The following is a 144179-nucleotide window of genomic DNA, read 5'->3' on the forward strand; positions in this document are numbered from 1 at the left end:
CATGAATAATATTGGGTATGATCAATCAAACTTTTAAAAGACACATGGTTTAAAGTAAACTATTTATCGTGAATTTATTACAGTGTGTGTGAATAATAAAAGTGTTGATCAGTGATGTACCTTCACAAAATATATATTCCGTTTATAGCGCAAGCCTACTTAAATTATAAAAACCTCAAGGGTAAATTTCACAATAATTTGTTTACTAAATTGTTTTTTATAAGACAAAAGTGAAATCGACTTTGATATAATAAAAGTAATCTAAATATTAAAATGTTCGACTCGGATTCTTTGGGTCAATCAACCTCTTAAAAAATAGTAGATTTCGTATAGTGTAGAGTTAAGGTTTACAATCTCCTCTGATGAACCCGGACTGGAAGGTCATGTACAGTTCAATAGTATGCTGCATTTCCTTATTCGCACATATGGATAATAATATAAGATGTTAAAGTTTGACATGCAAGGCGGATGTATTAATTTAATAATTCTAGAACATATTAAATTTTGAAACGATTTCATTTTGTAAAATAGCTCTATTCACTAAAATCATTCATACCGTTTTAACGATGGAGAGACCTAATAGCAGAAAAAGGCGTTTATCCGAATCCATGGAAAATATATTAAAGGTATTAGAACCCATCATTAACATAATTAAATCATATTCTCGACCAACAGTGACACCATTTAAGTTTAAACATGGACGAAAAGGTGTAGTACGAATAGCTAGTTGGAATATAGAAAGATTCGATGAAGAAAAAGCTAATAATCCAGGAGTAAAAGAAGTTGTATGTATGACAATCCTGGAAAATGGGTAAGTTTCATGAAAACAATCTGATGAAAAAGAAGATAAGATAAATATTTAATTGACACGTGCTTAGCTGAAGGCATACAGTAATGTGCGTCGTAAGAAGCAAATTTTATATATTAATTGAAGGTATAAAAAAATGAAAAACAAAATAATAATGTCAAAGAGGGACAAGCAATAAAATGTCAATTAAGACGCATTTGATAGACCCGAAGATACAATGTATGGATCATGACAATTAAACACTACCGATTTTAAAGAGATGCAAAAAGAGAACGTAATAATCAAAGTCGAAAGAAAGAAATAAGTACCAACAGTTCTCAAACATAAGACATTAGTTATCAAAGATACCAGGATTATCATTGTTATTAATTATCTTTTATCAGGTCCAAACGTCTAAAAAGACAGAGACATATAATACGGGGATATATAACTAAAAGGGTCAGACACTATGTCGATTTCGTTATGTGTAAGTTCAAAAAAACTACAGAATCGTTATCCTTAATGCATAACAAAAAGGATAAAAGCACAAGAGCTTCAAAAAAGTATAAAATCACAATAAAAAAAATCTGCGAAATGTCATAAATGATATTGGCGCATTAACGTCATTTAATAACATGACGTCATACGAATGAAAACTCTTTAGCTGAAGGTTTTCCATTACCTTTACGCCCTAAGATCGGATAATACTGCATTAAAATATCAAAATGGAGTGTTAAGGTAGGTGTTGTTTAATTTCTATACTATTGCATGATTCGCACATTTGGGAATTTCGGCAAGTCAACAGCTCGGCTCACTCCTTAGTTACGACATGTCAACTCTGGATTTGACAGTAAATAGTAGCAAACTAAAAAAAGAATGATTGGGTTCAGAAGTATAAGAATCGGACACATTTTTACTAGTGCCTATTTGCGAATTAGTTCATGTTAGACTTAGATTTATTTGAAATTTGTAGCTTTTATCTTACAGGTGGTAAAATAGAACATCCCTACACACGGCATGCAATTTTACCTCCGCTTCAGTTTTAAAATTACCGTATTTGTCCTATTAAAAGCAAAATAAGTCATGGAAGCCATAGATTTCTTTGACATTTACACATGTAAACGCTCTATATAAAATTCGAATATCACGGCCCAGACCATGTGTAAATGTCTAACAAACCTATGGCTTTCATGAGTTATTTCTTAAAAGAATAAATCTGTGTACCATGTCACAATTGAGACGAAGACATGAGTAGTAATACGAACCCATTTATACTGGTTATTCACACAGACAGTCTGATAATTAACTCATTTATCGACCATTAAAACTCTAATGCTGAGAGTGCTTTGCTGTGTAGCTTTTTCTTTCATTTATTTGCTTTTTTGATAGCAACGAAGCCTTGAAATACCGCATCCACTGAAGATAAATACTTTATACGCAGTTGCTGGTGGAAAGTTTTAAAAATGGGAAAATTGAAGTCATCGCTCTTGTCATAAAATATATTTTTTGAGTAGCCATCCCATTTTAGGTACACACATGAGGCCGGTATCCCGTTTGGGTATATACAATTTATACCAACATATAATGATTGATGCAAAATAAATAGATTTCAATAATTTAGGGGAGGTCTTTTCAGCAATTTCACCTTAGGTTATAAAAATACTACATGCAGTATATCCAATTGCATTCTTTAGTTACATCTCAGTCATATAGCTCCAAATGTTTCCTCGTATAAGTACATATTAAATGTTTGGGTTTAAGCGGTATGAAATCAATAAAAAAAACAAAGACGCACGATATTTATGAAGCGAGTAATCTCTTTTGTTGTTAGTCTCGATATGAATCACGCCAAGTTATGCCTGTGATATCATTTATTTCTAGTTCAATCGAGTACATGCACGTTACGAAGTCACCAAACTATGAATTATACAATGGTATAATATTATTTATTCAGCAGACAATGAAGTTTAAGGATAAGGTAAAAGGCAAAATGTAGTAAACAATACTTCTTCATAAACATACACACCTGTAATTACGACAATTAAAAGGGCATAATGTTTTGTGTTATATGATAAAAGGATTAAACCGAAACATTATAAAAATAGTTGGTTCTTTTCGAAGAAACGAATTCACGAGATATAAAAGATGGAGCTCAATGCCCTGATCATTGAGTAGCAAAGAAAGTAGAATTAGAATACAAATAATTATATCACTTTCGTTAAATTTCAGATTTAGTTTAATAGCATTTCAAGAGCTGGCTGATAAAAAGGCCCTGGAAAAGGTATTTACCTATAAAACTTACCATGTAAGCGTCTGTCGTCTTATTTCGTCTGTAGTTTGCTGGATCATTGTTTCGTTTTCATTATATTGTCTTCACATTCTAAATCATTAGGATTATTTAACCTTTCTTTATATTTCATTGCTGTTCAGAAATGGAATGTCTGATGTATGTGCTTTTTTCTCTACAGTAGGTTGTATTTTCAACCTTAAGGAATGCTAATCACTAGGCCCTGTGCCAAAATATTTTATTGCTTTCTACCTGTATTTTCGGCTGCTCGTTTGCTCTTATCAAAGCCAAAACGAATTCAGGTAAGCAATGCGGGCTTAGCTTGTCAAAGTTAAATGAATATATATAATTGAATTAGCTGAACGGTCTTGTATCATAATTTTGTTTTGAAAACTCATCAATATGATTAGAATTGATGACTGTACACATGACATACTCAGAAAGTACATTTAAAGTCAATAATAATGCGAATTTATATTATTATATAAGTATTTTATATGATAAAACGTTTTTTGTAAAAGCTTCTTAAAGGGCTAATTAATTTTTTTTTAAATCTGGATATATAGTATGATTGCAATTGAGACAATTATCTGCCATAGTTCAAATGATGTGGATGTAACCGATTATAGACTATTACACATGCAAATTTTATGTTTTTGATTGTAGATCTGTGAAGAACTGAATAGTCCATCTTTATCCTGTACAAAGAATTGGTCAGGACATCGTGGCAAGTGGCAGTATGTAGTATCAGATGCTACTGGGAGGATGTACCGAGTATGTCACCTCTGTAGAAATAGCAATAACGATTATTCCTAGTTAGAAAAAAGTGTGTTTAGCCTTTCGCTTTTCTGCTTGTTTGCAATTATCTTTTTAATTATAGTTTTTCTTCAAATTGCTATGACACACAAAGGGTACAGCCAGATCATTTACCATTAATCGGTACCTCTTGGATTATTATAGTTATATAAATTAATCAGCGTGGCTGACGGTGGCATCTCCGAGTGTACTATTAGCTAACGCTGTAGTCTAGAAATAAATTAAAGGAAGAAAACAAATAATTGTATAATCCCAAGATTCCAAGGTAAGGCAAGGTGCAAAGAACTCGATTGACATGCTAGAATAACATCAAAATGAAAAACATGTTTGGTGGTTTTTTTTCCAGTTTTTGTTAAGATAATAATTAATTATTGTATTTTTGTAGAGTATGGAATACAATGGCTTTTTATACGACACCGCAAGGGGGATAACATTAAATCATTCAGCGTTGCTAGAAAAACCAAATAACTCACCTAAACCATTTACTAGGGCACCATTTATTGGAACGTTTAAGGTAAGTTTAATATACAAAAATATTTATGGAATTCTATGCGACTGTCATACTAGTGAGAGATTTAACTAGCTATAAAACCAGGTTTACTCCACCATTTTCTTTATTGGGAAATGCCTGTACCAAGTCTGGAAAATGCTTTCCATTCGTTTGATGTGTTTGAGCTGTTGATTTTGCCATTTGATAAAGGACTTTCCGTTTTGAATTTTCCTTGGAGTTCGGTTGTTTACTTTTTAATAACAGTAATTACAAATACATAAGAAGTAATTACATTCACTTTCGTACAATTCGATAAATATTTACCATCGAATAGAAAAAATTAATAGTTACTCAGATTAATTCCATCATATTCAAAATATTCATAGGGATCAAATAATACATAAAATGGTAACAGGAATTATCCAAGATATTTGACAGAAAATATAAGACTATGCCAACTACCACACAAACTAAAATTAGACGTTAAAACAAAAACAATCAAATATACCACAAAAACCTCACGATCCGGACTTGGTACAGGCACATTATGTAGTTTATTTTGATAAAATAAAACTGACCGCATGCAAGAAAAATAATTGAACACAATCAATTGTTTTTGGATTAAAAATATATTAAGTAATAAGTTTTTGTCATGTTTCATTGGAAGTATGGAGTAATTTATACATATATATACATGCCTTCATTTATATAATTTGTCTAATAAAAGTTGGCATTTGCACATCGTGTCATTTATTAAATGTTTAGTACCTCGTATGAGTCTAATGTAGACGAAACATGCGTCCGTCAAATAAAATATAAGCCCGGTATTTGACAGACTTATTAGGAATGGAATATCATTTCCTATTTGGAAATATATCAAGTATAGGATCATTTACAATACTTATGTTATCATGGAATATCAATACTTAACTTGAAGGATAATTGAATAGAAGTGCATGCTTTAGCAAACCTAAAAAAATAACAGTTGTTAACCATTTAAGTCATATAAAAGGTTTTACCATTATATTAAAATATTCATTCTACTGTACGGTATAAACAAGGGTATCTCACGTGTAATTCAAAGTTCGTTTGCTTTTCGGCATCTATCTCATTAAACTTGAAATAGTTAAAACCAAACGAACAGTTAGATGTAGTTTCATACTTGCAACCTGATATTGACAGTGATGGTCAAATAAGAACCTAATTCTACAAATGATACGACTAAGAGTTCTAATTGTTTACTTTTCATTTTTGTTGCAACATCGACGCAACATTCGCATAAGTTATTTATATATCCGAGCTTTGACGAATTAACAGGACTTTCGGCTTTATCATGATTTGTTAAATAGATTGTTGCTGGAAACAATAATCGATCGAAGGCAGTTATTGAATCAAAGGTCCTTGATGTTAAAGTTGGAGGCATTTCTTATTTAATTTTATTGACAGTAGCATCGTTTGATTGACCGTATTGAGACTACTAGTATCTGTGCTGCGTTCGATTAATTGACATGAGTCTTATGTAGACAAAAGGCTCGTCTGGCATACCAAATTATGAGCATGGTATCTTTGAGGAGGTTTCACAAAAATCCATGGATGTGTTATATTTCGCTCAGCCATAATCAGTCTTTCCTTTCCGTTTTTATGACTTCAACCCAATGCAGCAAACCACATCGGATTTTTATTAATAATGATGGTAACACCTGATTGCAGGTTGACCCATGCAGAGCACGTTAACTCACTTCCAGTTGTTGAATTCTCTTAATATTTAGTTAACTTTGAAGTGTTTTGTAGTGTTGTTGTTTTTTTTGTTTTTTCCCCTTTACAACGCTAAGGTTGACCTTTTTTTAATATAAAATGTATTGAAGACAAAGGCAATGATGATGATAATAATTAAGAGAAGACGATACAGACAATTAAATTGCATGGTCAGTCTGTTTTGGACTTAGGAGTTGAAATATCCCTTTTATATATGTCGCCTCGCTTTTGCAGAAGCACAGTGTTGATGGTCTTGGCATTCTGCAATATGATTCTTTTTTATATTTGTTGAATGCTGAGTATTATAATTTTATAAAGATCTGGTGAAAATACAGTTATAAAACGTGTTTTGTAGATCAAAAAATTTGATTGTATAATAGCGAGTGTACATCTAAAAGCTACTGGTTTGGATAATGAAGACTTCGAAAGGCTTCAGAAGGAGATAGATAAAGTACCTGAAGTGATAGATGCCATAGAAAAACAATACCCAGGTAACCAAATACGTTTGTAGCAGTGCAGTAAACCCATTCCCAAGGCTAGTAATTGTGTCAAAGAAGTAATCAACAAAGTCCCGGGTTTTGTGTTAGCTTGTCTAGAATTGTATGTTTGTTGTAAAAAATCGTCAATCACATAATTATCAACCTAGCAGAATGACAGACTCATATAATTTTACCTCCTGTTCAGATATTTTAGATTAAATCGTTAAGGTATTTAAAAGCTACCTTAAGATTTAATGCTTATTTTGAATGTGACAAAAACAGCGTCATGCAACAATGATTTTATAATATGCTATTTTAATATTATTTCAGGAGAGGAGGATATTATTATGTTAGGAGATTTCAATTTAGACCCAAAAATGGAAGGTATGATAAATAAACTCATCATAGATACCAGGACTAATTTTTGTATATACGCCAGACGCGCGTTTCGTCTACAAAAGACTCAGTAGTGGCGTTCGAATCCAAAACAGTTAAAAACCAAATAAAGTACGAAGTTGGAGATCATTAAGGTGGTATGGGAGTCTAAAATAGAAATGATAGAATTTGTTCATATTTTGCCAAAACGTATCTATTGATATATGTTAAAAAAAGTAAAATCACAAAAATACAGAACTTAGAGGAAAATCAATTCGGAAAGTCCATAATCACATGGCAAAATCAAATAACAAAACGCATCAAAAACGAATGGACGAGAACTGTCATATTCCTGACTTGGTACAGGCATTTTCAAATGTAGAAAATGGTGGATTAAACCTGGTTCTATAGGGCTAACCCTCTCACTTAAAAATATAATAAAAATGATAGATCACCGCGCATTTACTCAAGCTACAGGACGCGACAAAATGACAAATTTGTATGGATTATACGGGAAAAAACACCATTTTGGGATTTGACACTTAACAAAATGATAGAATTGTTTAATACTTGAGGAAAAGATTGCTTTCAGACAATGCATTGAGATTATCAAATGAAAAGATAGGGTCACCGTACGTTTTTCCCGACTAAAATACAAAACAGGAAAATTCCATGTAGATTTATTCAGAAAATGCACTGTTTTAGAGTTATCTCCCCTTAAAATACCAATTTTAGAAAAAAAATTAAAACAACAAAAATCAATCAACATTTGCAAAAATATTAATATTTATAAGTTATATTCCTATAAATTGGTTTCTTTTCAATGGAAATTCACATTAAATATATGCATTCCTGCATCAAATTTTGATGACTTCAAAGAAAATCTGGACCTTTGGTTTTCTGTTTTTTGCAATCCAAGATGGAGGAAGACACCCATTCCACCTTTAGGACGAAAATTCCTAAAAGTGATGCCAAATAAAGCTAAGCGTATACGCAACCCACAGTTTATTCAAGTTAAATTATATCATATTTCAATCTTATGAGAGCTGATGATGACCCCATTTAAGAAGGTAAAACTCGAGACATTAACCTGAAGATCTCCGTAATATGACCAATACTGATGTCAATGCCTGTGAATTATGCCTATACTAGTAGTTCTTAACAAAATTTCAAATAAAACTAAAGGTAGAAAGAATAATTAGTATTTAAAAAATACAATCGTAAGCAAAATGAGGATGTTTAATTTGATGTGTGCATTTTTGTGCTTCGTGGTTACATTTGTTTGTTATTATAGTAATTAAGATGATAACACAATGTTGACTGCGGTATCCCTATTTTTGACATTTGTACCTACTGTTTCTGTTTGTTTTGTTCACACATCGTTGTTATTGTAATGGAATTTGATGCGAGTGTCATACAAGTGAGAGTTTAAGCTAGCTTTAAAACCGGGTTCAATCCACCATTTTTTCTACATGAGAAAATGCCTGTACCAAGGAATATGACACTTGTTATCCATTCGTTTGATGTGTGTGAGCTTTCTATTTTGCCATTTGATTAGGGACTTTCCTTTTTGAATATTCCTCGGAGTTCAGTATTTTGGGGATTTTACTTTTTATCAAATAGCTCTCTCGTCGATGCATGCACCAGGTCTAAATGTGCTTGAAGTTATTGCGATCCCCCAGGTTCCCCTTGTGTCTTCGTTCGTATATCAAAACAATTTATGAGTTTGAACATCGGTAGACCACAGTTTACACTTGTTTATAATAATTTGAATTATTAGTGGTTACAATCCTGAAGCTAAAATAAGGCTGTATCCAGGAGATGAAATAGACGTAACAAAACAGTTCTGCATTGCACACAAAAGCAGTGAAATTTCTGTCTACTTAAATGTTTGTTTTCAAACATAAAAAATAGTACTTAAAAACAATAACTTCATATCTTAGTCAACGCATGAACAACTGATATTAATGATTTTATACAATTGTTAACAATCTGACCTTTTTAAAAATTACTTTATTTCTTATTAGACTTTGATATTATGAGAGAGAAAGGATATAGTAACTGTGTTCCAGTTGGCGAGTTTACGAACATCAGCAATAGCAACCTTGAAGGTAGCCAGATTTATGATCATATATGGATAAGTAGCAGAACAAATAAGGCATTTTCAGGTATTGATTAATTTCATCTGTCTGCAATATTTGACACTCGTTAAAATATTGAAGCATAAAAATTATCTGACATATTGAAAACTGATAAATGAGACAACAACTATAACCATCGTGTTATCTTCAGGTTTTACGGGAGGCCAAATACAACCGTATACGTCAATGATTAACCAAGAGGAACAATGTATTTTTTAGTATTACAAACTCATTATAAAAATGTTAATATTAAAGTTGGAAAAATAATAATATAACAAAGAGTCAATCAATATTCGTCAAAGACATATCACAAAACCATAAAGATTAAGCAAGGGTAAACTAAGTTTATCTAGTAAACTATGCAGTCAATGATCCACTATACATGCGTCGTATCATTGACAATGACATTCATGCTCATATTTCATCAAGGTATCTCGCCTTAACTTACTAACGTAGTACTTATGTAAAAAGACTCATCGAAGATACCAGGCTGTGAACGCCAGACGCGCGTTAAAAGGTCAAATGAAGGTTTGTTTTATGGTTGTCAAAGAGATGTGACGCACGTTATCTTGTTCACTTTCCTTGTAGCTTACCTTAATACTGGTATATAAGCACAAAACAGGGATAATATGCAAGTACAAATGACAAAACATCGATGTACAATTCAATGTACATTTGACTAAAATAGTCAAAAATTGAAATAATGCTTGACACCTCTAATAAAAAGGGATGTAATACAAAGTAATCATATATCTTTCTTTTCCACAAAAACTGCCTTCGACGCGAGTTAAAACACAAATACACAAGGTTTAGAAAACCTACAAATAATTAAAACAAACTCACTGGAAATGTACATTTTTCTTATAAACTGGTGGGGAATGATCTTCAGCATAATAAGTTCAAAAGATGTCACAATATATCGCGTCGCGTAGCTTTCGTTACTTTTAGACTTAAATGAAAAGTGCATGAGTTAAATTTCTATAACCTGTTCCATACCAATGCTTAAAGTTTGTGTATTCTTTAATTTAATTAATTCGTGTATTGGTAAATGTTTATTCATTAGTTTTATAAAAAAATTTCATCAAAGATACCAGGATTATAATTTTGTATGCTTCACGCGCGTTTCTTCTCCAAAAAAACCTTGTCAGTGACACTCGAACCAAATCAGTGACACTCTTACCAAAAATTGAAAAGGCCGAGAAAAAAAACATTTGAGAAAGAATATTGAGGATCAAATACAGCTAAGATCATCTATTCATATATTCATTTTATTATGGGAAAGTATATGTTTTAAAAAATTTCTTTCTCGCTTCTTTAAAAATAAAGTTCTTCTTCTCTCGTGCAAAACTTAGCTTGTATGGTTTATAATCGAAAGATATAAAATAAAACTGATTGTTGTCAATAGGTTCACAATTTTAGCTTTAGTAGAAAGTATCAATATCTAAAATGTGCATGTTCTTAAAAAATTGGATTATAAGCAGATTATCATGATTGTGAGCATTATAATTTGTGTAATTATTTTATATTTCTATTTTCGAGGTAATTCAGGTGTTATAAGAGAAAATCTGACAAGTCCATTGATACCTAACGGATGGTCGTGGGGAGGTGTTGTCAGTGACCACTGTCCAGTTTGGACAGAGCTATACACAGGGAAAGACTATGACTCGGCAGATCTGAGAAATATTCCGGATACAACTTTTACCCTAACTGGTTGATAGACGTTGTGGAACAAATTTCAAATCACATCAAACGTTGATGATGATAAATTTCTACAGAAATCGTTAACAATATCTGCTATATTAAAGTTATCATGTATTAAAATAATCCCTGCAATGACTCATCATACATATATTTGTCGAAAGGTGCATTAAGACGTAAATGTAAACTTTTTTAGAAAAATTAGTCAATAAAATATATAGATGTTAGGTTTTAGGAACTAATTATATAATTACGATTTATGTAATTGATAAATCGTTACTTACGGAAAATTACAATGGGAAACGATTAAAAAGTAAAACAATAAAACTCTAAAGACTCTGTATTTCTACCCTTATTATTTTATTAAATCTTCAGCTCACATGCATTTCCTGTATAATTATGCTTGTGATCTGTATAAATTTACGTTATGTGATAGTTATCATCATTTATTTTGAATTGGTACATATGAATTGCTGACGCATTAAATCCAGGACACAATTCATGCCAAATTTTACGACATTTTGCACAGTGTTCTCTTAACGCATGTTGGTAAATAAAGTGCAATAGTAAACATGATTTTCTTGTGTCAAATAAGCTAACAATTACAAGTAAACAAGAAAATATACAACGTTCCAAACGTCCAAGTTATACATTATTGTCAAATATATTGTACATTTTAGGCACTATTTGCATGTAAAACTGGCAAAATAAATAGTTTTACTGGAAGAATTACAAGCAAACTGCATCATTTCAAATAACATTTTAGGCAAATTATAGGTACTACATATAAATAATAAGACGATATTTCGGAATGTTGAAGAGATTTGATATGTGTAGCATTTAATATATTGTCAAATGTATTTGATAAAATACTTGTGAAATAGGTCTACAAATCTATAGAACCTAGTTAAAAACCGGCACTTTAAATTGCGAATAGCCACATTTTATCTACATATTTCTTATTTTCTTATTATTATATTTCATTGCCGTAACCATGTCCATTATAGGGAAAACGGTAGTATTACATTTTCCCAGCATTAGGTTGGCCTTTTGTGTACCCAAGACAGGTGAAGGAAGTCAACTTATGAGCGCTGTGATTGGATGTAAGGGTACAATATATTTTTTATTTATCTATGAATAACTGCAGTTTGTATATTTACTATATAAATTTTAAAACCTATTGAAATATTTTCTAGAGAATTTTTCGAAAAGGCTTCCAAAATTTCATAAATTTGGTGCAAAATGATGGTGGGCATGGATAACATAAACCAGCTCCGTTGGATATTGGTCATGATACTATTTGGCTTCAATTTTTAGAATACAGTAATAAAGTACAAACACCACACATAACTGTTTTATCCAAGTTTTTATTATAAAAACTGGTAAATTTAGAAAATGTTAGTATTGTCGCCTATGGCAGAATAAATAGTACCGTTTTCCCTTAAACAAAACGGAGTATTATTGTGTTATCTGATTCTTTTTTTACGGATAAGGAAAATAAATATAATAAATAAAAATAGCCAGATTTTAATTAAAGCTTAAAAATACAAAAGAAATAAGATTTTCATAATATAAAGCAGCACAATTCAAGCAAAAGCTCTTTACACATTATATTAAACCTTACAACAGTTGAGATAACTTAAATTACTACATCTAAATGTTTTTAAATTAATCAAGTCTTTTGAATGTAGTTCAGTTTTAACTAGAGAGGCTTATCCAATCTACCCACCCAGTCTTCCTAGTTAGGAGTTAATGCTATTCCTCAACATTTTTTTTTTATCTTAGTTTGTATATAGTAATATAAGAAAACAAGTTTTGAATAGAAAAAGACTGACGGTTGTCTCTTTTTTTCATACATCGCACTTGCCATATATGACAAACAAACGTGTTGAATTTGTGGCTGAAGATTGATCAGCTGACCAGCCTTGATGGCCTGATGACAGTAAATTTATAAATCAATGATAATTCATGTCATAGATACCAGGACCTAAATTTTGCATAAAAGTCCGAATAAAGTACGAAGTTGAAGAGCATTGAGTACATAAATTTCTAAAAGTTTTGCTAACTACAGCTAAGGTAATCTATGCCTGAGGTAGAAAAGCCTTAGTATTTCAAAAGTTCAACATTTTGTGAACAGTAAATTTATAAATATAACCATATCAATGATTATTCATGTCAGCACAAAGGTGCTGACTACTGGGTCGGTGATACCCTCGTGGAAATAAATCTCTACCAGCAGTGGCATCGACCCAGTGGTAGTAAATAAACTCATCATAGATATTAGGATTAAATTTTGTATATACGCCAGATGCGCGTTTCCTCTACAAAAGACTCATCAGTGACGCTCGAATCCAAACGAGTTAAAAAGGCCAAATAAAGTACGAAGTTGAAGAGCATTGAGGACAAAAATTCCTAAAAGTTTTTCTAAATACAGCTGGGGTAATATATACCTGAGGTAAAAAAAAAAGCCTTAGTATTTCAAAGTTTTACAATTTTGTGAACAGTAAATTTATAAATATAACTATATCAATGATAATTCATGTCAGCACAAAAATGCTGACTACTGGACTGGTGATACCCTCGGGGGAAATAAATCTCCATTAGCAGTGGCATTCACCAAGTGGTAGTAAATGAACTCATCATAGATACCAGGACCTAAATTTTTCAATTACACCAGACGCGCGTTTCGTCTACAAAAGACTCATCAGTGACGCTCGAATCCAAACAAGTTAAAAAGGCCAAATAAAGTATGAAGTTCAAGATCATTGAGGACAAAAATTCCTAAAAGTTTTGCTAAATACAGCTAAGGTAATCTATGCCTCAGGTAGATTAAATGATTTAAATATTAGGGAATACTTTGATAAAGGACAAAATAATGAACTTGAAGGTAAGAAAATCAGTAGACTAACTGATAAAGTTTACTTATTCATTTCCTAAACCCATGAATGTTGGAATTTTATATTATTTTGGTCAGAAACGACAATAAACAGAAAATATGCTTTGAATGTATCTCCTCCTGGATATATCCGTGAAATATTTTGGTTTTGATTTTTTTTCTTGTAAGTAGAGAAATTATTTATAAATATGCGTACTGTTATTACAATTCCGAATACATAATACATTTAAATCTTTTTCGTCTACAAAAGACTCATCAGTGACGCTCATATTTAAATATTTATAAAGCCAATAAGTACAAAGTCGAAGAGCTTTGAGGATAAAAATTCCAAAAAATTTGTGCCAAATAGGCTAAGGTAATCTATGACTGGGATAAGAAAATCCGTAGTTTTCGAAAAATTTAATTTTTGTAAACAGGAAATTTAAAAAAAAAAAAAAAAAGAATGACCACATTTTTGATATTCATGACAACACCGATGTGTTAACTACTAGGCAAGTGAGGCCAACTGGGACGAATCGTCCACCAGCAGTTCCATCGAACCAGTGGTGAAAATAGTTGATGTTCTTATGCGCAAACTCTGGCATATAATATTTACCACAGAAAGTAACCAAAAGTTAGCATGTAATAAATTCCAATATTGCACTAGTGCAATAAATCTTCAAAATTCATGACGTCATCAATTTATCGTTCAATCTAATTTTTACTTTCAAATAATATATTGTATTGCTATACAATAAAAGGGTTATTGCATGAATATTGGGGAATATTGTCCCTCGTAGAACATATATTGCAAGCTCGTGAAATCTTAAACTCTACTCGGGACAATATTCTCCAATTTTCATGCAATAACCCTATATTATTCTGAAAATACAAAAGGTCCATCAAATAATGTTTAATCATGATGATAATGTTAATTTGGATAATGACTGAAAAAAAATCAACCAAAATTTAGAAAAAATACTGCTTTGTTATGCGTTTGATTGGAGATTTTAAAAACACAAAACATTTTGGAGGCAAGTATACTATTTATTGAAAATACAGATAATACCACATATTACTAAAAGGGTAAAGTTATCTTTCCTTATCATTAGACCTACTTCGAAAGAATATTTTTAATGTTTTTCTTCTCTAAGTATTCACCTTTTTTTGTTGTTTAGAGAAACAAAATTGTGCAAATATTGAATGCATTTTGAAAATATGTAAAGGTGGCTGTGAAATATAAATATGGTCACTTGCACATCTTACGAACGACAGTACAACGATTCCCAACGTGGGGCATCCGTTTGGCTGTGCAGAATGTAAAAGTTTGCAGCTACTCCTGGTCAGAATGGCGACGTTAAATCGAGTGCTCAATCTCAAGACTCAATCTGCAGTCAATGGATAATCTTAAACACAGTTATTTAAACTTTCCAATGAACTGATTTAAAAACAAAACTTAAGTATGTGTGTATTCATGACGTTTGGTTTACATCATGCACATGTAGATTGATTATTAAAATAACCAACGTACCGAATTAAACAGATAATTCAAAAAGAAAAGTCCATTAACAAATGCCATATACTGAATATATCGTTGATTTGGTTTAAAAAATATGTCAATTAATTGTCTGTAAAAGTTGAACCTTATATTTTTTTGTTTTTCTGTAGTACGTTACGATTCGGTTTGGGTATTAAGATTACTCTATTTTGACATTTATATGTGACTGGATTATATCATTCGTATATAACTATCTTCAAGCAGTAAAAATTGTATATTTTGTATAAACTTTTTTCATGTGTTTGTACTATGGTTGTAGAGACACTCCGATACATATTAAAATTTATAAATGAGGGTACTTTTTTCTTAAAATGAGGATACTCTTTATATGGCCTTCCAAATACCGTTTCGATCCCTAACATCACTGAAGAGACATTTATTGTCGAAATCCGGATCTGGTGTACTAAAATATATTGACACCGTATGTTTGTGGCATAACATCGCGGCCACAAGTTTAAAAAGTGTTTCTGTTTAGTATTAAATTTATTTTAAGATCCATTTTGTAACATCTTGTGATCAATTTTATTTGCCAATCGCCAATGGCAGTCAGCAGGGTTAAAGAACATCAGTTGTTCGACCTGTTAGTCAAATGCGTTTTGTTTAAATATACTTTTTCACTTTTTTGGTCTTTTGGAAATGTTGTTTGTGCTGTTTTTAGACCCTTCTACAACGAAATTTGTTTAACATGCACACGTATAAAAATTCCGGTTTTTATCCAACGCAATCATAGGTTTGAACGTAGTTTTCAATTTAGACTCGTTTATATATTTATAAATTTTACTATCTATAATTTATATGATCTGTAAAAAATAACATCTCTATGCCTTATATATTATGCACTGCAGTACGACGCTAGATTCAAACAGACGTGGAAAGGAAACACCCGACCACCGATTAGATATTTATTTATTATATAACTACAGGATTGTGCAAGTCATGAGGTAACAAACGATGTCTGACTTGCCAACAAATACTGAATACTCAAACATTTACTTGCCACTCCACTGGGTCTGTGTAAAAGTGTATTTAAACAAAACGCATTTGACTAACAGGTCGAACAACTGATGTTCTTTAACCCTGCTGACTGCCGTTGGCGATTGCCAAATAAAATTGATGACAAGATGTAACGAAATGGATCTTAATATAAATTTAATACTAAACATAAAACAATAAACTTGTGGCAAAGATGTTATGCCACAAACATAAGGTGTCAATATTTTTTAGTACACCAGATCCGGATTTCACAATTAATTTCTCTTCAGTGATTTTAGGGATCGAAACGGTGTTTGGAAGGCCATATATATATATAACTCGTCTACACATCAACTCAACAATATTAGGTCCGGATATATTTTTTTCTTACTGTAGCCGTCCCGCTAGACCACACGACCACCTGGGCTTCATAAAAATGAAGCTTTCGGTGGCCGGGTGCTTCCTTTCCACGTCTATTTTAATCTAGCGTCATACTGCAGTGCATGATATATAAGGCATGGAGATGTTATTTTTACAGATCAGCTAAATCATATATTGTAAAGGATCCTAAAAATTAATGTAAGATACAGTCACAGAAAATAATTATATTTATAAGTACGTCTGAGTCAGTGACAACTCTACAACATATTTATCCATTGGATCCCCAGCAGTGTTGGTGATACATGGCTGTGTACATAATGTATATACAACTAGTTTAAACATCAACCCAACAATGTTAGATCTGTAACGCTTGGTTTTTTTTGTTCTTCCCTCGCCTGGATTAGAACCCATGCTACTGAGATACTGTAAATTCAGAAATTATTGCGAGGTTTTTATTATTGCGAAAATTACGACAGAGTTGTAAACGCAATAATTTAAACTCGCATTTTAAGATATTTTATATGAATAAAGCAGGATTACTTCCCAAAATCGTAATAATTAAAATCGCATTGAAGTCTAAAATGACAAAATCGCAATAATAAATGCACTGTAGCCGTCCCGTTAGACCACACAACCACCTGGGATTCATAAAAATGAAGCTTACGAAGGAAGGGTGTTACCTTTCCACGTCAGTTTTAATCGATTATTGCCGCCTCTCGTAGCTACCACAGCTTCACACCTAAGAGACATAGATCCAACGAAAGACATAATGTTGACTTGGGGAGATTATCCAACTCCTGTGGGAGAACCAAATTCAAGCTTTGTAGCGTTTCTGGTAGATATGGTCTTATTGAACACGTCTGCCAATTTGATCTCATAAATGTTCTATGAGAGAGATACGGTGATAATGCTGGCAAGGGAGAACTCGAAAAAAGTGTTGCTCAAGATTGTCCATACAAATCCATGCCACGTGACATCTAGCGTTTTCCATTGAAAAACGTGGTTGAAACCGCGTTTTCAAATTACATCCCAATATGTCATATCGTTCACATTAACATCAACAATTTTGAACCACCTCCAAAACGGTCGAGGAAGTGTTAAAAACGTATCGGTCGATTTTGACGTTTTGACGTCACATGTGGTCTGCCTTTACGGGGTCTATCATTTGTTAAGGTAGCAATACACAGTTAGAAGTTTAGTTTCGCATTATGGCCCCTGTGAATTTTTTAAATATGAAAGTTTTTGTACAATAAAATTGATTTTTAGGTAATTGAAGAATAATATAGCCTTCTTAGTGGGTTTATATGAACATTTAGATTGATTTTAACATGTTTTATAGGCCATTTCAATGATTGACAGTCCGTATTTTCCTATCCGTACCGTTCATAGGTCCATAAATTATTGTAGTGTTTATCAACAAAGATTTTGCGCTCGATCTTTTCAATTCAATTTTATGGAAAAACGAGCAGGAAGACATATGATTTTTTTTGGACCACTTGATAGATATAAACCTATGGATTCAGGAAAGGTATCACTGTAATTCATTGAAATTTTCCTTTAGACCAAATTTTGGAGACTTTTGTGACATGTTCACCCCCCTTTTTTGCTATATTTTGTATCTAAGAAATGCAGATTGTTGCCATGGTTACATCCAAAAGGGATTATATTTCACCCTTATGACCATTAGAAATCAAATCTATGGAAGATTCTCTTTCTACAAGTATATACATGCATAACACACATATAAAGCCTTCTTTGTAAGACAGGAGGGGAAAGGGGGTGTTTAAAAATTATGAGTGTCAATTTTAAGTTTTTTTCCTAACTGTGTATTGCTACCTTATGGCATTTGACAAAGCAAATAATTGCCTTTTTTTCAGACAAACATACCACAAAACTATTGATATTTAGGTTAAAGATACAATTCTAAGGAAGAAACAACCTTTAGTATGACAATGTATGTTAGTTTTGTTGTTTATTGTCCTTAGCAACCAATATAGACATTTTGACACCTAGACTTGGTTCCGTTATTAATTGATACTTTATTGGCTACCCCTTGGAAAAGAAGATTGCGCGTTATGTAGAAACCTTAGAAGGGAACGCTTTATATTTTTTCATGCGACTAAATCAAATTTATTATTTTAGCAAGTATAAAGTCACAATTTAGCATGAATTAAGCCCAATTTTTTCCCCGCTGTTATATAAATAAATTCAGTATTGACTAAATTTTAACCAAGGCCTTGGTATGGTAATACACAACAAAATTGACATTCTAGAGCTTTAAAATAGCTTTAACTTGTAAAAGTTGTCTACTGTTAAGGTTAATTTAGGTTTTTAAACAAGGAAAGACAGGCTTAGAAGGTATAGTTTTAGAAAATTGACTAAAAATGGAGAAAATGCACTTTGACATGGCATGTTTCATAAAATCACTTTTTTGTTGCATTTCAGTGTCAACTGCTAACCTTCATAAAATATTCATTTCTGAACCGATTTTCAAAACTAGCAGGCAAAAATGCTCGTTTTAACTAGTAGAAAACAGAAATCCATTTAAAGTGGAATTGGGAAAAAAAATGTTAATCCTTTAGGTAGCAATACACAGTTAGAAGTTTAGTTTCGCATTATGGCCCCTGTGAATTTTTTAAATATGAAAGTTTTTGTACAATAAAATTGATTTTTAGGTAATTGAAGAATAATATAGCCTTCTTAGTGGGTTTATATGAACATTTAGATTGATTTTAACATGTTTTATAGGCCATTTCAATGATTGACAGTCCGTATTTTCCTATCCGTACCGTTCATAGGTCCATAAATTATTGTAGTGTTTATCAACAAAGATTTTGCGCTCGATCTTTTCGATTCAATTTTATGGAAAAACGAGCAGGAAGACATATGATTTTTTTTGGACCACTTGATAGATATAAACCTATGGATTCAGGAAAGGTATCACTGTAATTCATTGAAATTTTCCTTTAGACCAAATTTTGGAGACTTTTGTGACATGTTCACCCCCCTTTTTTGCTATATTTTGTATCTAAGAAATGCAGATTGTTGCCATGGTTACATCCAAAAGGGATTATATTTCACCCTTATGACCATTAGAAATCAAATCTATGGAAGATTCTCTTTCTACAAGTATATACATGCATAACACACATATAAAGCCTTCTTTGTTAGACAGGAGGGGAAAGGGGGTGTTTAAAAATTATGAGTGTCAATTTTAAGTTTTTTTCCTAACTGTGTATTGCTACCTAAGCATTATTGCATAACACGAAATATCAAGGTTAAATATTGTTATGGATGTCCCATGAAAATGATTTGCGACATCAGCGTGCGTCATTCCAGCTCTGATCATAGCAACAGCTTGTTCATGCTCATTTTGGAGTTGCTGCGGCAACAAAATCTCAATTTTTTTTTCATTGTTTAATATGGAAAATTGTTTACCTGATGCAGTAGTAGTCCAGCAGCTAAGTCCAATATTTTGGGACAATTGATCACTTTATGGTAAAAGCATGAAACTTTGCACAGTGTTAGTTATGATGCTTATAAATATTTTTGGATATGGAGCCATAAAAAAAAAATCCTCAATGGCCGCCAATTTCAAAATGGCCGCCAACAGTCATTAAGCAGAGTCCAAAAGAGGGACGAAAGACACCAAAGGGACAGTCAAACTCGTAAATCGAAAACAAACTGACAACGCCATGGCTAAAAATGAAAAAGACAAACAGAAAAACAAAAGTACACATGACACAACATAGAAAACTAAAGAATAAACAACACGAACCCCACCAAAAACTAGGGGTGATCTCAGGTGCTCCGGAAGGGTAAGCAGATCCTGCTCCACATGCGGCACCCGTCTTGTTGCTTATGTGATTACAAATCCGGTAAATAGTCTAATTCGGTAGGTCAAATTCATGAAAGGGAAGGGGATTGTAGTTACGACGTAAGGAACATATCCGATATCATTTGTGAAACGGTTATTCCATAACGGTCAACCAACTCGTGATGGCGTCCGTAAAATTTACGAAGGGATGATTTCAACTTCACCATTTGGAACTCTTGGTTTAATAGCTTCCTTGTGAGCAGTAACCCTCTATCAAGAAAATCATGATAGGAAATGCAAGCACGGGAATATCGTATCAATTGGGAGATATATACCCCGTATGCAGGTGCTGCTGGAATGTTGCTACTTAGAAATGGAAAGTTCACAATTGGAAAGCTGAAATCATCTCTTTTGTCGTAAAGTTTTGTCTTCAACCGACCCTCATTGTCAATTTCTAGATGTAAGTCAAGATATGAAGCCGACTTAACTGTATCTGTAGTATCCTGTATCTCCAATTCGATGGGATAGATGCGATCCACATAGTCACCAAATTTTGAATTGTTTAGTGAAAGAATGTCATCTATATAGCGGAAAGTAGAGTTAAAGGATATTGCTAACTTCTTATCTTTCTTCCTAAGAAGTTCCTGCATGAAGTCAGCCTCATAATAATAAAGAAACAAACTATAGTATAATTTACCATTTCAAAATTAAAGCATAAAACTTTGCATATTGCTAGTTATGATGATTATTAATCTTTTCTGAATGTGGAACAATAAAAAATATCCATAATGGCCGCCAATTTCAAAATGGCCGCCAACAGTCATGAGGCAGAGTCCAAAAATATGGTATAATTTATCATTTGAAAATAAAGCACAACACTTTGCATATTGTTAGTAATAGTGCTTATTAATCTTTCATGTATATGGAACAATTAAAAATAATTCCATAATGGCCGACAAATTCAAAATGGCTGCCAACAGTCATAAAGCAGAGTTACCAAAAAAATGGTATAATTGATCATTTGAAAATAAAAGCACAAAACTTTGCATATTGCTAGTTATGATGCTAATTAATCTTTTCTGAATATTGAACAATCAAAAATAATTCCTTAATGGCCGACAAATTCAAAATGGCCGCCAAAAGTATTTTTATCAGAAACTATATCGTGTATATCTAGAAAGCTATTAACAATCAACAAATATTTGTGCTTTGCAAAACTTTCAAGATTTAAGGTCATCAAATCTTGAATTACTGTCATAGTTCTTACAACATGGCTACTGAAAAGATATACAGGGTATCAAGTGTAGAATATGACAAACCTACTAAATCAAATAATATTGATTGGGCAAATTGCATCCTATGTCAAGAAATTATAGATGAAAAACTTATAAAACTATTGTTTTTCTGTTGGTCTTTTTCATTTTTAGCCTTGGCGTTGTCAGTTTGTTTTAGATTTATGAGTTTGACTGTCCCTTTGGTATCTTTCGTCCCTCTTTTATATGCCTATTTGATTCTAAATAAAATTAACGGTACTAATTTTCTTGCACCAGATGCGCATTTCGACAATACATGTCTCTTCAGTGATGCGCTAAACGTCTCAATGTTGGTGCTGGTTATCAATCTTTAGCTGACAATATTAAGAAGTTTCATGAATTACGATTGATGCCTGAAGGCATTAATGTGTGCATTGAAAACTTAGATGAGGGATCTGGAATAGCACAGTCTTTCATTGACCAAAAGACATGTTGGCACACATCTTGCAACTTAAAACTGTACATGACAAAGTTGAATAGAGCAGAAAAACGAACCTCACATGGGAGAATAGATAATAAAGCAACCACATCTAAAAGAAAACTAGACAAAGCCTTTCAGTTTAGTCCACCAGTAACCCGTTTGCGTGCTTTTTCTGTAATGAAAATGGTCAAGAAGCCCTTCGTGGGTCCTCAACGTTTGAATAAGATACACCTGTGAGATAATGTGCAGTAAAATTAAATGACACATTGTTACTTGCAAAGTTCAGTGGTGCTGATCTAATTGCACAGGAAGCAAAGTACCACTTTAAATGATTAGTTTCCTTATATAATCGTGCATCTCGAATTGAAATGAAAAATGATAATGTCGAATCTAAGAAGGAAAGTCAAATTCATGGTATTGCATTTTTAGAACTAGTCTCTTATATAAATGAAATAAGGTCATGCAATGAGACCATAAGTGTTTACAAGTGGTCAAATCTATGTAAACTTTATACGGAAAGAATAAGATGTCTAGGTGCAGATGTTTCATCTCGATTTAATAGTACACGATTGAACACAGAATTGTATCTAATTTCCCTTACTTAGATGCTTACAAACAAGGCCTTGAAAACAATCTTGCTTTCAAAGATGACATTGGTCCTGCATTGAAGAGAGTCTGCTTAGAAGACTTTGATAATGAGTTTGTAAACATATAAAAAGCAGCTAGGTTTGTTCGTAAAGATATTTTTGCATCAAATTCAGAATTTAAAGGAACCTTCCCAAAGGGTTTTCATGAAGCTTCTGTACCCCAGTCATTGCTTTCTTTGGTCAGTATGAATAAGTTTGGACCCAACATTCAGGATCGTTCATATTCTCAGTCGACATTAACAATAGTACAACTTCTGATTTATAGTTGTACAGAGAAACTATCCAACCGTCACATGAAAGATCATGAACCTCCAGTTTGTGCTTATTTGGAAATCATGATCCACTGTAAGACAAGAAAACATGATCTAGTAGATACTTTCTTTAAACTTGGACTGTCTGTCTACTACGACCGAGTGTTAGAAATTTTCACTTTCATGGCCAATGATGCTTGTCGTCGTTGTGTCCAAGAAGGTTTTGTTTGCCCTACCAATCTATTACAAAATGTATTTACTTCATATGCTGTAGACAACATTTATCACAATTCAAGCAGTATCTTGTTAAAAGATTCATACCATGGTACAGGTATATCTTTATTCCAACATATTTCAGAGGGTGTTCAAGGCGTTGTTCAAACATTTGACCAATCTGAACCTATGTTGAAATGCCAGTCAAAGAGAGTGTCTCTTTTACCAGAGAGTTATTCAAATCTTCCACCAGCGCTAGCTGTACTAAGATTAGTGAACCAGATATCCCATTAGTTGAAGGAGAATTTTCAGTTGATATGTCCTTATTCCCAGCTGAATTAAAAGGGGAATTCAAATGGCTGAACAGCTGTGGATAGGATTTTGGCACTGGAAAGAACCTTCGATATATTTCAATTCATGGATTGTGCCTTGCTCCAGGACCATTGAAATTGAGATTCTTTCCACTGTTCCATTCATTTACCAGTTGTGACATAGTCTCAGCTTTTTCTGGGAAAGGTTAGAAATCAGCTTGGGATACATGGTTCGTATATGAGGACTTACAAGTCAGAAGCATTTCTGCAGGTTATTGAGAATTTAAATGAAGTGGAAATTTTGAAAGTGTTTAAAAGTAATAGAACGATATGTTGTGGTTTTGTATGATCGGTCTAGTACAGCTAATATGGTGAATGAGTAGCGTACAAAATTATAATCCTGGTACCTTTGATAACTATTATTCACGCAGAAGACAAGAACAATTGACAATATTCCTCCAACACGAGATGCACTTCTTCATTGAACATACGAAATGTGCAGCTTACCAAGGTAGTGTTATTTGGGGCAATTGTTTAGTTGCAAATCCAAGTATGCCATCACCAGATTTATTTGGTTGGCAAAAACTTGATGGTACCATTCTGGTCTGTGCTTGCTGAAGTTTCAATGTCATGCATGTAAACTCTTGAAAGCAGCATTTAAATGCACAGCATTATGCAACTGCTTACCGGACTGTGAAAGAGAAATTGATTGAGACTATGCTTTCTTTTGATTTTCCTGCATTTGTATCATATTTAAATTAAGATTTTAATCTGTTGTTATGTTAAATATTAACTTGTGAGTTTTTCTTTATTTCTTATCTCATTTCTAAAAAAGAAATACTCTTTGCACAGATTCAATACTGCATATGTTGGATTTTGCTTTCATTCCAGGAAAATTGTGAAATTTCTTAAGGTCATTCATTACCTGTAACTGTGAAAAAAAAGAACTCGCCAAAGACGCCATTTTGAGTTGTATCGGCCATTTTTATTTCATAGTTAATGTCACCTGTTACATTAAATAATAATATGTTTGTTTATTCGTGCTTGTATTTAAATAATTGATCCATTATTTTTTAATTATTTTTATACCATATTTAAAACAAACGTCAAACTTTGACATGTAAAACGGCGCCATTTTGAATATTGCCGCATTTTGAAAATATTATCTATGCACCCAGGTATTATTGATACATTGTAGGCCTTTGTCGATATCAATTTGATCAGTTTCAGGGATTTGATAACTTTCTATCACACAATGATGGTGTATACATACGAATACTGTCAAACTTAGACATTTTTACCCGCCATTTTAAATTTGGACCCCATTTTGATGATTTCTGTATTATAAGGTTTAAAAAAATAATAATCGACATATCTTAATTGTATTTCCTTAAGTTTGTGACATCTTCTGAACTCATTAAAAATGAAATACTTCTTCAAGTGAATTATGTTATACTTATGTCGGCCATCTTGAATTTGGCGGCCATATTGGATTTTTTTTTCGTGGCTCCATATCTGAAGTTTTTCTAAACCCCTAATCTTTCACTATGCCAAGTTTCATGCTTTTACCACAAAGTGATCAATTATTCTGATATCCGCTGGACTATAGCCCAATTATTGACATCAAACAATTTAAATGCTCCATTGATTCCCGGTGAACTCGATTACCATACGGAAAAAATGAAAACATTCTGGATTTTCGTCGTATTCGTTTCGGATATTTGATTGGAAAAAAAAGACTATACAGATGCTATTTGGCGTTGAATACAGAAATGAACTTATACAGAAAACATAAAGTTGGAAAATATATGATTATCAATAAATGTTAACTTTGTATCGTTTCTTTTGTTGACTAGTATATAATCGTATGAGTAACTTTTTTTTGTGCAGGGTATGTTTACGAATTAAGAAAATTATATTCTTCACTGAATTTAAAAAAAAATATTCTTAAAGTGTTACACGTATGGTCTATGAATGTCACGCTTTGAGCCTTACTAGGTAAAAAATAACTTTGTTTAACAACCATGTTGTAACTCAAAACAAATCAATTGTTAAAAATTATGAGTTTCTAAGATTTGAGCATGTGTGGACAAATATCGGTGATGGTTACCATTCATAAACGGGTGTATTTATTGTACCTAGAGGTGGGCTCTACTAGATAATGGGTACACTTTGGTCCACTAATGGAAAAAGCTGTGTCACGTCTCTCTTTAAGAATGATTTAAGGCTGAATATTGGTTATGCTGGTACAGAAAATGGGCAGAGTAATACTGTTCATGCGCTTGTTATATTGAAGAAAGACGACAAAATTTACTTCAAAAAGAGAGATAGTATTAGTTATCAATGCCATGAAAACTACCACTCTGAAATTTCTGGATGATTTGTTCATGAATAATTTTATTCAGTGTTTTCACTAGTGTTGTCAACGGTTAACGGTCGAAAGACCGAATACCGAATACCAAATTCGCTAACCGGTTAACCGGACTTTTTTCAATATTGGTAGATTTGATATAAATTTGTTTCAAAATCATTTAAAAGATATGTTTTATTTACAAATGAATTTGTCGTACTGGTAATTTATTAGACAGATCAATTGACCAGTAAATTGATTGCTATTGTTAATCCCAAAACATAAAATTAATTAAAACTTGTCTCTCAGCTCGGCACAGGATCATAAAGAAACATAGTCATTATACATGTTTTTTAACAGTAACTTTAAATCAGTAATGCGATTAAATTGTACGATTTATTTCATTTGTTCGGGTTTTTTTATCTAACTTTGTGTAGACGTACATCTAAATGAGCAACATCCGTCGTGCAAATGCTAACTTAAAAAATTTGGCTATGCAAACCAATGTGAATGTACTCAATGTTTACGTGATAGAACGAGTAACATGCTTAAAGAAACAAGAAAACAAAGCAAAAAAAAGGTCTTACGGTGACCTATAGTTGTTAATTTCTGTGTCATTTTGGTCTCTTGTGGAGAATTGTCTCATAGGCAATCATACCACATCTTTTTTTTTATAATTATTCATTTCAAACTGAAACACTCCACATTATTTTCGGAGACAACAAGAGAAAAGGAAAGAAGAATCGGTTTCAGACATATTCAATTTTACGAGATCAAGAATTTTAATTTTTCAATCTGAAGTTGGTACAGACGCTTTAATAGTTGATACGGTGTATTTGAGTATTTAAAGTCAAACTTCGACAGGAATCTTCAAAGACAAGCCTTATAATGCCAAAGGACAATATTCAATTCTTAAAGTGTAAATTTATGACTTGGATGAAATGTTGTTAACTTGAAAAGAAAACGGATGATCGAAACGGAATTTAAAAAAAACACGATTATTCAAATCTTAATATGTTGCATTGTTTATTATTTCCAATCAAAATTTTATTTAAAAACACGATTAAAGAAAGCTGTCGCTTCTTCACGAAACTTCATATCCATGAAAGCATATATAACGGGGTTCACGATATTATTGATAATAAACATATGATATATAAACATTAATCCAGGTCTTTCTGTGTTTGACACTTTTTCCCAAAAATCTTTGTTGAGGCCTTCAATCAGAAGCAACATCACTTTTGGAAAATAGCTTAATAGAAAAACTAAAGTTATCACAAAAAACATAACTGACAATTTGTAAGTTATTCGACGGTTATTCATTTGTCTTCTTTTTGACCCAACTAGTTGAGACAGAGTTGTTTGATGATTGTTTCCCAACCGCTGCTCTTTGGTAGAATTTGATATTTGGGAATCTAGATCGGAAATGATGTTATTTTGCGTAACACCACTAGTTTCGGTTCCAGTAGCTCCATCTTCATAAGTTTTTGTCATCGAACTCCGGAATTCTACTCTACTACTTTTACGTTTGTTCAACTTTAATTGTCGAAAGACTTTCAATCCAATCAATGAGTACAGGACAATAAGGGTTGTTATTAAAGTAACAGCAAGAATACCTACTGCAATGGCATATAAATCCCTGGCTAATCGATGTCCTTCTTTTAATTTGCCACAACGTGATCCCGTAATTCCATAAGTAGTGCTTTGAAATGGAACAGAACCGTAAACGAACGCTAAAGGGAGTGAAAATAACAATGAAATAACAAATGTTAATATCAAAGCAGTTCTCTTAACATTAAGCGATAATACTGGTTTAAGAGGCTGACAAACTTTCAGATATCTTTGAACTGCAATTATTACTAATAAAAAATTTGGAATAAATGTTGTTAATCCAATAAAAAATTGTGTTGTTTTACACAAAATATTGCGTGTAAATGTAACTTGGTGAAGACATTGATATATCGTATAAGTTCCACAGTAAATCGTTGCTATCAAGTCAAATGCAGCTAAAATCGGTATAAAATATCTTTCATCTGATGGTTCTTTCATTTGAAAAGAATAAACCAACAAAACTAAAACATTTCCGCATGTTCCAAGTACGATGTAAATCACAAGTATAACAATGTTTGGTATAAGAGTTGTTGATATAATGCTATTCAATTCAGAAACTGTCATATTATCCATTGTTTTATATATTTTCCACAGTTTTAATGTAACATAAAATACTGCATCCAATTCCCACCTATTTTCATTTAATGTCATTATTTTCGAGGAAATTGAAGATGTCCAAATTTCGATTTATACACCGATACCTTCCGGCCTAAGAATAACAATTTCCTCAATCAAATGTTTTTTTTAAACATAAAATAAGAACAAAATCTTTTCTTTGTATTGTTAGTTTAGAACGAGTCAAGCGTTTCAATATTCGCAAAACAAGTTGTTCCTAAAATTTGCTCAAATAAACAAAAAACAAATATGTTTTTATTACATAACGTATATTTATAAAAGTAAGAATGGAAATGGGGAATGTGTAGACGAGACAACAACTCGAATAATTAAGGCATTAACTTAGCACAAATAGCAAATATATTTTATATTGTTAAATAATACGATTGAAACACTCCTAATAATACCAAAACGGCATGTGTCATACTTCGTCCTAGTCGTATAAATCACTTGATCTATATTGCTTTTACGCCCGGTCCAAAATTTCCAATACGGACTGACAGGGAATCCTGAATCAATTGTAAACATAAAGTGTGCATGTAATTCAGGATTCATTGCCAGTCCGTCTTTCAAATATTGGCCCTATATTCACGTCATTGCCAGTCCGTATAGGAAATATTGGCCCTATATTCACATTTGATGTATGTAATACAGCACACAGAACAAGTCTGTATTGAAAAAGTTGGATCTGGTGCAAGAAAATTGGTACCGTTATTTTTATTAATAAAAGTGTTATTAACTGGTTGTTTCTATATTGGCTCTGGAATCGGTCAGCTGTATTGTCCATCTGGACCCTACGGGTCTCGATGCCAATACAGCAAACCTTGAATTTAAACCAGTGCCAATACAGAAACAGCCAGTTTATAACACTATCGCATCAAAGTTACATGATTCAATATCTTTTGGAAATTGTGTTAAGCGGGCTGATATGAAATAATGATCACATACTCCGACTTTTATCACATGACTTTCGTAACATTAGTGTGATATTCGGCAAAGTCCGGAATATAACTATAAACTTAAGATAAGGAGAGGAATACGTTAGGTTAATTTCAATATGATTTGTTGTTAATTAGAGACAGCTTCTGATAACCTGTATGTATGTACTTCTCGTTGGGTTATATTCATTTTTCGTTGTGGCGGTCTTTTCTTACTTGGGTTTGTATGAAATAGTTAACGATGATGCCAACATTAATACTGAAAGATTTCTGTCAAATATTTGAATTGTTTCTTAGAAGATGTCTTATAGTTGTAAAAAAATGAAAACAACACGATTAGGAATTTCTTGTGTCCAAAGCACTTTTCTGGATTTACCTTCATCGGGAACGCTCAAAGCAATGCAAACATATGAAATCCGAAGATGTATAAGTACCGACACTGTTTAAGAGCTATGTGCCAAAACTACCTAAAATAAATACACTAATTCATTTAAAGCCAACTTTGCTTAAGGGAGTTGAAACCTTAGTTTCTTAATAATGTAAAGGACGACAATATCTGTTGTGTTATTTTATTATTTCAAATTTCCTTCCATTGACTCTAAAGGGGATTGTTGTTACGACATAAGGAACATATCCGATATCATGCGAGAAACGTTTATTCCATAACGGTCAACCAACTAGTGATGGCGTCTTAAAATTCACAAAAGGATGATGTTAACTTCACCTTTTTAAAATCTTGGTTTAATAGCTTTCTTGTGAGTAGCAACCCCCCATAATTGAAATCATGATAGGAAATACAAGCCTGATAAAATCGTATAAATTGTGAGATATATACTTCGTATGCAGGAGCTGTTGGAATGTTTTGAAATTCTTTTGTCGTAAAGTAACCGCAATCTGCCTCGAACATAGCTTAAAGTATAAATGTCATTTATGTGATTATGATATTATGACTGTACCAAAAAATGTAACTCCAAAACAGATATATGCATTATCAATAAGCTGAAAAATTATCACAGTAAAACAGATAGAAATACAAAGAAAGGAAACACTTTATAAAGAACATACTTAAAAGATACCAGGCTAATAAATTGCAACCTATGTGAACGTTTGATACACATGAGACTCGTTAATGACACTTTCTGTGTGTGTTACATTTTAATGTTATGTCGTTGTTTTCCTCTTATATATATAGAGTTTCCCTCAGTTTTAGTTTGTTATCCCGATTTTGTTTTTTTTTCATGGATTTATGAGTTTTGAACAGCGGTATACTACTGTTGCCTTTATTGACAATAGAGTATTCAAAGGTCAAATCCAATTAGAAGATAAAAAAAATCTAAAATGAAGACGACAAATAATCTGAAAGCAATCTATATATGGAGGTAGAAAGAAGAAACGCTTAATGTTTCGAATCCTTCAATATTATACAATACAAAATGTGTTAATAAAGAAGTAAAATAAGGAACATTATCAGTGATAGCAAAGATACAACAAAGAATAACAAATACACAATCTACCTAAAATTAATACTACACAAGTATCAAAATATTAAATGTTCCAAGGGTAGTAATACTCGTGTAAAAAGATAAGTACAATATAAATAGCAATAAAAAAAATCTCACACTTTTATTCTAAGTAAAAACAGACATATTTAGGCACTTACCTATACTTTTGCATACATCAGTGTCTTCATAACTCAACAACCACATGCACTAGGAATTAATATGTATAGCATTAGTATTTTTTTTATTTAAACAGTTGTAGACTAACTCTTAATGAGAAACTATAAATATATATGTTCCGGACCATATGAGTATTTGGACCATACGCGTATGGTCATGACCATATGCGTATACTCATATGGTCCGACCATACGCGTATGGTCCGACCGTACGCGTATGGTCGGACCATATGAGTATTATACTCGTTTGGATATTAACGGGCCGGACCATATGAGTATTTGGACCATATAGGTATTTTTTCAAACATACAATAGAAATAATACGTATTAATTTTACATTTCAAAAGCTACATAAACATTAAATATTGATGCCACAGCCAGTTGATCTTAGTTTTTATCGCTAATTGTATTCGTGTATGCTTTTGTATATTTAGAATGACATTCAAACGGTACCATACATGTAGCTTTTCTGCGATTGCTTGTTTTGGCTGCGTGCACTGATATTGACTCGGACAATTCCGATGTGTTTTTAAGAAACTTTAGATCTCCAATATCGTAAAATGAATATCACAGATCAAATTAAATAAAGGCAGTAGCTATTGCATGGCACTTACATGATATTTTACCGGTCTTATAATTAAGATTAAAATAGAAGTATAGAAATAAAGAATAGAAAAAAATAAAGAAACATACAATTTTAATATTTTACTTATAAAAAATGTCTTAAAAATATCTTGATCCTTAAAAAATATAATGAACATTGCCGATGATATCACCTACTTTAAACAATAACATTCCTTTTACAATATGTTTTGACATCTTCTTATAATTGTACTTACAAATAGTAAGTAATATTAACTGTGTAAAAATGTATTTTATAAATTTTTTTTAATATATGAAAAAATGACATTTTAGTGACGTAACATCCAGCAGAGTCACATCTAATGAAGAGTTTAAAAGTATACGTGTTGATTACCCCGACCATGAAGAAACATACAATTTTAATATTTTACTTATAAAAAATGTCTTAAAAATATCTTGATCTTTAAAAAATATAATGAACATTGCCGATGATATCACCTACTTTAAACAATAACATTCCTTTTACAATATGTTTTGACATCTTCTTATAATTGTACTTACAAATAGTAAGTAATATTAACTGTGTAAAAATGTTTTTTATAAGTTTTTTTTAATATATGAAAAAATGACATTTTAGTGACGTAACATCCAGTAGAGTCACATCTAATGAAGAGTTTAAAAGTATACGTGTTGATTACCCCGACCATACGCGTACGGTCCGACCATACGCGTATGGTCGGACCATATGAGTATATACCCATATGGTCATGACCATACGCGTATGGTCCAGATACTCATATGGTCCGGAACATATATAAATAGAAAATTTTCTGAAAATGAACTTATTAATAATATATCGTATCATCACAAAATAAATCATACTGGCTACTGGGAGGATAATAACCTCTGATAAAATTGTACACCATCAGTCGCATCGATGAATATAAAAAAATATTTAGTGTTTAAAGTAAACATTGTTGTAGAATTTGATACCTTAGGTTGTATAGACATGTAACATTTGATATTTACTTATTCACTTAGGAGAGATAATCAGTGATGTATTTCAACAAATATCTTTCCATCACTTCAAGCCTACACAAATTTAAAAACATATTAAATCAAAGTTAACAATAATTTATGTAAAAACGTTTTTACTGGATCGATTTTTTGTGTACAACAAAGTGAAACCACTATAAGCGTAATAATTGTAATTTAAATATTTAAATGTTCCACTCTGATACCTTAGGTTGATCTACCTCATAAAATGAAGTAGTTATGTGAACTTGAAAGTTAATGATTTCCTTTGATGAACCCGGACAGTAAGACTTTACTTTTATTATCAATTTTAAGCACATTTCTTTCGTCGTACAAACATTATAATACAAGATGTTAACAGTGTTAGATGCAATGCGGATTTATTGATTACCAGTGTATTTAATACTTGTACAACAGACTTAACTTGGATAATGACTTTATTTTGTAAATATATCTATTAGTTAACCTTGTTTATACTGTTAGCAATGGGGATACTAAATAGCTGTCTATCCTCTGAAAATGAAGATTATGAACATGTAGAGAGGGTCATTACAAGTGAAAATAGGAACACACATGCACCCTTACCTTACGAATTTGTAGAGAGCGGATGTACAGAAAAACACGTGTCTGAATCCACGGAAAATATATTAAAGTTATTAGAACCAATTATTAACATAATTAAATCATCTTCTCGACCAAAAGTGACACCATTCAAGTTTAGACATGGACGAAAAGGCGTGGTACGGATAGCAAGTTGGAATGTAGAAAGATTCGATGAAGAAAAGGCTGATAATCCAGGAGTTAAAGAAGTTGTTTGTATGACAATTCTAGAAAATGGGTAAGTTTCGTGAAAAAAAACAACATTGTTCAATAGTTGACATGTAGCTGAAGTTACACATTGATGTGCGTCGAAAAAATAAAAGGAGAAAAGATTAAAAAATAAACAAAAAATCGAAAAGGGACAAACCATACTTTGACGTACAATTAAGACGCCCTTGGTAGATCCGTAGATAAGGGGGTACTAGTTTTCTTTACAAATAGTACCGATTTTAATGAGATGCAAATTAGAATGAAATAAACAAAATCGAATGTAAGAAATGGGGAACAACAGTCCTCAAAACAGAGGACACCGATTTTGTGAATTATCTTTCACTATAATGCCGGATATCTAAAGGTAAAAGAAACATAGAATACGCGATATATAGCTAACAGATGATAAAAACAACATTGCTGAGAGTTCTTAGTGTGTAGCTTATAAGTGTGCAGGAAAACTATCACAATTTTTGCGTATTGAATTTTCCTCGGAGTTCAGTATTTTTGTGATTGTACTTTTTTCAATAAAGCTGACATAGGAAACAAATACTTTAAGTGAAATTTGTCTTTATTAAAAATATGTACATTGTATGTCAAGTAATAATGTGACATGAATAATATGTTTTATCTTTATTCGGAAATAAGCTATTCATGAAATTCTTTTTATTAACTTCAATCGAGTTGTAGTATATGCGAACTGCTAAGTCACAAAACTTCGCATTGTACAAAGGTATAGTAGTATATATTCTGCGAAAAAAGTTCAAGGATACGACAAAGGTGAAAATGAAGATAACAATATTTCACCATAAGATACACATATTTAACTAAGTCAATCAAAAGATTCAAGCTATTTTTGTGACAAAAATATAAATATTCCTAAAGCTAAAACAATTTCAACCGAAACAATGCATTTGCTCATTTCCCAGGTTTATATATAACAAACTTCAGGAACCAGTTCCTTTCAAAGAACCAATAAACGTAAGAGAATGGTGTTACAAAACCTGAGAGTGGCCAAAAAAAAGAATAAGAATAAAAAGGATATTATATATAAATTTCAGATTTAGTTTAATTGCATTTCAAGAGCTTGCTGATGTAAAGGCCCTGGAAAAGGTATTTATCATTTGATTGTACATTGTAAATATTTGACATCTTGTTTGTCTGTGCAATGGAATTGTGTCGTTGTTTCTTTTTCTTTCATAATTTTGTTTTTAAATTGGAAATCACACGGCTTGATCAACTTTCCATTATTTCAATGCTGTTTAGAAATGGTATGTAACTCTGGTAGAGTTCTGTTCATGTATATGCTGAGGGGGATAGGACCTTTAACGGGACTCCGGGATCGGGTGTTCTAAACTCGGGATTTCGGGATTGACCCTTTCGGGATCCGGAAATTCTTGTTTTCGTATTTCGGGACGTCGGGATTTACTTTATTTAAATTCGGGACCTCGAGATTTCGAGTTTTTAAGCCCGGGATTTCGGGATCAGGATCCCTCCTATCCACCCTCTATGCTGTTTTCTCTCCAAAAGGCTATAGTTGTTAAGACATGCAAATCTTTAGACTCTGTCCAAAAATATTCATTTCAAACTGTCCATATATGCGGTTGCACGTTTTGTTCTTATCAGAACACACAAGAAGTCAGCTAAGAAATGCAGGCTTAACTAGCTTAAGTAAAATGAATAGTTATCATTAAATGATCTGTGCGTTCTTATGATTTTCGAAAATAAACAGACACTGTTATGGCTAAATAAAGGCAACAGTAGTTTACCGCTGTTCAAAACTCATAAATCCATGGACAAAAAACAAAATCGGGGTAACAAACCAAAACCGAGCGAAACGCATTAAATATAAGAGGAGAACAACGACACAACACCGAAACGCAACACACACAGAAACTGACCAATCATCAGACAAAACACCCCGCGAATGACAATGGCTAAAATAGGAAATGACCTATAGACAAACAATAGAAAACCAAAGACTGAGCAAAAGTCTTACTCAAGCAAAAAATAGGGTGATCTCAAGTGGTTCGGCTGGGTAAGCAGATCCTACTCCTCGTGTGGCACCCGCCGTGTTTCGCGTGTTATTGATAACCAAATAATAGGTTCAACTTGGAAGGTTAGATTCAGGAAAACAGGTAAATTATTGTGACAATGATTTTTTTTTCATAATAGTTTATATTGTATAACTACTTTAAAAAAAAATATGATTAAAACAATAAAGAAAAAAGAAACTACTAGAGTTTAAATGATATGGATTTAAGCAATTATTTGTACCATTTTACACATGCAAATTTTATGTTTGATTGTAGATTTGTGAAGAACTGAATAACCCATCTTTGTCCTGTACAAAAGATTGGACAGGACACCGTGGCGAGTGGCAGTATGTCGTATCAGATGCTACTGGGAGGATGTACCGAGTATGTCACCTCTAATTTTCTGTAGAAATAGCAATAACAAGTGTTTCGTTTTTCATTCATAGTTACAAAACAGTGATTTCAGCCTTCTGCAATTCAAATTCTTTGAATTTATTTTTTAGGTTTCGTTTAGGTATGAAACATAAAGTGTACAGCTTGACTATTTATCATGAATCGGCAAATCTAGGATAAGAATTAATATAAACTAGTCAGTACTGCTGATGATGGTATCTAGGATGTAACGCTAACACTTTGGTACAGGAAACAATAAAATGAAGATACACTTTTAAATACACAATCACATATCCTCAGTCAAGGTCAAAGCATGATCAGCTAGAATTGAAAAATATAAAAAAAAAAGGTTTTGCTAGTTCTTTTTATTGTTTTGTTTATTTTATGATTAATTATTAACTTGTTTTAGAGTATGGAGTACAATGGCTTTTTATACGACACCGCAAGGGGGATAACATTAAATCATTCAGCGTTGCTGGAAAAACCAAATAACTCACCTAAACCATTTACTAGGTCACCATTTATAGGAACTTTTAAGGTAAGTTTAATCTACTTCAACTTTAATAACAGCAATATTAATAACAAATATTTAATACATTTTTGAATCAACTTCCTACACTTCAATTAGTATGTTTTCTTGATAAATTCCGTTCTACTCAAGGTATTCAGATAGGGCAATAGTACATAAATAAGGTTATGGGAATTACCTAAGATATTGGATAGTATTTAAATACAGAATAGAAATGGGAAGTGTTTAAAAGAAACGACAACCCGATCAAACAGCAACAAACAGCAGAAGGCTAACAATGAGTCTGTAATACAGCAAGAAAATCCCGCACACAAAGGCGTATTTCAGCTGGTCCTAAACAAAAAGGTGTACTAGTTCAGTGGTAATGAACGCCATCTTAAACTTCAAAGCCTATAAATGAACTAAAACAAAAAAGCATGCTAGACTTACAAAGGCTCCTGGATTGGGACACGTGCAAAATGCGGCGGGGTTTATGAACAATCGTTGTGATATATCAACGCTCCCCCTATACATCAAGCTAATGTAGGAAAAACAAACACACAGTATAACGAACAAATAAACTCAGTCCAATGTCAGAATAGGTAACAAGAGAAACAAATCAAAATGAAAATAACACATAAATTAACAAAACACTACCAGCTGTTACTGACATGCCAACTCCAGACCTCAATTAAACTGATTGAAATATTATGTCTCCATCATATATATATATATATATATATATATGTGTGTGTAAATGTAAGTATACAACAAACCACATCAACCACCAATTCCGCTTAGAAATAAAAGGTACACACAAAACTTGTTTACAACAAACAACACTAGTTCCTGAGTGCAGGAACAGAATGCAGTGGAACTGCACTTGCCTTCATCTTTGCCTGTATAAACATATTTTATTTCGTAGAAGTAAAAGAAAGGTAGAAAATACCATCGTATTGTTCAAACACATAAGTCGAATACGACTAATAATGAAAATCGAACAAAGCAAAACATATAGGAACTTCTAGACTGTCACTGATCAACATGAACCTCATAGAAAGCAGGGGAGGATGTCAAATTCGATCATCAGAAGAGAAATAAAAACCTGCTTCAATTGTGGCACCAGATGTTTTACTTGCGTATATACGGTAATAAGTATATATAATTCAATATACTTACATTTGAGGAAAAAAAGCACGGGATTTTAAACAATAAATGTCGTTATCTGTGAAACAGATACATGTTTTCCATAACGGTCATCAAACTCGTGATGTTGTTCGGAAAAAGTTGGAAGAGATGACAACAAAATCAACATTTGAAATCCATGGTATTATAGTTTTCTGAAGTAGCAGCTTACTGTCAATGAAAGCATTATCGGAAATGCAAGCTCTGAAATATTTATCACCTCGTGGAACATATCCATGTTGCTACATAGAAATTGAACTTTTACAATTGGGAAGCTTTATCATCTCTTTTGTCATAAAGTTAGTAATCAATTGACCTTCATCGTCAAATTCTAGATATAAGTCAAGATATGAGGCAGGCTTAAGAGTATCTTTTGCATTTTTATTTTAAGTTCGATTAGAAAGTGTGTTCAACATAGTTGTAATAAAAATAATTGTAGTTTCATAAGAGTACCATTGACCTTTACTTTCCTCGATCATGACTTGAAATAAATGCGTCAAACAACGCCGCTTTGTTACTACTATTAACGGTTACTTATTATCGGCATTCAGAAATATGTGTCTTTTTGCTATCTTTGAACATAATGTTTTAATAAACATCGGATGAAAATACATATAATAAACGTTTTGCAGATTAAGAAATTTGATTGTATAATTGGGAGTGTACATCTTAAAGCTACGGGTCTAGATAATGAAGATTTGGAAAGGCTTCAGAAAGAGATAGATAAAGTACCTGAAGTGATAGATGCCATAGAACAACAATACCCAGGTAATCAAATACGTTAGTTTCACTGCAGTAAGCCAGATCAAAAGAGTATATGGATTAAACCTGGTTTTAAAGCTAACTACACCTCTCACCTGTATGACATTGGCGTCAAATTTCTTTATATTGACAACGATGCCTGAACAAAACAAACAGACACCATAGATCAAATTGTACAGGACCAAACGGCATGAATGAAATAAATTGAATAGTATTAGAATGGAAAATAAATTTCCAAATCTACATTAGATCATTATGCTACTTTATACAACATGTAATGTAACCAAAAAGTGTTTTTATATATCAGTTATTTACTGATCAGTTAACACAATTTTGTTACCTTCTATACCATTTTAAGACCTTCTAAAACCATTTTCTCAGGTATTATTATGTTAAACGATCTTAATACCATTAGCCTTCATACAACAGTAATTTAATATAATTTCAGGAGAAGAAGATATCATTATATTAGGAGACTTCAATTTAGATCCAAAAGAAGAAGGTATTATAACAGAATAAGCTATACACATGTTATTCAAGTAAAATCATATCATATTTCAATCTTATAAGAGCAATTTAAAAAGGTATTGTTATGTTACCACACTATTTAAGTGAAACTCGAAAAATTGACCTAGCAAACTCTGTGATTTGACCCATACAGATATAAAGGCTTGTGAATAAGGCCCGTTATAAATTATTCCTGATGAAATTTCAAATGAAAGTAAAAGTAAAAAGACTCGTTAGCATACAAATGAATTTACAATGCTTTCAAATACTAGTAGCTAATTAAGTTGTCACTTGCATCAGGTACGTATGACTTTCTTGGATGTTCCTATGATTCCCTCATTCAAACTCCTTTAATCAAAACAGTCTGAGTAAAGCATTAAGATGGCTCATTGACTAATAGTTTACAATAGTATAAAATATATGCATAAATGTGTGCTTTCTATAGACAAAATGTTATGAAAAATAACTTCATATCTAAGTCAACGCATGAAAAACTAAAATTAATGATTTCATCCAGTTGGAAACAATCTGACCTAATATGAAATTACTTATTTTTTTGGCAGATTTTGATATTATGAGAGAGAAAGGATATAGTAATTGTGTTCCAATTGGTGTTTTTACGAACGTCAGCAATAGCAACCCTGAAGGTAGCAAGATTTATGATCATATATGGATAAGTAGCAGAACACATAAGTCATTTTCAGGTATGGAATACTTGCAATTATCTTTTATATTTCAAACTTGTGAGTATTGTCTGGCATTACAAAACCTATAAATGAGACAATAAATACAACCATCATATTATCACTACGTTCGTAAATTTTCGTAATCTTTCGCGGATCGAAATTTCTATGCAAAAGGGTAACAATTAAACTTCCAATTAAATACTGCATTTGAGGAATGCTTATTCAGATCTGCTTCATTTTCAATACCAAGTCAAGCAAACACTGTTACACATACGTATACACGATCTTAAAAGAACTATAGAACTACAATCGAGTGCACTTTATTTTGACGATAAAAAAAAATGGAAATACACGATGACAGTAAGAGCAAATGCTGGAAAAAATCAAAACCTCTTCTTATCAAAAGATATAAACAGAACTGATGGCTGTCAGAAGAATTCACATTTTAGTTTCAGTAGAAATTATTAAATATTTAAAATGTACATGGTCTATTAAATATATATACTCAGTAAAACTTGTTTGTATCCTTTGTGAAATAAATTTATATTTCTGTTTCAAGGTAATTCAGGTGTTATAAGAGAAAATCTTACTAGTCCATTGATACCTAACGGATGGTCGTGGGGAGGTGTTGTCAGTGACCATTGCCCAATTTGGACAGAGCTATACACAGGGAAAGACTACGACTCAGCAGATCTGAGAATTGTTCCAGATACAAGCTTTACGCTTACTGGTCGATAAAACGATGTGTATCAAATTTCAAATTACATCAAACGTTGAAGATAATTGCTGTCTACAGAAATCGTTCACGCACTATCTGCTTGAGTTATCGTATTTTAAAATAACCCCTGAAATGACTCATGATGCGTACATCTATCGGATGGGGCATATGTTAGTACCAACAAGATGTTAATGTAAACTTTTTGGAAGAACAACTGAATTAAATATAGGCACTGGCTACGGTTACATGGAAATGTAACAATAATAAAAATATTATTGTTACATTGGAGACTAATTGCCGGAATACAAAGTTGGGCGAGGAACCGATTTATTACGAATGTAACAATAATTACTGAGGCTACGGTTACATTACGTTATTGTTACATGAAAACATCAATGTACGCTAGATTCATGAAACTTAAATCTTCTATAGTTGCATTGCTTAATTCTTTCATATGTACTAAACAATACTTGTAATACTGATAAATAATAAATATTGTTATTCAACAAATGGTGTTTTACTTGAATAGTTTTACGTATTTATTGTTTTGATTTTCTTAAAGATACTACTCAAGCTTATGAGTGTCAAAGGCGAAAAATATAGTTCAATTGTTTCCTTTTTAAAGTATTTAACTGCACACCTACTCTTATTACCGTCATTATAATTTAAACCAATTTTGTTTAAGGTGACAAAAATAAAACCTAAGTTACGTTTTAAACGAAACTGAAACAATATCGGCAATACATGAATTTCATACTGCTATACAACTTGACGCAAATTGATACATCAAAAGCAAAGTTTGGAAATTGTAAATTAAATCATGACTAAGAACTTTTGTATGTACGCGTATCCGTGGAGGACGGAATTTCGTTCATCAAAAATATGTCGGACTTTACAAACCACTTACTGGATGTGTAGAAATTGTCATTGTTAATAAAAAAAAAATACAGTAAATAAATTGTGTTTAATAAATGTATGTATTGTAAATATAAAATAAATGTCTTCAATTTTTACTATTTCGTACATATTACTTATATATAGTTCTAAGTAACTGTGTAAATTTACATTATGGGATCATGATAATCAATTGTTTTAGATGGGTTCAAATGAACTGCTGATGCATTCAAGCTAGAAAATTCTAGCTAAATTTAGCGAAAATTACATAGTGTTTTATTAACAAATTTTGGTAAAAAAAGGGCAATATTTTTTTGTTTTTCTGTGATGACATATTTGTTTGCTTTTATAATGATTGAGATTAGAACACATTGTTAACTGCCTTACAAGTGAAAGGTTTAGCAAGCTATATAACCTGTTTCAATCCGCCATTTTCTACATAAGAAAACCAAGTCAGAAGTATGAGTTGTTATCAATTCTTTTTATGTGTTTGAGCTTTTGATTTTGTCATTTGATTAGGCTTTTGAGATGTTTTTAATTTTTCCTGGGAGTTTAGTATTTTTGTAATTTTACTTTTACATGATCTTCTTACTATTAGACAAAATAAGCTCAGAACAAACTGTATACAAAGAAATATACATCGATCCAAATGTAATAGATTATTATCAAATATATTGTACATTTTACCCAATATTTATATAAAAAAAGATTTGGTTAAAGTAATTGGTTGACTAGAAGAATTATAAGCAAACTGCTTCATTTCAAATACCATTTGAGACAAATTGTAGGTAAAAATGCAAATAGCTAGTCTTCAAATTCAATTTCAAAGTTATTGTTTGACACAATTTGGTATGGAATCTACATTCAAAGTGGGTCTACATCTACTCATGGAAAATCCAACATGAAGTTTTCACTTATAACAAAATCTCTTCAAATATTTAGTTCACATGTATTTACTGTAGGCATTCTGTAAGAAAAGATAAGTATCTTTGATAATAGATGATCAGAATATCAATATGCCTCTTCCACATGTTTGAAGATTCCTGAAAGAGAACTTTTAAGATAAAAAAAAATCCACTATATCATATTACAGTGCTACCTTCTTGATTATAGGATTTGAACAAAAATGAAGCAACAATACACTATACACCTTATTGCTTTTTTCTGCCATTATTGGACATCACAAAGGTTCCCTGTAAAATATTGACTTCATAATAGAAAATATCTGATGCCCCACTGAAATAGTGATTGTTGTATGATGTCAAAAGTTCAAGCGGCACAGATTCTTGGGTCAAATAGCCCTAATTTCCAAATAGCAAAAAGGTATACATCTATATCAATGATGTATGTTCTCATTTGACTAAATGGTCTTTAAGGTGATGTTTATGTATGATATTACCTCCAAGACGTTAATCATGACAAAATCTTAAATAATCAATATGGATAAAAATTCTGTGTAAAATAATTTTATTCAAAGATATCACATATTTTGCATTACTTTCATACAATATTGATACAATAAACAGCTTTACTGAAATAATAGTATGAAATATATATTTGCCCCAAATTTCCATTGGAAATAAATAAAGAGACAATTCATTTTGATTTTATTATAATGAAGTATTTTGTTGGATAAATAAAAAAAGAGTGTCAGCTTTCAAAAAACAACTAAAACACAACTGAAATAAGTTTTTCAAAAACATAAAACAGGATAATTAAAACAAATATTCTATTAGCAAATTATAAAACTTTTCAACAGTTGAGATCAACTCAATTGAATCAACTCAAATTACAAATTTTCAAGCTTCAACTGACCCCTAAAAAAGCATTAATTATCTGTACATTGAAATTTTGACAATTCAAGTTTGTCATTTGAGCCTTAAAAGCTTTAATCTGAGAAAATTAATCTCTCCCTTGAATACTATTAACCATTAATAACTAAACAAGACGTTTTACTAATAGAAGTACTAATTATCTGTTTCTTAAATTTTATGATAATGTAGATTGACATGTTTTTAAGGGTTGACGAAAAATTGTATTCTATTAGATACTTAAATTTTGGGTATGAACAAATTTTTTAGGCAACCAATTAGGAAATTTATATTATGGTGAGAATGGAAGAAAATAAACTGGTCATAGATACCAGGATTAAAATTTTATATGTGGGCCTAATGTATGTCTCGTCTACAAAAGACTCATTGTTGATGATCTTATCAAGACAAGTTTAAAAGGTCAAATAAAATAAGAAGTTGAAGAGAATTGAGGACCAAAAATCACTAAAAGATTTGCCAAATTAGTATACAGAATAACCCATTATACCCATCTTATATCACCCAAGAATCAATAAGTTACAGACTACCACTTTTCTTTACATTCTGATAACATGGTTACAGCAAAATGCACACACACACAAAATGCCCATATTCACAAAAAGTGATGAATTATAAATAAATAGCACAGACTTATACATCAATAAATAGTCTCTTAAATATTAACACTTGCATTCAATTTTACATGTATTTCTACTTTATTAATACAGATCTTCAAAGGAAACATCAGTTTAAAGATTACCCACAGAAAAACCAACAGAGAAAGTAGCATTGTACACCTAGTAATTCAATAGACAACTTTCGAGTTCGATGCATTTCCGTAAAAACTCTGGTTTTAGTGAACGTCATTTGTGTGTTAAAGGGCATCGTCACTTCATTTCCAATGTTGAGCGAGTGGTTGGAAAACTATAATACTATATTGTACACATTATTCGGCAAATTGAATTCTCAATATTGAAAATCAGCACGGCTGTCATTAGGGAATTATCATTAAGTACCTACTAAATAACTATTATTTCTAGTTTATCCTGCACAATGACCATCATTAAGACACTTGATGAACATAAATAGTGCAGGGATACAGGCGACCCCCTCTATCTGGTAAATGACGTCATAAAGGTGCGTATAATTGACGAGTTTTTTCCAGTGACGGATGAACTCAAAAAGTGGTCTATTGATATCTATTAGGGATATATACTACTAACATTGATAATAACAGCATATTCCTCAAGTCAATATTTTTTTATCTAGATATACAATTCATTCAAATATGAGAACAAGAGGCTCTCAAGAGCCTGAATCGCTCACCTGAATTTTTTTGGTTTAATCTCATATCAATGATTATTTTGGCTTTTCAATTTATTTAAATGTTCTTTGAATCGTCCTATTTTCTTCAAAAGCAAAAAAAAAAATCATTTTCTCCTATGTTCTATTTTAGCCATAGGAGCTGTGTTTCTTGACATACAAGGAAATGAAATATAAAATTTATACTAGATACTCTGAAACTCTAAAACTCATTTAGCCTAAGTTTGGCTGAAATTGATACAGCAGTTTCAAAGGAGAAGATTTTTTAAAGTAAGTCAACATGATGAACAAATTGTGAAAAAAGTCTTTAAAGGGCAATAACTCCTGAAGAGGTCAATTGACAATTTTGGTCAAATTGACTTATTTGTAGATCTTACTTTGCTTAACATTTTTGCTATTAACAGTTTATCTGTATTTATAATAATATTCAAGATAATGACCAAAAACTGCAAAATTTCCTTAAAATTACCAATTAAGTGGCAGCAACCCAACAATGGTTTGTTTGATTCATCTGAAAATTTCAGGGCTGATAGATCTTGACCTAATGAACATTTTTACCCCATGCCAGATTTGCTCTAAATGCTTTCGTTTTTGAGATATAAGCCAAAAACTCCATTTGACCCCTATGTTCTATTTTAAGTAACGGCGGCCATATTTTTTGACGGATCAAAAATCGAAGCACACACTTTGTGCAGGATAATCTAAGGAACAATCATGCTAAGTTTCATCCAAATCCATTCAGCAGTTTCAGAGGAGAAGATTTTTTAAAGTTAGCAAATATGATGAACAAATTGTAAAAAATTGTCATTAAAGGACAATAACCCCTTAAGGGGTCAATTGACAATTTTGGTCATATTAACTTATTTGTAGATCTTACTTTGCTGATCATTTTTGCTGTTTACAGTTTATCTATATCTATAATAATATTCAAGATAATGACCAAAAACTGCAAAATTTCCTTAAAATTACCAACTAAGTGGCAGCAACCCAACAATGGTTTGTTTGATTCATCTGAAAATTTCAGGGCTGATAGATCTTGACCTAATGAACATTTTTACCCCCTGTCAGATTTGCTCTAAATGCTTTCGTTTTTGAGATATAAGCCAAAAACTGAATTTGACCCCTAAGTTCTATTTTAAGTAACGGCGGCCATGTTTTTTGACGGATCAAAAATCGAAGCACACACTTTGTGCAGGATACTCTAAGGAACAATCATGCTAAGTTTCATTCAAATCCATTCAGTAGTTTCAGAGGAGAAGATGTTTGAAAAATTGTTAACGACGACAGACGACGACGACGACGGACGCCAAGTGATGAGAAAAGCTCACATGGCCTTTCTGGCCAGGTGAGCTAATAATATGAATGATCCACTTTCTTGTTTTTTGTATGAAACTGTTTAAAAAAAGAAACCAAAGATTTTGTGAATAAGATTAATCTGGCTTATGTTTTACATGAATGATTGTAAGGAGAGAGTAGAAATGTTAAAAGCTTAAGGGGGCTCCTGGGTATAAATGAATTTTTTTTTCTAATATAGGATTTCGCTATATTTTTTCATAAATGAACTTTATCATATACTTAAAAGAAAAATGAAATAAAAAAATGGGGTCACCGTTCATTTAAGCTAAAATCTGCCTCTGGAAGAAGCATACATTTTTGTTAATGTCCTTTTTTTCTGTTGAACTAATAGGCGAAAAAGAGGAAATATCGAAATAAAAAAATAACCTAATATAAGAAATCGCTTAAATTTTACAATTATTTAGTTTATGTACAGCTTATTTGAAAACAATAATAAAAAATATAGGTCACCGATGAGTTAAAAAAGATATTTCAAATTTAAGGTTAAAAAATGGCATTTTTGCACCAAAGGGAGATAATTTTTCAATTTTTAAAGTCATCTTGGCCAAACCAAATCATTTTTTGGGGTTGTTTTTTGTACCATATCATAAAGTAACAACTAACAGTGTAATAAATAAAATTTGTAATGAAAAAATAAAGGTTTAATTTTTTGCTAAAATTTTTGTACCCACGAGCCACCTTAAAAGTATTAGAGAAATAATAATAATTTTAAATGTTTTGACCAGTATGTATTAAAACTGATGATTGTCATTGATAGAAAATATGACTATTGAATGAAACAAAGAAGGAACAGGCTATTGATTTAAAAAAAACCAGCTGATAAATCTTCAAACAGAAAATTACAAAATGCAAATTTTAAAACAGATAAATATAAAAGTCATTTTCATAACCATATCTTAAAGAAACTATCATGCAATATATTTAAAATACGTAATAATATCTTTGAAATTTTTAATCTTCTTTATAAATGGGCAATTTTCTAAATGAAATGGTGTTCCATAAAGTTCAAAGTTTAGGTAAAAAATCATAATTAAATTCATTGCTGACTGGATTCATGTAAATATTATTAACATATCCCCCTTCAAATATTACTTTTAATTTACAAAAATTAAGTATAGTATTAATAAATGCATCAATATTGTTTTAGTACAACTATGTAACTAAAATATATACTTCAATCACAAACATGAAATGGTCCCAAAACATTTATACAATAAAAACACACAAAATGGTAGAATAAAACTTACGCACAAACTGATACAATAACAATAACACAAAAAGGATCAATATAATTTCTTAATTATAACTATGGAATAACATTACATGCATACACAAGAAAAATTTTGAGATATGTAAGAAAGTATTATGACTAGATATTATAGATTATATACACTATAGAATACTTATTTAACAAGGAAGTTTATTGATCCCTTTTTCATCTATAAAGATGAAGAAAATGAGAATAAGAACAGGCATTTGTTACCAAATAAAAATAAGTTATTCAGATTTTGTTGTAAAAAGAAAGTGCAAAAAATGGGCGTTTTAAAAACATTTCAGTTATTAATCATCTGCTATGCCTTTCACATTATATTTGTATTTCCCATTATATTTGTATGTGAAATTTGTAATTCTTCAGATGGGTTTTGACTTTTTTTACTTCCATACAAACTAAACTATATGTGTGTGTGAAATGATCCAAAAAAATAAAATATATAAAAAAAAATTGTCTTGTAACACAGGTGGTCTTTTATTTAATGTTTTCAGCTAAAACACAGCAGTTAATTGGTGTGATTTCTTACAAGGTAGAATTCTGTCTAATTAGTCAGGATAAAGTTTTATATGAATCTACAATTCTACTGGAACCAGTGTTCAAATCTGTAGCATCAAAAACATTATAACAATAAAGAAATAATAACATAAATAAATTAAAAAAAGGATTTGGAGAAACAATTAACAACATTTTGTGTCATGGACATAAGAGTATATATCACAAACCTTCAATAGATACCTCAACAAAAACACATATAAATAGTTATTAAACTATAATCAATATACCTTGTACTAATATCATAAGTAATGTGTATGCTAACATCCATACAAATAGTAGCAAATGAGATGAACGTTTGTTTTGTAAGATTTTTTTTTAAGAAATGATAAAATCGGATTATAAAAAAATTTCTGTAATAGTTGGCCATCTTGAAAAAAATACTGTTTATTTATCTGCTATTTAGAGGACTTCTTATTGATACTACTTAAATTATTCTAAGAAAGGCTATTGGTCCAAGGACAAAGTTATCATCCTTTGGTTTTTGTTGTCTACGAATATAGTCCCTAGTGTAAACAGTGTATAACTTGCATGTTTTATTTGATACACTTCCCAATTTATTTCTTGATATCAAATGCATGAAATATCAAGTAGGGGGATGTTATTCCATGTCAAAAAAATTTGGGTGCTGAATCTTTATGTTAAGTGGTGAATTGGTCCAGTTCTAAAAGGTCAAATTTTATCAAATCTGAAGCTGTCAAACTGACTTTTACACCCCATTCATTGATGATCCACACTCATTTCGATTTTAGAATATATGTTATTTCTTAGCCAAATCTTATGAATTATAATGAAGTTTTGTTACCATTTTTATCATCAATTTTTTTTCCCTGAATTGTCAATATCTGAGAACCAATTATACCTTATATGGTCTATAAATATGAAATATAAGATTTAACAACAACAGAAAACTCAAATATCTAAACACTGTCTACAGGTTCTACTATTTTGATTTATCAATTATTTTTTTAATAATTCAAGGCATAAAAAATGTTCCAAGTCACAACCAATTATTAAAGATGAATGAATTTAAAAAGTAATACTCAAAACTTTACATACAAAATGAACATGTCTATAAAAGATGGTAAAAGTACACAGTACATCACATTTTTAACATTTTGAAAAAAAATCAGTGGCATCTTTATCAATGATAAACATAAATATTCTTCATGAAAATACGATAAATTCAATAAATACTACAATGACTGAATAAATACAAGTTTCTTTTGAGCAATTTACTGCTGATCAGTTATTAGTCACTTCATTGTCAATGAGGCTAGTCTCCACTTCATCTTCAGATTCTGAGTCAGACATTGTAGGAGCTACTTTCTTCACATCTTTAAACCACTGATTTGTCAGATAGTTCATCTGTGTTTGTCCTTCTCTTACTTCCTGTTACAAAAACAACAAAACAAACATGATAAAATGTAAAGTTTACTAGTATTCATTCCTCATATTAGTTTTTATTAACACAGGGAAATCTCTTTTAAAAACACTTATTGTTTTTAAGTATTCTATAGAAAATTTAACTTCTCTGCAACTACTAGTTTATTCCCACATTTTAATGAATGAATTAAATAAAACAAGAAACTTCCTTAAAATATAATAACTGTATCTCTTGAACTTTAACCCAATATTGGATGGAGAGACTGACCAGATAAAAATAATGCCCCTCTACTTTGGTAGGCAAAGAATACAAAATTCATTCAAATACATTTTTCAAGTCCATGAACCATAACTCTGCACAACATTATCCTATATATTATATAGCTTTCTTCTATATCCAAAAATAGTTTGGTCAGACATTGCTTTAAACTATTTTTATCATTCAAAATTGTATTCATTCTTATGACCATCCAAAGTATTACCAATATTTTCCCAATATACATTTGACCATTTCTATCTATTGTAAAGTTTTACACTTTTCTGGTCTCACTAGAGACAGGTTTGCTTTTACCAATAATAATAACATCAAATAGTGTGCATTACACTTGCAATAGATATTTGAATAACATAAATAATAATATTGTGTGTACAAACCTGTTTAGTAAATCTTCTTGTAAAGAATGGCACAAGATATTTAGCATCAAACTTTAGAAAGCCTTTTTGGTTTGGTTTTAAATAATGGATTTCATATTCCTCTTCTGTTAACTCTGATAAATGGTCAGTATCTACTGTTTCTCCCTGTCAAAGAAATTAAGATTCAAATATGTTTAACACTGCCACATGCTGTAGATGCCTGTTAAAGTCAAGAGCCTAAAATTCAGTGGTTTTTGTTTGTTGCTGTATATCATTTTTGTTTTATGCATTTATTGTAATGTTCATAAATCAGTCTGTTGATTTTACTGTTTGAATTGTTAGACATTTGTCATATTGAGGTCTTTATAGTTTCTATGAGGTTTGGTTTTGATCATTGTTGAAGGCTGAACCATGACCTACAGTAGCTTACTCCTATATCATTTGTTTTGGTGTAGAGTTCTTTCATTAGAAGTAATACCACATCCCATCTTCGTACCTTAATTTTACATGAAAAAACACACAGGTTACTTCTTAAAAATCAAAGTGAACAAAAATGAAGCACATTTTTTTGACAATTAAATGGAAAAAAATTGATACAGCTAAATCAAATGAGTGTGAAGAAAGATCTAAATAAATCTACACATTTTTATTTTGAAACTAAATATTAGCTTTATAACGAAATTTGGTAAAAAAAACCCAAGGAAATATTAGAACTTTCACAAAATAACATATAACAAAATTCCTTTTAGTAATTAATACATAATTCAAATATGCTATATTAGCATATTTATAATAAAGTAAATATTTTTGTTGTCCTCACCATTTCTTTAGTTTTACTGAGAGAAACTTCTTTGCCAGATTTCTTTTTTTTCTTTGTTTTTGCTGTGGCATCTAAAAGCTGCAAAATTAATAATATTTCAATATCATCTTTTGTTTCAGATATATTTCATCATAATACACATTCTTCTGAAACTATAAAAATACACATTATAATACAATGTACAATTAATTCTGTATAAACTGAACACCACTACAAAATGCAACATGGTAAATTTCCTCATAGTTTTAGCTCAACTAGATGTATGTGCATCTTCAACAATAGTCACTTTTAACATTGAAAGTATATTTTGACTGTATTCCAAAAATTTGCTCAAATTCTGATATGTTTAACTATTTGTCGATCTTGTTTTGCTAACTATTTTTGCTATTTGTAGTTTTCATTATCCGTCCAAGGGAAAATCTGTCAATATAAACTGTGGTAAATGTTGACTTATTATTTCAGATATCTTGATATTTTTGTAGATCTGGTCTTGCTGATAATTTTTGCATCTTAAAAGTTTTTAAGATAATAGCATAGGTAAAAACAAAAAACAAAAAATTGGTAAAAATTGTCGTTTCAAACATAAATTTCTTTAAAACATTGTTATACATTTCATGTTTTAAAATATTTTAGTTTAAATTTATTTTCATGTTTTTATGAGGAGTATAATTATAACATACCTTCATTAAAGGCATTGTAGCTCCACCAAGAAACATAGTGGTAAATAAAACTATGATTAAAGTGGTTGTCACTAAAATGTATCTTTTCTCTTTATCTTCCTTAGAAAATTCTAAATGTAAACATAAGGCAAATGCAACAGCACCTCGTAAACCTGGAAAAAGAGATGTTCATTTCAGTATTATAATATCTAAATCAACTATTCCAATTCCCTCAAGAGCCTGAATAGCTCACCTTCTTAAAATATGCCATTTTGATATTCCTTTTTACCTTTTGGTAATTGAAATCTGTTATGTTTGTTTATCTGTAAATCTGATTTAGTGGCAATTTTTGCTGAATCATTAAAAGATACAAATGCATTTTATTTCTGGTCACTCTTAGCTGTTCCAAAGTTGCTAAAAGGCTTTGACAACAAGAATGCACACATTGTATGGCTAGGCATACCCACCATTGCATTTTGAAGTTTCAGAAAAGTGCACACATGCTACATCTCATTGGCCGAGTTGCTGATCAAATATGAAGTCATTCAGTTTCCATAGTAATTTCTGAGTGTGACAACAAATTTTGTTGAAAAAAAAGATTGAAGTGAACAAATAATGGAAAGTACAAACAGACAGACTGATAAGATGTTTGCAATATAAACACCACTCATAGAGCAGAGGTAAAATAATCTAAAGAGCTTTACCTTACAGAAAAAACAAGAACAGAATGTTGAACATGAGTTCAATAATATGCCAATGCCACCTAGGGGCTGGGGCATACAAAATCATATAAATAAAGGCAACAGTAGTATACCGCTGTTTGAAATTCATAAAATCGATAGAAACAAAAACATTAGAGTTACAAACTAAAACTGAGAGAACGCATCAAATATAAGAAAACTACAACACAACATTTAATTGTAACACACACAGAAACCAACTATAATATTAGAGCGAATCGATGCATGTAATAAATCAATAAGCTCAGAACTAGAGATTTGTTAGAACCTAAGTTTTGAAGGTTTTTTTTTTTTTAATTTTAATCTCAATCAATGTCTTACAATTGTTTGCCTAATGTCCATGTCATATATGTCATACATTTTCAAAACAATCTAAAACGAAAAGAAATAATGGTACTTTAAAAATGACCGAAAGTTTAAGAAAGAGATTGATAATTTTAAACTCCAAAAATAAAATATTACAAAGCGGCATCGAGCAAATATATATCCCTGTACTGAAGATACAAAAACATGACATTTAATTAGTAAAACTAAGGAAATGGTGAGGAGATAAAAAATGTTTACGATATTATGAATATGCTCCTATGTCATATTTAAATTAACTTACCACTAAACCACATTATAAATTGATTTTTACGAGTAATCTTATGTTCTCTGAAGAAATTAGCTAGAAATGTTAATGGAAATATGTTGAAAGCTCTTCCTATTAGAACAAGTGCCTGAAAAGAACAAAAAGTAAAATATAAAAACTTCCATTTTTGAAGTTGAAATACATATAATCAAATCAACACTTTTTTATATGGAATACACCATTATAACTAACAAAGACTTATTTCAGATAATCACCCTTATATAGTAAATGTTGGGTCAAATTAACACATCTAATATGATAAAGATGCCCTTGATCTTATGGTATGTGGTCGAGTTCTAAACTCATCAATTACCATTGGCCGATTATCTCCCTTCAATATTTTTATACACATAAATTATATCAGAGGGAAAAAGTTAATCAAATCTTCTTAATAATCAATCAAATTAAAGAATTAATTTCTTTTCTATAAATATCAAAACACTGTTTATCAAATGGCAAAGTTTAATTGATTTTCAAAGCCTTTTAAGTTTCTGTATACAATAAGCATTACCGTAGTTTATATCAACTGCTTCTGATAGAAAACCACTTATCAAGATGAATATCAAAACATTTGTTAACTAATTTCTGGGTTGAAAAATTTTATATGAAAGTCTGATACTTTTTACGTATTTTTAAAGAATTGAAATGACATCAGAACCCTATAGCTATACAAAACAGACAAAAAATTATCATTTATTTTGTATTTGAATGTTCCAAAATCAATCAGTTTCATACATATACATGTACATGTTTTTTGGTGTTTCATATTGCTGGGTAGCTGTCTAATAAATGTACATTTGAAATCTGCTTTCATTAATGTCAATACTACTTACAATACCCCATATGACTAGAGCTGGCTTGACTATCAAACCATTAAAACTAAATATGGCTAATCCAAGATAGGCAAATACACAGGTTTCTGAAAGAAGAAAAAAACAATATTCAAATTGTAAAGATAGGTAATTTCATATACGTAAAAAAATCCCAAAACACTTTGGAAAATTTATGTTATGTTTAATCATGTTTACCTCTGTCTAAATTTTTATTAAATATCGTCATATGGTATAAAATACAACAACTTTGGCCTCATATTCATATAATAATGTGTATTAGATATCAACAAGTTATTTCATACAAACAATTTGACTTTATGCTCATATAAAACAGTAACTCATTCTGTAATTTTTCTTTCATTAATACTTTTAAAATCATAAAATAATTGCTTACTACAAACATATTCACACGGATTTATTTTAGCTTTACCAAGCTAAGCAAGAGTTGTGTCCCTGAGATTGTTGAACTTCCAGTGTTTGTTTGAGTCGAACTACATGTATCTCGAAATATTTCTCTGGTCCAACTGACGTCGACAAAACGTGAGTCAACTGTAGTTCTAAATGTCATCTGTCTAGTGATCTGTGTGACTGGTGATGTTTGTGTATTTAAGTATGTCTGTGTGTATTGTTCACTTACCTGCTATAAATGAAATAGTTCTAAATGTCATCTGTCTAGTGATCTATGTGACTGGTGATGTATGTGTATTTAAGTGTGTCTGTGTGTATTTTTCACTTACCTGCTATAAATGAAATAGTTCAAAATGGCATCTGTGTAGTGATCTGTGTGCTGTGATGTATGTGTATTTAAGTGTGTCTGTGTGTATTGTTCACTTACCTGCTATAAATGAAATAGTTCTAAATGTCATCTGTGTAGTGATCTGTGTGCTGTGATGTATGTGTATTTAGGTTGCACTTTGTAATACAGCTGTTTTTGTAAACACGTCTCTTTTGGGGAGAAATTGAATATTCATAGAAAATTAATTTTGTTTACATACTGGTTCCCAGTTATGCTATCTGTGTTCCATATTGCAGAGACAGAACTTGGGAATGTTACCAGTAAATAAACACGTGCATATTGTTTACATTGAAGTCTGTGGTAACCTTTCATTCGAGGTAGGGGTAGTTAAGAAAATTAGTGTAAGTTTAAACTCTGAGAAGTTCAGGGCAAATAAACATTGAAAATATGCCACACAGCCCTATATTTTGACCTTTATAAAAAAATAGTGGTGCAAATGAATTTACAAATCAAGTATAAGATTTTTTTAAAAACTTCATAGTAAAAGTGGTACAGTTTTAGCCGTAAAGGAGTTCCTATGGGAAATTGCATTGTCAATATTTACAGAAATGCAACCTTTAAGTGTGTCTGGGTGTATTTTTCACTTACCTGCTATCAATTAAATAGTTCAAAATGGTATCTGTGTAGTGATCTGTGTGCTGTGATGTATGTGTATATGATTTTAGTGTGTCTGTGTGTATTGTTCACTTACCTGCTATAAATGAAATAGTTCTAAATGTCATCTGTCTAGTGATCTGTGTGACTGGTGATGTATGTGTATTTAAATGTGTCTGTGTGTATTGTTCACTTAGCTGCTATAAATAAAATAGTTCTAAATGTCATCTGTGTAGTGATCTGTGTGACTGGTGATGTATGTGTATTTAAGTGTGTCTGGGTGTATTTTTCACTTACCTGCTATCAATTAAATAGTTCAAAATGGTATCTGTGTAGTGATCTGTGTGCTGTGATGTATGTGTATATGATTTTAGTGTGTCTGTGTGTATTGTTCACTTACCTGCTATAAATGAAATAGTTCTAAATGTCATCTGTCTAGTGATCTGTGTGACTGGTGATGTATGTGTATTTAAATGTGTCTGTGTGTATTGTTCACTTAGCTGCTATAAATAAAATAGTTCTAAATGTCATCTGTGTAGTGATCTGTGTGACTGGTGATGTATGTGTATTTAAGTGTGTCTGTGTGTATTTTTTACTTACCTGCTATAAATGATATAGTTCTAAATGTCATCTGTGTAGTGATCTGTGTGACTGGTGATAGATTTGAATGAGTGTAATGAGACATCACAATACCACAAAATAAAATGGCCATGATACCTGAAAATAAACCAATAGAATATAAATAATAAAATAAAGGAAAATTCAAATATGCCATATAACACTAATTCTGGAAATATATGTAGCAATCTGCTCAGGAACAATCATATGCTTTATAGCTTTCTTTTCAGTGTGAGCCAGGGCTCTGTGTAGCGGACATAATGGTTTACTTTTACATATTGTAACTGGGATGGAGAGTTGTCACATGAACACTCATACCACATCTTCTTATCTCTAAAAACTATAATCATTGTCTGTGAAAAATATATTCTACCTTTATACATCTTTAAAATCACAAATTCAATTTTGAAAGAGAATAAAGTCAATGCCATTTCAAGTGATCATGCATCATGTGCATGTGTACTAAAATATTTTTTTTCACAAGGGCCAAAATTAGTCCAACATTCAGTAATAAGAAAACTTTATAAATCATGTATTGAACTGTCATACTACAAATAAAAGGGAACCTATAACTCACTCTTCAATTATTTCAAGGAAAAACAGAATTTGAGTGGTTTTTGCTTTTGTTAGTGTAATTTTTTTAATTTTTGTTTGTGTATTTTGACTGATGTTATATCCTTTTTTTTTGACTTGTCAAAGGCAAATATTTAATGAACATTTGGGACAGTTTCAAGAAACTGAACAATAAACGTGTATAAATACATTTAAAGATCCTATAAATGTTATATTTTACCTGATAAATGTAATCCCTCTGCTAACCCATATGGGAGATATGAAAATGTGAGCATTAAACCAAACTCTAATGAAGGTGTTTTTCTCAGATCAAAATGTTTCAATAACTGAAAAAGAACAAAATATACTTTGCTAAGTAAGTATAACCTATAGGCACTGCTACATGTAGCAAGTTAACCTTCCCGTTAAGTAAAGTCCATGATTTGCTGTGGGAAACTCCCAAATAATCAATTTAAAGGACAACAAAACGTTCACAGTAGCATATTGCATAGTAAAGTTTCTGAGAAAGTTTCTCTCAAATGAAATTAAAGAAGTGGATTCAAAAGGTTGTGTACTGATATGACAAGGTCAAAGCCATGTGACAGTAAACACAAGGTCAATGCCATGGGACAGGCAACACCAATATCATTTAGACAACAAATGACAGTGGAGGAGGAAAAGAAATTTATGTATATGTTTGGTTCTTTCTTAAATGACTGCTAGGTATGTTACCTTTATCATTTAGTGTCAAATAAAAAAAGATTGTAAGTATAAATCATGGTCCAGTACATTTTGCAATTTATATATAGGGGGAGGGGGAGATCTCCTAAACATGTTTAACCCCGCCACATTTTTGTGCCTGTCCCAAGTCAGGTGCCTCTGGCCTTTGATAGTCTTGTTTTATTTTAATTTTAGTTTCTTGTGTACAATTTGGAAATTAGTATGGCGTTCATTATCACTAAACTAGTATATATTTTTGTTTAGGGGCCAGCTGAAGGACACCTTTGTGTGCCAAAATTTCTCGCTACATTGAAGACCTGTTGGTGACCTTCTGCTGTTGTTTTTTCTATGGTCGGGTTGTTGTCTCTATGACACATTCCCCATTTCCATACTCAATTTTATTATGGACTGTAAAATTTACTAGAAGTTTGTATATCCATGACTTATATCTAATTAACTGTTATTCTATTGATTAACTGTATCAGAATCAGTATCAGGTAAAAAAAAGTGTTTAATGATAACAAAAGACACTTGTTTGTCAATTTGTACACCTAATTAATGCAATTTCAGTATCCACCATAATAAAAACCACCAACATTTTTAGTATACTTTGTTGCCCCTAAATCATAAAACTTTCATATTGAGTATTTTTTTTTTCATTTCATAACCTTTAGTCCATGTTTTATAACATTTTTTTTATGTTATTGGTGTCTAAATATTTTAATTCCAGACTGTTTCTAAATATTAAGTACCAAAAAAATGTCCAATAAAACAGTTAATCACGTAAATAAAAACAAATTGTTTTCAAAATTAATAATAACATTTTTTATTCCTCATAAAAAAGCTTTTATCAAAGTCTATACAATGTCATAAAGGTTTTGACAAAGTTGTTTTTTAAAAAAAAACTTTTACCACAGACTGAACCTAAACAATAAAATCTACAAAGTAAACAAAGAAATGTAGGATTTCTTTGTATAGAGTCTGCAACAAAAGGTTGCACACACGGCAATCAAAATAAGTTGCAGAACTATATCATGTCGCTAATATCTAAATATTGTTAGACTAAAACTAATTTAGGTAGATTTAATTTAATTTTTTACTTATAATAAAATGTCAAACAAACTTGCTAATATAATGATTTCTAAAACTCCTAATACAAAATATTGATCTGAACTAACTATACTTGTTGAAAAAGAAGAATTCAATTTCAGTACACAACACATCTTTAGCTAACATTCAAAAATTATGTGTGTTTTAACAGACTTAAAAAAGAATTCTGTGTGTGGAGGATATATGTGTCCTTTCAAAGTAAGGAGATGGTAGTTGGTTTTTTGCTGTATATTGTATATTTTTTTCTTCAATTTGTTGATTTGTACTTTAATCTGGACATTCGTCTTTTGTATTTGAACTGTCTTACATTTTGTTATATTGGGGGCCTTTTAAGCTTGCTTTGCAGTAAGGTCTTTTCTCATTGTGGAAAGTTGTAAAGTAATTGTTTTTTTTAGGTCTTTGTATTTTTATCCCATTCATATCTCCATAATTTTTAATATGTTTAATCACAATTTATTTTGGGGACATCAAAATATTCGCATATTCTTAAATCATCAAATGATACATCTGGTGATTAAAGCATATGCAAATATTTTGATGTCCTCAAAATAAATTGTGATTAAACATATGCTAGTGACTATGACACTTCATTAACTTGATTACATACCAGGGCACTTATTAAACCAAGTAAAACTCCTATGGCAGATGATGCAAAAAACATAACACAAAACCTTCCAACTGCTCCAAAAAATGCTGAAGCTCCACTGGTGATGACAACATCTGGTTTATTGTACTCCAAAATCGTCCTGAAATAAACATAAGTATTAGATACACCCCAGATGTTATTAAGCTTGATGTTTTTTTCTACTTAACACATACTATCATGGTCTATCATGGTTAACTGATAATAGCTTTCAATAATTCAGTATGTATGTGTATCTTTTAAAGCTTTTAGCAATGTGACCTTATTTCATGCTTAAGCAGGATATACAATTAGGTTTAATTGCATCACTGTGTATAAATACAGAATCTTACATTGCTACCAGTGGATTATCGGATTTATCCAATCTCAATACTGTGGATTCATAAATATTTGTTGGATACCAATTTTTCGTGGATTTCGTCGAAACAGTGCAACCACAAATTTAAATATTCAACGAATTGCCAATTTTCTGAAGGAATGTAAGCAGACTTTGCCAAAACCACAAAATTAAATATCCACGAATATGCAAGTTTTACTCAATCCACGAAAATTTGTACCCACGAAAATAAATGAATCCACAGTAGTTAAATTACCAATTTTAAAGTATGCGCCTATTTCAGAGCTTTATATCCTTGACAAATGAAGAAAATACAACAAGGTATTTGTTATTTGTCGTTCATCTATTGCTATTCATATAACTATTACTAACGTGGTCAATACAATGGCTACAGCATCATTCAGGACACTCTCTCCAAATACCAACATGTATAATATCTGATCAACATTTAAAGCTTTGAAGATGGCTAAAGTGGCTACAGGGTCAACCGCTGAGATCAGAGATCCAAAGGCAAAACTTTCTACTATATCAAACTCATACACAAGACCAGCCTACAAATAAAAAACATTTCTGGTGTTACAAATTATACATTTTCAAATCAGATTAGATAAAGTATTATAAAAAGACTTGCATATCTCCAAATACTTGAATGTGAATGGTTCATTTAAATTGTTTCCTTTTATTATATTTTGATATACAATGTTGCAAAAACTACTTTTGTAACCTAATTAACACTATATCAATAAAAAATAATGTTTTTAATCCTATAAAATTGAGAATGGAAATGTTGTATCAAACTAGCCATTACACTTTATACCTAGCTGTTTGGTGTGAGTCAAGTCACAATGTTGCAGACCATACTTTGACCTATAATGGTTTACTTTTACAAGTGGTGACTTTGCTATAGAGTGTATGTGTCATTGCCACTCATACCACATATTCTAATATCAATATAGTTTAACTTGTAGAGTTATGAACCTGTACCTAAAAGTAATTTTAGATTAATGCTCCACAAGGGTTTTGAAATATAATGTTTCTAGTATGAACTGTGTGCATAGTGCAGAACTTTTATAATAATATACCGAAATGTAAATTACCTTCCCTAGTAAGTATAGTCCACCTCCAACAATCAAGGCTGAGATAACAGTACCAAATATAGCAAACAATAATATAGATCCTATATTCTGGAAAAAGTTACCCTGCAAAAAAAATCATTTGTGTAAAGGAGAGACAATTCATTATTAGAAAAATTCTGCATATATTTGCATAAAAATAATTAACTAATGAAGAATTGATTTAAATGATTTGTTTATATGATTGAGTAATACTTTACAATGATGTGTCCCTGTGGCTATCTTACTTTAAGTTTCAATATGTCCTGTAAAAAGACTAGCACTTGCTAAAACAGTTTGATATAAATGAAAATAGAATTTAATATAAGATTGACTGTTTGTAAATACATAAAAAATTGTAATGAAATATTTTGATTTTTGCTTTTAAGCTGCAATTGTTACAATTTTGACAATTAAAGAACCTTTGTGAGCACGCTCACATACCCCATGTCTTCATATTGTCACTGGAGAAACAAAATCTCACTTTGCAAGTAAAATGAACACAATCAAAGGTTTAACTACTGTTCAGTATTTTTGGGGAATTTAAATTCCAAGCGAGAGGAGTCAACAGTATAGTGAGGCAAATAAGTTCAAAGGGGCGTAACTCCTAGAAAAAAAATTGAATCGCAATTTCCCGTCGATATGCACAACTACATAGTATGTCCTTATTATCAGAAAAGGTTTCTTAAAATTCTGTTGTGTGGTTTTAGAGGAGTTGCGATGACAAACTGTTGCAGTAGTACATTAAAGTAAATAAGTTCAAAGAGACGTAACTCCTAGAAAAAAAATTGAATCGCAATTTCCCTTCGATATGCACAACTACATAGTATGTCCTTATTATCTAAAAAGGTTTCGTGAAATTCTGTTGTGTGGTTTGAGAGGAGTTGCGATGACAAACTGTTGCAGTAGTACATTAAAGTAAATAAGTTCAAAGGGGCGTAACTCCTGATATAAAATTGAATCGCAATTTCCCGTCGATATGCACAACTACATAGTATGTCCTTATGATCTGAAAAGGTTTTGTGAAATTCTGTTGTGTGGTTTGAGAGGAGTTGCGATGACAAGAAACAGGACTGACAGACGGACAGACTGACAGACGGACGGGTCAAAAACATTATACCAATTGTGTGGGGTATAATTAAGGGGGCTCTCGTATCTAAATCAATTTTTTTGTATGACAAATTTTGCTGTATTTTTCTATAAATGAACTTTATCTTATACTAAATAGAAAAATAAAATTAAAAAAATTGGGTCAGTGTACATTTAAGCTCACAATCTGCCTCCAAAAGAAGCATACATTGTTGTAAAGGTACTTTTTTCTGTTGAACTAACAGGAGAAATAGAGGTAATATCAAAATAAAAAAAGAACTAAACTACAGAAATCTCTCAAATTTTACAATAGTTTAGTTTAAGTACAGCTTATTTGAAAATAATAATAAATAAGAATGTGTTCCCAGTACACGGATGCCCCACTCAAACTATCATTTTTACTATGTTCAGTGGACCATGAAATTGGGGTGAAAAATCTAATTTGGCATTAAAATTAGACAGATCATATCATAAGGAACATGTGTACTAAAAATTTTTTTTACTATGTTCAGTGGACCATGAAATTGGGTTGAAAAATCTAATTTGGCATTAAAATTAGACAGATCATATCATAAGGAACATGTGTACTAAGTTTGAAGTTGATGTTCATCAAAAACTACCTTGACCAAAAACTTTAACCTAAAACGAGATGAATGAACAGATGAAAGAACTAAGGGACGAACATACGAATGAACGAATGGATGCACAGACCAGAAAACATAATGCCCCTCTACTATTGTAGGTGGAGCATAAAAATCTATGTCACCAATGAGTTAAAAAAGATATTTCAATTTGAATGCCAAAAAAAAGCCAAGACAATTTTTTTTTTTTTTTAATTATTTTTTGTACTACATGATAAAGTAACAACTAATACAGTTATGAATAAAATATAATTTATAATTAATAATATTTTTCTTTTTTGAAATTTGTATACCCTCTTGTATCACACATTTTCAAATATCAAATGTTCAATAATTTCTTATTAGAATTCATTTTGGTAAACCCAAAAACTTTGCTCTTAGGTTTAGAAGACAAAGCCGAATAACAACATTAAAATGTATTTGCAGGCCCCCTTGAAGGTTTTTTAGGACTATGACAGCCATCTTGCACGCAAAACCCCCATGGGGGTTTTGAAAAGTTGGCAGGTATGCTCAGTGAAGAGTTTTATCGAACAAGTGTTCTCTTATTCTGTTATCAATTGAAACTAAGAAGTCAGGATTAATCACAATTTTGGTCAACTGTTTGGAATAGCAAGAAAATAAATGGTTTACAGGATACCAGTATAAAAGCTTTTGCACGATAATGTGTTGCCCATGATCTGGGATAAACAATGATAAAATAGAACCAGAAAAATACATCTATCTATATAGCCTTTTTCTTAAAGTCCGCTTGGTGGGTTCAATTTTTTTTAATATTCTTGGCGTATCAATATAAAAAGAAGTCTCAAGTTTAACATGTTGACTTTATTTTCTATTCATATGAACCAAGAAAATAGGTTGCTTGGGACAATTTGTAGGTTAACAGTATATCAGAGCATATGTCTTCAGTTACCTTATGTAAATTATAACCAGACTCAAATATGATTGGTGGGAGTAAAACAATGAAGAATACTGTTGGAGGAAAGGCTTCTTCATTCTGAAATAAAAATAGAAAATTAAGTATACATTAACTTGTTCTGAAATATCAATGTGTTCTACTAGCTCTGGGATGCTTACACTGTATAATCTGTTGATACTATACTCTGCAAAGAGTATGGTACATATTGACCACCTTTCTTTTTCTAGCCCCTTAATTAATCTTGCATTAATTTTTTTTTTTTTATAATCCTTATATTTCCTCTATTTCGTTATATTTTTTTGATATTGTTTTTTTGTTTTTTTTATTATTGACATGATTTACTTGGATTGTCAGTGTTTCCCTCTGAAGATTATTGTTCTCTGACTAGGTGCTCTGACATCCTCTATCAATAAACAAAAATGATTGGCTGCCTTTAGTAGAAAGTGCTTCTATAAACAATGATAAATAAGTCAAATCTTTAAAAAAAAAACAAAAAAAAACACCCCACCTTGATTTCAATTGAACCAATACCTGAACAGCATCTTGATGTCCCATGTTCAGCAACATTTGCAGCATGAGAGAGAATGAAAAAAAACTGTTGACCTATAGCTTTTACCTCTGCATCGAATGTGATACGATAATTATCCACTTGAGACAATTAAATTTTCAAATTTAGATGTGAGGTTTGCTGAGTGTTTTAAATATTTAATATTTAATTGAAGAGATTGGAAAATATCTTATTGCACAAGATTTGGTGGTGGAACCTGTTTCTTTGATGTTTTTAGAAAATATGAATACAATCATTATCTTTCTTTTCGAACAATTGGCAAAAAGGTGTGTTCTTTCTATGTGAGGTATTGCTCCACTTTTCATTATGTCACCATAGAAAAGCAAGAAGATTTTACCATTGACAAACTGTTATCAAACCAACCACATCTTAACTAAATATAAATTCTACCAATGCATTGAGTGTGATACAATATTTATCCACTCAAGACAGTTACCTTTTTAAATTAAGATGTGAGGCTCGCTGAGTGTTTTAAATACTTAAAATTTAACTGTCCAGAGTGGATAAATATCTTATTGCACAAGATTTGGTGGTGGAATCTGTTTCTCTTATGATTTTTAGTTGATTTACAGACAATCTTAATTAGCTATTCAAAAGACCTGCAAAATGATGTGTTCTTTCAACTTTTTATCACTTTATGGATATGAGATAATAAACTGTTATCACAGAGATATGTCTCCCCTTTTTGTAATTTGTATTATCAAATGTTAAAATTAAAATAAACAATACTTTAACATCTTCCACAAGTTTTGAAAATATTTAAAGTCAAATAATAACATGACTAAGTTACATGACTAATCAATCTCCATGTAAATGAGATGTGCCAATGCTTATACAACTGCATACAAAATACCATCATGACCATTGACTTATTATAAGTCGTTCCCAGACCTAAATACAAACATTAACTAGTAAACTATAGAAAAGTTTCAAAGTCAAAAAGAGGGTGGGACTATATAATGCTTTCAAGAGCCAATAAGTTTGCATATCAAATATCATTGACTTAACATTAGCATTTCATCTCAAACTGATCTAATCACAAAATAATACATGTAAACTAAGATAAGTTTCAAAGTCATTAGACTGTCACTGAGGGATGAGGCCAAGTATTCTCCATGGAAATGAGATGTGCCAAATTGCGTATACCATTGAATACCAATTAACCACAAATGATTCCCTAATGGAACTAATCACAAACTAATGCATGATAACTCAGAAAAAATTTCAAAGTCAATAGACCCTGACTAAGGGTGGGAGCCAAAATATCTCCACGGAAATGAGGTATGCCAATGCTTACACAAATACATACCAAATATCATAGACCTACCACTTGTGGTTCCCCATAAACTGACCTAATCACAAATTAATACATGTAAAATAAGCAAAACTTTCAAAGTCAATAGACCATGACTAAGGAGGCAGAGCTAAATTATCTCCATGGAAATGAAATGTGCAGGTGCTTACACAACTGCATACCCAATATCATTGACCTACTACTTGTAGTTTCCCATAAACTGACCTAATCACAAACTAATACATGTATTTAAGCAAAAGTTTTGAAGTCAGTAGACCATGACTGAGGGGGCAGGGCCAAATAATCTCCATGGAAATGAGATGTGCCAATGCTTATACAACTGCAAACCAAATATGATTGACCTACCACTTGTGGTTCACCATAAACTAGACCTAATCACAAACTAGTACATTGCTGATACCGCCGCCGCTACCGATGTTGGAAACAGCATACCTATGTCTTGCATTTTGACTCTGTCAAGGCGAGACAAAAACTAACCTGCCAATTTCCAATCTTCAATATTTTTATACCAACACCAATTAATGCACCTGAAAAATGAATAAAAATTCAAATTATATATCTGCTATAAATGATTTTAAAGGGCCACTTACTGTCAAAATCATGTTGTCACTGATTTGGGTCATATTTTCATATTTGATTTATAACATACTAAAACACATATCAGAATTACAATAAGTCTGAAATAAACAGTTATCAATGCATATTTATTATTCTAGATAATATACATTAGAATTTGGTGTGTGTTTTTGTCTAGACGCCATTAAATTAACTATCGAGATGACCTCTGTAACTGCTGATGTTCACATAACACCATAAATAAAACATAAACATAAATATAAGTATATAGTGATATCCTGCAATCAGATTTTACTAAGTCTGTTTGACTTTGACTGTATAAGAATATTTGTTTGTGGATCAATTTAGTCAATGAATGTTTTACTCTTGTTTCAGTTTCAATGTTGACATTCTTGACTTATACATGCATAACCAATATTCTGTAGATAATGGGTTAAATTGTCAGTCACATGAATACTGATTCAATGAGGGGTTGAATTTTCACTTGCATGTAAATAGCTCATCAGTGATGTTTCTTTGCTGATTTTGACAAGGTAAAACCACACTGACTTCTAAAACCAAATTATTATTTCACTATTTTACTTTCATCAACATGATCAAAGATTGAACAAATAAATTATATTTTAAATTTTTATCTTGAACATATATATATTATGTCTGTTAGTAGTTTCTAGATCTCAGAACCCTTATTTTTTAAGAGAAAATGTAAAAAAATAATAATAAATAATAAAAGAAATCTTGCAAAGTCACATATCATTGCTTGAATTTATCATTGCAATATTTGATAACATTTAAATACATTGAAATGAGTAGGGGGTTCGACATCAACCAGATAAAACAATTACAAAAAAAAACACATCTAGTATTCAGCTATTTGATGAAATGAGACTGCTCTTAGTTCACATGGCACCAAATGACACAGTAATTAACAACTGTAAGTCACAGAATGACCTTCAACAAAGATCTCCAATCATTCATAAAAATGTAAAACAGCAATAAAAGTTCTGTTCCTTTGAACATTTTGTATTTTTCTTGAATGTTATGTGAATTTTATGTTAATCCATATCCTGTCTATCTAATAACAATATCGTGCATGTCTAAATTTATGAAGTAGGAGTCGAATCTTCTAAGAATTATGTATATTGTTTTTTTCAGTGTTTTCACTCCAATAACATCAATATATGAACAACCAACTTGCAAAAACATACATTATAAAAATAATATTTTTTAGCAATGCTTTTATGTTTGAAAATAAATTGTTCAGTCTAGAATATTTTTTAAACAACGAAATTCATTAGTAATGAGTTATTAGAAAATCTACTTCTATTGTTGTACTTTTTACTGTAAACATGGTAAATGATTCATGCTCAGTTTGATTTTTAGAATACAGAATAAAAAGCAAAACAGATCAAAAAAAGAAAAATGGACAAAATGAAGAAGATTGTGTCCATTGGACACAGATGTCCCATAAATGTGAAGACTTTTAAATACAAACATGATGAAACAACCAACTAGAACTCCTATGATAACAACACTACTACACCTTAATAATGACACCACCAACAACACCCAAATGATGACACCACCAACTGCACCCAAATGATGACACCACCAATGGCACCCAAATGATGACACCACCAACTGCACCCTAATGATGACACCACCAACTACATTCCAATAATGACACAATCAACAACATCCAAATGCTGACACAACCAACAACAATTAAAGATCACAAACACCAACTACTCAATGATGATGACACTAGCAACTCCATCCCAATAATGACACCATCAACTTCATCCAAATGCTGACACAACCAACAACAATTAAAGATCACAAACACCAACTACTCAATGATGATGACACTAGCAACTCCATCCCAATAATGACACCATCAACTTCATCCCAAATGATGACACCACAAACTACATCCTAATGATGACACTAAAACCTACAATTCAAATGATGACATCACCAGTTTAACCTCCGATAATGTCGCCATCAACATCACCGACAATATAGACACAACCAATTTCAACCCCAATAATGATATGACTTACTTTACCCCAATGGTGACACCATCAACTACATTCTAAAGATGACACCATCAACTACGCCTCTAATGATAGATATAGGAAGATGTGATGTGAGTACAAATGAGACAACTCTCCATCCAAATAACAATTTAAAAATTAAACCATTATAGGTTAAAGTACGGTCTTCAACACGGAGCCTTGGCTCACACCGAACACCAAGCTATAAAGGGCCCCAAAATAACTAGTGTAAAACCATTCAAACGGGAACATCACAAACTACACCCCAATGATGACACATCCAACTCCACCTCAAATGATGATCCCAACTACACCCACAATGTTGAAACCACAATTTGTACCCCAATGATGACATCACTAACTACACAACCAAAGATGCCACCACTAACTTCACCTCTAAAGTTGACACCTACAACTACGCCTCAAATTAAGACACCACCAACTACCACCTAGGTAATGATACCACCAATTACATCTTAAATGATGACACCACTTTTAACATCATAATGATGACATCACCTAGATAATAAGACTACCAACTACGCCTCCAATTAAGATACCACCAACTACAACCTAAATGATGACACCATTAACTACATCCTAATGATGACACCACGTAGTTGATGAAACTACCAACTACAACCTAAATAATGACTCCACCAACTTCACTAACTACACGTTCAAAGATGACTACGCATCCACTTGAGACATCGCTAACCACACCCTAGACGATGACACCAGCAACTTCACCTAATGATGACCCCAACAACTTCACCTTATGATGACCCCAGCAACTTCACCTTATGATGACACCACCAACTCCACCCTAATGATGACTCTACAAACTATACCACATTAATGATACCACCAACTAAACCTCAAAGTATGACAACACCACATACATCCTAAATATGAAACCACATACTACACCAATGTGGTTATGAAAAAGTTTTTTATCTGTATACAAATAATGAGATGTGGTATGATTGTCAATGAAACAACTTTCCACCAAAGTTAAAATGAAGTGGATAAAAACAATTACTAGTATTGAGATAGATACAATGATTTATCATTATAACACCATTCATGGTGAATGTAATATCTCTGTGTTGATAAGTCATTGTATCGAATAAAATCAAAAGTTAACAATAATTTTATTGTATTACTCAAAAAAGATACTTTTAAAATTGCTAAGTTTTAATACTAAATATAGTATGTGTTTGCAGTTGCTAACTTACACAAGTTAAATTATACAATAAATTTTAATTTCCTAAAATAAATACACTAATATAAAGAAGAAAAGGGGAAAGGAACACTTTGCATGACGTCATAAACCTAGTCATTAACATTGCCTTGGGATATCTATATTTAGATACATTGACACTGTTCTAAATCTTATATTAACCTCTTGTGACCTTTTTACGAGGCACATATCATGTTTCATCAAAGAGAATTCCCTCTGCATTTATTCAATGTGAAAACACAAAAAATATAGTCATATAATGATATGATATGAAATATTTACTGTCAATTCAGAAATTATTGCGATGATTCATTATGGCAACACATACGACAGGGTTATAATCGCAATAATTCAAATTCGCATTTAGATTTTTTTTATATATGAATTAAAACAATCTTTTTCTCATCATCGCAAAAAATTAAAATTGCGTTTTGGTCTAGGATCTTCAGTAACAAAATCGCAAGAATAAATCCAAATAATACTTTCTGAATTTGCAATATACAGTCTTCAACTTTGTATTAGTAAATCTGTTACCTTTGGTGGTAAAAAAGGTTTAAACAAAAAACGAAGTTTTACTGCTGACAATGCAATGAGGTTAGGATTATTTTAATGTTGTATTTTTTCATCTAGAACACCACTTGAAATAAAGTACACCTGAAAATTAAGTTTGTAACCCTATAATTATTGTGATGTCATATCGTTTGTTTGTTTCCGAAAAAAAGAAGCCCCTTAAGAATTAGCTTAAGTTTATAGACAATAATTATATAATTGTAATGATTTTGGTAAAAACAGTCTGGCCTACATGAATAGTTCATATCCACAATTGTTAAATTTTGAAAAGGTTATTTTCCCTGTCCTATTGGGATCATAGGGAAAATAACCATTCCTCTATTCAATCATTTGAATATTAACTTTTCCTGAGGGCCATATTATTGTATACATATTCCTTTTTTCAAATAATGAAATTCGTTTACTAGTTGTTTATGCACATCAATTGCCTGAGAACTGAACGATGATTACAAATTTGCAACAATTAATACATTTTCAATAGATTTTGACATTCATTCTTTTGAATTCATTTTAAGTACCACAAGAAATAAAGCCATTACAAACGAACTGGATAAGAAATTAATTAACGTTTATGTGAACCTATCAAATTGCACCGGTATATAAATCATATATCATCCTGTTCATGTTAAATTGCGTTTTCATTTGTTTGAAAATGATCGATCACATGCCTATATATAATGGCTCAAAGTTATACAACATAGATCTTCTAGCTTGAACTCGATCACCACAGCTCGTCAATCATGACATATTACATTGTAATACTGGTTTTACTGTACTATTTCTTCCAACACTGTTTTGTTCTCGGATTGGACATTGGAATAAGATCAACGGAACCCAATCTTACTGAATTAAACCATTTGAAAACAAGTTATGTGACTGACCAAACAAGAATTTCGGACAATCAACAGTATATCTACTCGACAAGTATATCACCATATGAAGCTTTAGTATTATCAGATCCATGCTATGAGTACGGGACGTGTGAGTTTACACAAACTTTAATGAAAGAACAATATTGTAATTGTGACGAACAATGTCATCAATTCAAAGACTGTTGCCATGACATTAAATACAATGAAAAGTTAAATTCAGTATACACACCATATTATCAATGCTACCAATCATCCAATAATATATTCAAAGGCCTGTTTGCAGTGGCTGAATGTCCACCCATGGAGGATAATACAACTATACTACGTCTTTGCCAAAGTGATGATTTTCTGCAGGTGGGACCATGTGTTGTTAGTAATGACATTATATTCAAAAATAAGTACTGTGCATTTTGTCATAATATTACTTTATATAAAACATTTGATTTAACTTTACTACTTACTGCAGTAGACACAACAAATATCCATGAAAACATGTCAAACTCAGACAAAATGAATCATATTTTCCGCATGAGCAACGGCTATCAACTTATACCTCCAAAAGGTACAGCAGTTCGTCCATGTATGTTACAACTAGCTACCAACAATGATACACTTTGTCAAATGTTCATCAATCCAGTATACCTTTTTGCGAAGAGAATGATACATTTATACAGAAACTATTATTGTGCTCCTGCCTCTACTCGTCACTTATTTCAATGCACGAGTTCAGCATATGACAAAATAAGTCGAGATATAATTTACCCAATGACTATCCTATTTTCTTTCACGGAAAGGGAAACAAAGACAGAAGATTGCAGCAAGATGACTTATCAGGTAAAAACATTTACTTTGGATTAAATAATTTTTTTCAGGGGTACCAATTTTCACAGATTAAGGAAAATTCTACCGTTATTCCAAAGTCTTCATATATGCTAGTAGCAAATTGTAATACGTTGAATATTTGAATTAATTGTTTACCTGTATCCCAAAAATACACGAAAATTTGCATCCCAGAAATATTAAAAAAATGTTATCACAGAGATATGTCTCGCTTTTTGGTAGTTTGTATAATGCATTAGTTGAAATCAAAATAGCAACACTGTATCTCGTAAGTTTTATAAATATTCAAAGTCAATGAACCATGACTAAAGGTACAGGGCTAAACAATCTCCATAGACAATGAGATGTGCCAATGCTAATACAACTGCATACCAATTACCATTGACTTATCAGGAGTAGTTCCCTTTAAAAAAAAACTAAACACAATTTAATACATGTAAACTAAGCAAATTTTCCAAGTTAATAAACCATAACTGAGGGCGCGGGGCCAATTAACCTCGATGGAAATGAGATATATCAATGTTTATACAACTGCATACTGTCATGGGCATTTGTGATATACTCATATGTTCTGACCAAGCAAGAATGTTAGGGTAATTGACACGATGAACGATGAAAATGTGTCACTATAATTAAGAGGTTCTACATATGAAACTTTGACTTTTTCAATCAAATGGTAGACATGTTTACGTGATTAACGAGAGACGATTGATGTCATAAAGTGAATATTACTCACAATTAAGAATTATTACCAGGCTAATATGTCGATTTGAAATAATTTTTAATAATGGAATTTGCTTAATTTCTTGTGTTTGAAATTTTAATAAATTCCATGTTTGTTCGGTATTTTAATGTTCTGTGGCCCGCACAACACTTTCTATTACAGAGAAGATAACAACTTTTCAAAAGAATGCCCTATGAGGCGCACAACACTATCTACAAAAAATACATTGCATGATAAGTGTTATACACCTCTGAAAACATTATGATACAGAATAGGCATGGAATTTCTCAAAAATTTTAATCACAAGAAACTATGCAAATTCGATAATTAAAATTAATTCCAAGTTAAAATAATAGCCTGTTCATTTTAAAATATGTTTACATGGTCATGATATCTATGTGTCCGTACCTTGAAACCCAAATGTCGAGTTTGAACAATTACTTCAGTGAAGAAAAATCCTAATGAACTGTTCAACAATTTCCAGATAACTAAATTGCCTACATCACAGACACTTAGGTCATTGAATCTTTTTTCTTTTACTTTTAAATATGATTTGGTGTTTACATTTTATTTTGTTAACACAATTTCTTATTGTGTTTAGTAAATTTGTTCATCTGTTCATTTTCCTATTTATATGATTTACATTCGAAGTGCATATAAAAAAGAAGATGTGGTATGATTGCCAATGAAACAACTGTCCACAAGAGACCACAATGACACAAACATTACCGACTATAGGTCACAGTACGGCCTTCAACAATAAGCATAGCCCATACCGCAAAGTCTATATAGGCTATAAAAGGTCCCGATATGTCAATGTAAAACAAATCAAACGAGAAAACAACGGCATTATTTGTATAAAAAATTCACGAAGAACAAATGTATGAATACGAGCATTTTAGTACACATCAATCTAATGAAAATAAGTAGAAACCAAAATAAATTTGCTTCTAAAATTAAAGTTGAAACACTGAGAAAACAAATGCATGCCCCAAACGCATGTGGTTTCACTTATCGGCAGTATAAAGGCAATTTGAATTGACTCTTAGTGAATGCAAGATAACAGATACATTAAGACTTAGACACTATGTAAAAGATAAAAGAATACAGAAAGTTACTTTTGTGCTTTTGTTTTTGTTTGTTCTGAGAACGAACTGTGTGTTCCTACAAGGAATATATAATTATTATCCAAAAAAAAATATATATATAGTCTAAATACTCCTATGGTCAGGCCCGTTAATTCCCAAGCAAGTATAATACTCATTCCTGAGAAATGTAACGGTTAATATATACCTTTGAAATGTTTAGACACATTTGAACTTATAATCAAGTTAAAAAAAATAAGTGATCAAATAAGATTCGCTTGTAAATATATTCAAGGTACTCAATGTTTTACTTTCAGGTGAATGCGAGTAACCAATGTGATTTAGAAGTTTACACAAACTATATCAGCCATCCAGATCCTTTCTATCTTGTATCCAATATGTCACTGACAAGACAACAGATAATCACAGTTGCTGCTGCCTATTGCTGGACTTTGACCAAGGTCATTCAAACAGAAAAAGTATCCTTAAAAGATTTTTTTCTCCCCAACGAAGAAAAATATGTAGCTGCAAAAATACACTTAAAGATTATTTTCACCAAACCATCGTTCCTTCATGAAATAGAACAAAACGAGCATCAACTAAACAACTTAATGTGGAATATGTTTTGGTCTGGTGAAAACAACACTATTAAAATTAGCAAAGAACAAAATTTACCCCTTACACTGCAAAATACATCCCTCTATATCACAAAAAATGCTATTGCACTTGATATGGTTAATTATCTTGACAGAAATAACGCAAATATTTCGAGATCTGAACACCTTGGCTGTAAGAAGATGTCAGTGTTTGCTGATCAGAATGGATTGTTCCAGATACAAGTAACAGATGTAATCTGCCACGAATATTATGTAAACCTAGATTTGAAGGATAGCCAAGAACTAACCTACTCTATCAAAGCTATCTTGACATACATATGCTTTTCAGTGTCTGTTGTGGCTTTAGTTTTCTCCATAACAATGAACAGAAAGTTTAACCTATCTTCAAGTATTGCAGGTTCAAACATGGAAAACATATCTATTTCATTGATTGCTTCAAATATTTTGTTCATGATTGGTAGTTATGCCTCTAAAATAGCATTCCTCTGTTACATTATTGGGGTCTTTCTTCATTATTTGTGGCTGACTGTGTTTTCTTTCGTGATGATATCGGTTCTTTATATAGCTAAGAATCTTACTTCAATGAAATCAGGTAACAAGACAATAGGACGAACAGGAAATTTCACTAAGCATGTTTTTACCATAACTGGCTTGTTGATTCCAGTTTTTTTTGTTGGCCCAGCTGTCATACTAGATCAATTTGACGTTGCTTATTTATCAGCAGGATACGGAAATTCAGTTTGCTTTCCAAACAGGTATCCAGCAAATATAATTTTCTTTAGTGGACCAGTAGTCTTTTCTACGTTGATCAATTTTGTTGTTCTGTTGCGAGTTATAGTACAGATTTGCATATTGCGCGTGGAAATGAGACTTCTTATTAAATCTTCATACTTTCAAGATGCAAAATTGTTTTTACGCCTTCTTCTTTTATCGGGTATCTTTTGGGTCACAGGCTTTTTATCTGGTATTTTACAATCAGAATGGCTGGAATACATATTCATATTACTGTGTGGTCTACAAGGTTTAACTGTTTGCGTTGCTAACATGACAACAAGACATATGTATGGTAATGTAAAAGGCACATTCAGCAAAAAATCTTTCAGCACTACTGCAATCTCTGTGACCTAATTTATTTTCCTCTAATATTATCAGTGTTTATTGAAATATTTATTTACTAGTCAATATCAAATATGATCTCACTTTAATGATATTCTAATTGTGTCATAAACAACACTTGGCTAAAATAGATTTCAGGGAACTCTTTTAGATTCGGAATTTGATAGTCTAAATTGTATCTAGTCCATGTGTGGTTGAAAATTGCCTGTTTGTTAAAAATCTAGAAATATTATTCAATGAACGAATAAACTGATCAGATAGGTAAATATTAGGATGTCCTTTCATGTTAGCCAAGATAAAATTAAAAACTGAGTGATTGAATTGGTGTTGACGATATTCCAATAGGTATCTGATCTGCACTGTTAAATTAGTTTAATTCAATGGATAGATTTGTTGGTTGTTTTTTTTGTAATTGTATTGTTATCTGCATAGTTGAGTTTGTGTTAGTTGTAAGGTCTCTGCATTGTTGAATTGTCGTTTCCACAATTTTATTAGGTATTAGATCTGCATTGTTAAATCGTTGTTTATATTATTACAGTAGGTATCTATATTGTTAAATTTGTGTTTACATTATTTCAATAGGCATCTGCATGTTCAATTGTTGTTTACAGTATTCCAAAAGGTATCTGCAGGGTTTAATTGTTGTTTACAGTATTCCAAAAGGTATCTGCAGGGTTTAATTGTTGTTTACAGTAGTCCAATAGGTATCTGATCTGCATTGTTAAATTGGTGTTTACATTATTCCAAAGGATACTTCCATTGTCAAATTGGTGTATACAATATTCCAACATCAAATTGTTGTTTTAACAGTATTCGAAAGATATCTGTATTGTTAAATTGAGGTTTATATTATATCAAAAGGTGTCTGCATTGTTAAATTGCTGTTTACATTTTTCTAGTATATATCTGCATTGTTGAATTGGTGTTTTCTGTATTCATACATGTATCTATATTGTATTAACTGTTATCTGTATTCATACATGTATCTTTATTGTATTAACTATTTTCTGTATTTATACATGTATCTATATTGTATTAACTGTTATCTGTATTCATACATGTATCTATATTGTATTAACTGTTTTCTATATTCATACATGTATCTATATTGTATTAACTGTATTCATACATGTATCTATATTGCATTAACTGTATTCATAAATGTATCTATATTGTATTAACTGTATTCATACATGTATCTATATTGTATTAACTGTATTCTTACATGTATCTATATTGTATTAACTGTATTCATACATGTATCTATATTGTATTAACTGTATTCATACATGTATCTATATTGTATTAACTGTATTCATACATGAGTCTATATTGTATTAACTGTATTCATACATGTATCTATGTTGTATTAACTGTATTCATACATGTATCTATATTGCATTAACTGTTATCTGCTTAAAGTCCATTAGTGTCTACATTACAAAATATTTATGTTTTAAAATGATGTTTTAAATGTTATGGAATTTTTTGTAAATTATTAAAGAAGATTTTGATTTTTATCTTTTTATATTACCAGTTACTTTTCAATGCAAGACCATGTAGATTAATGCTGTAGAAGTATAAACAACTGTTATTATTCATATAAAAAAAGGGGAAAATACACAAAGATAATATTTGTTATTCATTGCAGATTTTATTTTACTCAAGACATTATAAAAAATTTCTCTGTAATGACAAAAAAAAATCTACAATTTCAAAACAAAATAAGTATTCTAGAATAATATGTGTGTATTTAATGAAATAACATGACTTATTAGATATAAGATGATGTTGTAGTATTAGTGCCAATGAGACACCTCTCCATCCAAGTCGTCATAAAGGATAAAAGTTAACTATAATAATCTGGTTTTTAGTCAGTCATACCAGTTAAAGATCAAATGAAAATACATGTTTGCTCTGATGTTCAGCTTTTAGGTTCTGATATATGTTAAATTATCAAAATATTGTAAACAAAAGGAATGTGGACTATTAGTTCATGAATTAAAATTCCTCCATGCTTGACAAAATTCAAAGGAATGGATATACAGTTTATAACTGTTTGCCATCTCAAAGTCATAGAGTAGCATACTTCAAAGAACCAGAAGCTTATACTTTACTGCAAGTTTAACAATGGCTCCTAGCCCTTGGTTGAGATGCATTTATATTTGCTTAGAGGTAAATAATATAACAAACGTCCATCGAATAATAACCATAAAATTCAGAAATTGTTGCGAGTTTTTTTTTATTATTATTTCTGTGAATAATGTGACTGATCGGGTATCGCAAATATAAAAACTCGCATTTAGATATCTAATACATATTACTCTATGCTCATCTTCCTGATTTCGCAATAATTAACTTTGCATTTTAGTCCATTCTTCAAAAAATCGTATGAATAAATTCACGAAACATTGTCTGCATTTAAAGTATTTAACTTAAAAAAAAAGACTTAGATGTTAACGTCAATAAGATAAGATAACAAGTTTGGAAATAAGTTAACATTCAAAAATCAGTTTTACAGTCGAGTGGATTATCCTGCTAGAAATATTTTATACTCCCAGTATAAATCATATATAAACTAGTTGTTTCTGTGAACTTAGATGGGCATACAATTATAAAATGAACAAGAATGTGTCCAAAGTACACGAATGCCACACTCGCACTATAATTTTCCATGTTCAATGGACCATGAAATTGGATAAAAAATATAATTAGGCATTAAAATTAGGAAGATAATATCATAAGGAACATGAGTACTAATTTTCAAGTTGATTGGACTTCAACTTCATCAAAAACTACCTTGACCAAAAACTTTAACCTGAAACATGCACTTTCATTTTCTATGTTCAGTGGACCGTGAAATTGGGCTCAACAGTTTAATTTGGTTTAAAAATTAGAAAGATCATATCATAAGGTACATGTGTACTAAGTTTCAAGTTGATTGGACTTCAACTTCATCAAAAACTACCTTGACCAAAAACTTTAACCTGAAGCGGGACAGACGGACGGACGAACAAACAGACGGACGGACGAACGGACGCACAGACCAGAAAACATAATGCTCCTCTACTATCGTAGGTGGGGCGTAAAAACAACAATGCATTTACGGACGACAAGTCATGAGAAAATCTGGCTTGGTCCTTCGGGCCAGGTGAGCTAAAATGGAACTCCCTCATTACAGTTCATCAATGTTAGGCTGCTGATCAAATTAAAAACCATTCTATTCTGTATTTAGTAGAACAAATTTAAAGTTCATACATCATACTGAAAAAAAAAATGAAATACCACAAAAAAGGAATTTGCTGTCAATCAAATCTTAAGAGTGCTCATTTATTACAACTCACAACTATTGATTAGCTGACCGGCAACAAGGTCACTCTACTCATTTGAACATAAAGATTTCAGGTCTTTCCACATAATGAAAAATTCAAATAGGAACTTGCTGTCCTACAAATACTGATATAATCACACTCAACAATATACAAATCACCCTACAAGCTACTGAGGAAATATAAAGCCTGCTGTGCAAATATAAAGCCATTCTATTTAGTAGCACCTGAGAAAAGAGTCACGGAAATATTTGATCGGCAGAAGGCCAAACAAACAGACCGATGGACACACAAACGGAGAGAACTTCACATGGTACATCGTGGATGCAATATAGCCCTCACTTTTAGAATGGTGGTATAATATAAAATCTTTCATACTTCTTTCTGTTATTTTAGGTTAATCGGGAATATTCGACTGTGCATAATTTCACGCATGAATTACAATGCACATGAAAAGTATTTGTCGTAAATTCGATTTTTTTTTAAATATTTTGATTGATTAGAAGTGTTTAATCATTGTAGTTATGTCACTAAAAGAATATTTTCGTTCTTATGTGAATATGTGAAAGGCTCAAAATGACATTTCGCCCATTTTTACCATTTTCTCGCAAAAATTTGGGTTTTAAGGCAAAATCATTTTGTTTCCTTATCGTTGACCAATGTTTTTTATTTGCTCATTCTTTGAAGCTATATTTCAGCTTTTTACAGAGTCAAGGAACAAATATACCGACTTGGATATCACTGCCATGCTGGACTTTTTAAGGGACAACATATTTGTTGAATTTGGTGGTTTGGTCTTCTAACAGACTATTGGAATCACAATGGGTACCAATTGCGCTCCTCTACTTTCAGATTTGTTTTTATATTCCTATGAAGCAGAATTTATCCAAGGGCTTGTACAGAAAGGAGAAAAGAAATGAGCCCAGTCTTTTTATTTCACCTTTCGGTATATTGATGATATATTGTCTATTAATAATAATAGATTCAGTGATCACTTACATTTAATTTATCCAAGCGAACTTGAAATTAAAGATACTACCGACACAGATAAATCTGCTTCATATTTAGACCTTTTTTTCTCGAAATGACTACTGATGGTAGGTTGAATACCAAAAGGTATGACAATCGCGATGATTTTAATTTTCCTATAGTCAACGTTCCATTTCTGTGGCACCAGCATATGGAGTATATGTGTCTCAATTGATACGTTACTCAAAGTACGTAGCTAAAAGAACGTTGATTTTGTTGAACGAGGAATACTGCTTTCTCAAAGTTGCAAAGAGTTAACATCAAAGGTACCAGGATTATTATGTAACACGCCAGACGCGCGTTTCGTCTCCATAAGACTCATTAGTGACGCTCAGATCAAAATAAATATAAAGCCAAACAAGTACAAAGTTGAAGAGCAAAGACAGGACTCTGAATCAATCAAATTCGGGTCATCATTCAAGAAATTTTACGGTCGCCATCATTAGCTGATTGGCCATTATGACAAAAGTGTGTCAGAAATCATTTCTGATATTCTTCCTCAGTCATATTAACCTTCCATCATTACCGAACTGAACAAAGAAATAACACGACGGGTGCCGTATACGGTACAGGAAATGCTTACCCTTCCGGACCACTTAATTTCCAGGTTTTGAGTGGAGTTCGTGTTGTTTCTTAATTATTTTGTATAACTGTTGATGTAAACGTCCTTTGGTTTTGTGAGTCTTTGTTTACTTCTTGGTTCTGATTATATTGTCTTTATATAACAGTTTTGGACCAAGTGTAATATTTAACGATTTTTTGATATATCGATAAAAATATATCAACACCAGTATTTTCCCTATCATTTCATTGAAAAAGGTCCCTTTTACATACCTGTTTAAAAGTAAAATTCTGAGCTTTTAAAAATAGTTCGTAACCCCTATTTTTTTTTCGACCAATAACAAAAAAGGCGGCACCTCTGATAGAAACTTCGAAAAGGCCCGAGCCACCTTCAGAACTTTAACCTTTGAAAAAATAATTTTAAATGTTTCATTCATGTACCAAGTCAGGACTATGACAGTTATTATCCATTCATTTGATGTGTTTGAGCTTTTGATTTTGCCATTTGATTAAAGAATTTTCGTAAGCAAAAGACAGGAATAGAATGAGTACAAATTATTTCTATTCTTACAGGACAAAGATAATAATCCTTTTAGATTGAAATACTTTAGGTTAAAGCATATAGACCTGTTTTTGTTACTAAAATTTAAACACACATATATAAACTAGTATTGACCTACAGGTGGTTTGAATGCTATTTAAAGATTATGACATTGAAGAGGCTGTTAGATTGACATCAAACTGAATTTATTTATGAGCAGATGTGAATTTGAGTTTTTAAATTTAAAAGCACCTCTTTTTTATATAGAAGTGCTATCTGCTTGGAAACGTTTCAAGGGTATTTTCATCCCGTTAAATGCATTTCATGTTAGAAAAGAATTTATTTGGTTCAATCCGTTTATCAAGGTTAACAGAACGAGTATTTTTTTACAGATCTTGGTACACGAAAGGCATAAGGTTCATTAATGTTATTGTAGATGATAAAGGCGAATTTTTGTCTCATGACGCTATTAACAAAAAATATAATTTGAATGCTACTTTTGTAGACATTCTTTCTATTAAACTTGCTATACCACGTGACTGGAAAGATTTGTTATTACAACAACACATGTCACCTAAGAGCAACTCTTTTGGATTCGTTTTTGAGCATGAGAATAAAAAAATGCCTATTAGCAAATTATATACTAAAGATGTATATTCACTTTTTATCGATCAGGTAAGTGTTTCTCCTATTTCACAACAAAGGTGGGAAGAAAGTTTTAATATAAAAAATTAGTGACGAAAAGTGGAACAATATTTATTCACTAGCTTTTAAATGTACTATTGAAAGCAAACTACAAGCTTTTCAATATAAAGTGTTACACAGAATAGTCTCACATAATTATCTCCTTGAAAAATATAAACTTTATTTAACTAACGAATGTGCCAGTTGTAAAGAAATAGAAACTATAGAGCATAAATTTTTTGAATGTATAGAAATAAAACGATTTTGGAGAGAATTTTCTAATTGGTGGCATTTAGTTTTTGGAGTAAAAACATTTTTAAATAAAGACAGTGTCATTTTTGGTATATTGAATTCTGATAACTTAGTGTTAAACTATTGTATTTTACAGGCAAAATATTACATTAATTATGTAAAGAACACACATTTAGACAGATTGTTTATATCTGTGCAAGCTTTTCTCAAATTTTTGAAAAGACGTCTGGAGATATTAGAATATTTATATCTTTCTAAAGACAAGCACGAGTCATTTGTCGACAGATGGGGGGAATTTATGGAAGTTATTAATTAAATTTATTCTCGATATGATCATGTATATTTAATGTATTCCAAAGTATCTTTTACTTGTATCATGTTATTCACAGCATTTACTTGTATTTGTTTTTTACTATGTCTTATTCGAAAAAATATCAATAGTATGACTATGTCATAGGTCAATCACTTATGTATTGTAAAAATGTATGTATGTATGTATGCACTGTAGTTTGAACACCAAAAAGATCAATAAAAAAAAAAAAAATAATATTTTTCCTGCATGGATTGAAATTCGAAAATCTCAAACCCAATGAATTTATGCAAAGAGCCTGTTTGGCAGCGCCCGACCTTCCGACCTCTCGCCCACAGTACATCATCAAATTCATAACAGATATATATTTTCCTCAGAAAAAGTGGTTAAACATGATATTTTTATAAAAAAAAAAAGATGTGGTATGATTGCAAATGAGACAACTCTGCAAAAGAGACCAACATGACATAGAATGTACAACTAAAGGTTACAGTACGGCCTGTAACAATGAGATAAGACCATACCGCATATGCAGCTATAAAAGGCCCTGAAATGACAAGTGTAAAACAATACAAACGAGAAAACTAACGGCCTTGTTTAAGTACAAAAAAGAACGACAAGAGTGCATACACTGAAATGTCTCGCCTTCTTTACTAATCATTGATAGTGTGTTGATTGTCCTAAGTATAAAGCTTTATTAAAACTGTCACATAAACTTAACAATAACCAAGATAGCTAAAGTAAGACCAATGAACCATGAAAATGAAGTCAAGGTCAAATGAACCATGCCAGGCTAACAATGCTTCCATACAACAAATTAAGTTAACCTATTACTTATAGTTTAAGAAAAATAGACCAAAACACAAAAACTTAACACTGTGCAATGAACCGTGAAATTGAGGTCATGGTGAAAAAAACTTGCGGGACTGACATATAGATCATTATATATTTCCTTACACCAAATATAGTTGACCTTTGGCATATAATATTAGATAAAAAGACCAAAACTAAAAAACTTAACTTTGATCACTGAACCATGAAAACGAGGTCAAGGTCAGATGACATCTGCCAGCTAGACATGAACACCTTACAATCATTCCTTACAACAAATATAGTAGACCTATTGCATAAAGAATGAGAAAAACAACCCAAAACACAAAAACTTTACTATAACCACTGAACCATGAAAATGATATCAAGGTCAGATGACACCTGCCAGTTGGACATGTACACCTTACAGTCTTTCCATACACCAAATATACTAGCCCTATTGCTTATAGTATCTGAGATATGGACTTGACCACCAAAACTTCACCTTGTTCACAGATCCATGAAATGAGGTCGAGGTCAAGTGAAAACTGTCTGACGGGCATGAGGACCTAGAAAGGTACGCACATACCAAATATAGTTATCCTATTACTTATAATAAGAGAATATTCAATATTATAAAAACTCTTAACTTTTTTTTCAAGTAGTCACTGAACCATGAAAATGAGGTCAAGGACATTAGACATTTGACTGACAGAAACTTCGTAACATGAGGCATCCATATTCAAAGTATGAAGCATTCAGGTCTCCCACCTTATAAAATATAAAGCTTTTAAGAAGTGAGCTAACACCGCCGCCGCCGCCGCCGGATCACTATCCCTTAGTCGAGCTTTCTGCGACAAAAGTCGCAGCCTCGACAATAAATTAAAAATCTCAAAATCTCCCCAAAAAAAAAGAAAAGGAAAAAGGAAAAAAAGTTCATGACCTCATAAACCCACGTCATTGAAGTTGCTTTGGGATATCTGTATTTAGACACTGTTCCAAATTGATGATGTTAATAACCTCTTTTCAGCGGTTCATATCATGTTTCATCAAAGAGAATCCCCTTTGCTTTAAGACAATGACAAAATAGGAAAAGTATGGTCATACAATATAACGAAACAATAATATGGTCTCCGACATCGTATTTTGTTACATCACTTTGGAATAAGTTTACATAAAAAATTGTAAGGGTTCGGCAGAACCCAGCAGTATATCGCCTACTTGAGCTGTTAATTGCAGGGTCAACAAAAACAAAAGTGAGGGAAAAAATCAATAAAAATATTCCTCTTCATAATATATTTTGATTGTAAGAAGTTTCTTTCCAAGTTTGGTAAAAATCCAGGAAAGTTTAAGAATCTATTAAATATTTTCAAATGTTAACTGGAAAAAAAATAAGTCCATAAAAAAGAAAAATACAGGTTCACAGGTACAAAATTGTAAAACATTTCCTTCTAGATACATGTACTTGCTTTAACCATAACAAGCTTTTGTACAAATCTAAAATAGTAGTAGAATTTTTTAAAACCTTAAAAACTTTAACCACAGAGTGAATTTGTTGTCTCCTGGCAAAAAATCTAAGTCCACTTGAAAGTAAAATACAGAAAAAAATGAATTTATTTTTTTACAAAATTTACTTCAGTGTCGATACTATCTACTGATCATAAACAAGCTTCTGTACAAGTTTGTTACAAACCCAGGATAGTTAAGAAAAGTTAATTAACATTTCAAAAACTTTAACCACAGAGTGATTATTTGTGGATGCCATCACCGCCGCCGCCGCCGACGACGACACCGACGGAATGTAGGATCGCTATGTCTCGCTTTTTCGACTAAAGACGAACCTGCAACCCTTTTACCATTGTGATGTGATATCGTTTGTTTTCGTCCGTAAAATATGACAGCCCCTTTAAGATTTGGCTCTAGATAAAAGACAATAATTATATCATTATATTAAGTAATGTATAATAATAGTATGGCCTAAGACAGTAACAATCAAAATCAAGGAGTAAACGAAGACTCACAAAACCAAAAGACATTTACATCAACAGTTATAAATAATAACAAGTGAAACTGGGAGCTACTGCTCACTGATGATACCCCCGCCGCAAGTGGATAATATAAATAGTGTAAAAATATGCAAGTGTCCGGTAAACAGGAAGTTGTCAAGTGATCAATCTGAAAACGCATCACACGGTAAAGCTGACTTAGATAAACCCTGAAACCAAATTTCAGAAATCCTTGTATTGTAGTTCCTGAGAAAAATGTGACGAAAAAATAAATAGTGTTAAAATATGCAAGTGTTCCGTAAACAGGAAGTTGTCGAGTGATGAATCTGAAAACTCATCACACGGTATAGCTGACTTATATAAATCCTGAAACCAAATTTCAGAAATCCTTGTATTGTAGTTCCTGAGAAAAGGGTGACGAAAATTTTCAACTTGGCTATCATGTGTAAAATCATACAAGTGTTCGGTAAACAGGAAGTAGTCAAGTGATCAATCTGAAAAAGCATCACACGGTATAGCTGACTTAGATAAAACCCTGAAACTAAATTTCAGAAATCCTTGTATTGTAGTTCCTGAGAAAAGTGTGACGAAAATTGTCAACTTGGCTATCATGTGTAAAATCATACAAGTGTTCGGTAAACAGGAAGTTGTCAAGTGATCAATCTGAAAACGCATCACACGGTATAGCTGACTTAGATAAACCCTGAAACCAAATTTCAGAAATCCTTGTATTGTAGTTCCTGAGAAAAATGCAACGAAAAATATTCATGGGACGGACTGACTGACTGACGGACTGACGGACGGACGAACTGACGGACGGACTGACGGACGGACTGACGGACAGACAGAGGTAAAACAGTATACCCCCCTTTTTAAAAGCGGGGGTATAATTAGGAAACAACACGAATTCCACTAAAAATCGGGAGTGAAATCATATGCTCCGGAAGGGTAAGCATTTCCTGCACCGGATACGGCCGCGTTATTTCTTTGTTCAGTTCGGAAATGATGGAAGGTTATTATGACTGAGGAAGAATATCAGATATGATTTTTGACACACTTTTTTCATTATGGTTAATCAGCTCATGATGGCGACAGTAAAATTTCTTGAGTGATGACCTTAAGTTGATTGGTTCATAGCCCTGTCTTAGCAACGTTTGAGAAAGCAGTATTCCTCGCTAAACAAAATCAACGTACTTTGAGCTAGCTCTAGAATAACATATCAATATATTACTTTCGAGTGCATCAATCACCGGAAAAAAAATCGTAAATTATACGCACCTTTATGACGTCATTTACCAGATAGAAGGGATCGCCTGTATCCCTTCACTATTAACATGATTAACGTTCATTAAGCGTTTCAGTGATCGTCATTGTGCAGGATAAAAGAGGGACGAAAGATACTAATGGGACAGTCAAACTCATAAATCTAAAACAAACTGACAACGCCATGGCTTAAAATGAATAAGACAAACAGAAAAACAATAGTACACGTGACACAACATAGAAAACTAAAGAATAAACAGCACAAACCCCACCAAAAACTTGGGGTGAACTCAGGTGCTCCGGAAGGGTAAGCAGATCCTGATCCACATGCGGCACCCGTCGTGTTGCTTAGGTAGCAATACACAGTTAGGAGTTTAGTTTCGCATTATGGCCCCTGTGGATTTTTCAAATAGGAAAGTTATTGTGTAATAAAATTCATTTTAAGACAGATAAGTGCTAATTTAGCCTTCAAAGATGGTTTATAAGAGCATCAAGATTATATTTTACATGTTTTATGGGCTGTTTTCTGTTTGACAATCCGTATTTTCATAGCTAGACCGGCCATCGGTCCAGAAATTAATGTACTGTTTACAAACACTCTTTTTCTACACGAAGTTTTTGACGCAATTTTACAAAAAAATGAGATGAAAGACATATGATTTTCATTGGATTTGCTGAATGATATATGTACACAGTTTTAGAAAAGGTATTACTTCAAACGATTGAAATTCTACTTTTAGCCAAATTTTGGGGAAATATGTGACATCTTTCCCCCCCCTTTTTGCAATATGTTATAACAAATAAATGCAGATTGTTGCCATGGATACACCAAAATGAAATTATATTTTACCATTTTATAGACTGGATATAAAATCTATGGAAGATTCTGATCACATACATATGCCCATATATGACAAAAACAGTAAGCTTGATATTGCAAGAAAGCAATGAAAAGGGGATGGTAAAACTCATAAGGGCAATTTTTTGTATTTTTTCCTAACTGTTTATTGCTACCTTATGTGATTACAAATCCGGTAAATAGTCTAATTCGGTAGGTCAAATTCATGAAAGGGAAGGAGATCGTAGTAACGACGTAAGGAACATATCAGATATCATTTGTGAAACGGTTATTCCATAACGGTCAACCAACTCGTGATGGTGCCCGTAAAATTTACGAAGGGATGATTTCAACTTCACCATTTGGAACTCTTGGTTTAATAGCTTCCTTGTGAGCAGTTACCCTCTATCAAGAAAATCATGAAAGGAAATGCAAGCACGGGAATATCGTATCAATTGGGAGATATATACCCCGTATGCAGGTGCTGCTGCAATGTTGCTACTTAGAAATGGAAAGTTCTCAATTGGAAAGCTGAAATCATCTCTTTTGTCGTAAAGTTTTGTCTTCAACCGACCCTCATTGTCAATTTCTAGATGTAAGTCAAGATATGAAGCCGACTTAACTGTATCTGTAGTATCCTTTATCTCCATAGGACAAAAAGAAAATAACCTTTTGAAATTGAAAAAAATGGATATGAACCACTATTCCAAATACTTAACTTAAAGTTCGACTGAAAGAACTCGTCAGCTTATGTTTGGTTTTTTTAACAAAAAGAGCACTAAACGTTTTAAGTGTCTAGTTTTGGGCTAGAATACAGCTTACTTTGTTAAAAATCATATAGTCAAGGAACAAATATACCGACGTAGATATCACTGCCATGCTGGACTTTTTAATTGAAAACATATTTGTTGAATTTGGAGGTTTGATCTTCTAACAGACTATTGGAATCCTAAACTAGAAATAATGGTTGTTATGTAGGTACTTAATCACAATTCCCCAATGACAGCTGTGCTGATTGTCAATTTTGATAATTCAATTTGCCGAATAATTCGTACAATATAGAATTATAGTTGTCCAACATCTCACTCAACATTGAAATGGAAGTGACAACGCCTCTAAACGCACAAATGACGTTAACTAAAACAAGATTTTTTGACGGAAATGCATCGAACTCAAAAGTTGTCGATTGGGATACATATACTCCATATGCTGATGCCGCTGGGATGTTGCTACACAGAAATCGAAAGTTGACTATAGGAAAATTTAAATCATCGCGATTGCCATAACTTTTGGTATTCACCCTACCATCAGTAGTCATTTCGAGAAAAAGGTCTTGGAGATATTAAATGTAAGTGATCACTAAATCTATTATTATTAAGAGACAGTACATCATCAATATACCGAAAGGTGAAATTAAAAGACTGGGCTTATTTTTTTTCTCTCTTTTCTGTACAAGCCCTTGGATAAATTCTGCTTCTTAGGAATATAAAAACAAATCTGCAAGTAGAGGAGCGCAATTGGTACCCATTAGGATTCCAATAGTCTGTTAGAAGATCAAACCTCCAAATTCAACAAATATGTTTTCAATTAAAAAGTCCAGAATGGCAGTGATATCCACGTCGGTATATTTGTTCCTTGACTGTATGATTTTTAACAAAGTAAGCTGTATTCTAGCCCAAAACTAGATACTTAAATCGTTTAGTGCTCTTTTTGATAAAAAAAAAAACCAACATAAGCTGACGAGTTCTTTCAGTCGAACTTTAAGTTAAGTATTTGGAATAGTGGTTCATATCCATTTTTTTCAATTTCAAAAGGTTATTTTCTTTTTGTCCTATGGACCACGTACCGCGGGAAAAATAACCTCTCCTCGATTTGATCATTTAGAAAATATAAAATCTTGATGGAGGCCATATACCGGTAATTGTATAACATATTTCTCTTTTTTTTAATAATGAAATTCTTTCTATTTATGCACTAAAAAAACTAAACGATGATTACTAATCACCAACAATTAAAATGTTTTCAACAGATTTTGACATTCATTCTTTGGAATTCATACTTTATTACCATCAGAAATAAAGAACTGGAAAAGAACTTAATTAATGTTTATTTCAACCTATCAAATTGCACAGTTAAATAATTTGTGTCATCCTGTTTTCGTGGTTGTGTTAAAATTTCATCTGCTTTTTTACCAATCACAAATGCCTATATATATGATGGCTGATAAACAATCCACGAGAAATCTTTTAGCTTAAAATCATCAGAGCTCATCAATAATGACTTATTACACTGTAATCATATTTTTACTATACTACTTCTTCCAACACTGGTTTGTTGTCGGAACGGACATTGTATCAAGATCTACAGAACCCAATCTTGTGAGCCTTGGAAATAATGCAAGTGAGTATTCCAATTGTACTGAACTACCACACGTTGAAGAAAGTTATGTGACTGACCAAACAAGGATTTCGGACAATCAGCAGTTTAGCTACTCAACCAGTATTTCACCATATGAATCTATGGTCTTATCAGATCCATGCTATCAGGAGGGGACTTGCGAGTTTACACAAACTATAATGGAAGAACAGTATTGTCATTGTGATACACAATGTCATCAATTCAAAGACTGTTGCTTAGAAATCAAGTACAACGAAGAGTTAAATTCAGTATACACGCCATATTATCAGTGCTACAGATCATCCAAGAACAAATTCAAAGGCCTGTTTGCAGTGGCTGAATGCCCACCCATGGAAGACAATTCAACTGTTTTAAGTTTTTGTCAAAGTGATGATTTTCTGCAGGCGGGACCATGCGTTGTTAGTAATGACATTATATTCAAAAACAAGTACTGTGCATTATGTCATAATATTACTTTGTATAAAACATTTGATCTTAATTTACAACTTACTGGAATAAGCACATCAAATATCCCTGAAAACATCTCTAGCTCAGACAGAATGTATCATTTTTTTCGCATGAGCAAAAGCTATAAACTTATACCTCCAAAAGGTACAGTCATTCGCCCATGTATGTTACAACTCGATAGCAATAATGACACACTATGTCAAATGTTCATTAATCCAGTATATCGACCAGTGGGAAGAGGTATACATTTATACAGAAACCATTTCTGTGTTCCTGTCTCCAAGCGTCACTTATATGAATGTACGGGTGGATATTATGACAGATTTGGTCGAGATATCATTTACCCATTGACTATCCTATTTTCGATCACAGAAAAGGAAACAAAGGAAGAAGATTGTACGAAGATGGTTTATCAGGTAAAACAATTACTTTGGATTATTTTATTTTCATGGGTACCAATTTTCGTGGCTCGAGGAAAACACGTATTAACGTTGATATTGTATTTTATGGTAATGTCAAAGTCTGCATATATGCCTGTTCCAAGTTTTACTCAGTTGAATATTTAAATTCATGGTACACCTGTACAAACAAAATCCATGCAAATTAGTGTCCCACACATTATAATGAATGCATTGTACATGTATGAAGAATTTATATTTTAGTAGTATTGCCTCTAAAACAAAATAAGACAGGAACTTAAATACCTTACGATACACATGATAGAGTATGGGTATTGAATATTGGTGTAGGTTTTACGGTGACCTGTAGAAGCTTGCTCATTCTGTCTATAAATAACTCTAAAACTCTTGGACAAGTTTTAGAGGTGATCCCTGATGTTAATCTGTATTGAAGTATAACAACTCAAAGTTCATTGTTAATGATAACTTATGTACCTGCCCTTCTTATCATGATTGATTTTATGTTAGGAGTCTTCAAGATCTGCTCTTATAATCATGATTGAATATATGTTAGGAGTCTTCAAGATCTGCTCTTTTAATCATGATTGAATTTATGTTAGGAGTCTTCAAGATCTGCTCTTATAATCATGATTGAATATATGTAAGGCGTCTTCAAGATAAAGGTTTTACTACTGACTATCACTTACATTAGTTTTACCCATAAAAACAAAGACCGTATGTATAAGATGAAATGAACACTCCCAAACAGACATTAAAGATCATTAAACCAATAACACTCTTCAATACACAACATATAGATGACCTATTGCTTATAGTATCTGCGAAACTGTTTTACCAAGGAAAAATTAATATTGACAAATGACCCATGAAAATGCGGTGGATTATGCACCAATTCACGGAGGTTTTTTTAGGTGCTGAAACCAAATGCATTGTTTAATTAAAAAAACAGATGTGGTATGAATGCCATTGTGACAACTCTCCACAAAAGTCCAAATGACACAAAAATTAACAACTATAAGTCAACGTACGGCTTTCAACAATGCGCAAAGCGCCTTTCGCATAGTCAGCTAAGTTATTTTTACATAAAGGGACAAATATTGTCTGTTAATCATCCTCCACTTCGCTTTTATCACCCAGCTCAGTCACGAGGTCATTTTCTGATCGCTATATCGAGATATAAGCAGAACTTATCAGAATAAACAAATAATTTACCTGAAAAATGTTACTGTTAACACATAACAATCAAATGTTTAGACAGCTAAGGAAAAATTCCATTTGTCCTGAACAAGTACAAGAAATAAGTGATCAAATGGGTTTGGTTTGTAATAAAATTGAGAATGGAACTGGGAATATTTCAGAACCAACAACTGGAACCAAGAGCAGACAGCAGCCGAAGGTCACTAATAGGTCTTCAACGAAGCGATAAAATACCACACCTAAAAGTTGTCTTCAGCTGGTCCCTAAATAATATTGTATATAAGTTCAGTGAAAATAGACGTCACACCAAACTCCAAAACATACAGAGGAATTAAAATGAAAAAAAAAACATACTAACAAAGGCCAGAAGCTCCTGAATATGGACAGGCGCAAAAATGCAGTGGGGTTAAACATTTTTGTAAGATTTGTAAATATATAAGTTAAAGGTGCTCAATGTTTTACTTTCAGGTGAATGGGAGTAACCCATGTAATTTAGAAATTTACAAAAATTTCGCTTTCCAACCAGAACCTTTCTACCTTGTAGCCAATGTGTCTCTAACAATGCAACAGATGTTCAGAGTTGCTTCTGCCTATAGCTGGACATTGACCAAGGTTATAGACACAGCAGTGTCCGTAAGGAAAATATATCTCAAAAACAGTGAAAAAAATGAAGCTGCCAAAATAAACTTGAATGTTATTATCACCAAACCATCTTTCCTTCATGAAATAAAACAAAACCAACATCAACTAAACAACTTTATGTGGAATTTGTTTTGGACTCATGAAAACAACACTATAGAAATTAGCAAAGAACAAAGTTTACCCCAGACACTGCAAAATGAAACTCTCCACAATATAGTAAATCAAATGACACGTTATATAGTTGAGGATCTTGAAAGGACTGGTGCAAATATATCTAAATCTGAGACCATTGGCTGTAAGAAGATGACAGTGTTTGCTGATCAGAACGGAATGTTCCAGATACAACCAACAGATGCAGTCTGCCACAAATATTATATAAACCAAGATTTCAAGGATAGCCAAGAACTGTCCTACTCTATCAAAGCTATACTGACATACGTATGCTTTTCAGTGTCTGTTGTGGCTTTAGTTTTCTCCATTTCAATGAATAGAAAATTTAACCTTTCTTCAAGTATTGCAGGTTCAAACATGGAAAACATATCTATTTCATTGATTGCTTCCAATATTTTGTTCATGATTGGTAGTTATGCCTCTAAAATAGCATTACTCTGTTACATTATTGGGGTCTTTCTTCATTATTTGTGGCTGACTGTGTTTACTTTCGTGATGATATCGGTTCTTTATATAGCTAAGAATCTTACTTCAATGAAATCAGGTAACAAAACAATAAGACGGACAGGAAATTTCACTAAGCATGTTTTTACCATAATTGGCTTGTCGATTCCAGTTTTACTTGTTGGCCCAGCTGTCATACTAGATCAATTTGACGTTGCTTATTTATCAGCAGGATATGGAAATTCGGTTTGCTTTCCAAACAGGTATCCAGCTAATATAATTTTCTTTAGTGGACCAGTAGTCTTTTCTACGTTGATCAATTTTGTTGTTCTGTTGCGAGTTATAGTACAAATTTGCCTAATGCGAGTGGAAATGAGATATCTTATTAAATCTTCATACTTCCAAGATGCAAAACTGTTTTTTCGCCTTCTCCTTTTATCGGGTATCTTTTGGGTTACAGGCTTTTTATCTGGTATTTTACAATCAGAATGGCTGGAGTACATATTCATATTACTGTGTGGTCTACAAGGTTTAACTGTTTGCGTTGCTAACATGACAACAAAACATATGTATAATAATGTAAAAGGCACATTCAGCAAAATATCTTTCAGTACTAAGGCAGCCTCTGTGACATAATGATTTTGGTCTAAAATTATCAGTGTTAATCTATACATTTATTTACCGGGAAATATCCAATATGGTCTAACTTTTATGATATTCTAATTGGGTCATCAACACTTGGCTATAATAAACTTTAGGAAAATCTCTAAACCTGGGGGTCTGATATTTCAAATTCAATTCAGTCTATGTTTATGGCTTTACTTTTTGGACCTTTTAGATTATAGCTCTTCATCTTTAATATAAGCTTTGGTTTTCAAATATTTTGGCCACGAGCATCACTGAACAGACATGTCTTGTTGAAATGCGCATCTGGTGCAAGAAAATTGGTACTGTTAATTTTATTGGTAGAAATAGCCTGTTTGTTAATTTTTTTTAAATATTTGTCAATGAACAGATAAACAAGCAACTGCAAAAAGGGAAATATTAGGATGTACTTTCAGGTTAGTTGATCAAAAATAAGAAACTTCAGCCCACTACTGTGGATTCATTATTATTCGTTGGATACCATTTTCGTGGGTTTCGTGGAAACAGGTGAATCACAAATATAAATGGTCAACTAATTACAAATTTATTATCGGATGTGTTTGCACAGATTAGCAAAACCACATAATCAAATATCCACGAAAATGCAAATGTTAATCAATCCACGAAAACTGATACCGACGAAAAATAAATATCCTCAGTATTTATCATATTATATTATCTATAAAAGTTTAGTGAATTATTGCTTGCTGATGAACATTGTGACTCAAATATCTTTCTTTCATATGACATTATCACATTAAGTATGAAAATGAGGAGGTGGAATGACAAAAGATATGTTAATGGTATAAGTTTACTCTTTAGGGTAATTGCATTGTTAATATGGTGTTTGTTGTAAGTGAATAGGTATCTGCATTGTTGCATTGTTGTTTGTTGTAAGTAAATAGGTATCTGCATTGTTGCATTGGTGTTTGTAGTAAGTAAATAGGTATCTGCATTGTTGCATTGGTGTTTGTTGTAAGTAAATATGTATCTGCATTGTTGCATTGGTGTTTGTTGTAAGTAAATAGGTATCTGCATTGTTGCATTGGTGTTTGTTGTAAGTAAATAGATAGATATCTGCATTGTTGCATTGGTGTTTGTTGTAAGTAAATAGGTATCTGCATTGTTGAATTTGTCTGTGCTGTTAACCATAAGGTCTCTGCATGGTTGAACTGGTGTTTGCTGTATTCAAATAGAACTCTGAATGGTTGAATTAGGTGTTTGCTGTAAACCAGTTGCTCTCTGCATAATTGAATTGGTGATTGTTGTATTCCAATAGGCATGACAGGTATCTGCTTTGTTGAATTGTTGTTGACAGTACTCAAATAGGTACATGCATTGATAAATTGTTGTTTACATAATTTCAATAGGTGTCTACATTGTTAAATTATTGTTGACAGTATTCCAAAAGGTATCTGCATTGTTAAAAAATTGCTTACAGTACTAATATTCCAAAAGGTATCTGCATTGTTAAATTTTGTAAACAGTATTCCAAAAGGTTTCTGCATTGTTAAATTATTGCATACAGTTTTCAAATGGGTGTCTGCATTGTTAAATTGTGGTTTTCATTATAACAAAAGGTATCTGCATTGCAGAATTGTTTAACAGTATTTCAATAGGTTTCTGGATTGTTAAATTATTGCTTATTGGTACCAAATGGGTGTCTGCATTGTTAAATTGTTGTTTACAGTATTCCTTTAGCTACCTGCATTGATTAAATTATTGTTTTCATTATAACAAAAGGTATCTGCATTGATGTATAGGTGTTTGTTGTAAACATTAGGTATCTATATTGTATTAATTGTTGTCTGCATAATGTTTATAATAGATGTCATCATGTTTCATTGTTATGGATTTTTTCATAAAAGAATAAAATAGATTTTGTCTTCATCATATTCTCTTTTTGTATTTACCAGTAGCCTAAACATGAAAGACCATGTTGATCAATGCCATAGAAGTATAAACAACTTTTATCATTTATATTAGAAAATTCTGTAAATTCATATAGATAATATGTTGTATTAATTGCAGATTTTTTTAAGTCAAGAGTTTATAAAGAGTTCTCTGTAATGACAATCAAAATTTCAAAATTACAACACAAATTGAAGTATTCTGGAATCATTAAGATATAATTAGAATATGTAAGAAGAGGTGGTATGAGTGCCAAAGAAACCATTATAGTTCAAAGTATACCCTTCAACATGCAGCCTTGTCTCACATTCAACTATTTAACTATTCAATCTATAAAAATAGTCTGCTAGTATATATAATTAAAGGAGAAACACGAAACACTCATGAACCACATCAACAAACGACAACCACTGAACAACAGGTTCCTGATTAAGGACAAGTGCAAACAAATGACAACATATTATAAGATCTGTATATCATTTTTATTTGTACATTTACATACCTCATTTTCAATTGATCAAAGGAGAATGTTCACGCAGAGTTAAAAATTGGCCCTAAATTTTTTTATGTTTTTTAAATTACAAATGGGGCAATATGCGCAATTGTTTCTCCATAGACAGTAATGGTAACATTTTCTTCTATAACTCAGTCCTATTGTAAACTTGGAAATGTGTGATAGCTTGTTTTGAAGCTGAAAATTTTTCACATATCTGGTTATATTTTCGGGGTACAAGGCTAGATTACTCTTTCTGTAAATTAACATACAATGAAAATCCTTTCCTGATATAGCTCTTCATCATGTTCATGGTAAAAAATCCCGTTTTTCACACAATAAAGTCTTTGAAAATATAATACTTTGAATACATTTAATAACTATTGTTTTTACAAATTTATTCTATGCATGGTCCTCTCCTTTCCCAATCAACAGAAATGACAAAAAAGCTCAGTTACTTGTAAAACATAGAAACATATCAAATATATCTCTACACTGAGATGTTTTGCTTACAGTTACTTTACACACAACTTTTGTGTTCATTCTTCAATTGAAGGTACATATTGATCCAAATTCCACAAAGATATAATTGCAACATATATAACTGTACATCACATTAAAAATCATAAAGTATGGACCATTTCAATTAAAACATCAGTTTTGGTCAAATTTTCAATAATTGTAAACAGTTTTTTGCATAATTAACTTTGGCTGCCACCCACTATTCAGAAAGTGTTTGTGTCTAGGGATTCAATTATCATCATTGGCAAATTCAGAATATTTTAGATCCTGGGTTACAGCCAAGGGTTACCTCAAGGTGTCATAGCTTTTAAGTACAAAAAAACACACAAAATCATCACATTTCAACAATTTACCAAACATGTCATGTATGTGCTGATTCTGAAGCTAAGAATATCAATTATAAATGGATCTTTTCTAAAAACTAAGTTTTTTTAAAAAGATCCATTTAAGGACCAAATTATAGCAATTTTTAATTTCAAAGCCATATTTGACCCTGAGTGACAAATCTGACTTTTATTTAAGATAATGATGATTTAACAAATTTGTACCATTGCATGTTTATGTTTTCAAGTTCGTTGATATCAGCATGTAGGAACAGACTTAACAAACCATGACATTGCTGATTAGCTAACATACAATGTATGCATGTTTACTCCAGGCATGGGGCGAATTGCATTGAAATGTAATGCATTATATTACAATTATTAAATAAACCATGACATTGCTGACCAGCTAACATACAATTTATACATGTATACTGCAGGCATGGGACAAATTGCATTGAAACGTAATGCATTATATTACAATTACTAAATAAACCATGACATTGCTGATCAGCTAACACACAATTTATGTATGTATACTACCAGTGTTTAAAGGACATCACATTGTCAAACCTGATTAAGGGACCACCTGCATTAAGCAAAACCCTACATGTTATAGGCACCCTCTGTAGAACATGTCATAAAAATCCAACCTTTATCAAAAGACCACATGTCTTAAACATGCAAGACATAAGACAATGTTTTTGCTTAAGTGGTTTGTTAAAATAAGTTTCACTGTATTTCAATGGAGTCTATTACATGTACCTACCTATGAAAAGAGTCTATTACATGTACCTACCTATGAGAACTACAGCTATACTTTCTGGTAGATAGTGGAACTTTGTCTGAATCAGTCCATGTGTAACCATAATACAAATTGCTGAAAAATGTAGGAACACTTGTTCATTTTATGAATTAAAGGAAACACATGTCAAAAGAAAACACAATTGGCATATTTTATTTGTAGTACTGTGAATTAATTTATTTTTGTTGGTACCAATTTTTGTGGATGAAGGTTAACTTATCTTAGATATTTAATTTTGTAGTTTTGCTGAACTCTTCATACAAACCTATAGAAAATGTGTCATTCGTTGAACATTTGATTTCGTGGTTCACTGGTACTAATGAAATCCACGAAAAAGTGGTTTCCAACAAATAATATTGAATCCACAGTATATTGTACATGTCATTATTCTTTTGCCAAAATAGATAATTAATGGATGTCAAAAGAAACACAGGGAAAGTACTGGTTACCCTGGCTTTTTTTATTTTCTATGTTTGCCAACACTATATCATGAACTTCACAATGTCTGTACATGTCTTATTAGTAAAAGAGTGAGAGAAAATCATAATCACACTGTTAAAGTTAAACCAAATCATTCAATACAATATATTTTTAAGGTCATCAACAAAACAAGCAAATTATAATAGTATAAGTAAATTATTCTAAATTAGAAAATTTTACTGTTATGAACTATAAAAAGTGTTGTATGTTTGTATTGATAATTTATAATAATTTATAATTGATAAATACTGAAAATTTTGTGTCATTTGTTTATAAAAGGTCAATATGAACATGATGAACAACTGGTATCAAACTAATATGTGACAATGACACAGATGTTTTACATATACAGTAAATTCAGAATTTTATCATATAAAATGCAAGTTATCTAAAACAAAAACAATGCAATTCACTGCAGATAATTATATGGTCATGGAAAATTACTGAAAAATTCAGATTTAAATAAAATAACATGAATAACACTGCATTTTTTTTTTCAGAAATAAAAATCTAAAACTTATTATTGAATTTATAGCAGTGTATAGATTAGAATTTCACATAAACTGACTTGAATTCAGATAATGTGTACATGTACAAATGTATTGTTATAAAATGACCTTCATTTTATTTCAATTATCAATCCCAAATGAAAATAAACTGTTATCACAGAGATATGTCGATCTTTCTTATATTCAAAGTCAATGAACCATGACTGAGGTACATGGCTAAACAATCCCCTTGTAGATGAAATGTGCCATTGCTAATAAAACTGCATACCAAATATCATAGACTTATTAATATAGGTATAGGAGAAGGGTTGAGAGTCAGAAAGAAAATAACATTTGTTTGGTTGGTTTGAGATTTTGATATTGCTGTTTGTTAAGTGACTGTTTAATTTGAATTTTCCTTGGCGTTCAGTATTTTTTGTTATTTTACTTTTATATACGGTAGTCAGAAAATTTCTTGTCTTTAAAAACTATTTCACTGATTTGAAAATTACCAGTAGAACCTACCTACAACCAAAAGGATGAAAAATATGGTCATACTACTATGGTGCTCTTGTTCAGCAGCCCCTTTTTCTGGTAGTTCTGGTCCCACTGGTTTGGTGGGAGCCTTGGTTGGTGTAAGAGTTGTAGAGGTGCTGGTGGTGTTGGTCTCTGTGTCATTTGGAAAGGTACTACAAAATATATAGTATAATAACATTATAGATCAATGAAATTGGACAACAACTAGGGTATTTTTTTCATTTTTCAAAGCTTTCAAAGTTTTCATGGAATGTTCTGTAAATTTTTATAGGTATTGAAAAATAGAGAAAGGAAACCTTGATAGCAAATGCAATGCAATGCAATTTCAAAGGGGCATTACTCTTTAAAAAATATTTTTCAGCACTGATTTTTCAAAAGGAATATATAACTCCTTTAGAAATTGTTAATCTGCGCACTGACATGACTGATTTTCAAACTTGCTATTATAAACCTATAATGTACAGTAGTTGTCAAATGTTTATGTAATATATACGTGTTTCTTGTTTTTCGTTTTTTATATAGATAACACAGTTGGTTTTCCCGTTTGAATGGTTTTAAACTAGTTATTTTGGAGCCCTTTATAGCTTGTTGTTCGGTGTGAGCCAAGGCTCTGGTTGAAGACCGTACATTGACCTATAATGGTTAACTTTTATAAATTGTTATTTAGATGGAGAGTTGTATCATTGACACTCACGCCACATCTTCCTATATCTATGATGTAAGTTTATTTTAATCTGGCAAGAATTGGACTACAAGTAAGAGACTTAACAAGCCTGGGCTTTTCTTATGTCCCCAGCAATGTGTTGCACACATGGACACAAATTAAAAAGAGATGTGCAGAATGTATGTTGATTAAAATAACAACCAGAAATCCATAATATGAATATTTAGGGTAATGCTTTGGTCAATTTTGAAATCATAGTATACTGTGGATTCATTAATATTCGTTGGATATCAATTTTCGTTGATTTCGTAAAACAGGTGAAACACAAATTTAAATATCCAACGGAATACAAAATTTCAATAGGAATGTAGGCAAACTTTTCTCAAACAACAAATTTAAATATCCAGGAATATGCAAGTTTTCCGCAATCCACGAAAATTGGTACCAACGAAAATAAATGAATCCACAGTATTAGTATTTCTGAAGCTGTCAAACTGAATTATAGACCCCCTTAACCATTGTTAATATAAAGTTGTCTATATTTTGAAAGCCAGGAGACTTTTCTATCATTTGTCCCAAAAAAAGTACACTACACTGTAAAAATATCTTTTTGGATAGGGCAGGTGCAATTGTTTGAATTTGAATTTTTTTGTCTAAAAGAAATGCCCTATGAAACTACCATGACTACTGACTTGAAAATTTCAACCAATAAATAAACATAATAAATTTCCAGGTTTATTAAAGTGAGTGGAGTCATAAGAAATTGATGATCCATACTTTTGTTTCAATTATGTATGTATCAAAAATTTTAATACAAAAAGTCTTTAAACATTAATCCTCACATTAAAGTTTATGTTGAAGTAATAACATATGTTTAATACAAGCAAATAAATGTGCCTGTTTTTTGTGCCCTTAACTATTATTTTTTTGTTCATGTATCATAAAGTTTTCAAAAATTGAACACTTGTTTAAACTCCTGTCCATTTTTATCAAGTTTATGTAAGAATAATTATCAAATATCTTAACATATCTTAGCATATATTAACATCATCATTTATACGCATCCAAAAACAGGGGGAAATAATTTATAAAATAGAGGACATTATTATAAACTTTTGAACTTTTTCCATATTAAGAAAAGCATTAAAATATTTTAAATTCAAAATTTACCAAAAAATTTAGTTCTTACCATAGAAGTAACATACCAATCCAAAAATATTTGATAAATCCTGAATTTAACATTTTGCAGGACATCTTATAACATCAAAATACATGTGAAGCTGTTTTTTTTTTATACCTGATTATTATGGATATTACAAATAGATAATAATCATTGTTACTGGTACAATTGTCCTTAACATTTCATGAACATCATTTGTCAAGAAGTTAAAAATTGTTCAAGTGTCTTGCAGTGTGACAATTTGTTTGAAGTATATGTAACTTTATTCATTCTTTAAAGATTTAATCAGAAGAATCTTAAAGTACCTTAATGTAACATCAAACATGTTTTATGTATTACAGTTGTCTTCATGAATAATTATAATTATCATCATTTCCTATGCAAAGTGACTTATTTATTAGGTAAAATTGGTTTTGATCTTAAGCTTTCAGTAACTGTGAGTTCTCATAGATCAGTACTTTCAATGTGTCGTTAGTCTTTTTGATACTTGTTTTTTATCAAGGCTGCTGAGGCCCATCTCAAGGTGTGGGAAAATCTCTCTGCATTGACCCCTTTGCAGGTTATCCAGTCAAACTAAGTTTGAACATCAAACTAATTGCAACAGAAGATGTGTTAGTTCTTATCTATAACTTTTAGCCCCAAATATACACAGAAAAAATTTTCTTATTTCATATTGAAATTAACTTGGGAAGGGAGATAACTCCGCAAAAATTAGTCTTTTTTTGTCATTTTTTTATAGATTTTCTTAAAATTCATGTAGTATGATACATGTACGTATTTGACTCAGTATATAATCTTCTACTCAAAGTCATGACATGTACAAAACTGAAGTGTTATGGGTATTTTTGTTTATTTGTTTATTAGGTCTTTCAACTTTTTGTGGAAAGACCTTTTATTTTTCTTCTGATTATTTTTTTTTTTTGCCCTCTGAGATGCTTTTTTGTTTTACAACATATCGAATGGATGTTTGGCCAATGATGTTGTACAGTAATGGGGATTTCAAAACTCACCCTGTGTGACCGAACACTTATTCTTATAGGAGTCATCTCCCTGCGTCCCCTTTTTCTTGTTATTGCTATATCTCTAAAACCGTAAAAGATTTTTACAAACTGTTTTTCACCAAATTGTTCGTCTACTCTTAAGAATAATTTGTTTTATTTTGACTGAAGTGATCGGAAGACATCTTATGGGAGTTGTTTCCCTTTGAAAATTTAAGATAGACAATATGTTGGATAAATTCATACGGTATAAGTGGGACCTAAATTAATATATTGTTTGTTTCCCCAATCCCTACCCTGCTAAGCAAGGTGTGGGTAGGTAGGTAGGGAAATCGTTTAATTTTTTTCAAAAAGCCTGAATAGTATCATAGTATTGAACGATGCTGCAAGCCAAAAAATCTGAAATGAATAAATAATTTTCGACTTAGTTTTGACAATAAAATTTTATGAGTAGCACTGTTTTTGCAGGGTCGGTCGGGATTGGGGAAACAAACAATATTTTATTTTAGGCCTGGTAGAGGCCTACAGTCTTTTGATATAAATTCCTTGGCCCATTTTAAGGAAATTGAGGTCAAGGTCAAAGGCCAAGGTCATGTTATAAATTTTGAATTTTGCTTGTTATCGTTATTCAAAAGAAACTGTTACAGTTAATGATATGATATAATTGCAAAATTACTGTTTACAATTAAGGCGCAATTTCAACCTATTCAGTCGAAGTGTTTTGGTTAAACCTTATAGTAGTTTTCTCCCCTTATGTATTTGAAATAATTATTTCTCCACAACCATACAAGTGATTGACCTTGGACCTTCTATTTTGAGTTCACTGACCCATGACCTTAAAATTTAGGTCAAAGGTCAAGGTCAAAGGTCAAGGTCATGTTATATTTTTTTTTATTTTGCTGGATATTGTTATTCAAAAGAAACTGTTACAGTTAATGATATAATGTGTTTGCCAAATTACTGTTTATAATAAGGCTCAACTTCAACCTATATTTCAGTCGAAGTGTTTTGGTTAACCCTTTAAGGAGTTTTCTCCCCTTATGTATTTGAAATCATTATTTCTTCACAACCATACAAATGATTGACCTTGGGCCTGCCTATTTGAGTTCACTGACCTATGACCTTGAAATTAAGGTCAAGGTCAACTTGACATTCTAGATTTTGACCTTTGCTTTCAATTTTTTCTTGTTCATTATAAAACAATTGAGTCTTCTGCATATACCTATTAATCTTATTTTTTTATATCAGTTTGTGGTACCAAATTACATCAACAAGGAGTAACCTTTTCTAACATCTTTTTTTAAATTTCATTCTTATTATCGAGGTGGAAAGACCTTCAATTGTTCTCTGAAGATTTGTTTTTTAATTTTTTATATTTTTCTTAACATGTTTAAGAAATTGCAAATTTTTGGCTTTGTGACCATCTTGTTAATATATGTAAATTATATTTGCTTAGCATCTACCTTGTTTCAAGATACTTCAAACCACAAAAAGAAGAAAAGATGTTTAATTATTTTTATTAAATTTGAGAGTCTTTACCTTAACGTGTTGAAAAATGTAATAAATGGTCAACTAATGAATTATGAAATCTAGGTTGTAGCTTGATAAAAGATATGAAAACACCTTTAGAGTTGTTTGTTATCATCTAAAGGCTGCTAAACTATCAAGAGTCAATACATTCTGTTGAAAAGAAGCCGAAAAATATATAATTTTGAATCAATTTTATGGAGATTTCTGCCCTTTTTGAAGAGTTATCTCCCATTTCAATGCAAATCTCCAAAGAAATTTTCCTCATTTAAGATTTTGATGGAATTTTTTTCTGCGTATATTTGAGATACAAAAATCTTCTGTTCCAATTACTTTCAGGATTTACGTTAGGGTCAAATTTATGCTAGATTGATTGGACTATGGTGGCCTTTGGCTGATGTCCATCAAAATACAGCACTAAATGTGTAAAAGATTTAATCAACTTTCAAGAGAATGTACATAATGGATAAACTCCCTGTACAATACTGTTGAAATGCCTAAGAAACTGTTCTTTCTCTGTATCTCGTCTAGATTTTGGCACACATTCGTATTTACTTCATATTTTTATTAATTTATATATTTTAATTCTTGTTTGCAATTCTTATTATATTTTTTTTAATAATTATAACCATGATATTAAACATTTCATAATTGTTCTTATTTTGATGAAGGTGAAAGAGTGTAGAAAAAAGTCAAGAATAGAATGGCATAAGAAATAAATTCACAGTAAGGAGAACAATGAAATTAGAAATTTGGTAAAAAACATTTTAAAATGTATTTTTTTTTTTTTTATTAAGTTTTTTTTTAGGATTTCATTTACATGTTTAAAAGAAAAAAAAATTGTATCAAGAAAAATGCAAATAGCTGGTTGACAACTAATGGCATATACATGTAATATTGCTAATTATGATGGGCAATGAACGACTCTGGACCATTATTTATTTGCTTTGAATTACACTGAACTTCTGCCCAAAGCTAAGTGAGTATTATTAAACTAGGTAAGTTTTCGCTAAAACAGGCTATCAAAAAAACATGTGAACAGATTAATCCGCCGCTAAAATTGGCCCTAATGTCGGCACTCAAATGTCCCCTAGTAGTTCAAATTGTTTTGCTAAAATGTCCTGCGCCCAAAGTTACAATACTTGTAAAAGTGTAGAAGCATTGGAAGTACAAATCTGTACAATGTACTTCATGACAGTTTTACACATGAAAAAGAGGCAGACAAATACATGTGATAAAAAACATATATATATTTTAATGGTGAAAAAAATTGAATAGAATAAAATAAAATAAAACAACCAGTCAATTGGTAATGTTTTATGTACAAAAAAGAAATTAATGTGTTTTCTTAAAAAATATAATGTTTGTATTTATCTTTTTTATTTAATTTGTTAGCCAATATTACTTTTTGTAAGACAAATTAGAAATGAATTTTTATTTTATTTGATTTTTGTATGCCAATAAAAGTTTCATATGACGTGAAAGACATGAAATACTATTAAACCTTTTTATGAAATCCTATTTAAGACCTTTAAAAGAAAAATATATTGAAAGATTTACCAATATAAGTTTCATATAAGTTTAAAAAAGAAAAAAAAAGAAATGAAATACTGTTAAACATGTAAATGAAATCCTAAAAAAAAAAAAAATACATTTTAAAATGTTTTTTACCAAATTTCTAATTTCATTGTTCTCCTTACTGTGAATTTATTTCTTATGCCATTCTATTCTTGACTTTTTTCTACACTCTTTCACCTTCATCAAAATAAGAACAATTATGAAATGTTTAATATCTTGGTTATAATTATTAAAAAAAAATCATGCCTTATGACAAAGATATATTTTACCAGTATATTCCAGATAAATTAAATTCTATTGCCCCACTTTTTAAAATTTGGAGTTCTGATTGTCCCACATGAAAAGTTCTGATTGTCCCACATTTTTTTAAGAAGTAAAATGTTCTTAGATAAACAAGGTAACTGTTGTTTGTCCCACATTTAAACTTCCCAATTGTCCCACAAAATATTCCAATTGTTGCACAAAGTTTCATTACTTTTTTACCTGTAAATTCAAAAAGTGGGACGATCAGGAAGACACCATTTTACCACATACAAGTATTTTGAATTCCAAAGGGATTCTAAACATTGAATGTAATATTGCTCTAGATCTTAATAAAAAATTAAAACATATATGGCTTGGTTTAAAATACTTGAATTCAGTTAAACTCTTATGTCTTATGATGACATATGTACACGCGTACTTCACCAAGTTGAACTTTACAACTTAATGAAGACGCACACACATGTTTATGGAGTTTAACTTTAAGCCTTTTTAGTTTGGGATGGAATTCCATCAAGTACCATATAATTTCCATCAATTGTCCATCAAGTGTTGATGGAAAATGAAGAAATTGATGGAAGATCTAGGAATATGTAACGTATGAATACATATATATATATATATATATTTAGTTTAACTTTGAGTCTGATGATGGCAATATTATAATCCAATCTAACAAAACTGTTTTTAATGAATTACAATCATGAAAATTGTATATACCATCAGGATACAAAATGTATTTCTCTTCATTAATTTTATCAAACAGGATGCTGCAAATGATGACATTATTCATGTTATTGTCTGTAAACAAATAATTGTATCACTTTCCTGGAAGATGTTCAAATTTACTAAACTAGAAAAAATTAAATAAAAAATCTGTTTTAAAAAAAAATATGAATATAAAAATTACAGATATATGCAGAACTAAGAAAACAACAACAACATTTGTACCTAACAAGTTAAAATCATAAATCACTCAGCTCAACAAGTAATATTTGATGGATGTTTCATCCTTTAATTCAGTAACTATTAACTACATGTACTTGATACAGGTAGTTTGATAGCATTTATTATTATATGATTATGATTATAATATGCCATGTACGTATATGTATGCTGGGACAAATGTGAAACTTTCTACTAAATAATGACCATCATATTAGTCAATGTTAGTTCTGGCACTTATCATGTGAAACAAATCATTTCCTAAAATTAAACCCAGATAACCATTGGGTAATTTGGAAGAAAAATTGCAGTTATAATTTCAACATAATTCTCAGTTGGTATATTTTATGCAAATTTCTGTAAAGGATCACAAGGTCAATTTAAAGTCAATCATCTAAATCTACTTGAAGTTGATACATGCAGAGACTAAAATCACTTGGAAGCACCTGTTGTATATAGTTTTTGTTATACATTAGAACTTATAGTCTAGATTGTAAAAATTTTATAAAACTAAAAGCTAATTCATAAATCATAATAAAAAAATATTTGAAATTAATGGCATTTTTTTTCTACTCAATGATCCATTTGAGACTTTTACTGAGGGACAACATCAAAAGTTCAATGTAGGATAAAAAAAACTTAATTCACATAGTTTTTTCACTGACCCCACCCCCCTCTTAACTTAATTTGGGAAAAAATGATTTACCTCATATGGATATATGTAAAATCGATTTTAAATTAACAAAACTTGCAGCAATGTTACCCCCCCCTCATGGTATTTTTACAAGGGCATAATGGACATGATGGATAGGGATATAAATCTTGCCTTGGTAATGAATTGTGATATTGAGTTGCAAATGACATGAATAGACATACAAATAATACAATTGCATCATCATCTCTGGTCTCATGCCACAGTTACAGATTAAAACATTTTTAGTTTTATAATTCCTTCAAGTTTGTTATCTGAACATACTGGAGTAGGAAACCTTTAATCATTCTTACTTCAGACTTAAAATAAAATATTGTTTGTTATCCCGACCGACCCTGCAAAATTGGTCCAACTCACAAAAATTTATTGTCAAAACTAAGTCACATATTATTTTATTCATTTCTGATTTTCAGGCTTGCCGAATCAATCGATATAGTTTCAGCTTTTTGGGAAAAATAAAATAATTTCCCTACCTACCTACCCACACCTGGCTTAGCAGGGTTGGGATTGCAGAAACAAACAATATATTAAGTTAGGCCTCACTTTAATTTGTTTTATAAAGAGCATGGAGAAGGTAACCTTTAAACGTGTTAATCATGTTTAACACAGTTACACACTTTTTTGTTTGGCCTAATAGTACAAATATTTATAATCAGATTACAGCATGTGAAGACACATCTGTTAGTTTAACAGGTTATAAGTACACTGTATAAATATTGGTCAATATATCTCCAAATCAAATATATATTTTGCTTATTATTTTTAATAGAAGTATTTTAGATACCTAATTAATGATAGAAACTGTCACATGTTTTCATTTTGAACACATGATTCTTTCAAATCACCTTTTTTGTTCTACCTGTATCATATGTGTAATTATATACAAATAATAAATTTTCAAATTTAAATCTTATCATCATAATCATGCTTAAATTGTCTTCAAACTATATATATTCATGATATAATATACATCTTGCATGTGACAAAGCATAAAACATGTAAAACAAAATATCGATATACAAGTATTTTGTAAATATTTGAAGAAACCTAAAAAAAAAAATGAAATACAAGGACTGAAAATAAAATGTAGCAAATTAACAGATCTAACATTGTTGGGTTGATGTTGTAAATTTGCTTTTGCAAATTTTTTGTTCTCCCCTCGCCAGGATTCAAACTCATGCTACTGAGATATCGTGACACCAAATTGCCTGCACTGTAGCCGACTCGCTAGACCACACGACCACTCGGCTATATATATATATATAAATGTGTGTGTAGACTATTAATGGATTAATATTAACCATCAAGCATAAATATGTACAATGTATTTACTTTAACAGGGGATTCAAATATTAAAATCTAGAGAACAAAAATAATGTAAAACATGAACATGATTAAGACAAATCACCATCAGATACAAAGAAAACCTATATGTAAATACAATGTATGTACATGATGTATACAGACATGACAGACTATATCATGTATATATATATAGTTAAAATAAAGCAAATACTTGAGGTGACATGACTCTAATCAAACAAGAATATCAAGAGTCCTTTTGATTTTTAGGAAAGGAGGGCATTCTTTGTATGCAACCTCTGTTCTGTTGCCCAATATTCAAATTCATGTTTCTGGATAAACCTTCATCAGGTTAACTCGATCTGACCAAAAGATTTTGAAATTAAATTCAAAAAATCACTTAGACCACCAAAACAGTTATAGCCCTAAAAACAAAACCACAAGCATTTTACTATATACATGTACACCTGTCAAACGATTAATTGGGTTATAAAACTGGAGGCTCCAAAGAGCCTGTGTCGCTCACTTTGGTCTATGTGAATATTAAACAAAGGACACAGATGGAATTATGACAACATTGTGTTTTGGTGATGGTGATGTGTTTGTAGATCTTACTTTTCTAAACATTTTTGCTGCTTACAATTAATTACCTCTAACTATAATGAACTTGGCCCAATAGCTTCAGGGAAAATGTTAGTGAAAATTTACAAACTTTACGAAAATTGTTAAAAATTGATGAAAAAGGGCAATAATTCCGTAGGGAATCAATTGACCATTTTGGTCATGTTGACTTATTTGTAGATCTTACTTTGCTGAACATTTTTGCTGTTTACAGGTTATCTCTATCTATAATAATATTTAAGATAATAACCCAAAACAGCAAAATTTCCTTAAAATTACCAATTCAGGGGCAGCAACTTATAGCTTACAACAGGTTGTCCAATTCATCTGAAAATTTCAGGGCAGATAGATCTTGGCCTGATAAACAATTAAGCTTTCTGTCAGATTTGCTCTAAATGCTTTGGTATTTGAGTTATAAGCCAAAAACTGCATTTTACCCCTATGTTCTATTTTTAGCCGTGGTGGCCATCTTGGTTGGTATGCCGGGTCACCGGACACAATTTTTAAACTAGATACCCCACTGATGATTGTGGTGAAGTTTGGTTAAATTTGGCCCAGTAGTTTCAGAGGAGAAGATTTTTGTAAAGTTTACAGACGACGGACGCCGGACGCCAAGTGATGAGAAAAGCTCATTTGGCCCTTTAGGCCAGGTGAGCAAAAAATTATGAGCTGAAAATTATCATGATTATAGTGACAATGTAGATGTATACAAAATGTAATTCGCTGTTTACTTTTTGGTGCAATTCTCTTCAACTCTGTTTGATTTTGACCTTTGAACTTATTTAATCTGAGCTTTGCCATGTTTATACTGATGAGACTTACATGTACAATATGTCAATAATGTGTATGTAAAAGATGGCATTAATATTGGTTATTTCATATCCATTTAGAATAAGCTTCTCTTATCATGCTTATTGGATAAAAAACAGACCACATAACATTTATTATTCTTTAGTAATAAATTCCATCGGTCATTAACAGAACAAAATTGAACAGACCAGAAAACCGGTTGTTATTGAATTTTTACATGATAATGACCATGATACTGCAAATTTCTCTGATCATGTTACAGTAAATAGGTGAAATTAGGAATTACATGTAATTACTAAAATTTAGGAATTACATGTAATCCCCAATGCACTTAGTAAATACAAGTAATTCCTGAAACGGCCCAGTTATTACCAGTAATTACTAATTTTAAAATGAATTTTTACACCTATTTACTAACTGTTAAACCAATGTTGTAATATTACATGCTGATCAAAAGTTATGGTTATTTTAGCTATAGAAGATCAGTGAGTACTCTTAAAAAATGGTCAGCCTAAAATGTACCTTTTTTGTTATAAGAGCATTAGCCACGAAATATAAAATAAATTAAATATGATTGTTTTTGTTTGTTAAATCATTAATGAAAATTATATAGTGAAATTATTATTCACTTTTAGCAGTCAATCTGGTTCTATTTTACTAAAATAAGCAGAGAAACATGGTTGATGATTTTTTCCTTTGCAAGTGAATAATTGGACCTCATTGAATATGTATTCATGTGACCTTCAATTCAACCCCTAGCTGGAGATAGGTTACCAATGTATTCAGATTTAGAATTGTAAGGGTTTCGCAGAACCCAGTATCTCGTCGTCTATAGCTGTAAGTCGCAGGCTCAACCAAAATGGGGGAAAATATCAAATCTTTTGACTAGTGCTGTAAGAACCTTCTGTCCAGATTTGGTTAAAATCGAGGATGGTTTATGAAATGTAATAAATGTTAAAAAAAACTTTAACCGCAGAGATGTAATGTTAACTGGGGGGAAACGAAGTCCATTTAGAAGGATTATACGAAAAGGGAATTAATTGTTTTACAAACTTTACTTCATAAGCTTCTGTCCACGTTTGGTAGAAATTAAGGATATTCGGAGTTAGTTATCAAAATTTGAAAAACTTTAACCAAAATGCGAATGTAATCAGTTAACTGGCATACAAGTCCATTATAAGTAAAATACGGAAAACCTTGATTTTATTTTCACAAAATGTACTTCTTGAAAATTATCTCATAGTTATAGTCAAGCTTCTGTTCACGTTTGATAGAAATCCAGGACAATGTAAGAAAGTTATCAAAATTTAAAGACCTTTATAAACCACATAGTGAATACTTGTGAATGAAGCTGACGACAGAATGGTTTGCTGTTTTTCCCTTTTGCGACAAAGGTCGCAGGCTCGACAAAAAGAAACATAAAACACGCCCTCCGGGTGCGGGAATTTCTCGCTACATTGAAGACCTGTTGGTGACCTTCTGCTGTTGTTTTTTATTTGGTCGGGTTGTTGTCTCTTTGACACATTCCCCATTTCCATTCTCAATTTTATAATGACAATATTGACAGAAAATCAAAAGGAATGGCTTATTCAATCCACAAAAGATCATTCTTATACAGATAAAAAACATAATACAATTGTGTTGCGGTTATATAAGCTGGAGTTTGGAGGTCTTGAAAAACTCATAAAAAAGAGAAACACAAAAATATGAAATGTGACTCTTAAAACCCTCAAGCTGTATACATTTGTTTGTGAAGAATGTTAGCTTTATCACAACAGTCTGACAAAAGAAGTTGTAAATATAACTATTTTGTAAAAGAAATTTGACTTATGTCATTGGGCAAGTTTATATGCAACAACAACAAACAACAACTATGTTATTTGCCAATCATGGTGTCCAAAATAAGCAGAACAATTACAATGTAATTTTCAAACATAGCGTATAATAAATTAAAAATAAGTTAAAAAGGTCATAATATGATTGATTTTGATTTAATTGATTAATGTAAAATATTAAAGCAAATGAAGTAAGCAGAGTATGCCTGATGGAGATTGTTATATAAAAAAATTTGAAATTTTTCAGTTTCAATTCACAACCACTAAAGGTGGGCCTTATATTCATTAATCCTTAATTAAGTCAGCCCTAAAATACCTACCCTTTTACTTTCTTATTTGGTATCTTGGATTATATCTTAAATTTCAAAACAAAAATATCAAGTCAGTAAATAGCTGTAAAAATGACAAAAATAATCAGTAAATACCAGTAATCACTGAACCAACTAGTAAATACATGTATTTACTAAATTGGCTAGTAATTACAGGTATTTACTGAAATGTTTAGTAATTACGTGTAATTCCTAATTTCACCTATTTACTGCAACATATATATCATGTATATTATTTTCCCCAATCATTTTGGACACTAACATAACTATAGCTACTGGTAATACAGTCAGGGGTACTACTTGTACAAGTGTATTTTATTTACTTGAAGAAGTGAAAAAAAATATACACATATAAGTACAGTCAGAGCTCAGACATAAATATAAGTCTGAATCTGCATTTAACTCATAGAGGTCTAAATTTGTAAGTTTTAGGATTTGTCTCCCTTTAATGTACGACAAAATGTGACTTGAATAAGTCCAATATTGTTAAACAAGAAATAATTGACCAGAATCAAAAAGTTGCAAATATCGACTCCTACAAGTCGATGAGTGATCCAAATTGGTTAACTTCAAGACCCACGCATATTTATAAGGAGGTCATGCATCTAAATCAAATAATGACAACATTGAAAGCCAATGCTTTATCTTCTAAAGAAAAATATGAATGAGAGTCTAAAAAATCGGAGATAATGTTAATTAACCTTACAATGCAACCACCTGGAATCACACTTAATGAGGTAAAACATCTGTGTTTAGTAAGGATGTTCAATTAGATAATTAAATATAGATAGCTCAAGTCCTTGTGAACTCTCATACAGGTTTTTGCTGTCATAGGTGGTGTAGTTTGGCCACAAAGTAACATTAAGTTTTTTCACCAACATAAATAGACCTAAACAAGTCTGTCATTTTCTGACTTAGATAAGTCTAAAATTGAAACTACATTTTTATAATAAATACATGTTTCGACTTATTTAAGTCAAAAACAAAAATCGACTTGTTTATGTCTGAGCTCTGACTGAAGTAAATAAATAATGTTTGAATAATCTCCCCTTAATTTTCTGAAAAATTTACTTGTATAACTAAGTAAATTTTTCTTACATTCCCACAAAAATCCTCAAGTTTTGAGATGTAAAATTATGCCTTTAATGATTTTTCCCAGGTTTGCTCAAATTTTTTCATTAAAGTTCAATGTTTCATCTCATTAATTCATTAAAGAAACTGATTGAGCAAAGATCTTGTATATTTGCGCAAGGCCTTCAAAAATTGCTCCTTTGGGGCTTGTAAATGAGCAGTGTTAAGAAGATAACAGACAAATGGGACTTTCATTGTCCATGAAATTACACTTAAATGATTAGTTAAGACATCTGCAAAGGGAACACAATTGAAATTCTATTAGAGCAAAGAAATATTCAGAATTTAAGAAAAGTAGAAAGGTTATTTTTTTTACCTATACAAGTAAAAAAATCTGAATGCCGAAGGGACATAACTCAACCAATTTTTTTTTTACCTACATGTATACAAGTAAATAAAATCCACTTGTATAAGTATCCTACAAATTTACTTGTATGTGTATAATTTTTTTTACTTCTTCAAGTAAATAAAATACACTTGTATAAGTAGTACCCCTGACTGTAATAGGCTTGTCAAAAAAAAAATCAAATGTTATTTAAACAAAAATTAACATGATAAAGCTGCCATCAAAATGACATTATCATGATTATGTCTTATCTGATAATCATGGTTATGCCAAACATGCCAAATTGTACATTTATTTATCAAGTTTAACTTTATATGGATATATCATATATATATATATATTTATCATATAATTAACAACATTATTGTCCTGTACCATGTGTACCTGGTGAAATTTTTCTTGAAAAAGAGCTTGATATGATAATGGAACTCTGAGCTAAGGGTGAACAATTAAATCAATGCAAATAAGAAAATCTAGTATCAGGTCCGTTCGCCTCCAATATACTTTCGCACCCTACACGGTCGCACCTCACATTTTTCGCCTTCGAAGTCCGTTCGCACCCTTCACGTTGGCGCCCGATTTGTATAAGAAATAGGGAGGTCTGTATATACAGTTTACAAGTTGACGAGTCTAAATTGAAAACTACGTTCAAACCTATGACTGCGTTGGATAAAAACCGCAATTTTTATACGTGTGCATGTCAAACAAATTTCGTTGTAGAAGGGTCTAAAAACAGCACAAACAACATTTCCCAAAAGACCAAAAGAGTGAAAAAGTATATTTAAACAAAACGCATTTGACTAACAGGTCGAACAACTGATGTTCTTTAACCCTGCTGACTGCCATTGACGATTGCCAAATAAAATTGATCACAAGATGTAACAAAATGGATCTTAATATAAATTTAATACGTCACAGAAAGAAAAAAAATTGTTAACTTGTGGACAGGATGTTGTGCCACAAACATTCGGTGTCAATATTTCTTTAGTACACCATATCCGGATTTCGACAATAAATGTCTCTTCAGTTTACAAGTTGTATAGCTTTAACATACACACAAATAACAAATGTCAGAAATATCAGTATTTCAGTAATTAGCAATTCACTTTCAAAACTCGTTTACAAAATTATTAAATACACAACCAATTTTGACTGGATCATTATTATTTTTTACAAAAAAAAGATATGAAGATACAATGTACGATTTGCATAATTCATAGTATATTTGGAAGCAATCATGTAGAGTGCGAACGTGTAGAGTGCAAATGTGTAGGGTGCGAACGCGAAAGGGGGCGAATGTGAGTGGGCTTGAACATGATTGGGCCCAAACGGACCTGGATACCTAAAATCCAGACACAGAATCATATCAGGAATTATTGGTTTGTTTATTTACTTAGTCCTAGTTGACTTCAGCATCCAATGACTGTTTTGCCAGACAATGTACATGGCCACAGGTTGTCCGGCAAAAGCAAAAAAAAACGTTTTACGACATAGTAATCTGGGACTATTGTTTACTTAGCTACAGTTCCAAGTATCTATTCTTTCATTTGTATGTGTTACCTGTTTTGCCAAAGAAGTTCAATATCATGTATTTGATCATGGTCCTGCTGGTCAGCTTTTGGTTGGGGAGTTTTTAGTGGTGTTGAAGCTGCATCAACAACTTCGTGTAAACATGTTAATCCCAAAAATAAAACTGCCAAAACTAATGTCACTTGAAATTTCATATTTCCTAATAATTCTGTTCGTCTAATGGATGAAAATTAGGTCCATCACAGCAACATAAATCAGTAAACACTTAAAATCTGCCTTTCTCAATATTGTTTTTCAACTGACAAACTGGCCGGAAGTTAGAAATTTACTCGGAAAAGATGAAACATCTAATAACCATAAACAATATTTTTCTTCAAAAACAATGTAGTCAAGAAAACCTGTATTCAAATATTATAGACTTAAAATAAGGAATTCATTTATAATCACTCATACAAATGTGTGCTGTATATTTTTTGTTCTATTAAACCGCATAATAAATAAATCCATTGTGATTGTGTGTGGTATTTAGACATATTATCTAATGTCCTCTAGAGTTTTCCATATCGACCGTTGACAAGAATTATAGTTAACCCGTACCATTGTAAACTCGTACCAACGTCAACTCGTACCACTTTACAAAAACTCGTACCAATGCAAACTCGTACCACTGCTAACTCGTACCAACGTATTTAAATGCATTCAAATTGTGTTTAATTATGTTTATACTTTACTTTCACTCAATATCTCTTAAGCCTGTAAAATATATATAATTTGAAAATACAATGACAAATTTGTAGCTAATGTTCACTGTCTATTGGATAGAAAATACCGTGGCAGATTTGCTTTGTTGTTTCCTTTGGATAGACTTTTTTTTAAACTTTTACTGATAATTATTCAATTTAATTTTCAATCATTCCAAATTATTTTTTCATGAATAAATCCTAGCAGTTAATCAAAATGATTTCCAAAATGAAATTCTTACTTTTTATGAATAATAAGTTACAATGAAATGTAACTGTTTCCTGTTCCCGAATTTTCCCGCCAAAAAGCACATGGCTTTCAACAAATGTAAACATATATATGTATCACATATATATCATTCAATTTGTGATCATGAATTACAGCATTAATTAATTTAATTTGGATAATTTGGATATAGATATTCAACCTAAGGTACAGTAAACACAATGTTTTTACTTTCTTCTGGATTATAACTACTTTGAAAGATCAGCTCCAAAAATAAAGCTTTTAGAAAAACAATCGTATTTTTGTCTATTTAAAGCCAGTATAAAATTAAAGTTATTCAACATTAGTTTTATTAAGTTTACAAAAAAATACCATAAAATATTCGTAATTTTTAATATATTTTTGATGGTACGAGTTTGCAGTGGTACGACTTCCCAGTGGTACGAGTTAACTTTTTTGGTACGAGTTAACATGGTACGAGTTTTCGTTGGTACGAGTTAACTTGCTTCCGTTGACAAGATAACTGTCAAACAGCTGCATTTTTTTTATTTCAAAGCATACATGTGCAGGGTAAAAGTTATAAACATAATGTTGATCTCAATTATGAATTAAGTAGACGTGTAATACAGGGAGCAAAACAACTTAGAATAAAATATTCAAAATTGACCTCTCCATGAAGTTGAACTCTTCCCTTTTTTCGCTGTCTAAATTATACCTGTAAATATTAGAGTTAAAATAATTATCACACATGTATTTTATTATGTATGTAATCTATATATTCTTATGAAATTGAGTACTTTTTATGTGGCCAAGGGGAGAGGGTAAGGTTTATCCTTGTTAGTATGTTACTGCAGTAGGGGGTCTGTCCCGTCTGATCCCAGATCCCGCTTATTGTTTCATGGTTTAGTGACTAAGTGAGAATCCCGTATCCTGCTTCTCTTGCCATAATAGCTCATGCAATTTCCAGTGTCCAGCCAGACTTTGGTTCCAGTTATCAGTCTTAATTATTCGACTTTCACAAGTCAAGCAGATGCTATAAAAAAAATCTGACAATCCTGCGTCACGCTTAGACCCCTATGAGACCCAGCCGTTGTACCTATATTATAATTTTCGTCAGTACAGCATGCCATACCTAAATTTTTTATAATTTATTTTTTAAAAACAAGGTTTTTGCACAGGAATAAGAAAGCAAGGTCTTCACAAAAAAATAAACAAAGACAGAAAATCCCATTTATGAGTCATAATCAATATATACAGTATGGTTCAATAGAAATAAGGAGATGTGGTAGACTAGTAGCCTAGTTGAACTCTCAATCCAGGTCTCACAATGTGTAAACAGTAAATAATTATTCTAGGAAAAAATTGAGTGCGGCCTTCAGCATGGAGCCTAGGCTCACACAGATAAGCAAGCTTAACCCTCTTGCTGCCGGAGGGACACATATGTCCAAACAAGCAGTGCCGGAGTGACACATATGTCCATAGCTAAATTTTTGCAAGCTTCTCATCAATGCTGTATCTCTTCCAATTAAAAGACCGAAGATTAAACAGTGTTATGTTTTTCTCTGTTTAGTCCCAAATGTAACGGTCATCATGTCGTGACGTCATATTTCGAATGACGTCGTTGTTTGGCATGTTACGTCACAGACGTTGAGCTGTCGTATTTTCCGGCATATGAAATGCAACCTTGAAAAACGGTCAGCAGCAAGAGGGTTAAATAAAAAAAAAGAACCAACAATGACTGTAAAAATAAATTGTTTAAATGCCCAAAAAGGTGCAAGGTAGGGACGATCTTGCAAGAGCTGTAAAGCCAGTCAAAGTCGTTAAAAATGTGCTAAAAATTTTTTTTTTTTTTTTTTTTTTTTTTTTTTTAAACTAAGTTTTATTAACATATTTACATTTGTTAATATATACATCAAATACCGGTACCTTATCCCGGCCTCGTTAACATTAAATGTGCTTAAATTTGTTAATTCTTAATCAAAAGAGTGTTATTATCATGTATTATATACATGATATATATTACAAGAAAAATTGTTATCGCACTCTGTTTTCATATACATGTTTAGTTTAAATATATGCAAACGTTCTGTGAGGCACTTCGTTCAGTGTATATTATTTTCCGTAATATCAGAGTTTCAACCGCTTCAAATTTACAATCTACTGTGCAATGTCGAATAAGAGGTTGAAAGTGAACATTCTAAATATAATATATGACGTTAAAATATGAAACCACATGTACACGATAAATTATGAATGTACGCCCTGCATGTCAAGATAAGTTAAGGAATGACATAGTCATATTGCACCCTTACCCTGATCCTTAGAATGGTACATAATTAAAGCTAGACAAACTCTTGCCTCTGTAAGGCAGCAACCATTTGATTTTCTGGGGGGGGCTATGGTTTTTTTTGGAAAAAAAAGTTTGTTTCCAGGTTTTGGTGTAAAAAAATAATTTGTTTTGGACCCTGAGAAAAAAAAAATGTTTGTTTCACCCTCACCTGCCACTATATGTAATGCTAAAATTGAAAGAAAAAATTGTTTTCGGTTTGTCGCTAAAAAAATAGATTGTTCTTCGCCGAAGGCAAAAAAAAAGTTTGCACAGAAAAAAAACCCATAGCCCCCCCCGAAAATCAAATGGTTGCTGCCTAACTCATTTTAATCTAATTTTTCATTTTTTGTTTTGCTTTTTCAAAAATTCAAAAAAAATATATTATCGAACCATATCCATATCCCATATATCAATACAAGTTTGCGACAATTCGTAAAGATATTATTCACTCATATTGATTGTAATATATTAATATTAACTATGTCAAAGTTGACATGATAAGTGGAGTTGACCAGTACGTCGAAAAAACGTCATTTGGTCATTTTAAAATTCAAATTACAGTAATGCATTGCTATGACTGAGGATGACAAGCCGCATGATGTTTATTTCAAAGCGACTAAAACATGTTTAACCCCACAAGCCCCAGCCCATTAATAAAACTGCTGAATAAGGATTAACAGTCAGTAAACTCTAGCTAGAGAAAAAAAATGAAGGTACAGACCATTTGATTTTTCGGGGGAGGGGGTCACTGATATTTAGAAGAAAAAAACTGGCCCCACATGATTCTGCCGTCGTTCATGGGTTGAAATAATAATCTTGCCCATTCATTTGCGAATAGAATACAAAATCTTCAAACAAAATTATTTAGCAACAAATGTATTAAAAACAGGCGTAATTTTTAACGCTTAAATATACTTTTACTTTTGTATGTCCATGAACTTGACTGACAGAATCAATAAAGATTTTCTTGGCGAAAGCAGAGGAATACTGTATGCTTCTTGTGAAGTTTAACCCTATGTCTTTGACGAAAGATTTGAACAGAAGCCATCATTAGAAAACTTTCAATAAATGTTAATAAGAAATTCGCAATGCATTCTTCAGTTACTAGTTATGACCTCTATTTCAGTGACTGACTTAGCATGGGAGAATTTTTCCATGTCTATTTGTTACTGACAAATCCCACATGATATATTGGTACATATAGCTTTGGGTCCATCCAATCAATTCATAATAGAAATTTACTGGGGGAGAATACGGCATCACAAATGTTTAACCCTTACAATTTATACATGCCCATGTTAGGAAATGTTTAATTAGTGCATTTTGCACTTATTTTATGTTTTTGAGCACAAAAAGGTCCAAAATAAATTCACCTGGCTATGCTCTGCCACGAAATTTATTTGATGGCCACACTTTGAAAAATCCTGGATCCAACCCTATACTCAAAGACCCCGGCCTGGGGTCGACACAAACTGAAAGTATTAATTTTAGCCAAGATATTCCACTTTCTTTTATCAATTTGGATTGTTGACATTTTGACAATTTCAGGTTTCAAATTCTTTTTTTTCTTTTATATTTTGAAATATCATGTATGTTAAAAAAAAAGTGTCATAAGTCAAATTGTTGCTAAAAAATTGATGAAAGTTAAGTGTCAGGAGAGGGTCAGAATGCAGGATTTTGCACCGTTTATCCCAAAATTTCTCAGGGGATTAAGCAGTCCCGAACTCCTGCCAAATATCGGCATTGTTGAGGTGGAATGATTTGCTTCGCGACCAATATAATTTCCTGTCGTACCAATATAAATTTGAGTGCTACACCTCTGTGTGAAAGTTTATGTCTCAAGTTGAACCATGAATTTGTACCGGTACATGTCTTACAATTGTCTTATACAAAATTTGTTAAAATTTTTGAATCAAGTATCCTAAAAGATCACAGGAAAAAAAAAATACTTTTATTTTTATTTATTAGATATAAACTTCTTAATTCATGTTAATTCACATAAAATTTGTACTCACAAAAAACAAATGAAAAACAAATTATATTTCCTGTTTGTTACTTTTCTTATGTTTGTCTGAACACATCTACGTATACATTGCCTACAGAATGAACAAGATCATGATGATGATGAATTGCATTTTTTTTTTCTTTTTCAGTTTTTTCCCAAGAAATGGTATAGATAAGTGATTTTGAATAAAGTTCACAACTTTGATGCAGAATAAAATTTTATCTGTGCTTTTTGTTGCTGAGAAATCAAAGCACCAGTATGCCATTACATCGGACAATGATGGTTTATGCAACTTTATGGACTGCAGCAGACATTGTGGAACAAAAGTACATATCAAAGAAAGAACAACATAATGTACAAAAAACTGTCAGGATTGCCACTGTTGGAACCTTTGTGATAGCACCATTAGTATTTAACTGGATTAAATTTGCAGAGAGATTGTTTCCTGGAAAAAGTGTCAGAACAGTATTGACAAAAGTTCTTATTGAGCAGGTTACATTTGCACCTGTATCAATAACAAGCTTCTATGCAGGTAAGGTAGATTGTCCATGAATAATTACAAATGAACTAATACTTATGTAATTAATAATAAATGTAAGGATAATGAAATAACCAAACATTTTATTACAGCCTCCACCGAATACTGAATTCCCTGAGATGATATATTTGTAGATGATATAAAAATAATACTAATGAAGAATATGGTCCTAGTGGCCTCATTTGTCAAAGTCACAAAATGTGGGGGTTATCCCTGTTTAACAAGCCCTTAATCCCCCATGCAATACACCTAGTTTTGTGTAAAAGTTTCCTCCTTGACTTAGTCAAAATATTTATGACATTTAGGTGACTTACTTGACTAAATCTCAGATTCAATTGAATCTTAAATAATTTTAACTTTAAAAGGTAACACTTATATAATTAACATAACCAAAAACGTCTGAAAAATGTGTAACAGTAAGAAGGGAGGTACGTCTGATACAGTTCCATGCATACGGTACATTTGATAACTATTATGTGACGTATATAATTTTTCTGACGTCAGACACTGAAATCAATCCATGTGTTCGTAGATAGTAGATGTTTTTGTGTCCTGTTAAATTGTTCCTTTTAAAATTGTTATACGATGATGACTGATGTACCCATATTTTGACTATATTATTAATTGTGACTGTTTTTTTAACGCATCATGTAAATGTAGCGGAATTTGATGAGACTGTTATTAAAGTGAGAGGGTTAGCGCTATAGAACCAGGTTTAATCCACCATTTTCTACATTTGAAAATGCCTGTACCAAGTCAGGAATATGACAGTTCTTGTCCATTCGTTTTTGATGCGTTTTGTTTTTTGATTTTGCCATGTGATTATGGACTTTCCAAATTGATTTTCCTCTGAGTTCAGTATTTTTGTGATTTTACTTTTTACATTGCATTTACAAAGAAAATTATTTTTAAATTGAAATAACATTTAGTCTTTGGTTAGATTATAATGTAATGTTTCAATTTATAATTTTGTATCAATTTATTTGTTTTTCAGCTACAAGCATATTAGAACGTAAAAATTTCATAGAAGAACTAAAGGCCAAATTTCCAGTTACATGGAAGGTAAATCTAAGATTCAAACATATTTCTATATGATAGATAAGAATGTTAAAGATATTTTAAGCTTCTATTCTATTAAATTGATTAATATGCTTTGCTACATCAAAATTATCTGATTTTACTAGAGATTTTTTTTTATCAACACATCATTCAAGTATAACAAAGTATAAAAAAAGAAGGATAAAAGTTACATTACCATAGTGATTCTTAATGATGCAGAAAATTATCTCAATTATTGTTTGACAGGATTTGTAAGAATTGAAAGTAAAAAAAAATGACTGATTCAGCTTTTACAACTTATATGTGAAAAGCGTAAGAAAGATAACTTTTTTAGTTTGAATTTGTTTCATTTTGAATATTTAAACTTGTTTCAAAACGAGGCTGTACTGTTAGTTTAGTTTAAACATATTTATTTATAGTGGATTGGGAAACAAGTTTTGCAACTTATATTAATCCCTTTCCACTTTGCGGGTGCGAGTGCTGCCTTGTAGCGGCATTAGCCTACTCTTTTTCGAAATCTACAAGGGTGTCTTTAACGTGCAAGAGATGTGGCTCTCTCTTAACACGGGGCCAGCCATTTATCGTCCCCGTCCGACGGACTATAATCGTTTCCTCAAGACCATACTCGCAAATGGTGTCAAGGGAGAGCCGAAAATTGAGTTCCTGAAATTTTCATCCCAAACGGGAATCGAACCAGGAACCTTTGTGTTAGTAGTCCGATGCACTAACCACTACACCACGGCTGTACTGTTGCTAATAATTGTTTACATCCTCTTTATTTAAACTCTGATGGATCATTGGCAATCATACCATATCTCCTCATTTTTATATCAAAGATTATTTACTAACATCTATATATATTATATTTGAAAATGGCTGGATATTGAAACAAAATGTTATTAATCACCATACTTTGTTTTGATAATATAAGGATATAGTCTCATGCAAAAGAAAGCTATTGTTAATTAAATATGTAAATTTTTGTTTGTTTTATTTCAGACTGGAATAACATTCTGGCCTTTTCTTCAAGTGATCAACTTTGGACTTGTACCATTGAATTACCGTCCTTTTGTGGTGGCTGGAGGGTCATTTGTATGGTCAATATTTCTATGTTTTATGAAGGAAGATGTAAGTTACACAGTTTAAATTCAAATTAAAGATAAAGATATACAGTCAAGCATATATAAAAATATAAAAAAACATACATAACATGAAGGTAAATTAAAAAAAAAGGCAAGTCCTTGAAACCTGAAAAAGTCAAAGTTTAACTATATGAACCAATAGTTGGAATTTGGAAAACAAATGATTATATAAACCAACAAAATAAATTGAAAGCAACTGTCAAAAAACTGACTTGGTCAAGACCTTTTCCAAAGAAAATGGTACCTTTTTTGTCAGTCCAAGTTTCCCAAAAGAAATTATGAGTTTGCCATACATGTTTTTTCAATCGTGTTTCATTTAGTTTTTTAAACTTACAAAAGTCATGGCAGTCAAACAGGTCAAGGAATTTCAATAATAGTCCATTTACCAATTACCAATTTGATTCTGTTATTACACACTTTTCAAACAAATTACTTCCCTTTGTCAATCGTAGACTGGTTCCATACTGGACAAAATTGGCTTTAGCCAATGCAAAGCATGATGAATTGAAAGTGATATATGGGTGCACGGTTTAACTATTTTTTTCACGAAAAATAATTGCTGATGTCAAAAGTTTTTAGTTAAACAACAAATTAATGTTATTAAAAGATTTGAAAACCTTATAAATTACTCACATTACGCACAGGTAGCTCTCCATTGTAAATAAAAATTAATGTCCTTCATAAGGGAGACAACTTCTTTAGGGATCTCTAATAAAAGGGTCAATTACGGGAATTGGCAAATAGTCTATTGATATGTGTTTTCTTTTACTTAAAATAACTGCTACAATTATATTAGTTGAAGTTCCATTAACTCACAGGGCATTCTTTGAATTGTAGAATGTCACTAACCATAAGCTTCTATGACCAAGGCAATAATACTATGATAGTTAGCAAGAGTAAGGTAACCTACCAACTAATTTAAAAAGTGAATTCTTTACACAACTGTTTTAGTAGAAAAAGTATACAATATATATAAAAACAGACCTCCTACAAGATTAGTACATCAAATATATTAGAAAATCATGAAAATGAAAAACATCTGCTGTAATAATAATTTGATTATATATATTTTTAGAAAAAGAATGGAGGAGCAATAGAATTAGAGATAGTTCCACCAATAACTCAAAAGAAGGAAACCAAAAATACAAGTTAATGAATGTTAAGCTTAGGCACCTATCAAATCTGTGATTAATTTTAATTATTGTGAATATTCAGGATTTTATAAATTAGTTAGGATTTTCAAATCTTATACCACTGTGGATTCATTTGTATTTGCTGGTATCAATTTTCATGTTTTGGGGAAGATAGCTATGTTGATGGTAAAATGTACTTTAGTTTGGTGACTTTTATGGTTTACCTTTATTAATCTATTTGTAACTTAATGTTTTGTTAAGAATTCAAATTTGTTATTTCTTGTTAAGAAAAATCAAAGAAAAATGGTATCCAACAAATACAAATGAATCTATGGCTGATTTTATTTATTATTTAATATTTATTATTAGCTGGTTACTTTGTTTAATTAACTTACATCTTTCAACTCCTGTTAGCGCCATGTGTCGCATAGGATGCAAAGTGTTTAATTAAAGTTAATCTATTGCAAAAAAAAATTTTTTTTATACTTTATTATTTGATTCTGATACTGTTGAAAACCTTGTGTGAACCTGATGTACAAATGTCTGTTTTTGATTTGTTAATTTGATTGTTGTACAGTTGTCCACCTCCTATACCTATAAGACAATCCTTTCTGGGCAATGAATATGGTCTTTTATCTTATTGGATTTTGTTGATATTTTTTGAATTTTGGTACGCTGTATCAGTCGAAATTTGATAATAATTCATTAAAATGTGTTGTTTACTTCTATATATATAATCCTAAATATAAGCTTGTATTCAGATAGTACTTATTATACTCCCTGCAAACATTAAGCACATTCATAATTGTGTTTGTGCATGTAGGAAAAAGTTCAAGGTTTTGTTCTGTGGAAAATTTTGATCCTTTCAGGTCCTACCATGTCATGGGGACTCGTCAAGTATGGTTCATTACACATATTTCAATCTTAATACTTGTAAGATCCTAATTTATATATATGCATGTACGTATGATGTACATGCATTGGAGACCACATTGAATAAAACTCAAGAAAAAAATTACATTTTTATTGACCTATTTTTATTCAAATCACAAGCCAATTTCAGAGGTGAACCTTTTTGAGAGGAAAATTGATTACATTAAACAAATATTTTTTATTTATTTTTGTCATTTTAAAATGGATGGTTGTTTGTGAATTGACAATATAAGAGAGGACAACTGTTCTTAGATTGTTAAAATAGTGAGCACATTGTGATTACTTTGTATAACTTTATTGCACATGTTTGTTTAGATTTTTAAGTACCTTTAAGTAGATCTTATGTACCGGTGATTAGATTGTTAATTATATTGTTTAAATCTATTTGAATATTTGTTATGGGTTTTTGAAGTTGAATTTGTTATTTTATTGTATGCACAAAATGTACTAACTTTTTCATTTAGTTTTGCATTATCTGCAATTTTTTGCCCCTGTTTTGTGTTACCTCATATTTTCTGTATAACAAAACTGCAAGATATCATCCCCCCCCCCCAAAAAAAAAAAACACAAATTTTAACACCTCAACATTACCAATAGTAATAAAACCTAAGACAGTCAGGGGCGTTACTTAAACAAGTTATTTTTTTTAATGACTTATATGAGTAATTTTCTATTTTAAAAATAATAAAATTACTTCATAGAGTTATTTTAATTTTCAATAGAAACAAAGACTAAATGTAGTTTTCATGATTTTAAACAACATTTTATATCATAAAATAAAGAATCTATCAGATTTGAGAGTAGTATAGAGATAAATGGTTACTTTGAAAATAATGACAAAAATATTACTTGAATAAGTTATTTTAAACATTTTTGAAACAAATAGCAATTACACTTATCTAAGGCACATATGTAATTGATTTTTGTTACAAATTATAAATAACTTCAGGTCTTGATTAATTCACAAGTATCTATCTATTTATATCAGTCTACCTTCAAGATTTTAGAGGAAAATGATAATTTAATAGTCCCACGAGACCAATCTTTGACCAAGAAGCGTTGGTATGAAAGATAAGTGCGTCGGAAAGTTAATTAGTGTTTCTGAAGAATTAGTTTTTATATATCAAGGGAAAAATAACCAGATAACTGTGAAAATTATTTAAAGATAGTAAAATCTGTATTCTTGGACACCTATAAAAATAATATATTAAAAATAACTTATATATAAGTTATATTTAAATTAGCCTCGTTTTCAACATTACTTGTTTAGGTAATTTTAATTGTTACTTGTTTAAGTAATGCCCCTGACTGTAAGATGGATTATTTATATACCAAAAACAAATTAAGGAAGGTCTCATTATAATATGTAAAATGCCACACTTTTCTGATATAAACACACCTAAATCTTTTTAATCAATAAAAAAGAATAAAAGTTGAATCTCCATAAAAAGTATCAACAAAAGTAGAGTTTACAGAATGCAATAATATTGATAATATTTTTTAATTGATTGTTCCAATTTTGTCCAATTTGTTTTAGTTACTTTATAATCAACGGATGTATTGCTTATTGGTAAACATGAGCCTTATGCTATAGTGTTTTGCAATTTTGTGTTGTTTGCTTTGATAGGATAACCAGGGTTTTAATATATATATATATCATATGTTTAAAATATGTAATAATGATATTATTGGATACATATAACCTTTTATTCTTAAAATAGTTTCTAAAATTTTAACCCAAATTTTGTGTATTTTTTATATACGCTTCAGTTTTCTCCCCAGATATTTCATTTAGCATCCTGGTAAACAGTGGAAATTGAAATACCATCCTGTTTCTAAATATGATAGCATCAGGTCCATAACACAAGCTATCAGAGAACCACTTCAGATAAGACTAAGATAGCATCACATTTAAGATTATGGCATCAGATTATCATGATGCTAAATTAAGGCCCTGGGGAAAACACTGCACTTGACAAGTTTAATTTGGTTGATACTTTTATGATTTTTTTTGAATTTTGGTTTTAAAAAACACCCATTTATTATCAGTTTCACTTCTGTTGTTCTAACATGGTGTTAAAGAAGTTAATTTTCATGTTAAAAAAAATAGTTTCAAAACCAATTTAAAGTTTTATTCATTTGATTGAGGCTGGTTATCTTGTTTTCCAAATGTAAGGTTATTTATACATGAACTAAGTATTAAGTATTATTTTTGGTTAGATTGTTTGTTTTTATTTGTTGTCAAATATACTGCATTCAGAGATATATTGTATGTTATATTTAGATTTTTTTAAAACAAGATATATTTTACTAGTTACTGTTATTAGATACACATAATGTATTGTTGACATCATTTTTATAGTGTATACAAACTATTTATCAGAAAACCTTGTGTATTTTTTTTCATCCTACAATGTCAAATGTTTCAGGGTAAAGTATAGGCAAATTTTGTTCTAATTCAGGTGTTGTTATCTATCAATTAACATCAAATGTTCTATGCATACCCGTAGCGGGGGGGTTTCGGACAAACCCCCATTGAAACCAAATAAGCACTGTTAAAGTCAACATTCTGTTCAAATTGTGACTGTTAAAGTCGAGTTCATGAGTCCAAATAACTGCCCCTTGGAAATTCCTGGCTACGAGCCTGCTATGGTTTACCCATTTGTAACTATGTTATAATCTAACTCAGGAATAATTTGTTGGATGTCTATACAATTTTGACAGATGATTTGGTATGTTGTAATTTACTTTTTAACAAGTTTCAATAATCTTGTTTTAGAGTAACTGGTTTTAATTTAGCAAAATTTATATTCAGATTTTCACTAATGTTAACTAAGTCTCTTGCAACTGATTCTTTTAATTTGTCTTTAAATTAGAGAAATGTACTTGAAAAAAAATTACGTATTGAAATTAATATTGATCTGATCCTGTTGAAACAGCTTGTGTCTAAAACCTTGATTTACCAGAGTTTCACCTGAATGATTTTTTTTTTTTTTTTTTTTTTTAAACAACTGCTTATCAAGTTAAAAAGATGAAGACTTTTAATGTCTTTACTCTAACATGATTTTCAAAATTGAATACATACAACTACATTTTTGTACAAACAGAAAATCTGATTAAAGACTTTAAGATCATTATAGAAATTTATGAAATTCCCATTTAGAACTTTATTTTGTTTAAGAAATATATGCAGTTCTAGAGATCTGTTCATCTTGTGTTTAAGGTTGCATGACAATTAAAATTTTATTGTTATCTCATTATGCAGAATTCTGAAGTATATTATGTACATCAGATTTCTTAGAATATATTTATAAGTTGAATTTAAATCAATACAATTTATATATAAGAAGTGTTTTTATTTATTTCTTTATTCTAATCACATCATCTTCTAACTTGATCTTATTTATTTTTATGTCACATCAATGATTTGTGTAGTGGGTGTTACTATACAAATCTGGTGTGGGCTTCTGTTTATTATATTCATGGTACTCAGCGCAACCCCTCCCCTCCCCTCCTTAATCTGCCATAGCAATTTAAAGCTTTCGTTTTGCTCTTCACTTCTCAGTCATTACAACTGAAAGGCTGTGCTGGGTCAGCTCCTCTTTACCTGCTATTAGTATATTTACGATATTGGTTTACTGATAGATTAATCAACGACTTCCTACTTTCAAAGAAAGAAACAATCAGGCCAATGCTGTACAGTCTACATTGTTGTCTATGTAAAGTCATGTCAGCATACACTCCAAAACCCATTATGGATGGGGGAATGTTATGTTGACTGACATCTAAGGGCCTGTATCCTAGGTGTTAGATAATGGACCACCACTTCACTGTCTTACAACTTTGGTCCTGATATTGATTCCTGTCATTGTTTATATAATGTCTGAGACTCATTGACCAGTACTCTAATTTTTCATCATTACGCATCAAATTATTTTTAAATCGCTCACTAAACACCTTGTTTCCCCGACCAGACTGTACAAGGACTATGTCTCACCTTTTGTAATTTTTAACGCAAATGTAAAAATTAAAAGAGCAATACTTCAACATGTAAGTTATGTAAATATTCAAAGTCAATGAACCATGACTGATGATACATGACTAAATAATCCGAAAAGAAATGAAATGTGCCAATTCTACAACAACTGCATACCAAATACCGGTACCATTGATTTATCATTACCGGTAGTCATTCCCTTTTAACAAACCTAATCACAAACCTGAACTTGTAAACTTTGAAATTTCATTGACTTAATATTAGTGGTTCATCCTAAACTGATCTAATCACAAACTAATAATTATAAACTATGCAAAATATTAACATCAATAGACCATGTCTGATGGGGCAGGGCCCAATATTTTCCATGGAAACGAGATATGCTAATCCTTATACAGCTGCACATTATTTAACATGTCCTATAACTAGTGGTCTTTTGAACGGATCTAATGAAACTAAAACATGTAAACTAAGCAAAAGTTTCAAAGTCAATAGACCATGACTGAGGGAGCGCAGCTAAATAATCTCCATGGAAATTAGATATGCCATTGCTCATATAACTACATATCAAATATGATTGACCTATCACTAATGGTTCCCCATAAACATACCTTATAAAAGAAACTAATGCATATAAAATAATCAAAAGTTACAAAGTCAATAGACCATGAATTTGGGACTGGGCCATTACTGTCTTGTGAATATAAGATGTGCCAATGCTAATACAAATACACACCAAATATCATTGACCTACCATAAGCTGTTCACCATTAACTAGACATAATCACAAACTAATACAATTGTTGACTCTGCCACTGCTGTAAATATACCTATGTTTCGCTTTTTACTCCTTCTAGGGTGAGACCAAAACTTAATTATATGGAGTCCTGAAACCAAAACCACCAAAGTGGTACTTGGACAAACCTAAAGGTAAAATCTACCAAGTGTTAACACCGTGTATCATCTACACCCGATATAGGTACTAACCAAGCTGGCATGATCGATTTTGACCTCACACGGTAACGAAAATCTTTGTTTTGTTCACAAAATATCAATGTGTACCTCAATCTTAACATAATTGTTGTTTTAAGAGATGATTTGGTCGTAGGTTGATGATGAGAGATATCTCATTATTTTCCCCATACAAGAACGATTACTAAAAACATGTGCAAATACTTGTCAAAGAAGTTGGCACTCCTCTGATCTGATATAATTCCATTTTCATTGCAACTCTTTTTCTGATAGGACACTGTACATGTGTAATAAGAATAGCTGTATCAATAATTGGCATTGAAATCTTTCATGAATATGTTTTTTTCTATATTTTATTCCGAAAGGAATTGTTGTGTACGGTGTTGAGCTGACCACATAAATCCTTCTGTACGGTGCATAGTTAATTTGCTGCACACCGTACACAAAAACAAAATTTTCATACTCGTTTATTACCCAAAAAGTTTCAAAGAATAAGTAATCACAGGTAGGGTTATGATCGGTAACTATTACTTTTGCCCTGTATTACCTTTCTTTCAGATAAAACATGTAAATGTCTCGACAATTGTATCGAAATTGAAAGTTGGTGTCGACATTCACAACCATTTGCGCATTTTCAAGTTAATTGTTCTTATTAGAATATAAAAATTGTCTTATAAATAGGAAAAAATCAATGCAAAAATTTTTTTGGAGCAGGAATTTTAGATGTTGAGACATGTACACTGAATTTTGATAAAACAAAACAAAAATTTTCGTTACAGTGTCAGTTCAAAATCAATAATGCCCGCTTGGTTAGTAACTATATCAGCTGTACGATGATACTCGGTGGTTAAAATAGCCCTTAAAAACAGACAAGTTTCAAGTAAAATGGTAAACCCATGTATTATGACTGTTAAATCAAGCTCATGCTGAAGACCAAACAAGAATCCATATTTTATGTGAAGTCTTGAAGCATATGATGAAACAAGAATTTGTGTCCTCAGAAAACCATAGCCATCTTACACTTTTATGTGTCTGATTGGTGACCTGTAAAATTGGATGAATTAAATTTTAAGAGTTCATTTTATTATCATGTAATAAGAAGAATATGGGACCACAATTTCATGGTCAACTGCTTTTAAAATAGACTTCAACCTGAGAATTGGCTTATTTTGCACTATTAATTTCTATGTTCAGTGAACCATTAAATCAAGGTGTCAGGAACCTGTTGTTCAGTGGTTGTTGTTTTTTTATGTGGTTCATAAGTGCTTCTAGGTTCTTATAGATTAGACCATTGGTTTTCCTGTTTGAATGTACTTACACAAGTCATTTCTGGGGCCATTTATAGCTTTCTGTTTGGTACGAGTCAAGGCTCTGAGTTGAAGGGTGTACTTTGACCTATAATGGTTTATTTTTAACTTATAGTGTCTTCAATGGACAGCTGTTTCATTGGCACTCATACATGTCATACCACATTTTCTTTATAAATCTGTAATTTGGTATATAATTTCAAATCTTCACATCTTAATGCCCATGAAAGCCATATGTGTATCTATAGCTACTTTATTTTATGTCTTTTGATGTCTGGAGCCTAGATCTCTAATTCTGTTTCTCCCTTGGTGGTCCTTGAAGAAAATTTGTTGGTTCTCATTATATACCAAAATCATGTTGGTCATTCATGTGGTGGTTAAAACCTTGGAACTGCTACTACATGTATTAGGGAATTATACTAGTATAGTACGGTAATGAATTATCTTGTGGCCAAATTTACTACATTTTATTTTTACAGTGTGTGTACAAAGTTTCACGATGATTAGATCTAGAGCTAAAGTTCAAAGTAAACTTTCTTTAAACAAAACCATTAACCTGTAACAATACAGACTTACATGCATATCATCAGATATATAGAGGCACAAACCAAAAACCATGAAGCTAACTTACAACCAGAAACGTGGCATAAAAATATGCAGTTATTTAAAATGTGTTTTTCATAGAGGATTTGAGAAGAATCCAAGAAAAGACAAAAAACAATTTGCACACAAGATATAAATCTGACATTAATCAGGAACATATATGTTAGATATACTGTTCCCAGCATTAATTCATTATAGCAATTTCTTGTAATTAAATTGTACCAGGGCCAACTATCAAACATAAGTCCACACAGATGATTAATGAATTGAATGTACAGTTTATTTTCAAACATATCAAGCAAAAAGTGAAATAAGGAATGCATATGATGTTCAGACATTCAACCTACATTCCCTACAAAGAGTTTACAAAGCTAGACAAATTAATGGAGTGATCTCCCCTTAAATAATACTGATACAGAACTACAGGTATCTCTATACAGGTGTTATGAATTACATGTTAAGGATGTACTTAGGTGATTTTAAATAAATCTGGATTTTAAAACTGATACTATAAGTCAGAAAAGCATTAGTTAAGGAACAAAGTCAGATAAATATATAAATAGGTAATGAAACTCTTTTTACAAGATCTTGAAAAATGTTGGGAAGGGGTGACTCTTTATCTTATATTTGCACTAGTATTATTTGGGTCTCAAATCGAAAATATATAAATCAAGATTCTGCTTAAATTTTGGTAAATGACCTTTGACATCTAACAAAAATTACTTAATCTGACCTAAGTACATCCTTAATGATATTTTATTAAAGATTCAATCATATCAATTCAAGTGTTAAAGATTCTAGCAATGTCTAATCTAAAGATATTATGATCAAACTTGCAGCATTAAGTATTAGGAAAAGGAAATACTTCAATTAATAAGAGTACAATTTTCTTTCATAGTTTTCATGGTTAGTCAAAAATACAAATTTTAATACCAAAAAATGCATATTTTCCATTGGTTTATTATAAATAATCAGTCTGAAACAAAGAATTCAAAAGCAATAATTTTTAACAAACAATGAAAATCTAAATCAACAAATAAAAGTTCTTCCAAAATACAATGTAGGCTAATTAATAGCCGTTGTTTAATTTACTGTAGGGTGATTTTTACACTAGATTTATTTAGTTTCAGAAATAAAATATCTGAAGTAAGTTTAAGCATTTACATTGCAAAGTTTAAGTACAATTATAGCAGAAAAAAATCTTACTTCAAACATTCCTTATTCTGATAAGTTTACAGATGTCTTTCGGAAATAATAAGAAAATTAATGACAATATAATTATTCAAAAATGTATTTAATGAGACTATAAATTTATCATGCTAATTATCAAATAGAATCAATTGTTTAAGTTATGCTCTTTCCTAAGGGATACTTATCTATGTGCATGTGTTTCTAATTCTAAAAAAAAATCAACTCAAGTTTTAAAGACAAATGGGGACCAAGAATAAATGATTTGAAAATATACTTGATAATTTTGTTGCCAAACTATTTTATTTAAGCAAAATCAGAAAAAATAAAAACCAATTTTCCCAATCCTTAAAACTTTTTACGTTAAAAAAAATGAAATTTTGTTGTCCATTTATCCTATAAATGACATTGTAAGCTTTTAGTGAAAATTGCTAGAGAAATACTTTTGTGATGCTTTTTACAACAGTGGCACATAAAACATATGTACTGGAAAATTAATATTACATGTACATACAAAATATCAGTAATCTCAAATACATACTCATTTTAAAGCAAGAAATATGTCATAATAAGTCACTAATAAGTAACATTATTTGTAGTTTATTTAAACCCTGAATATTTATGCAAAATAAATTAAAAATACTGATCTTGTTATGCATAAACACATAAATTATTCTGACTTTTAACAAGAAATTGGAAAATTTACTTAAAGTCAAATTTTAACCAGCATTGAATTTCATCAGGTTGAAAAACAATCTAAAAATTTGTGTTGAAGGCTATCCAAAATCAAAATGGTGAAGTGGCATAAGTAAAAAACTTGCAAGTGAAACGGTCGACAACAAAGGAACAGAACTACATGAAGGTTAATATATTTTTTTCAAATTTTTTTTATATCTTGAGATATGTTTAATAAGAAACATTCTTTAGTACAGCTAGGAAAATATATCTTAGCATCAATAATAGAAGTTGTCCTTCTTCATTGTCAGCAATAATTATGATTCATACAATTTTTGTTATGATTTTCCTTTATTTCTACCGCAATATACATACAACTACATTAAAGAAAGACTATATTTGGGAAGTTCATCTACATATGAGCATGTAATTGGTTTCGAAAAGGAACAATTACAGCAAACGTCTAAAAAAAACTATTTTTTTTATCATTATATTACTGTAACTATGGATTTACATAAAAATCAATGTTATCCTTTCTTTTTCTTAGTTGTTTTACAGTTTCAATGTAGGTGAGCTTCCAAAAATATTCATCATAGCACTTAATCGATCCTTCTCTGTAACTATTTGGAAGAAAGATTTTTGCCATAAGGTATATACTCTTAACTTGTAAAGCTTTCACTAACTTAGCAAATAATGGGGAGACAATCTGTTAGTTAAGCCATGGTTACCTCCCTTCCAAATAGTTGCCATGACTAGATCAGACCTTGGCATTAATTACACACCCCATCAGTATCTAGGAAAACCAAACAAGAAAAGATTTCATTTAACTAAAACTAGTTCCTTCTGGTGGTTGAGAGAATTTAAAATTTTCTTTAAGTGTCATTTGTTTTCTGATATCCATTAAAATCTGTTTAATTGAGCATTCATGTGTCCAGTTTCTTAATGCATCTACCTTCCTGGAATCAACCTGAAAATAAAAATAAAATAAAGCGATATATATATATACACTGAAAGACTTCATTCAGCAAAATAAAACATAATGAGAACATATCTTATCTTTAGCTTAAAAATGATAAAGAATGTGCTCAGTTGATACAATATTTTACCATCTTAATGCAACTTGGCCAAATTGGACTCACAAGTTTTGGAAATGACCAATTCCAAAGAGATTCCACAAGTCTAGGACTTTCCTTCTAACCATAGTCAGAACCCTGATTTATCAACATAATCAGTATAATTTTAGGATAAATTTTTTTTAAATGCCAGCTGTTGTTTGCAAAATGTATATGCAATAGCTAGACATAAATGACAAAACCTCATTATTTGTACAGTCAACTTATGTCATGAAAATTTGTGATTTTTTTAAGCAGTGTTTTTACTAGGTTACAAATGTGATTTCAATGGTGTTTAACTTTTACTCATTATTTCATGTTAATTCTAATTTATATATATATATACTGTGTATTCATTAGCAATTTTTGGATACCAATTTTCGTGGGTTTAGTGGTCTAAGGTAAATCACAAGTTCAAATGTCTAAAGGTGCCGAGATTGCCAAATTCATGAAATCAAAAATCCATGAAAATGCAAGTTTTTACCCCAATTCATGAAAATTGATACCAACGTAAAAAATAAATCCACAGTACACGTCTTGTAAGATTTATCTTTATTCATTTGTTCAATTTCATATCCCCCGTTGCACTGATTAATATACTTACCAAACCTGTCTGAGGGCCAGAATCAAGTACACATGTCATTTTTAACTTGGATACAAATCTAGCTATTGGAGGTTTGTCTGGATAGTATTCACCACAGGTTAGTTTTAATGTGTATATTTTACTTTCAAATGGTGTCTGAAAAATATAAAATCAATATAAAATAGCAGTGTAACACAAGTAATATAGAGCTATACCAAAGTTCATGGAATAGACCAAATGATGTCTCATCAATGAAACTCATGCCTAAAATAAAATATTGTTTGTTTCCTCAATCCCGACCGACCCTGCAAAAAGGTTGCTACTCATAAAATTTTATTGTCAAAACTAAGTCGAAAATTATTTTATTCATTTCAGATTTTCAGGCTTGCAGCATCGTCCAATACTATGATACTATTCAGGCTTTTTGGAAAAAAATTAAATTATTTCCCTACCTACCTATCCACACCTTGCTTGGCAGAGTTGGGATTGGGGAAACAAACAATATATTAATTTAGGCCTAACTAAACAAGAATGCATGGTTTTTCATGCTAAGCATATATTGCCCTCATCAGCAATTCAAAATATTGGAAAATAGAAAGTAGTTGCCTGGCAGATCTGGAAAGCATAAACTCTTTAAAACTGATGACCTTCTGTTAAGAAGTCCCTCAGAAAAGAGTGACAAAAATATTTGTTTTTATTCATTGACGAATTCGAAGTATAGAAACAGGAAGTAAGTTGCTGATCAATTCTAATTTCATATATATGTTACATCACTGTTAAGCTGCAGACTATTTCTAAAGTTATTCCTGAGAAGGGCGTGACTGATATATTTTTATTGAATGAACAGGGTGATTGCAATATATACATGTAAGTACAAATGTAATATAATCATGATAATATTGGAAAACAGAAAAATGTGAAATGTTGAGTTGTAATCATGGTAATAAAACTAAAGAATTATGAAGATTGGACCCTACATTAGCAAACACTCTTTATTTTAAATTTAAAATTTCTGTTTCAACATTTCAGTATTTTTTCCGTGCAAAATACCCACTACTGTCCTCATTCAAATGTATTGTTCTGGCATTATTTAAAGATACAATGTCATTGTCAAACATCAGTAAATACAACTGTAAATACAGTGAAAACTGGGTAAACCGAACCCTGATAAAACCAAATTTCAGTTTAAACCGAACAATTTTCAAAGTCCCACAAAATTTCCCTATCATTTAACGTTAATCTAACCTGAAATAACCGAACCCTGTCAACACCGAATACCGAACGCCTTTTGAAGGCTCGTTAGTAAATTTTTATCTAAAAATTACCTGTCAACATCGATCGATAGCAATCAAAACAATAAAATATTATAATGATTTGCATGATTTAATTAAACAAACACAGGATGGCAGAGTATCCCCGAGGGTATTTGAGGTTTAATGAACTTACATGGGAGTTGTTATTACAAACTAATTAGCATGTCTGTGTCAATGTATAAAATGATTGTTTTGTAAAGAAACGATAAAAAATTGACCAGCTGTACCCCCACCGCCGATAATGACAAGAAAGGAACTTTCCCTCAGATCAATTAAATGCACCTTACTCAAATAATTACGGCCACAAAATCGTAACTGCCATTCTGTAACTAAACTGTTTAATTAAATAATAGTTTTAAAGCCCTTCACTGGATTAAGAAATTGTGCAACACAGCAAGGTAAATGGATTTCGATTGCTGGATTCCCTTTAGATGCCCTATATATTTGATTTGAATGCTCCCGAAGACTTCCGTTAGCTACTTAGCAATGATAAAGTCCGAGAATAAACTGGATCCCTGCTGTTGTTTCACTTTTTTTGTGTCTCGAAGTATCAATCAGCGGGTGATCAGTTTAGTCCGAGAACTCGTGTGAACAATGACGTTCCCGATTCAGCTAAGGAATCGTCATTTGACAGTAACTGTGAGTCTGAATTGGTCAGTAAATTAACGGATGAGAAAATAGTTATAAAACGCAAATTCGCTCCCTGACGAGCGTGATTGACAGAGTGGCGTTTGATTTATAAACAAAAATGTATCAAAACGTCTATCTTCATCTTCTTTTATTTTAAAATTTACATCTAAATCAACACAAAAATAAACTGTCGTCTGTTGTGTCACCTTTTATCCTTTGTCAGTAAACGCCAAAATTATTTTGGTGTCGACTTCTGTTTACCTCTATAATCCGAACACCTGTGAAAACCGAACAAAACGCAAAGTCCCGTGGGTGTTCGGTTTGGACAGGTTTCACTGTATACCAAAACTATGATTTCAACTCCATAATAATTAACATTTTCAGATGTTTATGACTGTATTACTTTTCTTACTGGTATATTTATATATGTAGTTTTACAGATTATGCAGACTTGTACATGTACTAGATGAATGTCTTATATTGTTAAGTGTTTTTCCTATCTTACCCTTGGTGGTCCTATAATTGTTCCTGTCCAGTGTGTTAATGTATTATCATCATCATTCTCTAAACCCCAGCTTATTGTGCCGTCACTAACACCCTTCTGTCCAGTCTCTAACTCATCTAATAATTTAAAATTTCTTGGTACTTTCACTGCAACATAAAACATAAAATTAAGTTTATGGAAGACAGACATACATCATGTACATCATGTACCTTTTTGATACGACTATGTCCAAAATGCAATGGAAGAATTTGGTGAAACAGAAAGTCAATATTTATTGGTCAAATCTAATTAAACAAGAAATTACATTGTTTACATCTCTTGAACATCTTGGAGAAATTTTTACTATTGAAATGTCACCCAATAGCAAGAACTATACAGTGTATCAGTCAATATAGGAGACATATTGAGAATGCAGGTCCAACTTAAAATCTTAACTGGAACCTACATTCTTCAGAAAAAAAGGGCTTTGTTCAAAAGTGATTTTATATAATAAGACTAAATTCCAAATTACATGTACTTTGCTAATGATTATAGTCTACTTAAAAGTTTGTAAAACTAACAATAATTGTCAAACAGGGAAGAGTTTCAGTTCTGTTTTAATGAATACATTGTATCAGTGATGTTTTCCATTTATGGTACATTTTGTACTGGGTTTGTTACCAGCAAAGTTTTTAAAGTATGAAGTAATGGTACTAAATATACACAGGGTATTAACAATTGGTCAATATTACAATCTCATTGACAAGATAATGAAAGAAATTGTCTTCCACTAATTGATTCAAAGTCTAGTTGATGTTTTGAATGGTTGCCAATAAAAAAATAAAGTCTTTTAGATATTTTGTCATTAATTTGTGATGGAAATTCAGGCTCACCCTTGTGACAAAAAAAATGAATTAGTGTTTGCCCCCAGGATGGCCAGTGCTATATTTTCAACCATGTTTCTATCTTGGATTTATAACAAATTGTAATGGGCCTGGGGCCATGGCTCATTATTTTTTTTGGAAAATCAGTGTTGCTATGATAATTTCAATGGTGCTAGGGATAAACAAAGGAACTGATGGATTTATTTAAATCTTCATGTGCAGTAGTTTAGGTGGAAAACATATTTATAGTAGACCCTAGTTTTGACTTTTGAGTTCAGAGCCAAATTCGTTATCAGTATTCTTCAAAATCTTTTCACCTCTGAACATCATGAACATGGATCAGTATAGTTTTAATCCATCATACATTTGCATTGAACTTGTATGTTATATTTGTTATTCTCATAGGATTTTGTCTAATGCTTATTCCGTTTCTGTGTGTGTTACATTTTAAAGTTGTGTCGTTGTTCTCCTATATTTAATGCGTTTCCCTCAGATTTAGTTTGTTACCCCGATTTTGTTTTTTGTCAATGGATTTATGAGTTTTGAACAGCGGTATACTACTGTTGCCTTTATTGTACACATTTTGGTTTCAGGGCAGCTGAAGCCCTCCTCAGGGTGGAGGATTTTCTCACGGTCTTGAAGACCCTTGAATAGGTGGCCTTCAGCTGTATTCTGCTCTTTTGTCTGGTTGTTGTCTCTTAGACACATTCCCTGTTTTCATTCTCAATTTCATAATACATACATTGGTTTTGTAAATGAAATCAATATTATAATCATAGTAAATTTTTCTTTTTACACTACATTTGTAGCTAGTATACTGTGGGATATCAAATGGATAACCTTTTGTTAATTAACATGATTAATGTTTGATTCAAGAAAACTATTTCACAGTACATTGTACTTGTATCAATAAATTCAAAGTTTCTACCAAAACATTTTTTCTGAAAATTGTTCAGGAATCAACTGCCATGTCTGTTGCAAGAGAAACACTATATACTGATGAAGGATCAACAAATACAGTGACAGTGACTAAGCAGTTTACAAAGGCTAGTCTTTGGCAAACTAAAAAAAACAATAATTGAGTAAAAAGGAGAACAAATCATGTCACAAATGTACATGTACTCAAAGCTCATGCAATATTCTGTAGGTGTGACTTCATGATTAGACACCATATTTGATTGATTTTAGAATTTGACAGAATATGTCCCAAATAAAGGAACCCCCTGTTTTGACTAAACAGGCATAAGGCCACACCAATTAAATTTCTTGTTCGATGGACCCGCCCGCACCTTTTTTTTCAAAACAGATTTTTTTTTAATTTTTTTATATTCCCGCTTCCCCCATCCGGAAATGTAATCATGTCCATTTCCGGCACTGTTTTTTTGTTGTTAATATTAAAAAAAAAGATATCAATATTTGTTTTTAAAATCACTGTCTAACCTGTATATATAACAATTTTAAACCTACATGTATAAGCACCCCACCACACTGTGTAAATATCTTTCAGCACGAGACCAATTTATCTCAAGTGGGAGTGCTGCGATATAATATATATAACAGTGGAAATGCCTGTACAGAACAAAACATTGTTTTTTTCCCCGGCCCCTTAATTATATTCTCTATTAATAAATGTTCGTTGTTAGAATAAAGTACAAAGAACTTAGAACATCTGAAGGAATTGCCTTCAACTGCAATTATATTGTATGCTAGCGAAAAAAACTATCCATAGCCACTGCATGTGTATGCACCTGTCCTGATTAATTCAGGGGCCTGTTGTTCAGCAGTTATCGTTTGTTGATGTGGTTCATTGGTATTTTAGTGTTTGGATATATATAAATTGGATAGTTTTCTGGATCAAAGCCCTTTGTAAAAGGTCGTATTTTGACCTGTGTTTATTATTACCAAGGGGTCAATTTACTGATGTAGAAAAGAAAATAGAAATACCAAGAATTTGTATAGTGCCACTATACAAAACGTTTGAAAACTTAGAATTTTTTACTCAAAAAGAGGAGAAATACATCATATTTTAAACAACTTTTCTAAAAGAGGGGTCCACTTATTGTGAATAATATTAAACTGTGAAAGAAAATGTGGAGTCAATTTAAAAAAACAAATTACTACTAAGATTTATCTTAAGTATACTGATTTGTTTATGACTTAAGACCAATCTTAGTCGTAAGTTTTTTTGTGAAATCTGGAATATTACAAAATTCATGTACATGGTTTGACCATTTAATACCAGATAGGTACATTGTATGTAGTTCTTTGGGAAAATATGAGCTCTTTTGTTTTGAACTAACAGAGACATATATATACATATATATGGATATAAAAGTCTCTGGTACTAAGTGTTTTTTCAAAAAAATTAATATATTATAACTTATATTGACCCCTCATACATGTCATATAAGGGATATTTATAACATTAAAGGGGTTGTCCCCAACCTAATAATGACTTGGATGGAGAATTGTCTCATTGTCAGCTACACATTTATATATAAACAAGATTTAATTCTTCAATTATTTCTTGGTGAACAGGGAAAAATACTTCATAAATTAAAAAGTGTCAAAGTACAAGTGATACATTGTACATAGATTATAATATTGTCAAAACCTATTATTTTATATGTTTACAAAAAAAATTATAATTGCTCGCCTTCATTTTTCAAGCTTCTCCTAAAAAATTTACAAATTAATTTTTTTTTTATTTAAATTTCAAAATCGCTCGCTCACCCCAATTTTTGAAGTCCAAAAATCAGTCGAAGAAGAAATTAAATTGGTGTGGCCAAAGACAAATAATATTCATGTAACATAGTGAATAGAAAGTAATCAGGGAAAGCAATTTATTGATATTAACTGTTTTAAATTTAAATGTATATAGAAACAGGGGATTCTACTGGGGAAAGGTAGTGCCTAGTGGGTTGTCATCCCGCAATACTGACAAATAAATGATTTATTCCAGAGTCCTTAAATCCTGCAAAAATAAAGGCCATATCCCAAAATTCACACTAAAATATCTTAATGCTGACAAAGATAAGATAGAGAATGGAAATTGGGAATGTGCCAAAGAGACAAAAACACGACCATAGTACAGACAACAGCAGGTCACCAACAGGTCTTCAATGCAGCGAGAAATTCCTGCACCCAGAGGCTTCCTTCAGATAGCCCCTTAACAAATATGTATACTAGTTCAGTGATAATGAACGCAACACTACACTCTAAATTGTACTCAAGAAACAAAAATTCAAAATAATACAAGAGTTATTAACAAGGGCTAGAGGCCCCCCAACTTGGGACAGGGGCAAAAATGTGGCGGGGTAAACATGTTTATGACATCTCATCACTCCCCCTTTACCTCTAGTCAATGTAGAAAAGTAAACACATTTTCAATAAAAGGTCTTTTTAGCCCCTCAAGTTAAACTGTAAAGTTATTCATGAACTAATGAGCAAAAATATTGTTGAGAAGGATTTGAACGTGGTCCAACACATGACTTGAAAGAAATGAAACAATTCATGCTTGAGGTGGTAGTGCAACATCATCTTGATGGGTGTGTGTCTGGTTATACTATAGCAAAAACAAGATCCTGTATCAATACCAAGGCTAAAACAGGAAATTCTTAGTGTAAACTATGTTACCATTGAATCGTTTATTGAGTAAACAGTGTATTTGAAGGCAGACTATCCATTTTATCATTAGAACAACATTTAAAATTTGTTCTTAAATCAAAATTTGGTTCAATTCTTTATGAAAGAAATACCATGATGTTGTGAAAATGGGAGACACCAAACCGGCGTGAAATTCCAAAGTGTTTCACGAACAAGATTTACAAAGAGGGCTCTCGTTCAAGATGTCAAGTATAAGAATATGTGTAGTAGAAGTCATTTGACATGTTAATTTAAATCAAATCTCTGCAAAACTGTTAGAAAAATAGATATTTAGATCTCGACCTGTATCTGTGGAACCCGCCATGATGGTTGCTATATGTAATATCAGGACCGAGTTAGGAATGGAGCGAATCCGGATGAGTGTTATTCGTCACAGGTGTAGAATATTATTTGTGTTTGGGAGAGTCGACAAAACCTGCATGCACTAGAGTTATCTTTAACATGTCACTACCTTAGCCGATATTGTTTTCCCCCAAATGAATGAATTACATTATCAAACAGTTAAATTGTACAAATAAAAGTTATCGAACACTATGATCAGTTTTATACTTTATAAAACACCGTATAATTGGACATATTGATTTATGGTGAAGAGATTTTCCTAGTCGATTGTTCCGTCTTCTTTCAGGATATTTTATTGTTCTTTGTTCTTTGTTCCCAATACTTTCTGTCATTAAATTACACGTGTAAAATGTTCTTCCCGGTAATGAATGATAATTCGACGTGTATAATAAAATTTTATGATTGTACGAAAATCTAAGTCCATTTAAAAGTAAATTACAGAAAAAACGGAGTAATCTATTTACAAACTTTACTTCTGGATACAATCTTATGATCATAAATAAGCTTCTGTCCAAGTTTGGTACAAACCCAGGATAGTTTAAGAAAGTTATTAAAATTTAAAAAAAATTAACCACAGAGTGAATGTAATGGTTCCCCGCAGAAAAACTAAGTCCATTTAAAAGTAAAATATGGAAAAAGTGGATTTATTTATTTACAAAATTTACTTCTGGATACTATCTTATGATCATAAACAAGCTTCTGTCCAAGTTTGGTACAAACCCAGGATAGTTGGAGAAAGTTATTAAAATTCTAAAAATTTAACCACAGAGTGAATATTTTGTTTCCCCGCAGAAAAAACTAAGTCCATTTAAGGTAAAATACTGAAAAAATGGAATTTTATTTTTACAAAATTTACTTCTGGATACTATCTTATGATCATAAACAAGCTTCTGTCCAAGTTTGGTACAAACCCAGGATAGTTGGAGAAAGTTATCAAAATTCTAAAAACTTTAACCACATAGTGAATGTTTTGTTTCCTCGCAGAAAAAACTAAGTCCATTTAAGGTAAAATACGGAAAAAATGGAATTTTATTTTTACAAAATTTACTTCTGGATACTATCTTATGATCATAAACAAGCTTCTGTCCAAGTTTGGTACAAACCAGGATAGTTGGAGAAAGTTATCAAAATTCTAAAAACTTTAACCACAGAGTGAATGTTTTGTTTCCCCCCAGAAAAAACTAAGTCCATTTATGGTAAAATACGGATAAAATGGAATTTTATTTTTACAAAATTTACTTCTGGATACTATCTTATGATCATAAACAAGCTTCTGTCAAAGTTTGGAAGAAATCCAGTATAGTTTAAGAAAGTTATTAAAATTTCAAAAACTTTAACCACAGAGTGAATATTTGTTGACGCCGCCGACGACGCCGACGCCGACGGAATGTAGGATCGCTTAGTCTCGCTTTTTCGACTAAAGTCGAAGGCTCGACAAAAAGGAGGGATTTTCCTGTTTCCCGACATTAACACAAAAATGTTTACGGCAGTTATCATGAAACTTTGCTGAAATGTTTATATCTATTGTTGTAAACTCCCTTTCGAATTTTTAAAATTTTATATTTTGTTATTGAGGTAAGGGATTTTATTCATTAGAAAAAAGGAGATATTTTCTAGTTTTCAAAAATAATTCAAAAATGCTTTCAGCAGTTCTAACGAAACGTTGGTGTATTGTTTATATATATTGACTGACGCTCCCTTTGTTGCTAATAAAAAAACAAATGACCTAAAAGAGTTTGAATATTCTGACTTTTTCTAAGGTGTGTGATTTTTTCTTAATAAGACTATGAGGCAAAGTGGTATATAGGGTAGAAAAATCCAAAGCACCAATTATAACCATGCAATTTATCAAGTGCTTCAAACGAATTTTGACACTCCAAAAGCAATTCATTCAACTATTTTCAAAGGCCTTATTTGAACAATTTTTTTGTCAGCTGAGGTTTTTGATTGTACCAATTCTACTAGTAAGTAGAATACATAGTTTAGTAGGGGAAAAATGGCTTGAAACGAAATAAATCTTTGTTTGTAATGAGTTATGTGCAGCTTCCGACCCAAGTACATGGTTGGAACTTTCATTGTATAATGCATTCGGTTCTGCTTTGAAAAGAATCACAAAGCGGAGTATATGTACCATATTATATACATATTATATATTTCTCTCATAATTATCCACTGTCACTCCTTCATTGTATATATGTTATTGTAGTTAGTCTTTAATTTGTTGCCATAACTATTTATTGTCAATGTGTTAGTGCTAATAAAGTTATCTTATCTTATCTTATACAAGGTTAAGTGGTTGTTAGGACCTAGTCCTCAATTGAGATCCTTGTCAGATATTCCTTGCCATATGTTTTTCTTTTTGTCATATTAAGAATTGTTTTAATTTAATATGTTCATATGGGAAACAAGGAACATTATTCTCATACAAAAAATTCAGATAATTCTAAATACATATTCATAAAAAAAAAATGGAATTCATTACAAAGGATAATCATAAGATATACTTCAATTGTCCTGGACTTCACTTCTGTGATGGGTAGATAATGGAATCCTTCTCTGAATACGGGAAAAACATATTAGCAGTGGTAGACCCCAATGTCCAATGATCTTCAATTTAAACCGAATATTGACTGACAAAAAAATGCTAACATTATCACAATAACAGATAACAAAACAAATAAAAGCCCAATAACAGCTAACAAAGAATAAGACAATAACAGCTAACAGCAAATATATTTTCAAAATAACAGATAACAAAGAATTAAATTGCCCCATAACAGCATAACAGTTAAACCCCTTGCCCCCCTCTTGTATAGTTAAACAATACAAATCCTTGAAAATATATAATAAAACAAACTTTTAATAAAAGAAGAAAAATTGAGATGAAATACTTTTCAAAATACTACCGTCAAAAATAAATAATCAAACGTTGAATACAATTTAATGGAAAGATTTTTTTGTATATTAAAACTCTATTTAGTCTAAGCAGAGACATAAAGTACAAATATTGTATTACATGTCTCTTGTCTCATTTACATTTTTGGGCTTTAAAACACTGTGGAGCTATAGCAGTAACTGCAAGTACTCTCAGATCTGTACTTAGTGTCCGTTTTTTGTTGTTTTTGTTAGGGATGAGGGATAGATAAATATACCCTGCCACTATTTTTCTTTAATTTTGTATTCTAACTTTAACGTACAAAGATATATGCGAAAAACTGAAAGTATAATTAGATTAAATTGAACGTTATAGTTGTAATTAATCTATTCTGTCGTTTTACTGTTAAATATCAATTTCGCTTAGGGGTTAGTGGTCTTTTTAGGTGTTCTATATGTTTTGCCGGTAGGCTTCAGGGGAGTACCT

The 144179-nt window shown here is 31.3% G+C and overlaps 5 protein-coding genes across 6 annotated transcripts; 3 read left to right on the forward strand and 2 right to left on the reverse strand.

Annotated features, from left to right (window-relative positions):
• Window positions 1-506: 506 nt before the first annotated feature.
• On the forward strand, window positions 507-10845 carry LOC134722379 (endonuclease/exonuclease/phosphatase family domain-containing protein 1-like). Its single transcript, XM_063585997.1, has 8 exons — window positions 507-811; window positions 3017-3068; window positions 3741-3848; window positions 4276-4404; window positions 6491-6626; window positions 6945-6998; window positions 9017-9157; window positions 10670-10845. The coding sequence occupies exons 1-8, from the start codon at window positions 567-569 to the stop codon at window positions 10843-10845; spliced, it is 1041 nt and encodes a 346-aa protein (XP_063442067.1). The 5' UTR covers window positions 507-566.
• A 21797-nt stretch (window positions 10846-32642) lies between these two features.
• LOC134723241 (endonuclease/exonuclease/phosphatase family domain-containing protein 1-like) lies at window positions 32643-40238 on the forward strand. The gene is made up of 8 exons (XM_063586863.1): window positions 32643-33234; window positions 34268-34319; window positions 35519-35626; window positions 36045-36173; window positions 37961-38096; window positions 38539-38592; window positions 39161-39301; window positions 39843-40238. Exons 1-8 carry the CDS (start codon window positions 32882-32884, stop codon window positions 40019-40021), a joined length of 1152 nt encoding a protein of 383 aa, XP_063442933.1. The 5' UTR covers window positions 32643-32881; the 3' UTR covers window positions 40022-40238.
• A 6153-nt stretch (window positions 40239-46391) lies between these two features.
• LOC134720891 (sodium/hydrogen exchanger 8-like) lies at window positions 46392-113440 on the reverse strand. Of its 2 annotated transcripts, none has more exons than XM_063583445.1 (16): window positions 103619-103680; window positions 97177-97340; window positions 95678-95758; window positions 64401-64450; window positions 62035-62118; window positions 59380-59481; window positions 58655-58833; window positions 57910-58048; window positions 55714-55819; window positions 54903-55019; window positions 52913-52998; window positions 52056-52167; window positions 50730-50881; window positions 50050-50127; window positions 49251-49394; window positions 46392-48602 (listed from the first exon to the last, which is right to left on the reverse strand). In XM_063583445.1, the coding sequence occupies exons 2-16, from the start codon at window positions 97205-97207 to the stop codon at window positions 48456-48458; spliced, it is 1608 nt and encodes a 535-aa protein (XP_063439515.1). In that variant the 5' UTR covers window positions 97208-97340; window positions 103619-103680; the 3' UTR covers window positions 46392-48455. The 2 variants fall into 2 exon arrangements, with proteins under 2 accessions (XP_063439515.1, XP_063439513.1); XM_063583443.1 differs by lacking the exon at window positions 103619-103680 and adding an exon at window positions 112988-113440 and having other exon boundaries at window positions 46589-48602.
• Window positions 113441-118410: 4970 nt separating this feature from the next.
• Window positions 118411-122616, forward strand: LOC134723242 (mpv17-like protein). The gene is made up of 4 exons (XM_063586864.1): window positions 118411-118789; window positions 119790-119857; window positions 120854-120982; window positions 122072-122616. Exons 1-4 carry the CDS (start codon window positions 118516-118518, stop codon window positions 122147-122149), a joined length of 549 nt encoding a protein of 182 aa, XP_063442934.1. The 5' UTR covers window positions 118411-118515; the 3' UTR covers window positions 122150-122616.
• A 7583-nt stretch (window positions 122617-130199) lies between these two features.
• LOC134720892 (ubiquitin-conjugating enzyme E2 variant 2-like) lies at window positions 130200-140879 on the reverse strand. The gene is made up of 4 exons (XM_063583446.1): window positions 140759-140879; window positions 135948-136093; window positions 133521-133655; window positions 130200-132771 (listed from the first exon to the last, which is right to left on the reverse strand). The coding sequence occupies exons 1-4, from the start codon at window positions 140778-140780 to the stop codon at window positions 132628-132630; spliced, it is 447 nt and encodes a 148-aa protein (XP_063439516.1). The 5' UTR covers window positions 140781-140879; the 3' UTR covers window positions 130200-132627.
• Window positions 140880-144179: the final 3300 nt, after the last annotated feature.

Source organism: Mytilus trossulus, chromosome 6 (assembly GCF_036588685.1).
Source record: "Mytilus trossulus isolate FHL-02 chromosome 6, PNRI_Mtr1.1.1.hap1, whole genome shotgun sequence".
Lineage (NCBI taxonomy): Eukaryota > Metazoa > Mollusca > Bivalvia > Mytilida > Mytilidae > Mytilus > Mytilus trossulus.

Coding starts and splice junctions, on each gene's coding strand:
- LOC134722379 (XM_063585997.1), top strand. CDS start 567: ATGGAGAGACCTAATAGCAGAAAAAGGCGTTTATCCGAATCCATGGAA. Junction 3,069..3,740: donor ATAAAAAGGCCCTGGAAAAG/GTATTTACCTAT, acceptor TTTTGATTGTAG/ATCTGTGAAGAACTGAATAG. Junction 6,999..9,016: donor TTTAGACCCAAAAATGGAAG/GTATGATAAATA, acceptor ATTTCTTATTAG/ACTTTGATATTATGAGAGAG.
- LOC134723241 (XM_063586863.1), top strand. CDS start 32,882: ATGGGGATACTAAATAGCTGTCTATCCTCTGAAAATGAAGATTATGAA. Junction 34,320..35,518: donor ATGTAAAGGCCCTGGAAAAG/GTATTTATCATT, acceptor GTTTGATTGTAG/ATTTGTGAAGAACTGAATAA. Junction 36,174..37,960: donor CATTTATAGGAACTTTTAAG/GTAAGTTTAATC, acceptor AACGTTTTGCAG/ATTAAGAAATTTGATTGTAT.
- LOC134720891 (XM_063583443.1), bottom strand. CDS start 113,151: ATGAAATTTCAAGTGACATTAGTTTTGGCAGTTTTATTTTTGGGATTA. Junction 64,451..95,677: donor TATAGCTGTAGTTCTCATAG/GTAGGTACATGT, acceptor TTCATTTTTCAG/GTGCATTAATTGGTGTTGGT. Junction 50,882..52,055: donor ATTTATAATGTGGTTTAGTG/GTAAGTTAATTT, acceptor CTCTTTTTCCAG/GTTTACGAGGTGCTGTTGCA.
- LOC134723242 (XM_063586864.1), top strand. CDS start 118,516: ATGCCATTACATCGGACAATGATGGTTTATGCAACTTTATGGACTGCA. Junction 118,790..119,789: donor AATAACAAGCTTCTATGCAG/GTAAGGTAGATT, acceptor TTTGTTTTTCAG/CTACAAGCATATTAGAACGT. Junction 119,858..120,853: donor AATTTCCAGTTACATGGAAG/GTAAATCTAAGA, acceptor GTTTTATTTCAG/ACTGGAATAACATTCTGGCC.
- LOC134720892 (XM_063583446.1), bottom strand. CDS start 140,780: ATGGCGGGTTCCACAGATACAG. Junction 133,656..135,947: donor CAATTATAGGACCACCAAGG/GTAAGATAGGAA, acceptor TATATTTTTCAG/ACACCATTTGAAAGTAAAAT. Junction 132,772..133,520: donor CTGGCCCTCAGACAGGTTTG/GTAAGTATATTA, acceptor TTTTATTTTCAG/GTTGATTCCAGGAAGGTAGA.